The following is a 143,782-nucleotide window of genomic DNA, read 5'->3' as shown; positions in this document are numbered from 1 at the left end:
CCATGCTCTGTTCCTTAATCATTATGTGTTTCCATACGTGATCAACATGTTAAATTTGGTTTGAAGTGCTTGAATATGTTGTTGAATTTCAGCTGTCACAACAGCATAATAGATTTGGATAGTGTAATAGATCCAGAGTCTCTAAGGGTCTGACTAACACACAGCCTAACTAAAAATAGTAACATTTATTATGGCTCTTACACAATCATAATGTACACTGTTCTTTATTGTCAGAAGACCCTGAAGACACCTTGAAATTTTGGATGCTGTTGTTTTGTTGAACTATGGCCACAGCATCAACTAGGTTTATTTTCAAGGGAGAAATGGAAAGTTAGAAACATTGGGTCAAAGCCTTCCCCAGCAACAGTGGTGATTTCCTGAAGATATGTGAGGAATCAAGTTAAAGGCTTCTGTATAATTACTAATCTTTTGAACTTGCATAATCTTTTGACCACTGCATTGAAAAAGGACATACATGAATCAGTGACTTAGGAGCACAAGCCTCTGTTCACAGTTCTCAGAACCACCCAAACCACAGTAAATATAAAAGCTGATCACCGCTGTGAGCCGAAGTCCACATGTTGACTTCTGTGGGGGATAGGTATGTACATCAAAGAGCACAATCAAATCTAAGTAAAGAGCTCAGAAAACCAGAGAGCAGTTAGTGCTGCTTTGTTATTACAGTGGCCCCTGTATGATCTTGATTTTACCTTCTTAAGTAGGCTTCTGCTGTACGAGCATTACTTTTCTGGAAAAAGAAGTCAGCTATTTTCCATTTCTCGTATTTCAAATCCAGTGTTGCACAACCAAGCAGCCAGACTTTCTTGCTCTAATTCATGCTGTAGAGCATCCTACCCACTAAAATGAATGGGAACTCTAATGAAACGAAGATGTAAGGATGGCAAAATCTGCCTCAGAGTAAAAATGGAAATGCCAACTGTGCTATTAAAAAAAAAATGGCTATGATATAAATGAGAGAACAACTGTGAGTCCTACCATTATGGCATGTATGAATCTTAAACCTTACAGCATTAAACTATGGGCAGTTTTTAATTGTTCTATATACAGAATGTCTTTTTCAAAAGATATTGTTAGATGTGTAGAAAACAAATAGCTCGCAGTACATATTCTCCCTTTCATCTTTGTCCAGAACTCCCACTGTTTTCTGTGCAGGAAAAAACAATACAATATGGTTCAATGTCTGTAAATGATAAAGCAAATAGCGTTCTGTTAATTTATTTCTGAATTAATCTGGGTTATATTATTTCATACATGTTTGAGGCTTTCCAAGTTGCTTGGTTTATATGCAGTGCATATAAATATTAACATTTGGATATTGCAGCACTGCTTGAGCCTATTGAACAGTTTTTTAAAAAACTATTCCTACACTAAAAAAACCCTTTCTTATAATAAACTATGATGAGACATAGAATATAGTTCTTATGGAAATGTACTTGTGTTGATAAACAGAAATGGCATTAATGTTTAGACACTAAAATTTAACAGCTGACTTGTCAAATGAAGAAGTGTCCTGTTCTACTGGAGATCACATCAGAAAGACGTGGAAATTGGGAGCCATACTCTGAATTCTGCAGCCGTTATGAACTTTGTTAGCATGATTGCTAAAACAAATTTAACACCAGAAGAGTTATGGTCAGTCTTCCTTTAGTCTTACCTACCTTTAGAGGAAAGGTGTTTACTTAAAGACTGCAACATTTACTGAGTTATGGTAGCTTGAAGGATTTCTCCTAAGCACACCCAAGTGTCAGCATCCAACTGTCATGGAAGTTACTCTTGTTGATAGTTTATACTCTTTTTTTTTTTTTTCTTTTCTTTCTGGGCACAGAACAGAACTGCTAAAATACGGATGTGTCTTTTCTCTCCTGCCACCTTTGCTATGGCCGCAGAAACTTCTGGGAGAGTGGCAGAGTGGTTAGTTGGAAGCTATAACCTCTTCAACTGATGGTATTCATTAGAGGTTATCTGCCTGACAGACTCCAAAAGTAATAATCCAATATTTGAACCGTCTTGTCTCTCCTGCAGGGGCTTACCTCTTCTGTGGGACATGGATCAAATCCAGGTGATGTTGCACCTGAGTAAATGAGAAATGTTTCTGGGATCCCTTTCTCAGGTTCTGCTGGGAGGACAGGAACTTGCAGCAGGATATAGAGTCTCTTAAACTGACATTGAGATTTCTGTCATGAAAGTGCCCCAAGTTACTTTCTCTTTGCTTTTACCAAACGTACATGCTCAATTGGTTGAAAATAAACCAAGCAAAGAAAGAAATGGGGAGAGAGGAGGCTGTTGGATCATCCAATCAACAGACTTACTCCTGGTAGCTTGTGTATTAGTATTTTTCAAATTCTTTTTTAAATAACTTAACTAAAAGAATTCCCACCACTTCCTCTGAAAAATTTGCACAAGCTCTGCTCTTCACTGCCAGCAAGATTTTCTGATATTCAGTCTTTCCCAACCCTCTTTTAATTTACTGCTACTTGTTCCCATATGTATAAGCCCAAGTATTTCCTCCCCATCCTTAAGGTTTGCATTACTTAAGTATTTACTGACTGGAGACATGCCTCCATCTACCTCTGCTTTAACAAAACTAGATATATTAAGCTCTTTTAACCTTTCTCTATAAAACCGCTCTTCCAGATAATTCTTGCTGCTGTTACTTAAATTGCCTCATTTGCCTCAATGTTATGATGGATTGCACAGAAACGATGCACATACCAGCACTGGGTCTGCTAGGGAAAAGTTGTCCTTTCAGAAATGTTTCAATAAGCTTGAGCTGCCAAAATGAGTTTGCATCACTTCAGTGCTTTGCATCACTTGGCTACATTCTTGAGCACCCTAAAAGTCAATTTATCACCCCGTGGATCTGTGCTGTGTTTTCTACTTGCCGATACTTTGCAGCTCTGGTACTAGGATGGACCTGTGTGCTGAAGGCAACCCTGCAGTGAGGACAAGTGGCTCAGGGCTCCTTCCCACTTCATTGTCCATGCCAGCTTCAAGTCACCAGAGGGCTTTGGTTCCAGCATTTTATTTGTGGGATTGCAAAACTTGTCCATGAACAAAACAGAGTAGATATATTGGGGTTTTAATATTGAAGATTGTCCACAAAATTTATTTTCAGTGAACCTTTGTTACTTTTTACTTAATAACTTTGTTTTCTAGACAAACAGTAGTCAATTTGCTTTTTTATTATTTGCTTTACTTTTGTTTTCTGTTCACTTAATCACTCATATGATTGTACACCTAAATTAAAATCCAACATACATCATAAAATTTTAGTTAACCCCTTGAGAAAAAAATATCCTTCATTTCTTAAGAATTTTACATTTTATGAACTAAATGTAATGATCCAGAATTTGCTTTCTCAGAGAAAGGGATAATCACCTTCTCATCAAGCTCATCATTTAGGATACATGCTTGCCCAATTAGAGCCTGCTTTCAGCTTTGCTGTGATAAAAACCTTGACACTCTGTGTGATTTTGGTTTACGGGTTTATTACGTCTAATAAAATAAATGATACGGTATTTTGCTGGCAATAGTGCTAGCTGTAGTACCGCTATTGTGAATGACGATGTGAACTGTTGCTGTGGATACATACCTGGAAAGTCACATGCAATAAGCATTAGCCTCATTCACTTGAGCACCACTTCACATTTCCCTACTGCTACGTCAGTATCATGCAATTGCCGTATCCTAGTCCCTCTCTCCTGCTGTGATCCTGGCACCGGACAGAGTGAGCTGGTCTGATCTGGGATGGCATATAGGTTTGATACATAAAAGGTGAAGGCGTCTGGAAGGAGCTAGCTAGAAATGGCTGTTGTGCAGCTGTAGTATAGTGACACGAGCTCTCTGTGCTGCGTGACAGACCACTCTTACTTGACCTGATGCATTATCAGTGTCCTTGTGCCCTATCCCATGCACTGGGGCATAGCGAACTTGGGCAGTACAGCACAAAGGGCTCAATCCTGCCACAAAGTCCAATGAAGCAGAAGTCTTCAACATCAGGTTAGCTCTGTGCGTGACTACTGTCAGTGAAGGGAACTGCTCCCGTTCGACCGTGTGTTTGTTAGATGCCTTGCTAGCATGCTCCAGACATTCCAGATTCATTCCCCAAGGGTGCAGCAATACAACCCCCTTTTGCTGCCAGCACAGTAGTATTACCTCCTCAGTGTTTGGCGACCCGGCACAATTTCTGGTGTAGTCGATTGGTATTTGATGTGACAGCAAGGTGTGGGATATTTATTTCCCCCATACTCCACACTGATTCAGCAATGCTGGAACTCTGTAACACAGGACTCCTCTCAACGATAGTCTGGTAGAAAACCATGACTGCTGACATGGCATCATAGTGTGGTATCCACAGAATCATGCTAGGTAGCTGCTAATTGTATTGTGGTTCTGTATGTTGATTTTTCTGCTGGAAGAGGAGGCATCTAGTGCAAAAACACCCTTGACTGCAGAAGCAATCCACTGATGCATTAGAAAGACAGAGAAAAGAGGAAGAAATAGAAAATGAATGGGCCTGAACAGAGTGCTGACCAACCAAACACCATGTTCAGCCCAAAGATACACAGGCTACATTCTTAAGTTCCTAAAGCTTTTCTGAGTGTTGAAACTTCATTGTAAATCTGTTCTTTCAGTTAAATGGGATTCTACCAAAATGGTGATAGACTTTGCTCTGTGTATCTTTTCTGATGAGCACATCTAACAACATCGCAATGATGTGCCTGTGCCAAAGGGTGTCCACGTCTGGGTGAAAAAACATTAATACTCAGACTGGTGAAGTGTGAGTGATTTTCATGGCAATTTGAAAATGATCAGCACACTTGATCATTTATCCAGTTGTCTCCATGCAGATTCAGAAGCCCAGCCACAGACACCTCCATCTGAAATTCTTGGCCAGAGTTTATTCTGTCCCGGATTGCCTGCCAATGCGTGTGGAACCCAGATATCCATATGGCATAGGAGGGCGTTTTTGTGAGGTGCTGTTGATTTCAATGGACGAGCTGAACAGAGCAATAGATGAAGCATGCAAAGAGGGCATGCATTAGGCGCTGTGGATCCCGGTTGCTGCCTGGGCCCTTGATCCTCAAAGAGGGAGACTGAAGTCAGAGATATCTGCACATGGAGATCAACTTGCAGGATGAGGCAGGATGAAATTCTGATGGTAGAATTTGATTAAATGCCTTAAAATTTGAAAGCCACTCCATCCGCGTCTTCCTGCTTTATGTGCTTGATGTGTGTCTTCTTCATCTTTTTAAAATCTCTCTTCTGGAGGATCTTAAATAGTTTAATGATTAGTGTCTTCTCTTTGCCCTTCAGACAGCTCTAGATATTTTCTCCATCTTATCTGAGTCATATGCTACATGATATGAAGACTGAGTAGGTGGATGTCTGGATTTTCCTGTCCTTTCAGGTAGCCTATGTTATCATTAGTACTGGCATTCTGGGTACAGGCTCTCGGGTGTGCGCTTCTTCTTTTTTGGTCTTCTGCTGTCTCTTTCATTTCTGTTTCTGGGTTGGAGTGTATAAGTTATGGCTCTTCACTGTTGTCTAACTTCCCCTTTGCTACTGTGGGTAAGCATCTCTTTCAGTTCTGCATGTTAAAATGGAAAAAAAAAATAGATGAGACCAAAAGCTAGGGTAGACTCTCATGGTATAGCTTTGTAGCTTTGGAAAGACCTTCCCTGGTATTGTATTGCTGTGGATTGATTGACATCACTTTAACATGTCTCTAAGTGCTTATTATCTCATCTCTCACATTGGGAAATAAAGGTTCCTGAGAAGATACACAGAGATATTTACAGGTGAGGGTTACCCCCAGGGTCTATAGACTGCTACTATGATCGTTCAAGGGTCTATTCCCTCAGCTTCCACTTTTATTTGTGACCTCCCACGTTGTCTTAAAATATGCTGTGCTGTCCTTGGTGTGCTGTAGGCTCTGGGGGAAAGACTGGGATCTGCAGAGCTGAGGTAGGGACCTCACAAGTGTTGTCTCTTCCCTTTCACGCTTCAGAGGAGATGCCAGGTCTTTCAGGGCAGAAAAAAAGAGAAGTGACACCAGCTGAGCGGGACAGGAGTAACACAGCTCCTGCAAGAGGCTTCAGTAACGGCGTACGGCTGAGCAGTCCAGCAAATGGGATATAGCCAGTGGTTCAGGAGTTGGCTGCAGTTCCCAATGTCAACTAATCCTAACTGGGCTAGCATGTCTTACTGTCCGGCAAAATTGTATCATCTAGTGTCTATCAAATCCCAGTCTACATAAGTGGATGTGTGGCTAAGTGAGATACATGCCAGTCTTCTGTTATACATCAGAATACAAGAAGATTCAAAAGATGAAGCGCTGCCTTGGATGAGGAGTTGCAGTAGGTTGGAGGGCCAAGGAAGCCTGAGCTGAGGCTCCTGAATAAGTAGTCAATTTTCTTGAAGTTTTTTTTTAATAAGAACCAGCTGCTCTTCTTCCAGGTACGACTCTCCCATCAGCAACGCAAGAGCTGTCAGCCTTGCCTGTCTGAAAGGAGGTATAGACATCTGGGCATGCATCAGGATGGAGGAGGGATTTCATCTAACAGAAAGAACAGAGGGGAGAATTGAGAGCCCGGAGAAGACAGAGCATTCTGGTACTGATATGCTCTCTGGAATATTAAAGGACCTTATACATACCTCAGGGATTATGTCTACATGGATGGGTGTGGAGAGTTGCTTGCCTACTCTTACGCTTTGAGCTTACTAGGATGCAGGCCAGCTCTGATTCGAAAATCGAAACCGCAGTGGTGTGACACTGTGCTCACATTTACCATAACCGCTCTCTCTGCAGGACTTGACTTACCAACGCAGCTCTAGGATTTTGGTTAACGCAGCTACCTAGTGTCCAGACCAGTCTGGCTTACATCCAGCTGGCTCAGCCCACAAACAACTGCATGCACCACTCTGCATGGACACTTTTGGTTAGTTCCAGTAGCCGGATCTCACAGTGGCTTCTGCAGCAGATGTACATGGGTCTATGAGCAAATTGGCAATCTTTGCACAGTGGAAGCAAACTGCTCTTGTGACAACAGTACTCAGTATATAATTTCATATTTCATAGTATATAATCCCTTTTGGATTGTTCAAGTAAAATGTAAAAATGACAGTATATTGAAACCAAAGAAAGAAAAAATTAAAACCAGAGCAGCTCTAAACTGACATATTTGAAATGACTTTGAACTGAAATTAAGCTTTTCAAAGGCAAATGGGTTTCTTGTGGCTCCAAAACAAACAGTAAGCAACAAAATCCAGACTTATTTGTGCAGAAATGATTTAGGTGGTGAATGGGGAGGAGATGGTTATAGAGGGCTGAGCTGAATAAGGTACACTTGTAAGTTCTTGCAAAACCCAAGTAAGAGGGAGTTGGGAGTCTCACAGAAAATCTGTAAACCGACTATGACTCAACTTGATCCAGGTAAGGTTTTCATAGGGGGATAAAAGGCAAAACCTCTGATCTGGGTTGCTGTGACAGAAAATTGGGTAGTAAACGGTCCTTTTAATGTCTTAATCATAGCTTATACAGCATTTTCTCTTGCTAACATTCCTCTGCTTCTCATTGTATTTTGACACAGCATGATTGCATGAGTGTCTCAAGTGAACTCAATAGCTCTTGCAGGAGGAGGCCTGACTCCTTGTAGGCCACCAAAGCTGTGGACGTGTCAGAAGAAAGGGACTAGATGAAAAGCAGCCAAGGGGACTTCCTGGCTGGGGATTGTGCAGCCTGCCATCAGCCTGCTTTCATGGAAACACTAATAACAGAAACATCCCCAGAGAACCATTTGGGCAAACAACGACGAGAGATGGATCTGGGGAGTCCAGCTTCTCCCTTAAGCAACATCTGCTGGTGTGGAAGTATCCAGAAAGCCACACCACTTAGAAATTAAACAAACAGATAAATCTGCAATAAGAAAAAGAACAAACTAAGATAACAAATTAGCTGCCAAAGTACCTCCTTGCTGCAATAACCTGTATTTTAACAATAAAGCTGCATGAAAATGTTATATAGCAGCGGTCATGCCAGATAGAGAGCGAAGATCATTCAGTATCATAATCGAGAGTCTGAGCCTGATGGGGGCTGGTCATATACAGAATTTGCAAGTACTAAACTCTTGATCCTGCTCAAAACATGGTTATTTACCATCTCTTCTGGTATACCTGCATGCCTCTTCTAAAATATGGGGAAGGCAAAACATTTGAAAATGTTAGTAAGTGAAGCTTTCTTAGATTCTTGTGTGGTTCATAAGTCTTGTGATCCATTTAAAGTTGGAAAACTGAGATGCAAAATGCTTACATTGACAGAGAGGCAGGAAGAGGGAACACCAAGGCTTTGAACAATGTTTTTTCTATAGAAGACAAATTTTTGAGAAGAGATGAGAAGCCATATTTTTGAAATTACTGTCTTTAAAAAAAAAAGAAATAGTGCTACAGTGACATTCTGTGAAACTCTCAAACTTGCTACTACATTTGATCATTGATAAATAACTTGGTACCCCTAGTGCCTACCTATATAGAAAGCTGTGCAAGTTTCTGGAGCACAAGTGAAAACTGAGTTTTCTATAGTTTAACATTTCTTTCCTTTTCATGCTTCATATCTTTGAAACCAGTGTCATTTTTAGCTCTTCAAAACACAAAGGCACCGGTTTCAGTTTTGCAAAGCTATGTATTTAAAAGGTGGGTGTTTAAACAGTGCTGGCAACTTTGTATTTCTAAATGTTAGTGTTCTGGTTTTCATCTAAATAAAGCAAGCAGGATTTGCAGTTGAAATTTAAGTTTGTAAGCCCAAAACATACGGTTAGAAAAAATATGTGGAAAACCAAAAATGCTGATTAAAAATATCTGTGTTAAAATTGGACCGTAACACTTGCTGCAATATTACTGTTATGGATGCAGTTGCTGTAGAAAGCAGAGTACCGGGACCAGGTACAGTAGCATGGGAATTAACTTTTAGCTACTCGAACAGGGCAGAGCCCTGTGAATCACACTAGGAAGCACAGATCAAATCCTCTTATGTAAACATCATACAGGGCTGGCACTAATCCTCTGTGCACCCTAGGAGGACTGCTGATGTGGCATTCCCCAAGCACACATTTGCTTTGTGTAATTGTGGGCAGTCATTCTCAGGCACAGGAGGCCCAAGTGTAAGCCTTTGTATCGTCTACCCAGGGTTAGCAAAAATAGATGGGGGAAAAGCAAATTCTGAACGTGGCCATGGGCTCCTAGGGCCACCTCATACACCTCTTGTGGTCACTGCCCTTCCCAGAGACAGGATATTCTCCCCACAGCACAGCAATGTCCTGCACCCAAATCCAAGCCCATGGAGACCCAGATGGCCCATCCTGGTCCCAGGTCCCACTGGATCTCCAGAGCCATGTCGCTGGCATCCCCTCGGGCTTCCCAGCAGTTTTCCGCTTCAGTGCAGAGTGCTGAGGACTCATCTCCTGTTTCAGAACGATGTTTAACTTGCTGAATCAGGACTCCATAAACTGATTCAGACCCGGTTTCTGGTGACTAATGCCAGACACTCCCTTCTAGGAAGTGGTAGCTCCTCAGTGCTCCCAAGCCCTGTTCAGCCAGGCAGCTGCAGGACTGGAGGCCAGATGTGTTGCTTTCCCCCACTGAACAAGTGGTGATGGATAAGGCCTTATTGCAGGTGACTGTTTTTTTATACAACCGTGTAAATTTGTAGTCTGAACTTTTTTTAAAAAAATAAAAATCTGTGTAATTATATGATCATAAAGCATAATCCCTGCACACACAGATCCTATAGTTTACAGGACTGATCTCAAAGAGAGTCTGAATGGGGTACCATGAAACTCCTGTTGTTGCTCTTCTCAGTCACTGGGACCAGATATGGAATAAAGCAAATCTCTTGGGAATACTTTTAGTATGGAAAACTGTATAATAGGCATAGTTTTATCTATGTAAAGCTGTCTTCTACCAGGCTTTTTTATCATTCACACGTAGAAGTCTAAGACTTAGAGGAACACTCTAAGTAAAAGCCCTGTCCCAGTGCACATTTACCTCTCCTCATCCATCAAACATAAAAATTGTGATATAATACAAACACAGCTATTTCCCACTAAGACAACCATACAGCATCACCATCAGACATTCTCTGTACTCATGCAACTTTTCCCTATTTTATTTAGGCAGAATTTGAAACTATTAGCAGTTTGATCATTGCTGTAATCTCCGTGGTTGCAGGAAGCCCACCACTCGTCACAGGCTCCAGCATTGGACTGCCTGCTCAAGTGTCGAGGATACCCCGCATTATTCATTCTAGATTACCAGTGAGACAGAAATGCTTGTTCTGCCGACCAGGCCCATCCACTGTGTGCAATTTGTCTCCTGAAGGCTTCAGTGAAGAAGCCAATGACATTCCCAGCAAGTTAAACCTTCTTAAATAATCTTCTAAAAAAGCTTCAGAGCTCTTTTGGCCTGGCCCAGGTCTTCCTCCTGTGGGTTTTCTTGGGTGTCTCAGTTTTCATATCTTGAGTTAGATAATTCATCATACTCTGAAATATCTCTGGCATATGCATGAATATGAAAGGTGCCATGCAGAACATGCGGTGGTTTGTGCTGTGTCTTAATTTGTCAGTGTCAATGTAATTGGATGACACAGGCTCCCAGTCAAAACCAATAGGACATTCTGCTCTTTACTGCAGGAAAGTGTGCTGCTATTTTGAATTGCATTTCTCATAGTTATTGCAAAGCTTTGACTCAGTTGTTGGGGAAGTTGTTGAGTTGTTTTTTTTTTTTTCTTTAATAGTTGCAGTATGGGAAGTTCAAGATGATGTAGATGTCAGGCCATTTTCCACCACCCCGTGTAATCCCTCACAGTTACCCACTGTGACAAGAAAAAAAAAAAGATGCAAGGGCATATTGTGGTATGTCACCTGATACTACACCCAGTTGCATTGCTCAGATCCTTGTAAATGTAAGGAAAATTGGTTGTAGGGATGCCTTCCATTAGACCAGGTTGTTCAAAACCCCATCCAACCTGGCCTTGAACACTTCCAGGGATGGGGCATCCACAGCTTCTCTAGGCAACTTGTTCCAGTGTCTCACCACCCTGACAGTAAAGAATTTCTTCCTAATATCTAATCTAAATCTACCTTCTGCCAGTTTAAAACCGTTACCCCTCGCCCTATCACTGCACTCCCTGATAAAGGGTCCCTCCCCATCTTTCCTGTAGGCCCCCTTTAGGTACTGGAAGGCTACTGTAAGGTCTCCCCGGAGCCTTCTATTCCTCAGGATGAACAACCCCAACTCTCTCAGCCTGTCTTCATAGGAGAGGTGCTCCAGCCCTCCGATCATCTTTGTGGCCCTCCTCTGGACTTGCTCCAACAGGTCCACGTCCTTCTTATGCTGGGGGCTCCAGAGCTGGATGCAGTACTCCCAGTGGGGTCTCACCAGCGCAGAGTAGAGGGGCAGAATCACGTCCCTTGACCTGCTGGCCATGCTGCTTTTGATGCAGCCCAGGATGTGGTTGGCTTTCTGGGCTGCGATCACACATTGCTGGCTCATGTTGAGCTTCTCATCCACCAACACTCCCAAGTCCTCAGGGCTGCTCTCAATCCATTCTCCACCCAGCCTGTATTTGTGCTTGGGATTGCCCTGACTCACATGCAGGACCTTGCACTTGGCCTGGTTGAACATCATGAGGTTTGCACGGGCAGACCTCTCAAGCCTGTGCAGGTCCCTCTGGATGGCATCCCTTCCCTCCAGTGTGTTGACTGCTCCACACAGGTTGGTGTCGTTGGCAAAGTTGCTGAGGGTGCACTCAATCCCACTGCCAACAGAGATGTTGAACAGCACTGGTTCCAGTACTGACCCCTGAGGAATGCCTCTCATCACTGGTCTCCACTTGGATATCAAGCGGTTGACCGCAACTTTTTGAGTGCGGCCATCCAGCCAATTCCTTGTCCACTGAGTGGTTGATCCATCAAATCCATGTCTCTCCAATTTAGAGACAAGAATGTCATGCTGGACAGTGTCAAATGCTTTTCAGAAGTCCAGGTAGATGACATCAGTTGCTCTTCCCTTATCCATCAATGCTGTAACGCCATTGTTGAAGGCCATCAAATGTTTCACACTTCTTTGCCATGACATGCTGTGAAACGTTTGGCTATTGTCCTCAGGGTCTAGTAATGTCAATCACATTTTTTGTTTTTACTTAAAGTTCAACTTTTGATGACACACGAGGCAGCACACTGACAAGGAGAAAACCTGACAGCCCAGCTGTAGTTTCAAATACTCCAACAGGTTCATTTAGGCCTACTATTGCACAAGGACCTAGTTTAGAGCTATCACAGGGAGCAATTAATCTTTGTCACTCCATACTCATTCTAGAAGCACCTGAAACCCGAACAACTCCCTGGAGCCACATCTCTTCCTGACGGCTTTCTGTGGAGAGGTTCAGTTCTGCTCCAGAGCACATTTACTTGCTTCAGCAGCCCAGAACCCATCCAGGGTCCCTAGGTGAAGGCAACTCTCAGTACAATAGCAACAGAAATACTGATCACACAACATAATCCACTGAATTTTCACACACACCAAATCTCATGAGAGATTAATTTCTTTTGGTGTTTGCATCAGCTGGTCATTAGCAGCTCCCAGTGTTATTCTGGCAGTACGTTCTTCCCCTTTAGCTCCTAAGTATTTTTCATGGGTCATATTTTTCACTAAATCACAACCCTTTTCAGCTGTTGATTTCTGCAGAGAGCAGCAGGTGTCTGGACAGCTCTTCACATGTGTTGCTCCAGTCATTGTGTGCCAACATCTCTGCAGCTCCTGCTTTCCCAAATGAGGCTTCCCTCCATTTGGGCAACTCCATCTCCTTTGGCCTTTGTCTCCACATCATCTGCAAATACCATCTGGCCCAGAGCCCCCTTAAGAAGCAGCTTCTTTCATCTGACCCATGGGATGCCTATGAATGCATTGCACTTGGGCCTCCTCCAACACTTTAGTCACTTCACTAGAAATTATTTCTTGAAATGCTGCATCTGGTCTGAATGACTCACCCTGAGGCTGGGAATTCACAGCTGATACCTTTAAAGAAACACCCTAAATTTCTGTCTCAGTGTTTAGAGCCCGGTCAGTAGCCTGTCCATGGCATTATCAGCGATGTTATCTTCCTCAGCTAATGAACTATGAGTTGCCTTTGTGCAAACTCTTTTCAAAGTAAATGCTAATACAAGAGTTTCTGCTGGCCTCCCCCTGGGCACACAGTCTTCCTGTATTACTCATTCAGAATTCAGTACGCGAAGTTCTGCCTCACTTAAACCATCTTCTGACCAGAAGTAGAGGGAAACCCCCAGCAAACCCTTCCTCAATGCAAATAAACGCCTCTGTGAATGTTGCCCTATTGCTGCTTTTTGGTTTGCTGTTTATTCGGCATTTCCAAGGAGCCACATTTCTGCTTTTTTCCTTCCTCCACTTCAAGAAAAGTTTTACATGACTCTGCTTTGCAAGATGCACAGCCTACGTATTAAAAATTGTGGCAAAAGGCTTTGGCCCTGCCATCCCAAAGCACTGTCAAAATGCTGTACTGCTTTCCCTTTACCCTCAGAGAGTATTCGCTCAGTGACTAGAAAGCCCTCCCACTCAAGGCCAACAAATTTCTTCAAAGAAGAAATGCTTTTTCTGTTTTGAGCCCACTGTCACGGGTGTGAAGTATGCAAAGGCTACCAGGGAAAGGCAGTAACGTGCCCAGTGCGGAGAGCAGCATTGCCCACCTTTACTGCCGCTGGCTCATAGGCAGCAATGGCAGTATAAAGCTGCATAGCATGTTATTAATAAAATACAGCACCCTCTTTTGGAGGAGGTGCTCTCTGGCCTAATCATTTTAAACTACTTATTCCCTCACCTACCTAGGAGAGAGCAGGGACTGGGGGCTGCAAGCTAAAGGCAACTGAGCTGCCAGAAGTGTAGTAGTTGAGTTAAAGCCATGCACAGTTTTTGTGCAGAGGAATGTTTAAGTCAAGTCAAGGCAATGATGGGAGACTCACAAGACTCTTCCAAACCTGAATCTGGCCCTTGAACTGGGAGTTAGACCTGCAGAGTCCTGCTTTTGGGTGGCCAGGCTTGCTGATAATATACTTTTCTCGGTAAACAAACAGCAACTGAGGCAGTTTGCCAAACTGCCTTGTCCTCATTGTCAGAGTGAAAGAATATTGACTCATACCTCTGCCAGTTTGGTTTATGGTTCCTGTGTGGTCAAAGATTAGTAGAGTAATCTAAGGCACTGATCCAGGTGGGTTACCAATACTTTTGCAATAAAACATTTGTTGAAGACTTTGTCTCAAGTGAAATAGATGTTCTTATGCAGATTAACATTAGAACTATACATAATATTTTTTTTGTTCTCTTTTTTTACTTATTCACAGAAAATAAAGGCCTAGAATAATTTCTTACTGTGGCAGTACAATCTCATTTAACTTTATAAGCTCTGTGATGTAGAATGACTTTCATATAGCACAATGGATGATGTGTAAAGATAAACAGCGTTATTTTATTATTACTGTGACTCACTTGCCATTAGTCCACATCTATTCATACTTTGAGGACCATATTGATGGCTAGTTTTAGTGACCAAGCAAATGAATATTTTAATTAATTTTATTTATGGTGCATATCTACCATTGTAATAAAACACAGACATTTTGGGCAAAAGTCCCTTCTGAGGCCTGTGGCTTGTGATCTCAGAGTTGTAGGCAGCAGACAGCTTTTTTATTCATTTATGTCTAAGGGGGAAATAGAGTTAGTAATGCTGGTAAAATACCAGCTGCTAAATGTTATTTCAATACGATCTAGCAATTATAGCATGTGCCATCACCTGATAACTTAGTTGTTCTCTTGTACAGTCCTCACTCTGATGGTTTCAGATGTTTGAATGCTTTCTTCTTCTCCCAGGGTATCAGATGGCTCTAAACAATGAGTGTGGTCTAATAGGCTCTATGCAGAAGGCTCTGCCTTTTTTCTTTCCCTGAAGGGGAAATTGCTTAGTAAGCAGGGCCTTCTGGGCTCATGAATAGAAATACTGGATGCATGTCCGAGACCCCTCTATCTGTGCCTGTCTCCTACTTGCTGAAGGAAGGCGAGTTTTCTTAATTTTTTTCCGTCATTCTGAGTGTGAGAGTTATTGATCCCCCGTTGCCAAAGATATCTGAGGTCTGCCCAGCCATCTGCTGTTGCTCTGGGACTGCAATGTTGTGCCTCCTGTCCCTGTGGTGTGACTCCAGTGCTTTCCTTTCACAGAGGAGCAGGATAGTGCTTTGGCAGCCTCCAGCTCTGATCCTGTCATACCTGGTAATCCAAGTACCTTCCTCTTACCTGGCATACTGTAAACTTTTTCTTATCAGTAAAAGTCTCTGATGGAAGAGGAACCCAGGAGGTTATATGATGGATAAAAAAAAAGACTCAACTATAAAAGCAATTATTTTCTAAGCTGATCATGAGATGAATCATAGACTGTTCCTCTTGCTCATTCTTCCAGCTACTAGACACTTCTGCAAGTACTATATAAAACCAATAAGCAGCTAAATGCTTCATGTTGCAGAAGGATTGATACATGTATGTTTCAGTTCTTTAATCTGTTCCATTCCTATGGAATCAGGAATGAAGAACAAAACCACCTATATTTTAAAAATGCTAAAAGAAATCACTTAAATACAACTATTTGAAGTGGAGGAAAGGCTACTAGCTATAACAGGGAGATTGAATTTTTCTGGGTGTTCACAAAGTTGTGCTTTCTGCACATCTTCCTCTGATGATTTTCTGTATCTCCATTGTCCCATCACTTTTTGTGCTTGACTGCTGAACAGCTTTTGGTCACGGGCTTCTTTTAACAGATAAGCAGATACAGCTGAAGTTTTCACGCTGCCTGAATTCTTTAATTGGAAAAGATTCAAGACAAATATAAGAGGCCACCAGATCCCTTTCTGTCATTTGTAAATAATTTTCAAAGACTACAGAGAGTGTTGTAGACATGTCATGCTTTCAGTAATCTCAGAAGGAGGAAGGGAAGATCCTAATGTAAATATCAAGTAGTATAAGTTATCTGTCCCGGGAGGCCATCATGCTGATCAAACTGAAAACATGCTCTTCAGTAGAAAACTGCCTGCAGTTTTAATTAGCTGATTTTTTTTGCAGAGTACCATATTTACCAAAGTGTAGGGCAACCTTGAATGTAAGGTGACCTCTCACTGTCTGTTTTAGCAGGAAAAAAAAAAATCAAATATCATTGTGTGCTGAAAATTCCCTGTATTATCATTGCGACCCATTCCTACCTCTGACAAGCCACTCCTTATGCCTGATGGAGATGAGACAATTAATGTGGAGCAGGAAGTATGCTGGTTGTAAGGGCTGGGCTTTGCTCTTAGACAAGGCAGTTGCTGGTTCCATGTGAAGTCAAGAAAAGGCCAGCAAATAACAGTTGTACCTCTTTAAATCTTGAAGGGTATTTCCAGGAGAATTTCTGGAGAGAAGTGTACAGAAATGACACTAAAGATTTCTTCAGTAAAGAGCATGTGGTTTTGTCCCTATGATACATGGATAATGACATGAATGCTACCTGTAGGCAATTATGTCGTTTATGGGATTCTATAACATAACCCATACATTGGTGGGAATAATTATATCAGTAATTAAAGGTATGCCTTACGTCTAGATCCTAGGATCAACAACTGTGGGAAACCACGGGAGGTTCAGTATTGGGTCTGGTAACCAGACTGTAAAAAAGGGAACCATGAGCTACAGATATTCCTTGCTGGCAGTGGTGCCTTCAGCTGACATTTCAGGATGCTATTATAAGCAGTACTACCCTTAGAGAGCCTTTTGAAACATTTGATAAAGTTGTGAAAGTAATTACATTTTTTGTCCAACTTTATCCAGGAAATAGAGCACCTGGAGACAGCCATGCCTTTCCTCTATGCAGCCAGCCAGATCCCATGCAGAAGGGCTGCCTTCTGTTTCTGAGCGCTGCTTTGCTCTCTGTGCAACTTGTGATTGCAATGGTGAGATTGAATTTGTGGCATAACAGCTCAAATGGAAAAAATGCAAATTAATTCCAGAGGTTGGCTAAAAGTCCTAAACATGGTACATCCATCCCAAACACAGATTGAACATTTCACCACCAAAATCTCTTATGAAAATTAGTTCATTTATTTTAGTTGATTTATGATTTAGGCTACAATTTCTTTGGGAGTCAGATTAATGCTGCTAAAAGTCTAAATGGCGAAGTTTCCAAGGAGAAGTTCTCTCTCTCCCTCCTTTCTCCACCCTTGGTTCCAAAATCTGGAAGAAAAACTCCCAAATCATTAAAGGTTTTTAGATTTATTTAGCTAGAAACAATTTTACTGTATGTAATAACAGGCTTGAACAGAAAGAGTATTCAGTTTTCAAAAATTTTGCAATTCTTGTGGCAGATCCAAACTTCCCGGAAACCGCTGAAGACATCCTTCAGATGTGTGGTCCTGATTATGCTCAGCAGGACGTAAGCTATCCTCTAAAACCAGGGAAGCCGATATAAAATTATTTTGTTTGGACCTGTACCCAACGTTGTGCATAGTTAAAGCCCTCAGAGCCACAGAAAACACGGCTTTGAACCACAGGAGAAAAGTCATGGCTCAAGGATGTATTACACATGTGAGGACTACACGGATGACTTGACAGCTTACAGATGCTGGGGAGGAATACATTTCAGGAAGGCCAGAGCTGTAGATCATTGCCTGGCATCTCTTCAGCTCTGTAAGCTGTTCTCTCTGGGATCAGGTTTCAGAAAGGAATGCCGTCCTGGGAGATTTTACACCATGACTAAAACTGCTGAGTTTCCAGGATGATTAACCTCCCATTCCAGGCTTGGCGCTTGCTTTATTTACTAATGCAGCCCCAAGTTGTTACGTGGCAGAAGAGCAGGGGTAAACACTCTGCCTTGGGAGCATACGTGTGAGTGGAGAAAGTACCAATCATCTCCCCAGCATCGTAGTCTCACCTCTGAAACAGTAGGAAGAGCCCTCATCTCCAGTCAAGGAGCTATTATAAGGAAAGCGCACAAAAAGGCATCGGAGTTCACTGTCAGCTTTGATCCCAGCAGAAGAATTATCTATAGGATAGCGCATCCCAGGCTGCAATATATCTTTTACGTTCTCTCTGCTGGGAGGGAGGATCTGGACGGGGTCCACTGCAAAGGCAACAGCTGCAGGGAGGTTTTATGGCCTCATGGTTCTACTAGAGACGTGGCACTCTGGTATCAGGAGATTGACTTGGGACAACTCCTGCAAAACTTACCTTTTGCTGTATGGCAACAAACAACCAGCCAGGTGTCAAACCTTTACCTGCAATTGCACCAAAATATTGCTTTTGATGAAATAGTTGGTAGTCAGTTATTAGTCTGCAAGATGAATAATCCTTAAATGGTCACAGTGTCTTAATGTCACAGAAATACCAAGTTTCTTATTAGCTGCCCTTTTGTAGTAGCAAAAATATACTTCAAATTATAAAGGTTCAAAATGGGAAACCATGTAAGCATTGCTAACTTGTGCTGTGGGCTTGGTTCAGTTGCTTGCCAATGTTCACAGGTTCTTTATGAATGACAAGGTGTTATCTTAAATCTCAGCTTCCTGAGTTATGGGATTTTATGACATTCTTCCCTCTTGTCCTTCCCCTCCTGTCAAAGGATGATGATGGCAGCCATCATGGAAGTATTTGAAACTGCAGGCTTCCAGAAGCCTGAAAAAGAGAAAGCAAACAAACCCACCTTTAATGTGTATATAGATATACATGCATACACCCATACGCCCAGAGGTACGTGTGTATATGGTATGGATGGGTGCGTCCATGTGTATCTGTCTATCTGGATGGAGGGAGGGAGACAGAGACATAAACATCTCATGATCTTTGTGAAGGCAAAGATTTCAGTTTTTGGAAGGCAGTTTCTGGCAATGCCAGCCCTCTAATAAAAAAACTTAGTGAAAGTTTGGAGGTACATAGCTGGTTGGGAGAAGATTCGGCATGCTGCCGGACTAGGTCCTTTAGGAGACAACACTTATGGCAGGGTCTTGCAAGCGCTTGATCCACTTGAGCAGCTTTTCATGTGGATGGAGGCGGTAGTCAGCGGGGAGTGCGAGCTACCCATGATAGAGCCCTAGAGCTCCATCTCTTCCAGCAAGAGATTCCAGCACCCTGGTACTGCACTTAGTTTTCTCACTCATGGTAGTAAAGTTTTCATCATAGTTTGTGAGGTCAGAAGCTAAGGATCCAAAAATTACATTCTTCCTTGTGAGTAAGCTTTAGCATGATCTGGAATGACTCATCAGGTTAAAGGGTTGTAAGGCCAAGCCATTTATGCAAATATGCTTTTAAATATTGGCTGAGTTTTCTGAGAAAGAAATTTTGTATAAAAAGCATGAAGAATTGCATCCAGTGGGCATTAAATATTTAACTACATTTTTGTCAAGATTTGTAATTCCATATGCTGTAGATTTTCTTATTTGCCTTTATTTTTTTTCATATACACCAAAATATTTTTAAAGCAAAAAACCAATGCATAAATGCTGGCAAATATTCTTACCATCCAGTATATTCAGACTTATTTAATTAACTTGTCAGGCTTGGTTTTTACCAAGCTCTTTCTGTGGCTATGACAAATATATCTTCCAGATCTCATTATTCATTAAATGTCTACTGTGAATTTCAGGCTTGTTCATGCTTAAAATACAGTGCATGTTTAATGTAATTAAGAATTAAGATATGTTTCTTAATTTAATTTATGACTTAATATTACAGAATTTAAATTCTAAGGATGCTACAGAACACATCAATTAACTGTACTGAGCTAATTAACTTTTATAATAATTTTTTTGACTGCAGCACATAAATTGTCAGACCTGAAAAAAATGACTGGACTGTTTATTACTGAGATTAGTTGAGAAGCTTTGTTTTGATTTCAGTGGTGGGCAGATTTTAATCTACTTTTGGAGTAAATAATAAATGACTGAATCTTCCTTGTATTTAGCAGAAAGATTCAATGATTAAATTAAACACTATTTTAGAGTATTGTTTCTCACTGTTTCTTGAATGGCATAACAAGGTCTGGGGAAGCTTGTTGCAGGACTTTGAAGATATGAACATCTCACTGCTGCACTGTAGTGAACTACAGAGATTTTGCTCTCCTGCAGTAGGGGAGCAGGATTAGAGTTGAGGTTCTCTGGAGCTGCTGCTGCTCAGAAATCCCCGAGCCTGGCCCAGTGCACACTGATGGCTACGGGGTGGCTCCCACAGATTCCTATAGATTCTGGATTAGATGGATTAGAGCTCTGTTGCACAAATTGCAGTTGTTACGTTATTTTCATATGCCTGTTTCTCTGGAGAAAGTTATTTTATCCTTTTTGTCATGAAGATGACATATCACTTTTTTTTTTTTTACTTTTTTTAAATGAGCTATTGTCCCTGTATAGACGACACTATTTTCTCCATTCAAGGCTATAAGAGAAGCTTACACACAACCTTGAGTAAAATTTGCATGAGAAATTATTTGTAGCACGCAGCCAACCACCACTTCATTATACTTACAGGAAACCCCCTCCCTTCTCAACAAAGAAAAATTTAAAAATAGGATTCTGTATGCAGAGCCTGATGTTATTGCTTCTGTCTTCAGCTGCAGTCCTGTCATTTATGACAGTTGCGCAGTACGGGTCTTTACAGGCTGAGAACATGCTGAGAGAAATGCAATGTTTATGAAAATGCCATTAGCGTAATATGCACGAAGGAGGACGCAGTCTGAAAAACAAGTTTAAAGGACAACACAAGCATCGCAGACTCATCCCAATACATCTTTGAGACTATCTTAACTCGGAAGGAAAATAACCCCTGAACAATTTGCCTAAGATTGCTTCTCCTTCACAAGTAACTTCAAAATCCAAATAAAAGACTTTTCCAAGAGAGATTTTCTGCTTCACTACAGCTACTGGGCTGGGGAATGCATTAGTTCAAGCAAGTCCAATGGCTTTTGTTAAGACCTCACTGACTCTTAACTGAACTGAAAATCAACAAATATTCATGTTGTACTAGGCAAGCACCTGTCAGGAAGATTAAGATTTAATGTCAATAGGTTGCATTTCTTGCAGCCCTTTTATCTGTGATACCTTATTCTCTCCTTTCCCTCCATAACACGTTCTTCTGTGGCATCCTCTTCTGCATGGAAGAAGCCCCCTGAGGTCACCTCATCTTCCTGTAGTGCTTTTTCAAGTCCCTCTTCTGCTCTGGTGCCTGTAAGAAAACAGCTGCTGTTTAACAGCTTGAGAGAGGCACTTGTAAAACAGGAGCTACAATAAAAGCATAAGAAACTTTGATACAGGATTTTTATATTTGACAGTGTCCCTCTCTCCAAAATGGGTACGGGGCTTGTTCTCTTAGAGCCTGAGGGCAACTCAAGTGTGACATGGAGCATTAAAAACCTGTGGAAGGTTCTTATAAATGTTAATTAAATGTACATGGAGCATTAAGAACCTGTGGAAGGTTCTTATAAATGTTAATTAAATGTTTAAAAATAATAATATGTCCACCCAGCCCCAGTAACCGAGGCTGGTTACATACGCAGCTATTTTGCTGCTGGTGGACTTGCTTTGCTGCTTAGCAAAAATAGCTGGAAAATAGGTTTTTCTGATTTGTAAAATTGGCTGGTGCCACTGCCAGTTTCAGAGAGTCACATGGATTCAGTTTTACAATCCGACATGAAAAGTCTGGTTGACGCCACAGTAGGCAACAAGCCCCAATGGGCAATAAAATAATACTTAAATGCTAGATGTTCCTCAGTGTTGGATTGAAGGGGCTGCATTTAAGGCACTGTCTGGCATTCATGGCATTCGGGGCGAATTTTGCCATTCAGTTTCTGTGGAAAGAAATTGGGTCTGCAGTTAGGGATGGTTTCAATAGACAGCAATTGGAATAAGGCAAAAAATCAGCTATTTCTGTATTCTCTCTCTGGCCCTGCCCTGGTGACTCCACATGTGGCTACACGAGTCATTTGACTTTGGGCAGAAGGAGATAACACCTACCTCCCCATGCAGCCGTGAGACTAGCTTCGTCTTTGTAAAGCACTTTGGCAAGATTAGGAGCTAAGTGTTATTTAGGACTCCTACACTCCTGCCTCTGACACCACCTCAACACCCAGAGCTTCGGCAGGCGGCGGAGGCACCCGGTGCAAGCCGGCGGCAGAGGGATGTGAGCTGCCACCGCCGTAGCCTCTTTCCTGCCCGTGTTAATGTACGAAGCCACCTTTGTGAAGCTGTGCTGTGATTTAATTATGGCTTAATTTGCTACGCTTGTCATTTTTAATATGCAGCTGTATATATTTTGTTGTCTTCGATTGGTTCTGTGGTTATACTTACATTGAGCAGTTTTATCTTTTGAGCAGCAGCGTAGATCAGTGGGAATAAGAAAACACGTCGGAAGTAGAACAGGATTGTTTTACGCTTAGTGTCATTTCTCAGACATTTTACTTGCCTGCCTCTGCTTCTCTGGGAAATGGGAAGTGTCCTTTCTCTCTTTTCCTAAGCATCTATGCATTTTCCTGCACTTGTGGGAAAGCCAACTGGGCAATGACCTAATTCAATGCAAATGAAAGGGATTTCCTAGCAAAGGATGGTAATTTGCACAGCGCTGCAGGTATGTGAAAGCGCTGAATGGTAACCTGGGAGTACTGAGAGGGGAAGACTTCTGCCATAACAGAGCTATAATCACCTTGCACTTTCACTAATTGCCAAGAGCCGGAGCTCTAAGTGCCATGTTATTTTTTATATACAATCTATTAAATTGCTACATCTTGGCCATTTTCTCCAGCCATTTCTTTCAGCCCTCATTAAGACCTGACCTCAGTGGTGAGTCTCAGAAATGAATGCAGTTCCTACAGCCCTCCATTTGTGAAACTGCTGGCGGTAGAGGATGCTCTTTGTAAAGAATAAAAAGGGGTGAACTGCTCGTAACAATATAATGAAATGGGCTGTGCACCCAGCTTCCCCTCTCAAAATGAAACCAGGAATCATCTTCCAAACACAATGCCTTAAATCAGAGCAGACCCTTACAAATCTTATCGCTGTTATTCTGTGTGATGGGGATGCTGGTGGTCACTCCCGTTTACATTTTCACATGGTATTCATCAGACTGATCAACTAGGAAGGTTTACAGGAATAGATAATACACGTCATGTGTTTGCAATAGTTAAGTTCTTCATTCTCAGATGTTAACCTCTTCTACAGCTCTCTTTTATCACTTCTACCGGTCTGATAGCTTGATAGTGCAACATTTAAAAAAAAATCAAAAGGGACAGCAGCAAAGAGCACACAAATGAACTGTAGCTACCTTAAAAATATAGTAACATCTTAATAATAGTATCTGGGACGTTCCTTGGGTATTTGCTAAATGAACCTATTACTGGACTCCTTAAAGTTTTGCCTGAGAAGTGGTTTTATGGGGCCTTAGTTATCAGTATTAATTCCAAGAGCTGTGCATTTTTATGTTAGTTTTACTGAGTATACGGAGATGAGAGGGAGCAATACCATAAGAAAACCATTAATATTAACACCAATGGAAAAGGAAATAATAAAAAAATAATACTTTTTTCACATTTCTACAAAAAATATAACAAAAGAGAATGTGCAGGTCTATATCACTGTAATTAATAAAAAAATAATTATAAATGCATATTTCAATGGAATTTTTTCAAAAAGGCTGCCGCAGATGTGGCAATGAATAAATAAGAATATGCTACAATTCCCTAGTCTAGCATATTCCATTTTACTATGCTTTGCAAATATTAACTGGAGAGTAAATCTGACATCAGCCTGAGATGAATGTGTGTTTCATTCCGCGTTAGTGAGAGGAACAGAGAAACACAGAGGGATTGGGCAATCTGCATAGAAAAGTCCTCATGCTCATTCCTTTCCTTCCTCTGTGATGTCAACAACAACGAGCTGAAAAATAATGTCTGAATTGCACCTGCATGTACATCACGTGTTTCTGCACTGTTTTTTTCTGAACGTTAGCACCAGCCAAGCCATACACCAGGCCATGCATATAATGTTATTTTTATATATGCAGAAGTATGAAGTAATAGCCTGCTTTTCTATTATATTTTAAACTGCAGCATGTTTATATATTTACCAAATAGATCTGTGGGAAAGGAAAGCACGCAGTGAAAAAGATAACGATTACTCAAATTTTATTTATAAATTTATAAATAATATATATATAATTTATATTTATATTATAAATTTATAAATAAATTTATAGATCAAATAAATCAAAATTAAATCAAAATTAAATAAAAATTATTTAAATCATATATATACATAAGGCCTTTCTTCTTACAGAGCAAAATAAACTTTTGCTTCAGGAAAAGTAAAGCAGGCGTTCACATAGAAGAATAGCTGCTGAGCTTTATTTTGCATGTTTTCAAAAATCTGAAAGCTATTTCTCTCAGGGAAGAAAGAGCCTATGACTGAGTTAATCTTCAACTAGAAGAATAACACACTCTTTCAGTAAAAGTTTGGATCCTTTTTTGCATACCTAGAATGAATGCTTGGACTTAGCAGTTGACCTCCAAAAAGCTAAATTAGGAAAAGTGAAAGGCTCAACATTCATCTTTTATTGCCAGCTAGATTACAAAGTTGATTGTTTATCACTTGTATATATTGAAAAGTTAAACATTTACACTTCTCTAGTGTAGACAAGACATTGGGTTTGTCTCTAAAAGGAACAGGGTGTAAAAAATACACACAGAAAGTCTGAGTTCCTTTTGGAGACAGGGAAATCCATATCGGCATTCCAGGTTTTATTTTCAGACTAACTAACCTGTTTAAGAAAGGCCCATCTCTGTTTGGAAAGTTTTTACATATGTGCTGAAGGGATTCGTGTATACACTTAGTGAAGCATATGCTGAGGACCTTTTTTGTTATTACAAGAATTATTTTGCTGAATAACAAGCAAAAACAGGAAGGAAGAAATTAAGTGGGCCCTTCCCTGAATATGGATAGTGAAGTACCCGAAGATGCTAATAGGCTGTGCTGACTTCTGCATTTTGCTGTCTGTCTAAACCATTAGCTCTCCTCCACCAGCTGCCTCCATCTCTTCCTTTCCCCAACAATTCCAGTGATATAGTTGTGTATTCCAAGTACGAATTTCGTCAGAGTGATGGAAATCACAGAACAAGGTAAAGCAAAGCAAACGCAGTATCAAAATAACTGAAAGAGAAGACTCTGTTGGAGCAGTGTAAAATAATTCCATTTTACTTGCCACACGGGCAGATCCATCAAGGTATGTGGGCTGCAGAGGGGGCAAAACGTGCTTCCATCTTGCTCTGGAGAATCATGGGCTGTTCTCATTCAGCCCCTCAGTCATGATCCCTCAGTTCAATGCATTTAACCAAGGCTGCAGATTGAGTCATCCTGGCTTCTGATTTCCAGGATGCTGATAATATTTTTCAAATCCAGATACTTTTTGGCAAGATTCTGGTGCTGCGTGTTTGTATTTTCTGTCCAAAAGTGGAACAGAGGCTGTTACAGCAGTGAGGTTTGTTCTCTTTCTTTGAGTCTGCTCTGGGAAGACCTGAAAAGGGAAGGCCGATGGAGCCTCTGGGAAGACTCTTTACCAAGAAGCCAAAAGAGGGAAAGAGCTTTCTGTAGCAGTTTGCTCGAAGAGCTCCTTGTTTGCTGTTGGAGGCAACAGCATTTTCTGTGTTTACCGTTGTCACGTGATGACAATATCAGAAACACAAAGCTGTTGTGTACCTGTCACCATGTGCTTGTTTAAATACTTGCAAAAGTAAATGATTTAGCAAAAAGAATATGAACTGTAAGTGCCAATGCCCTTCTCCTAGTTGGCTACACCTTAAACTGCTTTTGATTCTCCTTTTTATTGCTAAACTCAAAAAGTTCTTTGGGGTTGAGACCCTTTATTTTGCTGGCATAAACCACAGTGGACGCAATATGTAATCACAGCTTTTTATAAATATTAATTGCAAGACCACTTCAAGGCAGACAATTTAACTGCATCTGAAGCCAATGTATGTAGCTGCAGGAAAGGGAGTCTGATGTCGTTATTGTTTGCAAATGTCCTGGGCATACTGGGGATTACTTGATGGCACGGGTTTTCTTGTTGAGGTGGGTCTTCAGTACAGGATTCACAGCTTTTAGGTGCAAAATGGTGGAAGGGCTTGTTACAGTATTTCCTTACCCACAGCAGAATAAAAAGCAGAATATACTAGCTCCCCATAGAAAAATAAACAACCTGGGCTTCAGCAGTCTTTCAGACAGACTCTGGCCTCTCTCCTGAATAGTGCTTTGCATAGTATTTGAGGAAGGATGAACAAGGGTAATAATAAATTGATTACAAACTTCTATGAATTAAGAAACAGGACATAAAGTTACTAATTTTATGGATGAGTAACAGCTGAATCACAACTGAGACTTGAATTGGCAGCCTCTTTGAATCTCTATTCCAAGTGAAATTCCAAAATAAAAAGTCATTCCAAAACAAAAAAATAAACTTTGAGATTTCCCATGGAAGGAGATTTTCAGATTTTTTTCCTGGACAGCATTCTGAATGACATATTTATTTGACCTTAACAAATTCTTTCTTAAGGTCTTTGAACAGCCAATAGCTCTGGCTCCTGACCATGCTGTGACGTAGGAAGCTCAAGAGCGAGGAAATCCAAAAAGCCTGATTTCCTCAGATTTTTGGACTGCTGAGAAGCCCAACTCTTGGAAGTCCTGGAAGAACCTTCATGTGAGCATCTGTTTTGGAACCTGGAGCTGGGTTATTGTGGGATAATTCATATGTTGACATAGACTAATCACGAGGGCCCTGTAATTTAAACGCTCCAATTACTTTTTTTCTGCAATAGCTTCTGCTCTTCTCCACATCCCACAGTGCATTCCAGGGCTACTATGTTAATTGGAAGTATATTCCTGTGGGTGAAGTGGACTTTAATTAGCACCGAAGGGGTACATTCTGGTGTCCTGACTCATGTGGCACAGAGGCGTTCCTCAGAGTCGCTCCATTGCAGCCAGTGGGACTGCTCATGAAGCAAGGTGCTTCCTGGCCCAGGCGAAGGCTGGCAAGGAAGCTCTGAGCCACCCAGATGGGACAAGAGGCTCCGCTGACTCTCCAGCATGCAATGCTGTGGCCCGGGGCCCTATAAAACAATAGTTACACTAACACTTCCAATTATTTTGCTCGACTAATGAGGAATATGAGTGGCTCCAGATTTTAAGTCTGTGAGCAATGTAGGAACACTGTAAAAATTGGGATTGCAAGCAGTCTTGTAATAAATTAATAACTTTGGCTATTACGTGAGTCATCTGTAAAATGGGCCCTGAGTTATGAAGACACACACCAACTGTAGGGGGTATTATGGAAAATTAAAACAAATGTGACATAATACTACTTCAATTACAATAAAAGTACTGCTGCTGGAAGTGATGGGAAAAGTGGGAGGGGCATAACTCCACTGATTAGCATAATTACATCCATGCATCTGGTTTCCAAAAGCAGGGTGCGAATTGATTTCTGCTTGGTAGCAGCACCTCCTGCCAGCCGTGCAGCAAGACATCCGTGAGCAGACATCATGTCTCCTGCTCCACAGGATGAAGCTGGCAGCCAGGGTGGAAGGAATCAAAAGTCAATGATTAAAACAAAAAGCCTAGTCAGCAGGTTCCGCCATCAGTACATAATAAGTTTTTTTTTTTTTACTTAGTGCTATTAATGGCCTTTCAAAGCCCTTACAAAATGCACTTCCCTGATGATATAAAACATCCCCTCCAGCATCAGTTCTCTGTCTCTTTCCTTGTTCTAAACTGACGTGCACTCAAAATTGTCACCTGGAGGACTGTGGGTGCAGATGTCACTAAATACAGCTTCTTTGGTGGTTACTACAGAATGATGTGTGTCACTGTCCTTTTCATGGACATCATATGACCATCCCAGCAGGAGGAACCAGGGCCAAGTTATAAATCACCTGGGCAGTGTCCCAGTTGCGCTATCTCTAAGAGGCATGTCATGCCCATAGTGACAGCTTGGGATTAAAATGTCAAGTACTTCATGAAGGCTCTTATCTATGAATTATTTCGTAATGCTGTAGAGTATTTATGAAAATATGCTGTAAAGAGTTATTCAGTCTTCAGAAGTATTATCTTAATTGTGTTTGGACTGGAGAAATAATTACAATGCACTGAGGGTACTGATCTCTTCTGAATGAACTCAGTGATAGCAAAATATTTCAAAGCCCTTTAAAGTCCTGCCTAAAAATATCCACAGCAACATGTCCATCACAAATGTCATATGGAAATATATGAAAAATAAAAGGTGAAAAACATGTCTTAATTGCTTAACAGATTTTGTTTCCTGTATCATCCTGTTGTGCAGGATTTTATCAAAACCCAAATCTATACTGTTAAGAGATAGTAAAATGTTTTAAAATATAGCATTAATAGATTTAAAGCCTTTTGTAGGACCTGATGTAACTCATATAATGTAAAAAGACTGCATATCTGCCAATGAAGAAAAAGCCAATCCTTAAATATTCTTCTACATTTTGCAAATTATACACTAGATACTTTTTCTATATGAAATAACTGTCCAGTGTACATCCTACTGGGTAAAGAATTTTCATCTAGGATTTATTTCTTTTGGCCAAATAGCCCTTAGCATGAATGAATGTAGAGTACTTCATTTATTGTTCAAAACACGGGTCTTGGTATAAACACAGTGACTGGGTATTAATGTTGCTTTGGGATGGATATTTATCATCTCGCAGTGACTGTTGTTGGAGTGATGCTACATTTACAACTGGAAGCAAATCTCCCTCCCCCCCACTCCTTAACTGCCAGCTTTGCAATCTTAGCTGAAGATTTAGGAGTCAGCTGTGAGACTTTTCCTTTTGGCACCTAACCCCCAGCAGCTTGGGTTGGGGAAAGCTGCAAGGTTGTCACCCACACGGTCGGTCCTGTCTCCCCTGCTGCCTTACGGAGGGTCGGTGCAGATGTAAATGGTGGGAGTGTGACAAATAGCGACCTCTCTGCTGCTGGAGCACAGACCACTGCGTCTGAAAACAGGCTCCTCTCTCTCTGAGGCGCATGAAGGGTGCGTCTCTCTCCTTCGGGAGCGCGGGTCTGAGCCTGCTGGCAGGACCACACCTGCCCATCGTTCACATAATTTCTGAAGGTGGAGAAACTGCGAACATTTCCTCTTCAGCAGAGGTGCAAAAGGGCTCAGCCTGGGCAGCCAGAGCGTAGGTGGGTATGGGGAGCAGCTACCCATCTCTCTCCTCTGGCTCGTCAAGGAGGGCAGCGTTGATTAATCACCCATTTCATAGATGACTGAAGTCACATGAGGCAAATCCCTTTCTGTGGACCTAAGCGGCCAGCAGCGTGCCACCTGCAATTCTCATCTCCAGTTATCCCTTTTAATAATGTCATGATACTATACTCTACGTGAAAGAAATTGATACTATTTAGCTTAAATAATTTTTCAAGCTGATGCACTGCCCGTTGCTGTATGTTTACTGCTTGAAAAGCACGAGTCCAGGTCAACTCTATCTAAAAAGTAAAAAGCTCCTTTCACAGTTGTCCACAGTAAAATAACCCAACCTGGTCTATGCTGGAGCAGCTTACCAATGTAGGCTTTTCATTTGTACATTACAGTGTTGAATTTGTTGTTACTCAATACTATGTACCTTGTAGAACGATAGTGGGGTATTTTGGGCCAGCTCCCATTCCTCTGGATTCTCCTCCTCTTGTCTCCTGCTGTGATTGCTTTCATCTGTAGCTGCCTCTTGCTCACCCTCACGCCGCCTCCACCTGCACCAGCCATTGACTTGGACTTATTTTCCTCAGTTGCTGCCTCTCTTACCCCACCGCTTGCTATAGTTTTGGCAGTGATACAATAATATTATAATATCTCTTGTCTAGGCTTGATTAGAAATCTTAACATACCCCCTTTGATTTGCTGTTGCAGTGAAGTTCCTATGTTATCTGCTACACAAGATGGGCAACTTCTTAAAAAAATATTTGGTTTTAACAATTAGTGGTCTTTTTTTCTGGCATTCTCAACATTACCATGCCTCATAGGCTTAGTCACTGTAAAAAGGACTTCTAGGGAATGCATATTTCTCTGTAAAAGGCAGACAGCATGACAGAAAGATATGTAACACCCTGGCAAGCACTTATGAAAATAAAATCCAAAACCAGAATTCTTTGTGCATGCATTTGAGTATGAATGGCAGGATCACGGCACAGCTAGATTTCTTTGGATGTAGTGTGGCTCTAGGTATTTATAAATAAAAATACCTGACTTTCATAAAGACTGTTTTAATTATAAATGAATGTCCTTTGAGTTGGATTCAGCCTCTAGATGCTATCAAAAAGTCACGTCCAGCCTGGTTGGAATCCCAGGGACTCTGATGTAGCTTGATGACTCTGCCATACATTACCTCTCTCTACCCTTTCACACCAGATGCTGCCAGAAAGTTTTCGGTGGTTTTGATGACACTCACCTCACTTCATTTGCACAATTGTCATTTATTAGTGCCCAACACTGAATCTGTTGGTTTCCAAAAACCACTGCACGACTTAACAATGTTGCTCTTCAGTGCATATGATAAGCCAAATTTTCCTTTACTGAAGGAAACGGTTCATTCTCCACCTAGCTTTTAAATGTATCTGCAAAATTTTTGTTAGATTTTTTAACTCTTCTGACACCCAAACAATCCAAGTGTCTTCTGTCAGTATGTGGGTGTAAGCTGTGCCCCAAATGTCTCTCTACATTCAGCATTTCTATGCTGGTGTAAATGAGTGTTTCAAACCAAAGGAAATTTTAATAAATGTCTTACTTGCACTTATTCCAACTCCTCCATTGAAAATTTACCCTCCAATGCAAATTAATCTATGCATTCATTCATACCTTCTCTCACTCCTCCTCTCTCTCCATTTAGTCCTCTGTATTCTCTGTTGGTTTATATCTTGCATTTGTAATTTTTGCATGTCTGCTCCCAAGAGCAGATGACTGCAGGGCAGGACCTTCTTGGTCACTTTGATCCTGTGTATATCCACTTCTATCTTAAAAGCAGTTTATGTCCCACCAATACTCCAGCTTTAAGTCTGTTTCAGGTCCTCACTGTTCTCACATTTAAGAACCTTGTGTTTCTAAGATAGAATTATTAACGGCTAGCTTAGTCTCCTTCATTTGCCTGTTGTACCAGCATTAGGAGAACCCCCCACCTGTACTTTCTCACTTTTGCTCTATATGCTTCCCAGCTTCTTTACCTGTTCTGGCTTTCCTCATTTCTCACTAAAATATTTCTAGACTACCAGTGCCTATGATGTTCAACGCGCTTTCTAGGGCTTCCAGGGTGGATGTGCCACATCCTGGGGGTTCACAGCCCGAAGAATATTAGCAGGCAGATATTTCTGGAAGCAGGCAGGGACTTTCTGTTCATGTTAACAAGAAACATTGTGGAACAGTAAGACAGAGATGGGAAAACGATGGAGAGAGATACCATGGCAAATGTGATGAGGCATTCTTTTCCAGTTCCTCACTGGAATTATAATCCATTTCCCCTTCTTTCCACTCCCCTTAAAAAGAACCACTTGGTTCAAGGACAAGGTTCTGGAGTCACAAGGGGAAGTCCACTGATGATGGACTTGGGGAAGAACAAGAACTGTGAGAGCTTCTCTTTTGTTTGCTGAGGAGAACAGGAAGCACTTACATGCAGCTTGTGCCTCATAAGCCTCCTTTCAGGATAGTCTCTCCAGTATGGGCACAGTGCCTGCTAGCATGCTTTTGCGCTTGTGCAAGCAGGCTACCTGGAAAGAAATCCATGTGATATAGGTAAGGCAATATCACCCCAGGGCAGTGAGGAATCAGCAGCGTTTGTATCTTTCACCCTCCATTCCAGAAGACACAAACACTATGTGGGTACCAGGGAGTTGCAAACTTCGATGTGGTACACTTGTCTTAAACGTAAAGGTCACGGAGCACTGCTGTCTTATTTTATTATTATTTATTTGTTTATTTTTAATTTTAAATTCTGGTCTATCTGTTATGCACTGTCCCAAGTAGCAGTGCTTCTTCAGTGACAAGCTCAGCTCCATTAGCACCTGGTCACGCTACGTGCACTAACTGGAAGACAGAAATTTGCAGGGGTGGAGAAGTTTCCGTTTACTCCTGTCAGTTTGGAAACACTTCTAGTTATGTATGGACCTAAAGAAAAGTGAAAAGAAGAGAAGAGAAAAAAAAAAAAAGCCACAGAATGATACATGCCTTGTCAGCAACCATCCTTCTTGCAAGACTGCCCATGGCAGATTTGGGTAGTGGCAGAGGATGACTATATAGAGAAGAGATGGACAACTCAAAAAACAGGGGTGGGCTGTTGAAGACAACCAGTTGTTGGCTTCTGTTGGAAATGTGACTCTCTTTCCTCAAGGCCTGAAACTAGATTTTTAAACATGGGGACTAGACGTTCACAGGAGATGCCCATTTTTTTATTATTATTCTATGGGTAACAGTTTAGTCCTACAGCTATTACAGTTTGGTTAGGCCTATGTGAAGTGGCATTAGCCTCCCACTCCCATACCTTCCTCTTCCAGTCCAGTGCTCCTACAGCATGGGACTCAGTTTATCCAGTGCATCCAATTTGTTATGCAGATTGTGGGGCGAGGGGTAAAAAGCCCCTGTACACATCATTTCCACTATGCCAGTCCATCCCTTCCTTATTTTCCTATTGTTTGTACCAATGTCTTTAATGCAGATCTCACTTCTACAGTTTGAATTCTTGCTTTTCCCTGCCCTCTCACATTGGTCGCGTACCCCTTAGCCCCACTCCTGTCCCTAGCTTTTCCCCCTAAAGTTTTAGTTTATCCCCATTTGCCCTTTCCCACACCTCCCTTCATTCTCCACTCTCCCACTACACAGTGCCTATTTTTTAGTTTCATGCCGCCTTCCTAGAATGTCCTCATCTGAAAGTGTGATTATTTCTTTCTATGTTCACATTAGATAGACTAGGGTGTCCACGGGCTGTAAGTCAGTCACAGGCTGTAGGCTGCACAGTTCTGACATGCAGAACTTAAGGAATACCTTAAAAAACTGAAGGGACAATTTAAGGAATACATAGAAACCTAAAATACTTGTCTATAATAAGTGTACAAGGTACAGTGCAAGGCCATACAGATGCAATTGAGCCTGCCCTAAATCCAGTTCTTCTGCCCAGTGCTGTGTCCTGCCTCATTTGCCTGCCTTCCAGGCAGGAACAGTTGAAATCCCACACTCATGTTGCTATACCACTGCCGATACCAGGATCCGCTCTTTTACAGCTAGCTTATATACCTTTGACTTTTGCAGACATACTAGGAAGAAATATTTTTTAGGAGGCTCTTGAAGGGTGAGAACAACGTACACATGAAAGAAGTATCTAAAATATTTCACTTCTTTGGCTTTCTTTTTATGCTTTTTATGGTCTGCTTGTGCTGATGATCTGTTTTTTAGGTGTATGCAGGGGTTTTTTTAAGACAATCAATCACTGTAAATAGTGCATCTAGTAAGGACAGCATTAACTCAGTCTCAGTTCAACCTGCTTTTGTTTTCTTCCTTACCCCTTGCCACCAATTCCTGTCTCTCTTTGAGAGGGAGTCAACAGGAAGCATGACACCGTGGGGCAGGATGTGTGACAGCGTTAAACTTCCTGGAGAAGCTCCATTCTTTGTACTATCATAGCCATAAGCATCAGTGCAATAAGTATCCTTACTTACTGATCGTAAGTACTATAGAAGACTGTCTCTTTCTTAATACAATAGCAGTTAGATTAGATGCACCATGTACAATGCTTTGAATGGATAAAGAACTTTTGCAAATTTATTTTAAATGTGTTTTTAATTATCCAAAAAAGAAAAGAGAGACTATTATAAAGAGTTGGGTTTTGTTTAAATAGAAGACAGAAAAAGAGTGGATTATCTTTTTATTTGGGTTGAAAAAGAATCATCATGAAAACCAAGCCAACAGTTCCAAGTTGTAAGCACCAATACAGAGGAAACGCTGACAATGCTGATTTTTAGTCATAAGAAAAGTGATCAAATATATTTATTGATAAGTGAAATATTCTAGAGTCAGGGCAAAGTCACGCTTGCTAATGCAATCTCAGGCTTATGTTACAATACATTCTCTAACGAATGACATAATAACGTGCTTTCCACCCATCAATATCACTTCGTCATTCAGCCTAAAGGTCAGATGACAGAATGGCTCAAGATTTATTTTTATCATCCCTGTACAAGGAGTGAATTCCCACTTCCCAGTTACTTGGATCCCCGCCTCCTTTATTATTCAGCCTTGCCTCATTTAGCAGGCAGCATCTGCAGAATACATTCCTCTTTTTCCGCACGAGTTGCAGAGCAGGCAGTGGCCAAGGCAGGGCTTCTACGTGAAAAAGGAACAATGTTTATTTGATGGGCAGAGAGTATTTTATTTTCCTAAGGACTTTACCTAAGAGACCACAGCCAGTTGATCACAAAGCCTGTGGGAGCGAGAAGTGGCTTTGCATTTGCCAGCCTTTGCCCCTGGGCTTGTCAGGCGGTTGTACAAGCGCCTCAATTCAAAGCATTGTGAGGAATGTTTTGTTGCGACACTTTTTGTTCAGCGTGGCCAAGCCTAGAGTGAAGGTTTCTGGCAGACTCTTTGCATAGAAAGTTACAGCACATATAATTTTATTTTTTTTAAATCTTGTAATTACTGTATTTACAGATGTTTAGGCATGAGGATAGATGGGCTCCTTCTGTATAGTGCAGAAAAAGCTACATGAGTAAGGCATTTTAGGTGTTTGATAAAAAACTTCCATTGCTGGAAGCAGCAAAACAAATCAGGAGATCGACTACATTGATTTTGGGGCATCTACTTATAAATCCATTGCACTTGCACTTTCAAGAGAAATTTTAAAAGCCCCCCCCCCCCCATAATATGGGTCCCTAAAGAAGCTTGTGCTATGGCAGTCATGGTGTCTGAAAGGATCCAGAGAACATTCAGTACCTACTATTTTTAATGACGTAATGGGAAACTGTTTCATGCCTGAGAAATAAATGCCTTTTCTATACCTCCGGGGAGCAGTTGTGCAATCCCACATGACCTGCCATGCCTAGGCTAGTCTTTAAACCCTTGGTTCCAACTGTACGAGAGGCTGGAGCTCCAGAAAGCCACGTTCCCATCCCAACCACATGCCTTATAAGGAACTTTTCTTTCCTATCTCTGTTTACTAAGCCATCTTGGAGAGCTGAAGCCAACACTTTGGCATGCCGCAGGACAGCCCTGTCTGTGCCCGCGGCATGTTCTTTCCATCTGAACATCAATATGTAGATAAGACTGATCAGTTGATTCTATAAAGCAGCCGATCTTTTATTACTTTGTGATTGCGTAGTAAATCAAAGCAAAACAGGGAAAGTGCCGAGCTCAGCGCTCTTTGTTTCTTAGTTGGAAACTACAGAATCACAGAATCAGAGAATGGTCAGTGTTGGAAGGGACCTCTGGAGATCATCTAGTCCAACCCCCCTGTCCAGAGCAGGGTCACCTACAGCAGGTTACACAGGATAGCGTCCAGATGGGTTTTGAATGTCTCCAGAGTGGGAGATTCCACAACCTCTCTGGGCAGCCTGTTCCAGTGCTCTGCCACCCTCAAAGTAAAGAAGTTCCTCCTCATGTTAAGATGGAACTTCCTGTTCAAGTTTGTGCTCGTTACCTCTTGTCCTATCACTGGGCATCACTGAAAAAAGACTGTTCCCATCCCCCTGGCACTCTCCCTTTAAGTATTTATAAGCATTGATAAGATCCCCCCTCAGTCTTCTTTTCTCTAGACTAAAAAGCCCCAAGTCTCTCAGCCTTTCCTCACACGAGAGATGCTCCAATCCCCTAATCATCTTTGTAGCCCTTTGCTGGACCGTCTCCAGCAGTTCCCTGTCCTTCTTGAACTGGGAAGCCCAGAACTGGACACAATACTCCAGATGTGGCCTCACCAGGGCAGAGTAGAGGGGGAGGATGACCTCCTTTGACCTGCTGGCCACACTCTTCTTGATGCACCCCAGAATGCCATTTGCCTTCTTGACCACCAGGGCACATTGCTGGCTTATGGTCATCCTGTTGTCCACCAGGACTCCTAAACGCTCACAAACATTCACAGCTCAAATACAGGCCTGGGTCTCTGGCTATCCCACATCAGCAGAAACTTTTTAATATCAAGTTCAGGATTATGCTGCACATCTTTTTGTGTCTTTTACTACACTAGAATAACTTTTAGTCAGGCTTCTGCGGGAGCATGGCAATTCCCCAGCAGTGTGTATTGCCCCTCTGACTCAAACACACGGCTGCTCTTAGTATAAATACTGTCACTGGCTTCGTCTAAATTAAGAATTAACAAGACCAGAAGATGCGCATCCACTATATATAGATCTCTGTGACTCTCCCAAGTCGGCTCGCGTATTTTTGGCTCCGAAAGAAAGGAATGCGCGTCGTTGCCGTCGCGTCTGTCTGCGATGAGTTTATTCCGCCTTTATTTCCACTCAGCAGCGTGGAAGCCCTCACCCATCCCCCACCTCCTGACTATTTTGCCGCCATCGGGCCGCTCTGCCCTCTCCATTTTTCCCCCACTTTTTGGGCCCGGCGGGCGCGTGTGTGCGTGTGAGGCTGTGCTGTAGCAACCGGGCGGTCTCCAGGTCAACAGCGGGGCGGCGGCGACGCGGCGGGCGGGGAGGGCGGCGGCGGCGGCGGCGGGGCGGACGGCGGCAGGTGAGGGCGGGCGGGGGCCGCCGACTGGGGCGGGAGGCAGCGCCGGCAGGGGGCGCCGCGGGGCGGGGGGGAGAGGCCGCAGCGGGGCCCCTCAGGGCGGTGGTCCTTCCGGGTCCCGGCGGTGGGGGCATGTGACTCGGACAAGCTGGTCATTCACCCCAGGGACCTCGGTTTCCCTTCCTCCCCCCCCGCCCCTTTCCATGCAGTGTATGTGGGGACATGTCGGTTACCTCAGGCAGGGGCTGTGAGGGTGGCTGCGACATGGTCGCGCCTCCCCCTGGGTGGCCCGAGCGGGCAGGTCAGGCCTTGCCCCGCGCTCCCCCTCTTCCTTAGGCCTCGCTGTGGTTTTGCAATGACACCCTGTGCCCCGTCTCGGCAGCAGGCGGCTGCCCGCCTCTGCCCTCTGTGCACTGTTCTGCCGGGGCTCGGGGCTTGGGTTGGGCTTGGGGCGGCTTCTTGGGCTGTAAAGCACGTGGGCTTTCCCCAGGCGTTGCCCTGTGATGGGACAGGCCGGTCGTACGGCCTCGACGAACACTGCCGCATCTGTAAAAAACACCAAGCGTGTGGCGGGGTGAAGGTTTTAGCAGATTGTTTGCACTGGCCAGAGCAGAAGGGTAAGAGGTGCCCAGGTGAACTCTCGTGCACCTTTTGAAAATAACCTGTTTTGATCCAGACTTTGCGCTGAAGGTTATCCCGGCTGTCACCGTTTTTGACTTGCTTGCCTTTCCAAGACTTGAGGTAAACTTGCTGTTTCCATTGGAAGTTGCTACATTTCCTTGCAAATGTGCCTTTTCATACGGCACCAGCATTTCATGTCCAGGTGCTGTTCAAGCCCTGGAGGCTAACGCAAGGAAGAACCGGTCACCACACCCCTGGGCATCTGGATTCATTCTTTGATGCGGGCTGCTGCTTGAAATGTGTCTCAGCTATTACCCTGAGAGCGCTGTGGCACTATTTCTGCAGCCTGAGAGAGAAATGGCACAAATCTGGTGGCTCGCTGTGGCTGTTCTCCATGGGCGTTGTCTGCCATGGCTCCCCTGTGACAAGGGCTCCTTTTTACTGTGCTGACACCAAGTCCGGGCTAGTCAGGGGTTGTGCTGCTGGGGGGCATCTTCTGCGCGATGCCTGGGGTGTTAAGTTGCAGAAGAGAGTCCTCCCTGCCTTTCACACTGTTCATGTCTTTCTGCATGAGCAGGACAAAGACTGGAATGGTTTGTATGTTTCCATATGGTATTTAAAACCATATAAGAGGAATAAATAGCATGTTCAGTTCTGCAGTGAAGAAAGAGGGAGGAGGCTAAGTCTTTGTGTTATTGTTTTATCCCATTTTTGCTTTTCCCATAGGAAAAACTGCTTGATGACAATAGCTAGCATCTGGCCTGCTAGTGATTCATAAATATCCCTCACTCATTCATCTTACTTATTAAAAGAAGGACCGAGTAAGCGGCAAAACACCATGTCTCAAAGCAATACACTCAGCCAATATATGCTACCTTCCTTTGTCTGGCGTTTAGTTTTCTATTCATGTGTTGTGTCTTATTCACAGTTGGGCCTTATAGCACCTACACATACATACCTGTATACACACATAATTCTTTTTCTTTGTGAATCATCTTATAGTTCTATAGGCAAAGTTATGAATCTTTTCACAAAATTGTGTCTCAGGTACTCCCAGGTTTAGTCATAAATTGGATTATAGTAAAGGTAAGGTATAATGCAAAACAATAATAGCATATAACACAACTGCTGACAGCAGGCCAAAGCACCACACTCATTTTTCTAGCATATCTGTGTGGAAACTTCTACATTGGCTCTTTTTTACGATAATTTAGAGGGAAGGAAGGGAAAACACATTACCAGTTTCCCACTATCCCATTTCTGCGTATGGGGCTCCCTGTCAAATCTTACTTCAGCCTTTCTTGACATGGGGAATAGCTATCCTTTTTCATTTATAATATTGTTTTCCTTGAAGAAATCTTGATCTTAACCTTCTGCAATTTATTATTACCTGGGTCTATGATCTCCAGTTCATATTGACATGTGCATGGGAATATTTATTTAAAAAAAAAACCAAACAAACAACATCATAATTCCTCAGGCTTTTAAGAAGAAATCAAAGATGAGCTGCCAGTTGAGATCTCTCATGACTGGCAATCCATCTAAGTGACTTGCCTGGATTGACTTGAGTATTTCAGGACTATTTTTGCATAGATTCCATGTTTTCCTGGATAACTCCCAGTGTTGTTTGCAGCATTGAGGTGTGCATGCTGCTACCTGTGTTACAAGCCATTCTGAAGCTGTGCCACTCTCACCTGTGCTGTACATGAGGTGCTGTGCTGGCCTTCCTGCGTTTTTGGAGGAGGAAACTGGGAATGACTGTTCAAGTGTCTATAAACAGTGCCCGACTATATACAAAGCTCAGACAGCTGCAAACCTTCACCTGTCTCTCTCAAGAGTTAACATCTGTCACTGGTGCTTCTGTATTGATCTGAGGAGGAGAGCTGGTAAAATTCTAACCCCTACAGGCATGCAAGCCCAGCGCCCTGCTTGTAGGGCTGATGACTGTGAAAGAGCTGGTGCCAGTCTGCACCATGTAGAAGGCTACTGTCACTGAGAGATGATTTCTGAAGATACAGTCTCATTTCCTTTATGTATTATCAACTGAGGAACAGTCTATCTAATGAACCTTTATAACCAGGTCAGTTGTTGTAACATTTGACCTTGGCAGACAGTTTTGATCATATTCCATACTAGACTGAATGTTATTTTCAGTCGTTAAAGATAGAAGTACCCTTCTTTGTATTTTGGACCAGTTTGATCCATTTACAGCCATGTTACAGTATGTGGGCAGTGGGGCACTGGGATATTCCAGCTAATGTTGATGCTGGAGAAAATGGACAGAAATATCAAAAGTCCACAGAAAATAAACTTAGGTACAACAAGGCTATTTAATCAACTAGAGCCAACTTAGCTCATGCAAAGTATTTGGGGAATAAACAGGAAATACTGAAGTCCTCCTAGAACCTCTGTGCTGAGGAACAGAGGCATTACTGTTGTCATCGCTTCCATTTCTGCCTCAACCGCTCTAGGGTCTGGGCTATTTCTGCAGCCATTTTCAAAAGTGGAGCTAGCCCAGCAAACTATACATTGGTGCTGAGATATGTTCATTGTTCTGTAGAACTTAAAATTAAACTGGATCTTCATATCCATGATTTCCTTTGCATGCACATGATCCATCACAGCCTGGAGCAGATACTTCCAGAACCATCATTTACACTTGAGGTAAATGATGTGAGGAGAGAGAGCTTCACGAGCCTTTCAAAATAGTCAGGATCTGCTGCTAGTGCTGCTATTACTTATGGTAGGAGTTTAACATATAATAGTTAAGAAATCCTTGTTTATTGCATAATGCTTCTAATGTGTATGTCGTGATGGTCTGACAATCTTTGAATGCCTGTTATGAGTTCTGATTCCCAAGATTTAGGAGAGCTATCTTAGGAGATGGAAGAATTGTCATTTGGCAAACTTGGCAAGCTTTCAGGGCTTGGATTTCAACATACAAGAGACATTTTCTTTAATAAATTGAAGGTAAATGTATATGGATTAATAAAAAGACATAACAGCAATTAGATGTATAGGACAGAGCAGCTTTCCAGATTAACAACATTGTTCAGTGTAACAAAAGAAAATAAGAGGCAAGTTGTATGTTTACAGAGTGCCATGGAATACAGGTAAAGAAAGGAGACAATTCAAGTGAATCATTTGGTTAAAGTGTAAGTGTTGTGTCTCCCTCATTTCTCTTTACAACAGGTGCCTTTGATTCAAAGCACACACAAGATCCCAAAGATTCCGACGAGGTGCACAAGAAGAAATCAAAAGAGAAGGAAAGGAGACTGGCAGTCAGTCAGTGGGACATGGATGTACAGCCTCTCGTTTCATCTTCTAAATGGCTTCAACTTCATGGGCTCAAAAGAAACAAATTGTCCCTATCCCAGATTTTGTCACAGATTGGATTCCTGCACAGGAAAGGTATAAGACAAATCAATAACAGAATAATAAAAAAACCCCAAACTTTGAATGGTCTATAGGGTCATGCTCATTTTGCACCCCAGTGTACATAGAGGAGATTTTCACATTGTCTCTTATCTTATGATAATGGCAGAAAGGGAAACTGTATCCATATTTGCTGACATTGCCAGTTCAGACAACTGAGGAACTACAACTCCTTTTGATCTGAGAAGGATTCAGGATCTGAGAAGGGCTTTCCTTACTCAACTGTACTGTTGCTTTACCCTATGCTCCAGTTCAAATCCTCTCCAATTTAGCTGTAGCTGGGAAATAACTTCTGCTGCTAAGGCTGTTAGTCTTTTTCCTGCAAATAAAACACCATAAGATCCCTGTCCATTTTTAGATGGCAAATATAATGTATGCCATGCCACAATCTGTGATCTACTAGTTGATCATCAGGGCCAGCCAACCAGCTTGGGGATAGTTTATTATTTCCAGGGATCCAGCTTTAAGGAAGCAGTTAAATTTGATTAGAATTCAGGCTTCTTTTTTGTGCAAAGTCAGACTACAGAAAAATGTTCCTTTGCTGTTATCTGACAGCTGGAGGGGAAGATCTTGCTAATAATTATTGATCACTGCCATAATAGTGCTTTGCAGAGCATGGTAAAGTGTTCTTTTCTTTGAAGAGCTTGCCACCTGAGAAGTAGGAATTGTAATGTATTGCAATTGTTCTAGGTTGCGTAATTTAAGATTTTGGCTGGCTTGCGTCCATGGGCCACTCAAACATCAACAGAGCAGATCGTGAAATCCTGTATGCTGTAGATGAAGAAGATGTTAAGCAGGGTTAATGTTGTTACAGTGTCATTTTAGGAGCAGAATGTACTAGCTTAGCAGGGCAGCATGCTGTGGAGAATAGCTGCTTTGTGACGTGAAATATTCCCACCCCTAATGTTTTCCTATCAGTGGAGGTCCTGTAGAAGATTTCTAGCTACTGAAAGAGCAGAGTGCAACCTTTTCCTTAGTTGCACCCACTTCTGCACCCATTTAGTTGTGTAAGAGAACAGCATTATCTGTACCAGATTTTGTATTTTGTTTGATGGACAAATATTTGCAAGTCCTGTCGTGAGGTAAATGGATAATACAGAAGTTTAATTGCCTAAACCTTTCATTTATTAGAGTCCTGTATAGCTGTTTGGCCTATAAATAATTAAATGTGGGTTTTTCCCCCACTTCTGACTAAACTGCAGCAAGAGCTGGGCTGCTCCATGGGGGGAAAATGAGCCAGGAGCCAAAGGGGACTGCAGCCCTGGCAGCGCCTTCACTGATCAGGATGCAGTCCTGCAGCATCCAAGCACTGCAAGCAGAGCAGTGTGCTGCTCAAAGTGTCCACAGACAGTCCCAGACAAGATGAGGTGATGAACCAGTTCTAGGGTCCAGCCAGGGGGCACAGCCAGGAGCAGCGGGAGATGGAGACAGAGACAAGTCTGGAGACAAGGCCACAATATAAGTCTAAGAGCCACATCCAGGAAAAAGAATTGGAGACAAGGCTGTAATATAGAGCTGAGAGGTCTATCCAGGAGAGAGGTCCACTAGCAGACCTTGAGACAGGTACAGCTACAACACAGCTAGAGGAAAGACTGGGTGCCCAGGCTTGAGAACCCTGTGGGTGGAAACCCCAGGTGAGGCTGATCAAGGCAATCAAGGCCTGTTAGTGCCCTCAGGGCCCCAATATAAACATAGCCAGAACAAAAATGTAAAACAAAATCATAATTAGATTTAGTGATCATAATTATAATCGTAATTAGAAAGTGAGGCATTTAGTAGAGATGCATGTGCCTCACACATGGATGTTATGCACATCAACCTGAAAAATACCTGTTTGAAGTAATCGTTATGATTAGCAACTTGATCTTTTGTAACCTTTACTGTAGATTATGTGACCACCTTGGGGAAACTTGTGGCTTCTCGATATGCGGATGGTCTGTTTCCTCAATACAAGACAGCACAAGATGGCAGTGTGTATAATGTAAGTGTGACTGACTTGCGGTAACTTCCCTGTGCACTTACAAATTATTATCGCTGTAGTGGAATGATATGACTAAAATGTCTCTCCATGGCATGAAATACTTTTATTCTTTGTATGAGAACTTTATCTTAAATCTTTTCTTTTTCTGTTTTGACAAACTGTTAGTAACAACAATCAGCGGTAGAGAAGCTAGATATCTTTTTCTTTTTTTCCTTGCAAAGTCTTATGCTCTTGCCTTGGTGCAGCATTGCAGTAAATCTTTCCAGACAAGACTGTAGTTTCTAAGCAACATTTACCCTGTCTTGAAAGAGGGAACACTTAAAAAGAGGATGCTCAGCTGAGTTAAAAAAAATAAAATTGTAGTCAATAAACCAAATTGGGATGCTGAAATAAGAAGACATAATGCGCCGTCATTGCCAATGCAAAGCACTGCTTTTCTTAGTGCCAGCAGGTCACAAAAGGCTCAGCCTACTCTATACAGACAGCTAGCTGGATCTCTGCCCAGGCTCATGTTCTAAGGAATGTCTTAGCAACAGCTGCTGGCAGCCCCATTGTTAAGAGGATGGATTCTGATTGAAGAGATACGCATGAGCAAGGAGGGGAGAGAGTTAATTCATAAAGGATTTTACAGAAGCAAACGGCTTGTCATTTTTTTCTGATAACCAGAGTCACTTCTGAAGCACAAGGCTTAAAAATGGGGAGAGAACCATTTCAGGGGCCTTTTCCCCTCATTTTTTTCCCATTAATTCCGTATGAAATATCTACATAATATATTTTAATCTTAGGACACATTGGGAGCAGTAGGAAAGTCATTTCTGGTAACATTAAGGTAGTCATGGTACTATTCAAGATCTGGTGAGATCTTATTTAGGCTGTTGTGTACAATATTATGTACAGTTCCCACAGGTTGAGAAGAAGCAATTCAAACCACAGCAGGTACCGGGAAGAGCTAGTAGGGTGAACTGCAATGGAGCGCTTATCTTATAAGAGGGTTTGGTTGATGTTGACGTATGTGAGTAAGAATGAAGAAGACTAGCAAAGGGTAGCATTATTGGTCTTGTATGCCTACAGAAAGGCAAATTACAGGCATAGGGAAACCCTAAAGTTTTCTATGCTAAAAGACATGCTAGTCCAAGAATAAGTGGGTATGAACTGCCATGAATAAATTTAGGCTGGGCAGTCAGAAGTTTTCCAGCCCTCAGAGAAATGGGAATCTGGACTGGACAGCTACAAGTGAAGGGGTGGTGCAAGAAAACTGCTTTATTTTAAGATGGATTTTCGTTGATGTAGTGCAATAGGCTTCTTTGTATGAGTCTGGCTGTCATAGGAGGAAACTGGATTTTCTAAGTGCTCCTTCGCAGGCCTACATTCCTTTGGCAGACAGCCTGAGACTCTGTATCTGGGAGGCACATTACAGGGCCCCATCTGACATTAAAGAACAGAGAAAAATACAAATGAGAGGAAGAAGTGGGCAGACTGATACACAAAATATCTTCTCCCTGAGAAATGTTCTTGTTTAAAAACATTTTTATCTCCAAGGTTTTGTACTTAGTCCCAAAAAGGTGGTTGGAGGTAGAAGGTAGCCAGTAAACTAGCTTACATGGGTCAGAGATACAGGGGGAATGTCTTTACTGGAACCCGCGGTGAATTTTTAAACCCACAAATCATTTTGCATAGTGAATGTGTATATATATATTCATAGGGAGGGTCTGCTGTTTTTCATTTTAATAGTGAATCTAGGTTTTTCTTATTTTACTGATATGGTATGGGAAGTTTTAGTTGTTGATTGCAGCTGCCTGAACTAAATTTGCCTAAGCGCCTACCCACAAATAGTTAAGCTGTAATGCTGGGCTTTGTTAGTTAAATAATAGTACAAAGATGAAACATTTTACATTTTCCTTTCAAATGCTAAAGACAAGGTGAAGATTGAAGTGCCCTAGAACCAAACCGTATGCTCCCTTGTATCACTGTACAAAATTTGAGTCAGTCGAAATTCTAGTCTAAGAAGGTACAAAGTTTCTGTGTCCTTGTTTGTTCACCCATCTGCTCTGCAGCCCTTTCTACATTCTAGCCTATGTTCAGCTCATTCTAATTGCTCCAGTCTTGAGACAGACAAGTCAGACAACCCACTGGCACTGTCCCATGCTTGTATAAAAAGATTATGAAAAGCAATTAGGACAAAATGCGGTGTCTTTTCTACTATAGCTTAGATGCCTTTGTAAAGTATTTGCTCTTGAAATAGTGGAAGAAAAATGGGTTGTTTTCACTGCTACCTTGGCTGGCATATCTGGCACTTGCAAACCAGCTATTGCAGCTGTGCTAAGCTTGGGGCTGCATTTGTATTATTTGTTTTGATGTTCAGTTTCTTTCTTTCCCTTATTTACATAAAGCTGACAGCCAAAAAAGAACTGATTCTTCATTTTGTGGATTGTCTAATGAGAGCTATTGAGCTATATAAGCAGCGAATGGAATGGTTAACCAGTGAGAGCCGGCAGATATTTGGAGTGATTCAAGAACAGTGCATTGTCATTGTTTTGGATTTTGGCACTGCAGCTCCAACTGAATTTGATCTATGTCGAGATGCACTTGCTATGGTACTTGTGGAACAGGTGACCCAAATTGCCAAATTCAACCTCATTCGGTAAGCAGAAAGAATCATAGAATTGTAGAATTATAGAACAGTTTGCATTGGAAGGAACCTTTCAAGGTCATCTAGTCCAACCCCCCTGCAATAAGCAGGGACATCTTCAACTAGATCAGGTTGCTCCAAGCACCGTCCAACCTGACCTTGCATGTTTCCAGGGATGGGGCTACAGACCCTACTGAAAAGCCTGTCCCCATCTTTCTTACAAGCCCCCTTTAAGTATTGAAGGGTCACAATAATGTCTTCCCAGAGACTTCTCTTCTCCAGGCTAAACAAAGAAGTCCATGCCTGTATGTTGCTGGAGAATAAAAAGGAGTCTCATATAATGTAGACATGTGTTTGGATAATATGCTTTCTGTAGTGGAAATTGTCATGATTCATGTCATGGTAATACCTATAGATTTTCCACCAAGTTGCACCCAGTCGTGCTGAACTTGCTGCTTCCATTTAACAGACCATTGTTACCCTGAAGAACAGATAAAGACTTAAAGAACACAAATACTGATATATGCCTTCTACAAATGTACCACAGAAAAACAGAAAGATAAGAGGGGCTGTGCAATAGCAGTAATGCTCTTCAGGCATCTAAGTATTACAGAGTGAAACAGTGAGGTCCCATCTGACTGCCTGGGCATTCTTCTGTCTTTAGGCATTACAGGTGTCTGCCTTACAGCTAAATGTACACTCCCCCAAGTGCCATAGGCGCAGGCATAGTCATTTGTATTTCTATAGATTTCCATGGTCACAGAAATCAGTAGCAGAGCTAGGAAACAATACTAGATTTCCATAACAAAAGACAAGTGCTTGTTCCCTAACATGAGTAAATGAATTTGGGTTTAGTTACAAACAGAAGAATAGAAGCAGCTATTCAAATTTATGTATCTCTGCATAAATTCTCATATATGCATAAAGGTTTGAACATGTAAGCTTGGGTTTGGATAGATGAATAGAATTTTGTAACTATGAAAAAAAAAGATGCAGATATTAGGTCATATAATTTTAAAATTGATTCCACAATGATAACTTGCAACTACACTGTGATTCTTAAAGTTGTTTTACCCAAGCTTTGTCCTACAGATTTGATTCTGGTGCCCTATCTTAATTTTCTAGCTTGTGATACAAGTGGGATTTGAAAGGTAGAAGATAACTTCCACAGATTTTGAGAAGCACATAAAACATTTTATTTAAAAATGATCTGCAAAGCCAAGTCAAAGTTGCAGCACAATAATTGTGTTCATCAATTTGGTTGTTTGTGCAGGAGGGAGACGAAGGACAATATAGCATATAAATTACTACCTTAAAACATCTTGGAAAACTTACTTGTCTTTTAGATTTGCAGGAAGATCTTCAAAATAGTGCTTGATGGAATGTCACAGATACAGTTATTTTTTTAATTTGCTTTCTGTCTTTTTATGTACAAATGTGCAGGCATACATGCTCATATACTTTGTAATTCTGTACTGCCATCAAGACTAAGGCCTTTGATCAGTTAAAATATCAAAAAGCTTAGCATCATGAATTTTATTTTGATGGGTGGATAAAGATCAGCCCTACCACAAAAAAAGCTTGTCAGTTAAAATGCTTTGACACAAAGGTCATGCAACAAGTTGTGGAAAGAGACCTGTGGAAGCCAAATTTTTTTTGATACGCATATTTAAAAGCCTGATTGTGATTTTATGTTATGATATGAATTAGGAACTGTTTTTAAAGTACTTTGGAAGTACTTCCTACTTTGGAAACAGTTGTCTCAAAAAAAAATCTTATTAAAAAGACAGTATTTTTCTTAGGGTTTTATTTTTCTAATGGTTTTATCTTTCCTCTACTTCTTTTATTGCAAGTCTAGATTTAGCATCTGTGGTTTATTGTAATTACTACTTAAGAATACAAAGAACAGTAACAATAGCAAAGCTCTACTCTTTTACTCTGCCAGCATTATTCTCACTACTTCTGATTTATAGTTAATGTCATTTTCAGGGCTGCTCAGGATCTTATGAAGTGGCAACAGAAATCTAGTCCTGTGTCTGAGCATACTGTAAAGTCTGCTGTTACGTGGCTCTGGAAGCTGGACCATATGACAGCTGCCAGCCATACCAGCTCTGCTGAAGCCCTGCTGGAAGCCATGAGTGATGAGGCGGTAAGCTCATACATCTTTTCAGAAGCCTCAAGGAAATCCAAGAATATTCAGTGCCAGACTGGCTACTGTTATTTGCCCTGATTAATATTGCAAAGATAAATATTAATGACAGCATTTGGAAAGTTTTTTCCCCAAGCGTAGCTGCATACTATGTTTACTGATGGCTTGTTTATGTAAATGTACTGCATTTTGAACACAGAAACTTGTTTATTTTCTTTTTTAGAATCCACAGAATAAATTACATATTCATTCATTATGGGAAAGAGAAAACATCTTCCCTTCCACTTTCTTTGCCATATACGTTTTTCAGGGCTTCCAGTTTATGAGAAAATCGCTAGCATCAACATTATTAAAGACAGGGAAACCATTTTTATTTTTTTATGTATCCAAAGTGCTCATGAAAAATTATATTTAAAATCCAAAATAGTAACTACAGAGATTTATTTAAGCATTAACTCATGGTAGGAGTATGCAAATTCTTTTCCATCAACCATGTTATATGTAGAGTATTTTCCAGGACAAAAAGATAAATCAAGCACAGGTATTGCTGCAATTAAATTCTGTCTGTTTCTGAAAGTACCATTAGTTTATTCATTGTAGCAGAATCACAAGACATAAAACATATATGCCATAATTTCAGCTAGTCACTTAAAACTTGTATTGTTAAAGAGATATTTTATGAAATTTGCTTACAATGCACATTGTTTCAGGTCCCTAGCACCTGAGTTTAATAGAAAATTGGGCCTTCTGTGTGTGCACTAGAATCATGGGGTTTCACTGCCATTAAGATCCATCCCTCTGCGCAGATCCAATACTAACTCCATTGTAAATTTCTGAGACATTGTCTGTAGGAGAATGTAAATTTGGCTTGAGTTTCCTTCTGGTTCCCTGTGCTGGTGGATTCTCATCCAGATGAATCTTGATGTTTGGAAACTGATATTAAAAAAGAACAGGGTGAGGAACAAATTGTGCAACAGCAAGATTTTTTATGACTTTCTTTTTAAATGCATCCTTCATAATTTTTATTAACATTTTCAATTTGCAATATATTACTGATTTCCTGGTGGGAAATGAAAAAGATCACATTTAGATTTCAGTATTGTCTGGATGAAAAAAAGGCTTATTGCACCTGTTGGGTCTGCATATGAATAAACAGAAATTAAAATCCGTCCAACAGTGGGAAATCTATTTTTTTTTTTTTTTTGTACATTGGTGGGCTAATGGGTAATCTGGGGGAGTCAATTGTGGCAGGTGCTCAACATAAAACAAGATTCAATCACTCCTAAATACAGTCTAGTTGAAGGTGTCCCTGCTCATTACAGGAGAGGTTGGACTAGATGACCTTTTAAGGTCCTTTCCAACCCAAACTATTCTGATTCTATGATTCATTATCATTCATAACTGATGGTTCGCTTGAGTACAAGCCTCACTGTACTGCAGGCTGGAGGAGATCCCACTCAGTCCTAAGCAAAAGCTGCATAATCACTGGGCAGTCATAAATGACTCATTCCTCAGAACTGGCTTCGTCAACAGAAGTTGCTTCAAAACAATAGCCCTTTTTTCCCTAGACTTGGCTCTTCCTGTCATTCCTTTAGCTGAGCTTTTCGTCCCATGTGTGGTGACTCCTTAGATTTCCTTTCCTCACAACCTATCAGCCCCAAGCTCAAGATGACTTTGCTGTAAGGTTGCAGTCCTTTGAGTTCTACCTGCCACAGATGTATCCACAGTGTTTAACCTGCGGTTCTGTACAGGTGCCACTCCGCAAAGTGTCAGTCGCCATCCAAAACACAACTCCCCTCCAAGGTAAAGACTGTGAGGAACTGTTCATGTTGTTCCCCTTCCTGTTCTTATGTGAAGTTTGTTTACTTGTTTAGATAGGTACATAAATTATAATTTTCAAAATACTAAGGACTAAACGGAAAGGTTTTAACCTTTGCCTGCTAATCTGTAAGGAACATTTCCGTTGTGGCATGGCATTGCTGGGTTTGTATTTAAGTAGAGTGAATTGTCTGTGGTTAGCAATTTTGTTTTTCTTGTGAGGAGTTGGTTCTGCATCAGCTATGTCCAAGAAATGTCAGCATTTTAGAAGTTGCAGAGGCAGGCAGTAAATCATTTGGAAGAAGTATGAAAATTGATATCCTCATTGAATATCAAGTTTATGAATTATTGGCAGTCTTAGGAGAGAGGGGGAGAAGAAGTGAATCTTAAAGAACACAGGGAAATGTGGTTGTGCAATATGCATGCATTTCCCCAGTTCAGGAAAAGGAATAAGAACAAGGTGTAATACAAGGACTGGCTCTCAGCTGGGAGAGCTATGTGTATGCTCAGGTAGCTTTTTAGCTGGATGAAACAGAGAAGAAACCTTGTAAAACTGAACCAAAGCACAGATAGGTGCAAGAAATCTTTCATTTTGTTTCTGTGCACCTTTTTCTAAAGCTAGTAAATATTTTGTTAATCTTGCACTTTAATGAGACACATTAATTCTTCTCTTTAACCTTATTATTTGTCTAGCATTAACAGTGTTGCCAGGACACCTGGCTGACCACAGACCTGCTTGCTCTCAAATGGGTGTGGTCTGTAACTATGGGCCCTGCCTCCCACATGGAGTGTTTCGACCCCTCTACAATATCCAAGAGAAGCCTGAGGTGGCAAGGTGCTGCTTTGTTAATTTGCCTGGTCTAGCCTGAGATTGGGTTGCTGCCTGGGAGAGATGCTGAGGATTAGCCCAAGTATTTGTGGCAAAAGGTAGAGGAGGGAGAGAGCTTGAAATCCAGAAGTCCGTGTCAGTTTGTATCAACATGCTTATGATGTGGGACAGTACAGGGATCCTACAGCCCGGAACCTTCAAGTACAAAGTGGGCAAAAGACTGTGCTAGTCTTTTGGCTCAGGGAGCTGAAATATAATTCAGTATCAACAGCAGTAGTGGAAATGCATGTACACACTTACAGGTGATACTGAATTTGCTTTACTACTGCCTGAAATTATGTGGGTGCAGAAGCATTTCTTCAGTGCCACCCCAGACTCACAGTATCACAGTATCACAGTATGCTAGGGATTGGAAGGGACCTCAAAAGATCATCTAGTCCAATCCCCCTGTCAGAGCAGGAACACCTAGATGAGGTTGCACAGGAAGGCGTCCAGGCGAGTTTTGAATGTCTCCAGAGAAGGAGAATCCACAACCTACCTGGGCAGCCTGTTCCAGTGCTCTGTCACCCTCACTGAGAAGAAGTTTCTTCTCAAATTTAAGTGGAACCTCTTGTGTTCCAGCTTGAATCCATTACCCCTTGTCCTATCATTGGTTGCTACTGAGAAGAGCCTGGCTCCATCCTCATGACATTTCCCCTTTATATATTTATAAATGCTAATAAGATCACCCCTCAGTCTCCTCTTCTCCAAACTAAAGAGACCCAGCTCCCTCAGTCTTTCCTCATAAGGGAAATGCTCCACTCCCTTAATCATCTTAGTTGCCCTACGCTGGACTCTCTCCAGCAGCTCTCTGTCCTTCTTGAACTGAAGGGCCCAGAACTGGACACAGTATTCCAGATGCAGTCTCACCAGGGCAGAGTAGAGGGGAAGGAGGACCTCTCTTGATCTACTAACCACCCCCCTTCTAATACAGCCCAGGATGCCATTGGCCTTCTTGGCCACAAGGGCACAGTGCTGGCTCATGGTCATCCTGCTGTCCACCAGGACCCCCAGGTCCCTTTCCTCTACACTGCTCTCTAACAGGTAGCTCCCCATACTATACTGGAACCTGGGGTTGTTTCTGCCCAGATGTAGGACCCTACACTTTCCCTTGTTGTATTTCATTAAGTTATTCCCTGCCCAAATCTCCAGCCTGTCCAAGTCTCTCTGGATGGCAGCACAGCCCTCTGGCGTGTCAGCCACTCCTCCTAGCTTAGTGTCATCAGCAAACTTGCTGATAGTACACTCAATTCCCTCATCTAAATGATTGATGAATATATTGAATAATATGGGCCCCAGTACCGACCCTTGAGGCACTCCACTGGTTACCGGCCTCCAACTGGACTCTGCCCCATTGACTACGACTCTCTGGCTTCTCTCCTTCAGCCAGTTCGCAGTCCACCTAATTATCCGATCATCCAGTCCACACTTCCTCAGTTTAGCCATGAGGATGCTGTGGGAGACCGTGTCAAATGCTTTACTGAAGTCAAGGTAGACCACATCTACCGCTCTGCCATCATCCATCCACCTCGTTATTTCCTCATAAAAGGCTATGAGGTTGGTCAAGCATGGCTTCCCCTTGGAAAAGCCATGCTGACTGCCCCTAATAACCCTCTTATCCTTGATATGCCTTGAGAGGGCACCAAGGATAAGCTGTTCCATCAGTTTCCCAGGGATGGAGGTGAGGCTGACCGGTCTATAGTTACCCGGGTCCTCCTTCTTGCCCTTTTTGAAGACTGGAGTGAACTCAAATAGTTGTCTTCTCTTTTGTGGTGCATGTCCTGGGATTCCTAGTCATACCTGAGTGTAGTTTTTCAGTTAAACAACTATTTATCAGATACTTATCAGTTGATATGTACTGTGCCATAGGACTGATGTGCTACACTTAGTGTCTTGAACATCATCATGGGATACCTGTTGTTACATTTGTTTTTAACGATGGTGAAAATTCAAGAAACATACTTACCATGAAGATTGTTAGCATGGATAAGTGCACATAACATCAAATCCTTCATAATGTAATACTCAAGCAGTAACTACAGGACGTTTCTTCAGCTTCTCTCTCTTCTTGCAATAACATTTTCAGTGTGTGTGGTAATAATAAACCTGCCAAGCTCCCTCTGCCTTGGGAAGTATAAAAAATGCAAATTATCTGTAAATACCAGCAGTAGCATTCAAAGAATGATACATCTTTCCTACCCTCAAAATACATACTGCCAGTAAAAGTATGTCTGGTATATAAGTTTCTACTGATTTTCAGCCCTGGCAAGGCACCAACATAGCATCTCTCTTCATAAAAGGGGAATGTGGCACAGAGCCTTGTGCTGTCTAATAATACAGTTGTCCTTCCTTCTACCTCTTTGGTTTCAGTTAACTTCTGTGGAAAGGGGCTCGCATTGGGCAGAATCAGACTGAGTGTCTGTGGGCCAGGTCCTCTTCTTATTTCAGGAAATTTTATGAGAGCTTCATTTGAACTACTAGCGTAAATGGGAGGGAGAACCAAAGATCTGAAAATCTTACAGCCCAAGTAATGCATTGGTTCTACCAAATTTTCCTACCAGTAGTCAGCACAGGACAGTGCTTCAATAAGTACCAGGCATACATGTAAAACAATGTCTTCCAATTCCCTTTTTTTTTTTTTTTCTGTTTAATGACAGGTTGAAGCTGTTTATTACTTTGCTGTGGGTGATGTTCCAGTGGACACAAAGCAGCTACTCCTTGAGAAGGTTGCTCATGGCCCCTGTCCAGTCAACACAGTATCTTTCAATGCTAGGGAAGATGAAACTATTATTTTTCTGAAAGAGTTGAGCCGCTTGGCCTCTGGCAGGTATGATAAAGAAGAAGAACAGTGATGATTTGAGTACTTGTAAAGTGCTTTGCTGCTAGGAATGGTATCTGAAGATATCTGAATATAATCCCTATTTTATTCATCAGAAAAACAAGACAAAGCAGCTCAGTAAGTGATCTGGGGAAAATGGGGAAATGGTCTAAGAGATATGACTAAAATGCAAGACCTACTCAGAGACCGGCTTCTCTCCGCATATGTGCTCACTGGCTTGCAGAAAGGCCATTCCTTTTTCATATCCTAAATTGTCTGTCATCTGCTCCTCTTTTGAACTCTGAAAAATTGTTCAGGGCAAAGGGTCACAACATAAACTGAAGCAAGTTGTTATTGTATTGCTTTGTACTCTGGTAATATCCACAGGTACCAGCAAAGGATCTAGAGTTTTGTTGGATCAAGTGCCATACAGACATGTACTGTAACGCCTGTCCTAAATGGGCAGTTCCTGGAACAACAGAAAATTGATGTGGTGTTACCGATCCAGCTTGGTTGTGTGGAAATGCAGTTCTGTATCATGCTCTCTAGCATCTAGTTAGTATGGTTGGTAGAAACTGATATATTCCACATGGCTTGTTGGCTACTTTATCCTGGGAATCAGCCACATCGTGAGAATCAGCCTTGAGTAGAAAGGGATAATAAAACTAATCTTGATTGTGATATCAAAATAAGGAAAACAAATGAACAAACGCAAAACCCCACAATGCCAAACTCATGCTGAACAGCAGGAGGGCGGTAGGAGTCAGTAGGTGTTTGCCTGCTTAACAGAAGTCACTGTACAGTTAGAGAACTGTGAAATGGCTGCTAGCTCTTTCTGTTTCACTGTTGTTTGTGCAAGAGTGGGAAGACCTCCAACAGCAGAAATCTCCAAATGACAGCAGAGCAATTGGTAAGATGGCAGCTGCTTAGCCCTTTTATAGCCATCTGTGTTTAGAAGTAGCTTTTAAGAGATGGAGTGTCTGCCAAAAAAACAAGACTGTGGGAAAGTGTTATGCTTGCTCTGGGCTGATGCGTGTCTAAAATGATTGTGGTCATTTATAACCATGGTACCTCCATGATACCAGGTACATTGCCAGTCACCATCCTTCATTTTCTTTTGGCAGTGTTTTTACCTCCTTTATAAAAGGAAAGTGAATGTTTCTTGTATGGCAGAGAAAGAGGCAAGAAGGGTTGTGGCAGGGAGCTGAGACAAATTGCTTTATTTAATATGATTCCCACTGTCTTCTTTTTGCATAAGTCTAGCTTTGGTGCAGAGACTTATTGGTCCCATTAATATCTTGCTGGTGGGTATTTGCCTAATGACTGTCTATAAGTTTAAGCCAGCTTTCCCATAGGAATGGCCAAGTTCATGGGCTTTTCATGGCTTGAGCCTGTTTCTAGTGTAGTTCTGCTTTAGAAATGCATCTTTTTTCTGCTCTGGGAGCTTTTCTGTTTTGACAATGTGAGTAAATCAAGTCTGCTTGACTTCCTGATTTGTATGTCAATAATGAAATAAATGTTTCTGTTGGGCTTTCAGCTGGGAGGATAATCTGATAAAAGGGTGTTAGGGTCATCTCAGACATCTCAAATGACGTGCTTGCTCAGCATGTTAAAAGCATTAATTAAAAATAGATTTCCAGGAGAATGAAAAGGAAGGTGTCTGAGAGTAAATGATACCAAAATGAAAGGATGTTCTTCTTGAAAAAGACTATAGAATGTACATAAATGTATATACGAGGTTTGATAATATTCATAGTGTTGTCGTAGTTGAATGTTTGGATATATTGAATAGGTAAGCAAATAATTCCAAAGTTGTACACCACTATGATTTTGCATGTGTGACATACATCTTGTTAAAATTAGGAAAGTATTTATGTAGTTTATGTGCTGGTGAAAACTCATTTTGTATTACAGATTCCATGCTTTTGCTGAGAAGAATGACTATAGAGATGCTACTGGACCTGCACTAAAATTTGAAGAGGATGGAAAAGGTCTAATTGTCCTGAATTCCAGAAAAGTCAAAGGGCGAATGCCACTAGGTAGACAATATGAAAACCAAGATGATACTGATTTTCTCAGTGAGGTTTCAGAATAGAAATTTAATACAGGAACTTGCTAAGTGTAAAATCAAAAACAGCCTCCTGCAGACATGGGTGGGGTGAGAACAGGACTGGTCAGATGGAAATTCTGTGGGTGGGAAGGAAGAGGGAAAGGAAAAGACAGAAGTGAAGAGAATAGAGGATGTGCATGTGAGAATGAAAGAGAAGTGAAAAAAGGGGAATAACATTTATTTAGGGAGATGAAGAATAGTACTGGTGTGCTTATGTCAGTGACCTTGTGGAAATGTATAGAAAAATGGCAGAAAGGGAGAGGAATAGTGTGGATGACCATCTGATACAACAGCCACATCAATAAATCCTACGTAATATAAGGGGATTAAATCCACATGAGGTTGACTTGCTTCTCTCAGGATCTGAATTTGTCATAAAGACAGGCAATGAGCACAGTAAAATAACCATAGAGAAGAAGGTGCAAAGAAGGGGGGAAAAATTGATAAAGAAAACCTCAGGAGGAAACAAATAACAGAAAGAAACAGTTTTACTGGGGGGTGGAGCTGGGTAGAATGCCCTCAGTGTGTTTCTTATTAGTCACAGTGCTACTTCCTCTGGGATAAGTCAGCCTTCGTTCAGTACGACTGGACTGGGGTTCCAGCCAGGTTGGGTGGAAACCAGCTTGTGGTGTGAAGTGAGGCTGTGCATGTCAAGTCTGATATCTTTATCAGCAGGATGTTAAACTAAAAAATTATTTCTTTTAAATACCAGGAGGCATAAGACCTCTTTATTCTAATGGATTACATCCCCATTATGCTGGGGGGCATTAGTGTTGCCCCGAAGTTAGAATGGTGTATCCTCTTCTTACTTGCTAGGGAATGTATGGCATAAGGGGGATTTAGTGACTCACTGAAGGTTGCTTGTCAGTCTTGGGCTAACTGGCCCATATTTCCTGGATTGTACTCTAGTTCTTTGTGTACTAGCCTGTCCTTCACTAGGACCGTGATTATAACAGTACAAGAGAACCATGGGGGGGGGGGGGGGGGGCAGAATTAAGAGAGGGAGGTATTGATGTACTTGGATCACCTGCTTTTTTTGCTTCGTGAAGGGACACTCAAGCCTCACCCACACAGGATTTAGAGACCAACGGCAGAGAATGCTTCAAAACCCCATCTCTGATTTCGTACTAATTCAGAACAGTATAATGGTTGCCTTCAGTCTGCTAGGAGTGCTTCCTTGCTGGACCCCATTTGGAGGTGTGAGTGGGGGGAGCTGGTTTCCTCTTCCCCCAGGCAGTCAGCCTGTGTCAATAGATGGGCCTAGAGCTCCTGTATGACTGAAATTACTTCCTCACCACTTTTTCTAAAGCTGAAAGCTGAATAGCTTTAATCGCTCAAAAGGGCAGTAATCTCCTTGAAGTGCATTGTCTGTTGTGCCTTATTGCTATTATGGAGTCGGATTTACACATTAAAAAGCAACACAATTAGCTTTCTGCATTTACAGGGTATTATAAGCCCAGTCGTGACATCACTGGCAGCCAATCAGAGCATTTCAGTCGTATGCAGAATCTAAAGTCCTTTCAGAAAAGAAAACACATTGGAGACATTATTCTGGTCTGTGTCTGATGTCTCTTGTTTCAGAGACTCCTTCAAGGGTGTAGAAGGCAATAATAATAAAAGTGTCGATTACTCACTAATGGGCTCCGAAACTGCTTCTTGGATGTGTGGCATAAACTATACAAGGAAACAAATAGAAAATGAACCAGAGAATCTTCCAAATGTGGTGTTTCTTGAAAATAAGGGGAGGCACAGGAATATTTTGATTATGTTTCTTCTTGCACCACAAACGCAACAGCTGTAAACTGAAAATCATCATTATGCTTTATGGACTGGAAAGCCATTTTAAGGACATCTGATAGTCTTCTGGGTATCCACTGAATAACAGCATTTTGCAAATACAGAATATCTTCATGTTCAATCTTTTTCATCTGCTTAACCAAAACAAGTCGGAAGTGAACTATATAAAACCTTCGATAAGAGCTCCATTCTCCCCTGTTTTGCATCTTGAGCAGTCATTTAGAAAGCAAGTGTGAGAAACTGCCAAATTTGAATTTTTTTTTACACTCATTTTGAATGGGTGCTTGAGATCAAAACAGGTGTAAGACAGTAAAGAATTAAGGTCCTTATGTTGGCAGACTCAGATTTACTTAAGGCTTTTAGATAAAGCCTAATTTCACTAATGTGGTGATATCTCCTCATCCAGCACCGATTTTCCTATTATCATGTATGCCTACATTCTTTGTATAGCTTCTTCATCTGCAAAAAGCTGCAGAATTAAGCAATCCTGCTTTATAGTTAAAATTATAAGTGGAAAGGAGGTGAAATTTAAGTTGGAACTTGAAGACATGGAGGGCAAGAGATAGTGGAAGCTGTGGAGAAGGTTCTTGCTCAAAAGGGGCACAGTTGTGTCATCTGCTTGACAGGGAGATAAGTGCTAAACGGGGCTTGAAAAGCAATGACGTTTTGAACTAGCTCCTGAAATTAATAATGGGTCCTCGTTGGCTGAAATAGAAACAGTAAATCTCTGCACAGTGTTTTTCTGTGTGGCGGAATAGATGAGCTGGTATGTGTAAAGAAAATGCAAATAGACTGAAATCAGGATTTGACTGATGTGACAAATCCATAGAGGGATGTGTCTGACCTCCTTGTGAACAGTGTAAGGCAGTATTCTTAGGTGTGCTTGATTTTCAACATTTACCTATAGTCACAGGGAAAATTTCAGGTTGCTGTGTGTAAAATGGGAACCATAAAAGCACCAGCCTCCTCTATGACATTAAAGTCAATGAACTCTGCACTGTTTATGTACACAGACATGGGAGAGACTGAACCCTCCTGTTGAAAAGCCAGGATAATTATTTAAGCGTAGCTGCTTTGCCTACAAGCTGTAGCAAAGATCATTGCCTCTACCTTTTCCTTGCATGTGCTTTGTCTAGTCTTAGCAGCCTAACCTTGGCCTGGCAAATCTCTTTGCTAATGTGTAGACAGTGATGCAGATAGCCGCTCTGCAATACCACATGGGATACAAAGTTCATTTGCTTTGTCCATTTGCCCAGTGGGAAAGGGGCAGGATTGGGCTACGGTGAGTTTCAGTGCCACTTGACGTGGCAGGTAACACAGGTAAAGCTACGTACTCCCCTCCTGTGCTCCTTTGTACCTCCATTCATCCCCCTCTGAATGGGGAATTTTAAAAATCAACGCTTGAGGGAATATTGCTATGTTCTGCTGCCACATAGAGGTTGAGGAAGGGACCAGCAGTGAAAAAATGAAATTGCCCATCTTGCCTTGCAGGCAAATGAAGTTTAAAATAGATCGTAATCCATTATATTTGGATTTGCTTGCTTCCATGGTCTAAGTCAGATAATCAGAAAAGTAAGAAATGCTTCAATGCTTCTGTGTTCCATGAGTTGCTTTTGCATTTTTATTTGCTTGATGTTTCAAAGATATTGTAGATTTTGCAGGCTTTTTTTTATTTTTTTGGTATGGGCTTTTTTTCTCAGCAGGTTTTGTATCTTGAGTATGAAATCAAAGGGGTTACAGTGACTTGTCAAACTGGATGAGTTTGTCTGCTGGGAGGTAGGTGTGGAAAAGCTGCTTCTTTTAAGATTGCCTGACAGCGTTAAATAAGTGGGAAATGGAAATAAGGGCGGTTATGAGTTTCCGTGTACGTGTGCAAGTGTGTTTGTGTTTTCGCTTAGACCTACCGTCTTGCTCCTCAATTCGCTGGTGTCAGCAAAATGCTTCTGCCCCTCGCCACAGGCTCTCCCCGCACCCTTCCCCATCCTCTTCCTCTTTTTCAGGGCCTGCCTCCTTCAGAGCAGAAATGCCATTTAACCCAGGGCAGGGCACATCTGAAACAAATCTTTACCCAGCGTGAGGTGCTCTGCTGGGTCACCATGGCTGTGGCGAGAGCCGAAACCCACTGACTGCCCTCGGCACAAGCCAAGGGGAAGCAGCAGGGCGTTAAGGCCGGTTCCCTCGTGCGTGTCTGGTGGCCGCCCTCTTGCCGTTGCTGTGTGGCGGTTTTTGAATCAGAACCAGGGGGTCCCCAGGGTTTCAGCCCGGGCAGCCGTTAAACTGCCAACCAGGGCGGCTGGGGGGAACACTTCATGGCTGATGGGCGGATGGGGAGGGCCCTTTGCCTCTGGGGATAAAGCGATTTTTTTTAAGACGAGGTCTTTCCTGGGACATGGTTGCCTGAAGGTGTGAAAGAGCCAGTGGGCCTGGAGCGGTTGGGGACTGCAATGCCTGGAGGGTGGTGGCTTTCAGCTGCTTTTCAGTTGATGGCCCCCCAAAATGGCACAGCTGAGGTGCCAGAGCAGGGAATTTAAACCAAAGAAAGGTTTGTGCTTTCTTGGTCATTTTTCACTTATGTGCTTTGAGGGATGGGCTGGAGGTAGGGAACCACACCTGAAAGATACTATACATTCTATGTGTATGTATATTTTGAGTTTGGGGCCTCAGTTTCAAAAGGCATAGCTTTGCCTTCCCACTCCTCCTTAGCTGGAGAGGAAAAGAGGCCGAGGTGGAGGTGGAGCTGAGCCATCAGGGTAGAGAGAGAAAGTTGCTTCGGTTGTCACTGCTTGCAACATGCTCTCCCACTTGAATCCAGGAAAAACTGGTGTCAGATAAAAGGTTTTCTAAGCAGCCTGACCTTGCCAATATGCAGTTGTTGGTGCCTGCGTTTGTCATGTATAGTAAGTGTTGTCAAACATACTTGCTTTGAAAGTGCATGCAGTTTTACTTTGCTGTGCTGCAGCATAAATGAGGAAAAAAAACCTTCTTGTGTAATACCAATTCGATACACATATTTTACTGGGGACGATAACAATAATCCTGTAAAACTGATGAGTCCATAGCATCTGTTTAATGGGAAACAAAGCAACACAATGATATCATCAGTATTTTTTTAAAGGTAGTTGAAATATGCATACTTCTTTCAATATTTTCAAATGTAACATTACAAACTTTCATAAAAATAAATCTGGAGCCCAGTATTTGATAGCTCATGGAGGATATCCAGATTTAGCTAGAGACTGCTCCACTGGAATTGCATTCTCAACAGTCTTAAACTTAGAAATATGTGCATGTGTGGTGGAAATGAATGTGTTTTGTGGTTTTAACTGTGAGAAGAGGAGTGTGTGTATATATTCAATGGCTGACTACTCATGAGAAAATCTCTAGCTCCCTACTTGCCAGAATTTTGCCAATGCTCAAATTTTGTATGTTTTACATTTCTGGGGAGGGATTGTTTATAAAAGAAAAATTGAGTTCTTTCTGAAGTATTTGAACAAAATACCTTTCTTAAACCTAAAAAGGAATGATAACAAACTGAGGTTTTTTCTCCCTTTTGTGTTTTATGTTGTGGAATGATCTGCTTTACTAAAGCTTTTTTTGTGATTTATGAAATGTTGGTCTTTGGCCTAATGGCTGAAACAGATGTTTTTGAAATGCAGGAAGGTCCCAGGAGATGGCAGTGTACAATAACACATTTCAAAATATTTCTTGGAAACTAAAGCATTTCACAATTAAAATTGAGTTGTTATTTTGTAAAATGTTTATTATTATTTCAGGGAAGTTTATCAAAGAACAAAATGATCGGGTTGGTTTGTTTACTCATAGCCTACTTTAGTAGACAAGTTTGCATGTCTTATCTTTTATACAGTGAGCCACCACTGTATATTAACTGAACTACTAGATGATAAGATAGTTTGCCTTGTTCAGCATCTTTACGTGCAGTTCAGTAATACGTTGTAATCTGCAATAGGTTGTAATCCACATTTGTGATTAGGATAGCTCACAAATCAGTATCTTTTTTATTTTTGCTGTAACATTACATGCGGGTTTTCTGTATTGTCCTATATTGCAATTTAAACTCTGAAACTAACCTTATTTAACACATTTTTTAGTAATGTTCATACTGTTAAGTATACATGGTGCCTCAATTTTAATAATTGTCCTTTACCAAACACATATATATTTTAATTTTTTTAATCAAGACAAATATATCTATTGAGATTAAGAAAACCTAGTATCACCTCCAGCTTTGAATTTTTCCATTTTTTGAGAATATAGCGTGATAGTAAAACATTTATTTTTTTTTTAGCATTTATTTGTGACTGTTGAGAATTCTTAGCATGAAAATAAACTTATCTTGGCAAAATTTCATCACATACTTTTCAGGAAAAGAAGATTTAATTTTAAGGTATATATGTACTTTAAGGGTATTGAAAGAGTTGGAAATACCTTCCATTAGGGGTTTCAAAGTTGGGTCTAATATTTGGAGCCAGCTTTTGCAATGAAGTCCAGGGGATAACACGTGAATTTCTTTGTGGAGTTTCCTTATTATTATCTGAGAGTGTTAAAAAGGATTTGCTTCCACTGTGGGAACAATCTGTGGCCAACTCTGGAGGTTACTTCCACCAGACTAAGCACCTCTCATATCCTTGTGCCAGCTTTGAGCCCTTTTTTGAAGTCTATCAAAAAAGAGCACTTGTCACTGCAATGGGACTTTAAGAAAACAAGGTTATATGGCAACATCTGGATGAACCCAATGACTTTGTGCTAATTGAGGAATTATAAAAAGCAGAAATTGCCTCAAAATGTCAAGTTCTTTTTATGACTTCTTTTGCAGTAGCTGGTGTCTGTGAGGATGTCTTTTTGATTTGGAAGGAGTTGGAGGAAGCCAGGAGTACAGTGAGACAAGTTAAGAAAATTTTATCAGAATCTGACCAGCCGGCTTCTCAAGATGGTATAATTTATGTTTCTTTCAAAAGAGTTACCATTATATTCATGATCAATATTTTATTTGTGACAGTTTTGATTACATGTCAATTTGGGGATGATTTTCTCAGAAATGTCTATATACAGGTAGGACCTATACTTGGCAGCTAAACTTCGGGTTGCTTAAAACTTTCCATTACAAATCTCTGTTTACTACTGCTTAAACTTGCTGAATTTTAACAGCTCAGGCTGAAACACGTCATTTTTAGTTCACCAGTGACTAGGTTTAGAAATTGCCTAGATTTCAAGATTAATTTTTCAAAATTAATTTTTTTTGTGGTCTCTCCCTCTCTGCCTGAGCCAGTAAATCTTTAACTTTATCTCACACAGTGCGGGGGAAGTAGTACCTCATCTCTCTCCCATCATGGTCTTCTTGGGATAGCCTCCAGCCTGGTAGCTAGTTCATTCCCCTAAAAGGGAAGTGTGGGTTTGAATTCTGTTAGTCAAAGGTAGAGGACTGAAACTGATTATCGGTGAGTGCTCTGACAACTCTTATGTTAAGAAACATGGAGGAACACACACGTTTGTTCATTAAACTAACAGTTACCACTGTTATGTTTGGCCTAGAACATGATCCATTTGTTGTTCTGTGCATATCAATTGGATTGAGCCCTATTGGAGACAGAAGTATAGCTGGTTTCTAAAGCTCTGGAAGGCTTAAACAGGAGACAGTGAGAAGCTACTCAGCCCTGTGAAGATGGAGGTGCTCTGGGCATGCTCTGGAGCAGAATGATAACACTGACAAGACTTAAATACCGGAAGCTTAGGAATCTGCAGAGTCTAGGCAGTCTTCTGAATTAGCAGGACTTCCCATATGAAGTTAAACAAACAGCTGTACCATAATGCATATGAACAAAAAGACCACAGTAAAGCTGCAAGGGCAGCCCTAATTTCAGTATTTATTTATGTTCCTGACTATGCAGCTTTAGTGTTCTTTTAGTGTTTGCCTTCATACGTAATCACTTCATAAACAGATTAAAAGAAATTAAGTTACAGTGTGATTTATTTTGTCAGTTCTTCAGCATCATTTGACTGTTGCCCATTGATCCAAATAACTGCAGTCTTTCTGTTTGCCTGCATTTCTTCCTAGTTTTGCCTTCCTGATCTGTTTAAAATGCTCTGCTGCAAAATATAGTTTGTTCTGAAGATTGCAATGTTCTGCAGGAGAAGAAACAGAGAAAAAGAGACAATTTTTCTGCTGACTCTCCATCCAGATAATGTACTAGTTACCTGAACTGAGACATGACTTTTTACATAAAGCGTGTGGAAAAAAGAAAACAGCAGTTTTCTTTTTAAAAATATGTGAGGGCATTTGTGTCACTTGCCACACTGGCTGTTCTAAGGACCACAAGCAATCAGAAAGCAAATGTTTCTGTGTGAATAGGCTCTGATCTTGCACAGGCCCTGATGCTGGCTGATCTCTGCGTGTGTTAAGGCAGTAGATGTCTCCATAGGTTTGTTTACAGACTCAAGATCTCAGTACTGTTGTTAGTGTAGCTGCATCTAACCAGAGTAGATATTTATACCACCTAGGTCCACCAAAATTAATGTGTTATAAAATAAATTCACCCTGATATGAGACCCAGTGCTGGGTCATTTGGTTTAGGTGTGGTTTATTGAACTAGTGATGAGTGTAAAGCCCTGTATCCTATTACCAGTACCCAGAGATGTGCAGTGTTCAACCTTAAGATGGTCCTTAGAAAATTTCTAAGACAATATGACATAAAAGGGTAATCATGAGAACAGTCATACCAGATCAGACAACAGAAAAAAAAATTCCCTGTTTCTTTCAGTATCAATTAAAAATGCTAGAACGAGGGTGCAGAACTAGAGAAAATGTTAAGATGGTACACAAGTGATTTGTGGCTTGGGATACATGGTGGAATATTCAGCCTATAGAATGGCAATAGTGCAGAGAAACACTCTAAAATCTCCTCCAAAGACATTGTAGTTTGCCTTTTACTTTAAATGGTCTTCTCTGAAAAAGGCCAACGGCAATGTTAACCACTGTTCTCAGCTGTATTTTCAATTATGTCTTCAGTTGTTTCATTTTCTCAAATGATTCTCCTGGAAGTTAGACATCTTATATAGGAATCTTTTCTGGCATTTTGTGATTCAAACAGTATGAAGGTTAAGTCAACCTTCATACTACTAAGAATATTCCTTTTATATGTTGATCCTGTAGCTATTTGTCTTCTTTGCTCTCTGTCTTCTGATGGGTTTGTTGCAGTTAAAAAGGAATTTGTTGTGAAGAATTATCTGATAAGAAAAAAAACACAAACAAAGTAGAGAATATTAAAAATCCATTAGAAATATCCAGCCATTCCAATGCTGACAGTGAAAGCAGAACAAGTTTGAAAATTTTAACTCCACTGTCGTAGTCTGGTTTTGAAAATAGCTTATCCAAAATGAACCATCTTATACAGGAGATTTTGTTTGTTTTATTTTCTTTATTAGCAACAAAAACTGATTATCCATTACAAAAACATACATCTGACAAATATTTGAGTTCTGAGAAGTGGTTGCAGAAGTACGGCTTGAAAGCTCAGAAGCTCACGCTGTATGATGTGCTTGCTGATTGTACTTTTCGCCATGCAGAAGGGATTGTTGACATAAAAACTAAACCAGAAGATGAATCTTCACAAACTGATGCTGTGAGTATTGTTAATTTTCGCTCCTGTCCTGTGAGTTGTTTGGTTTTTCTTTTAAAGCTTGAAAACTTGACTGATGATAGATGGATTCATGATAAAGCGTATGGTCTGTTGTTTTGTGTTTTTTGTTAAAATCAATCTGTTAGTGGACTGTGACAAAGATGGCCATAAATAAAATTGTTTCAAAGGGCTATTTGAAAATGACTGTTTCAAGGACTCCTTCATGGTCCACATGCAATCTGCAAGGAAGAATCAGGACTGGCTTAAGCATTATCTTGGTTTTCTATGTATTTGTGTGGGGTAGGGCAAAGATTGCTTGTCACCTTTATTTTTCCTTAGAAAAAGTGTTGGTCTCAGCTGCTCCAGTGTTTGCAGGTCTTTAAACAAATTTGGATTCATTTGTCTTCAATTTGTTTTTTTCAAACCCTACCATTACTCTGTTCAGTAAAAGCTTCTGTTCTTGCTAGCTACAAGAGTAAAAACAGTTTCTATTGACTTCTGCTAGGAGCAAATTCTGTGACCACCCTATCCCATGTCTATTTCTGCACCTGTTCATGTGCAACAAGCATGTACATTTGAAGTTTGTTGGCCAATTATTAAAGGCACTGCAAAATAATGTTTTGAACATGAAACATGTTTTTTCTTGGCTGTAGGAGACAAAGAGGAAGGTAATTAATGCAAAATACTGTGACAAGTTTGTACATACCTTCTGGAAAGATGGATCTGTAGTTCATGTGTATGTTAGTACAGAAAAGTATAAGCAGTATGAAGAGAAAATGAGGACGGCTCTCAGACAAGTGGAAAGAAGGTTAGTGTTCAGTCAAGCAAAATCAGTTTGTATTATTTTACATTGATGTTGAAATGTTTGACATTTACTGTCGTAATAAGCTGAAGTGGTTGGTAAATGGCTAGTAGCAGTACTGAGCCAGAAATCCATTTTAGATCAGAATCTTGTGTGTAGGATTTCTTAGTAGTCATGTCAAAAAACCGATTAAGAATTTTGTCTTTTGTTCTCCTGGAACACAAATGTGAAAGTCAGTCTGTGCATTATTGAAATACGGCTGAAAGTTTCAGAAAGCATCAGGACATAAAGTAGCAGATAACTTCGAGAATCATCAGTCAAACTTGGTAAAAATTCATCCTGTGTATCTGGGGTCTCTTGTGATACCTCTGAAACCAAGTAGCACAGCTTGGCTTGTGCCCGTGCTGATGCTGTTTATCTGCCCTTTTTGCAATTTTGTATTGAAGACAAGTTTGAACAGTCTAGATCAGTGTCAGGGCATGAACTATTAAGTAATGCATATGATCAGAAGTTCAGTGCTCAAGCTAGATCCATAGTTTACTTTTCTGCAGTTGTATAGATACACTCTTAGCTTTTGTAGGACATCTACAAAAAAACAGGCAATCTGAGGATCTGATTCATCTGTCCTAAAGATGCCCTAAAGTAAATTTGCTTTCATATCTACATTAGCAGAAGAAGGAAACCTTCAAAATGGATATAGTAGAACTGAGAGAAAGAATAAATGTTGCCCTCTGTTTTATATATTAGGACAACGAGATGTCTTACTGAAAAAAGCAGGATGTGAACTTTCATTTTATTGCTGCTTCTTTACCAAAAGTATGACAGCCTGAATACATTTAGCAAGGTCAAACAGAATTTTGTTATTCCTTTTAGTTTATCTTCATCTTGCTGTATTTAGGATAACGTTAACATACTGTGAAAGGAAAATTTGAGGTAAAGGGTTTTGTTGAGTTTATATTTTTGAAATTCAAGCCAAGATTATGGGTTTGCTGTTTTGAATAGTTCATCTCATTGGTAAAAAGTCTTGGTAGAACTCATCAAATGCTTTGGGGGAAATAACTAATGGCAAAATAGCTATCAGTAGCAAATGTAATAGGATCCTTTACATTTCCATTATATCATTTTTATAAACCTCTGTGGAGATGAGTAATATTTTTCCCAGGGCCATTATATTCCGTCTGTTAAATGTCTCTGTTTCAGAGTAGACAAGTAGTTTATGGCTCTCAAGGGAAATCAGATTTGGACCTGCTGCAGCCATTACTGAGGAAATGTTCTTGTACACAGCAGTATGTATGCACGTATTTAACTGGCAGGCATGCTTAAATCCTGTTTAAAATGTAAAACTAAGTCTGTATTTAAGGCTCAAGGTCAGCAAAGCATTGAAGCATCTGTGTTATACTAAGATTCTTCAAAGTGCTCAAGTTCCTTGCAGAATACATTCTGAAGCGGTTCCCTGAAAAGGGAAGCATATTAGCATATGTTTAAATGATTTCGTGAGTTCAGGCTGGAGAACAGTTACAGGGGCAATAGTTATAGTTACTTCCTGATGGGATTTCCCTGCTCAAGCTACCTAATATTTGACTTTATAAAGGTACTGTATTGCTTTGTCTGTTTTGTCCGTCTCCAGATTCCTACTGAAATTAGAAAATAAAAATTTCTTTTGTTGTTATGTAGTGACAAAGGATTGGTTCAGCAAGGCCAATATACTGCTTTTGACAGTGAGTAGTAACAGGTGCTTAGGGAAAGAGAATAAGAAGTACAGAAGTGTTAAAAAGGACCTTCCTGTTAGATTCTGATATGCAAAGCTCCAAAGATCTCTCAGACTGGGTTTTGGTATTTTTTTTCCCCTCCCCCAGGATCAAGTGGCTCCAACAAGGAAGCAGAGGGCTCTTTGGGAATGTGTTTGAAGATGATATCTATATTCTTATTGATACATCCCAGTCTATGAAGGATAAGCTGCCACGGGTGAAGGAGAAAATATTTCAGCTCATACAGGTGTGACAAAGTGATGATTATGACGACTGAGGAGCATTTTAGAGGAGGCTGATCTTTTTGGTGTGGTTATTACTCTAGGTTTGTTTGGTAGTTGTTTTTTTTTAATGATTTTTAAATATAACAGCTTTATAAGAATATTTTGATTTTTCTTGATGTGCTCATTTTTCAGTTAAAATTTTATACTTTTTCCTCATTTCTACAAATATTTCAAAAAAATGGAGAAAATATTAGAAATTAAAAAATCTTAAGTAGTTCTTTCCCTCAAGCCACCTCCCTCTGAAAAAAAAAGAAAGGAAAAAAAAAGAAAAACCAAAAAAATTTATTCAATGAAACACTTTTTGGCGTCTTCATTTTTGTTTTTAAGCAGTGTTATCCTGTTCCACTGGCATGTTGTAATTTGTAATGTGTGTTCTAGACTCACTTTCATACCTTTACAATAGAGGGTATAGAACGTTTTTAACTTGCGTGCATCTTACAGTAACTCAGAACTTTGCAAAGGACTTGCAAAGTGCAGAAGTACCTCAAAAGCAGTGAGTACTGGAAGGCACACCTAAGACAGGATTTATCTCATCTAGTTTTAGAAATCTACAATGATGTCACCTAAGCTTACGTTAGTATTGGAGAGAAACGGGCACTGTTAAAACATGATTAATATTAATGTTTGTAGACCTGAGAGGAGTAACTAACAAAAATTCCATCAGTCTGGCATTGATAGCAATCATTATTAGGGCTAGAAAATGTAAAACTGTAACAGAAGTTTTTGAGCTAAGTGCACAAGTGATAGGACGTAGTATGATGTGTTCCTCTAGGCAGATCAGCACTAGAAAATGAGTAGATACTGTGCCAGGAGGTTTCACAGGCAGCTGCACAGAAATGGTGATGAAAGGGAGGCAAAGATTCCAGGCTCTGAAACTTTGTACTAGCTTGCACAAATCTTTCCCTCCTTATAACTTCTGTCCGAAAGCAACTTCAGCAAATTCTTAACTTAATTCTCTCTTGCTGTCCTAGTTCCCCTTGCCAGTTCTCTAAATTTGATTCTTGTTCTCCTCTAAATGATGTCTTACTTTGATTCTGATTTCAATTTCCTTTGGTCAGCAGTCATAATCTCTTCCTTATACCACTGTTCGTACCCGGTTTCATCTCTCTCTTGCTCTCCGAGACATTTGCTGTTAAGTAGTTTGAGAAATATGAGTAAATGGGGACTTAAATCGGGAAGTTCAAGTAATCTTAATAATTGCAGGCTATAATTGCCTCTGTGTATGTCTCTCTGTATACCATAACTGAATGTTATCATAATTTATTGTAACCATATGATCAACCGTATATTAATTAAAACTACTCCTACTAGTCAGTATTTCAGCATACAAGTATTCTTTCTTTTAACACTGAGTAAAATTCAGATGCTTTCTCTTGCAGGAACAACTGAGATGCAAGAAGAGATTTAACTTTGTGAAATTTAGTGCCCAAGCAGTGGCATGGCAAGAGAAACTTGCTGAAGTTAATGAGGAAAATTTGCAAGATGCTTGGCTTTGGATAAAAGGGCTTGAGGTAACGTGGAAACTAATTATCACAAAGCGTGTTTGTACAAAGTTATATTTGTGTCTTTCTGTATGGCTGGCTTATTTTTGGATTGACTAAGTATTTGACTTGAGTAAGCTGAAAATATAGATGATGTATAGACTTTAGTAGATCTGAGCAAAATGTATTATCTCTGTCAGGTATAGTAATCCTTTAACAGTGGACCTGTTTATAAGATCATATTCATTCAACTTGCAGCCTGCTATGTTTAGTCGCCACACTGCAAACGTTGGCCAATTTGATTTCTGTAGGAACCATGATAGTGCTCAGACCCTGTGTCTAAATTTGTCAGTCTTGCTGCAGGGATGCTGCATGGATGAGGGATGTCACTGGCAGTCTTACCGCTCAGAGGTGATACAGGAAACTGGTGCCAGCAAGCTGGAGGAGCATTTCTAATCCCTTTTGGTGCATAGATAGACAGCTGACTTTAGCCTTCATAGGAACATGAGAGCAACCATACTCAGACCAAATGTCTCTGTCTACCCAGTATTCTTTCTCTGACAGTGGCCAAAATCTGAGGATTTTTCCCTGAAACAGAGTAGAAATGCTTGTAGTCAGCCACCAGACTCTAACTGGCAGCTGATTTATGACCAGTTAATGTGGACAGCAATGTTATGAGCACAGGACTGAAAATCAGTCATACAAGAGGACAGATCTATCCCATTTTATGTTTTCTAACACAAAAAAAACATGTTTATATAATGAAAGTCCTCAGCATTTTGACAGCTGTACCTCAAACATAATCATGAAATTCCTGGGGATGAGGGAACTGTGGAAGCTACATAATACCTCTGAGTCTACAAATCAAGATGAATAACCTGGTGTTCTCAGAAAGTACTAACAGACAAACACATGGAGAAAAGGAAGTATTAGTGTAACCTCACTGAGTAGTTGGTGAATACTTATAACTGAGGTTAATAAACTTAATTTTATTGCCTTTCTTGAGACTTGAAAAAGTGGCTCTGTTTAAGCCATACACAGGGTACAGCATCATGCATGTTCAATAATACTTTGAACTACTATACTTTGATACCATCTTGAACATGCATTTGGGAGTGGCCTTTTTCATCATTTTTCATGAAGTTGCGAATCGTTGATTATAAATTTCCCTCTAAGTTCAGATCTAGACATCTGAAATGGTACAGAGAATGGTACAAGAACAGTCTACTTTTTTTCAGGGATGACATCTGCTGCTGACCTTTTAGTTTGTTTAAAGCTGTGCAGACGTAAGTCTGAGACCAGAAAGCTGCCTTTATAGTGAAGCTGAAATGAACAGAAGATTGCTCTGGAATATTAATCAGAGTAGATCCTTTGATCTCATTTTGTACACTTTGGTCCCAGGAGGCTGAGCTATAAACAGTAACTAACTGTTCCTTAAAAATCCTTTAGAGGTGATAACATTTAAAATTTTAGAGGTGATCGTGCCACGTAGCTGAAGCATGGTAACTTAGTTTAAACAGTGATAAAACCAGCGTCCATCTGAAATAGTAGCAACTGAGAAATCTAAAATTAACAGCTTTTATCATAAGGAATATAGCTATTTCCTTCACATCATCAGCATCCACAGTATTCTGCCATGATATAGTGGAAGAAGTTGTTTTGTCAGATCAAAACCATGTACCACTATTGAAAACAGCCAGGATGGCAAATTTACACGAGTGATGTGTGCCTAAAACTTTATAATGCTTACTAAAGCATTAGGAATATTAGATATACTTAACACAAAGAAAATGGCTCAGGCTAGTTATGTCTTGTGAGTGAGTACTGGTAAGGATTGTTTGTGGATGAGAAGATAGGATTGTAAAGCATCTGAACCATCTTGTTGCCTGGCCCATACATTCTTACACAGCTATACAGAGCCACTCTCAGAGTGTACCTCCTATTCCATTTTGCCTGATTTACTTTGCCCTTTCTAATACAACTGTTTTCTGGAGGGATGGACTGGAGCAAGTTTTACACAATTAACAGGACTGAAGAAATAATGGGATATCTTAACATATTTTGTGTGGGTCAATAATAGTGATTTACATCTACTGTAATGCATTATGTATGTGCATCCTGAGTCTCTTCTCATTTACACCACTGCAATCCTCACTGCCCTCCAGACTAGTATGCAGGGTGTTATACTAGCATAAAACAGACTCATACCTTTTCAGGGATTTTGCTTTGGCCCCATTGAAAGACTAGGACTAAGAGTTGATGAAATACTTTTCCATACTGATAAATCCTTACCTTTCCCTTAAATTTGGAAGGTTTTGTACACTGAAGTTTTGAAAGGTGGAAGTCTGAAGATGTAAAATGTAGTTTTTAGGTTCCCATAAGCCATGAAATGCATTTCGGTGAGTTTAGAGTTGCATTTAGTCTAAAAAGAAAGAAGACAGGTAATGATCACTATTTGTGAATGACACAGGAAAAGTGCTAGTATTACTCAAATATGAATTTTTAAAGGGCATAATATTGCTTTACTGTGTATGTTTTGTGGTTATAGCTAACTTCTGTGCTAAAAAATAAATGATGTTTACATTGATGTGCTGAGGGTGTAGATTGGAGATAGTCTGAAAAAAAATATTGTTCAGAAAACCACAAAGTCCTTTAGCTATTTTTGAGAAATAAACTTGTGCAACTCTTTTGTGGAGCTTTTGAATTATTGGGTTAAGTAAAATATATATTTCAAGGGAGTGTGATGAGTTTGCTATCAGGAGCAGCAGTGGGAAAATATAATCGAATATAACTTTTATCTCACTTCTTGCTATCTGTTTATAGTCTTTTAGTGATTGCTTTTGCTTCTACAGCTCCTATTTCTGTTGCCAGTATTTTTCTTATGTGTTTTTCCATAAGCACTGAATACCAATTTGGTACCAATTTATGCTACTTTGACACTTGATTTGATTTTTCTAGCTATTTGACATAATAAAACATTTTTACCATTTTATTACTCATTATGGTTCTGTAATATCCCTTGCATCAGTAAACTGTCATACGAATTTAAGAACAGCAGCAAAGAACTGTTAGTATTTATAGCTGTTTCTTTGTCTTTTTCTTTTTTGTTTCTTAGGTTGGAAGTTCCACGAATACACTCAAAGCTCTCCAGATTGCTTTTGCCGATACTGACTCTCAGGCTATTTATCTCTTGACTGATGGGAGACCCGACCAGGTATTTCTGAAATGAGAAAACAGAAAATGCAGTAATGTGGTGCTACAGTCATGGTGGCAGAAGGCTGAAGTATGAGATGAATATCATACCTCCAGAGCTGAGTCTCTTTGACTTTGTCATAATCTTGAAAAATTGTATCTGAGAAATGTGCAGTTTGTGAATGGGTTTTGATTAGACCTCTCCACCCACAGTCCAGTCTTTGGTACATGACATTTCTCATGAGTTATTTTAAGGATCTGGAAACTAAACATTAAAGCTGTATGCTAGTATCAAGGTTAGGATTTGTGTTAAATAAAATATCTCCCTAACTTAGTACAAATATCTCATGAATTAAAAATCAGAAAATAATGATGGCCCCATGATATGGTTAGATTTAAATATTAAAACCCTGCAATCTTGTGTGATGGCTTGAAAACCTAAAACGAAAATGATTGATAGCAAAGTAAAAAAAACCCAAGTTTGTGTTCAACAAAGAACACATCAAATATATAGGTATGTATCTTCCTACATTCTGTTGCAGAGCTTACACAAAGATTACCTCATGTCCGAGGAGTAAGGGCCCAATTATTAATTTACATTCTTTTCATATAAAGATGTTACCATTAATATTGTTCCATTAGGTCTCCGTATGATACTGAATTCTGTTTTTATCCTGCTGAGTCAAATTAGATCTCATGTAAGTGGAATTCTGGAGTAGCAGTGATCTGGAGTTACTTTAAGTTTAGCTTTAAGTGGATAATAAAATCAGAAGGGTTGTTACTGTGACTTAAAATGATGCCATTTCATGTTATACCACATTATATAACACCAACTACAAACTGGAAAAAAACCACTTGTTGATAAGATGTAACGATGCAGATTAGGTAGAATTGAGCTTTGAAGCTGTAATGCATGGTGAAAATTAGCTGGTATGCTGAGAATACTTTATTTGCCCTTGAAAATTTAGCTTGGTTGTGACTGCAGATATGCAGCAAAACTCTGACGTAGGTAGATAGCTGGGCTGAAGGGCACATAAAATTAATTACTGAAGCATATACAATAAATATAGGATTCAGAAAGCACCACAAACTTTCAGAAATAATTTCTGTACACCTTGATAAGGAAGAAAAATTCTAAAGGCTCACTTTTTGTTCTGTTTTTCTTGATAAAGGGAAAGTGGCCCACAAGGAAGGGTGGATTTATATGCTTTGAAGTAATTTGAATATCAAAATGTAAACCTGATTTCAGTCAGCAGATGAGAAACTTCAAATTATCTTTTAATGTTGTTTTTAATTTTAATTTTAATCTTAATGTTTTATAAAGACAAGCTGATATTGACTGTCACTCATTAAAACTCAATTTACAGCTGATCACAATCTTTGCATTTTCATATTTACTTTTGCTAGATAGGAGCATGTATTCATATTTTATTAAAGAATAATTTGGCTTAACATACACTTATTCGGATTCTTCATCTTAATATTTTTATTAATTTAGAAATTAATTAACACTTAATTTGTTTTTACCTAGTTAATAATGGTTTTTATGATTTATACTATACTTTTTAGATGAAAAAGAGGAAATGACCAAGATTGCTTTTAACTATTAAAGTGCAACAAACAACTATATTGAAAATATCAGCAGAAAGCTAAATTTATCAAGATTTATGACAGTATTCTGAACAACAAAGTGTTATAAGAAGTTAGAGAATTTCTTTCTTCTGGATCCTTCAAAATTTTTAGACACGGTAGATGTTATTTTCTCAGCCGCTATTTTGTTTTCTGGTATTGAATCAACTTATCATTGAACTAATTCAATACCAGAAAACAGTTATATACATCCAAAAATATTGAATTATATACATCCAGTGATACTAAACATCAATGTAGTAGTTTAATTTCCTAATATCCTTTAAGACTTCAGAAACAGAGAGTGCTGATTATATTATAATTTAGGTTTTATTTATTAGGGTATCCTGTGTCTTAATGCATTATCAGTGTTTCAAATTCAATTTAAAATTAGCTAATTTTATATAATTATGAAATAGCAGTCTACGTAAAATGTATGCTTTTAGTTGATCTATATCTATCGCTAAGCAACAGTATGACTGATTAGATTCTTACAAATTCTTCATATGTTGATAGATACATTTCTAGATGCCACATTTAACATACATTTTTTTTATTTTCAGCCCCCTCAAATAATTCTGGCTCAAGTCCAACATCATCGTAAAATTCCCATCCATACTGTATCCTTCAACTGTGATGATATAGAAGCTAATAAATTTTTACACAAACTGTCTACTGAAACAGGGGGACGGTTTCATTATTACAACATTTATTTGACTGATCCTGATGCTGCAGAGTTTATTGTTGCGAGTATTCAAAAATAAATGTGTCTGTTTCTTCATGCTATTGAAGGAACCACAGGACTCGCATTACCGTGAGTTCATATTACAATAGATTATTAAAAAAAGAGTGTTAATATTATCCAGATTTGAAGTGATGTGAAAGCAATGAGTGTGCCATTTTTTGTTTATTAAATTTTATTAGACCACAACAATAAAAGCCCAAATATCATGCAACATTCCTTTATACTGCTTCTGTTGCAAAACCGCCCACACTCCCCCCCCCAAAAAAACCACCCAACCCAAAAAACATATAGGTCAAATACAGGTCTGGAAGAAACGTGATTTCAGTTGTCTCAGAAGTAAGTTACTGTTTTAAATGAAACTATGGTTTGTATTCTGTTAATAAATGAGAGAATGCAGAGCTGAGTTTGAATGATGAGAGATCAGAGATGGGTTTGATGATTCTATGAATTTTGCTAGAAGTTTGCTTTACAATAGTCACTGGGGAGAGATCTATAATGCATAAAATGACTAGAAGAGCAGTGACCTATCAAGTGTGACTAAGCAGCTCAATCTAACAATCCCCAATAGGAATTTTCTGAATAGACTAACCGAAACACCCATTTAAATCATATTCTTGTTTTTAATTAAAGTTAGAAGTCAGTTAATTAGTTCCACAAATTTTAGAAATTAGGTAGTGGAACCAGGACTGAGGCAGTAGGAGGAAATTTAGAACTTTGCAGACACGGATCAGAAGGAAGATGTGAAAATACACCAGCTCTTGAAAGATATCAGAGAGTGTACTGGGCAATTTTGGTGATTCTGCTGATGTGGACTGTGTGACACTGCATATGTTGGAAAGATGAGGGACAGAGTCTGTGTTGTCCATCTCCAGACTTCTGGCCCTGTGGGAGTTGTAAAGGGATGATCGTTGGAATTTTCTTCCTGTTTCCTCCTGTAGTCCAAATGATTCCCAGTCAGTTCCAATATTTACTTGAAGAGTATGGTTTTTACTTCATGTTTTTCTGGGACACTATGTGATACAGCTGTAATCTGTAGAATGACAGGGCAACAGTTGTCATGTACATATCTTGTATTTTATCTGTTTGCTTATTTATTTGCTTACTTGCTGGGAATGAGGGGAGCTACTAACCTCATTACATTATTCAGAAATATGGCTGTTTGTATCTCAAGCAGTAACTGGCTTTTTAAGGAATGCTTGTCATTTTCCTAAAAAGGAAGAATAATTTGAAAGGCTGTATTGCCAAGCACATTTTAATCTTGTTTTCTATAAACTTGTTCATACATATAGAAAGTGAACAAAATAAACTTTGATTTACGAAACAGAGAGACTAAATGAAAAAGTACATAAAATTATGCAGCTGTCCTAATCGAGTCATTATTCAGAATTATTATCAGAGCTTGCATAGTTTCAGTTCAGAAATGAAACATGTTTAGGAGTAATTGTAAGAAAACATTTTATTTTCTTTTTGTTAGAGTGAAGACATAAATCTTTTGAAAAGAGAGATTGAACAAGGAGAGAGAGACCTAGAGACTGTAAAGACCTTTCATGCTGAATGTCTGATGATGGATTGTTATAATGGAGAAAATGATCCAGAGAATAAGTATGTCCTCATACTGCTATTATGTTAATAAGAGCTAGGAGCTATCAGTTACATTGCTCCTTTTTCATTGTCTTGCATTTTTAACCTCTGGCATTCTCCTCTTTTAAAAAGAAAGATTGTTGGTTTTGTTTTGTTTATGGTTTTGTTTGTTTGTTTGTTTGTTTGTTTTAAACCAGTTAAAGTAATGGAAAAGGAAAATCTGGAAAAAAACACCAATACTGTGATACCTGAAACAAAACGATCTCAAATATATCAATAGTCTCAAATTATTGGGAGTAAAGCAAAGAGGTGAAAATATTTTTCTGTCTCCAGCACGTGATAAAGTTGGTCCCTCTGACCTAGAGAATTCACAAAAAATTATTGTGCTACTGGTAGAGCTGACTTGGTACTTCATGACTAAATTGCTACTCATTGGGATATGCTGATTGAAACATGAATTACAATGAAATACAAATGTATTTGTTTAAAAGATGGCAAACATCATAAATGAAATTCAGCTTACTTCTTTCACTTTTTCATTTTTGATTTTACAATGTGTGTCTGTATGTTCATGCCATATTTATCCTTTCTTTTTATCAAAAGATAAGTAATCTCATCATTAAAAATAGTTTTGTGTTCAGCATCAGTTGAAAAACATGCTGAAAATCTCATGGTGCCAAGAATGACTGTTCAAAAAGAGGTCCATCCATGGCACACTGGAGGCAGACTGGTGAGCCACTGTGGAAAAGTTTTTTGCATGTCTGAATATACTGAGTTTCTGTTTGGGGAACAAACAGAAAAAAACAGTAGCTTCAAACATGACGTTACTTCTAATCTCTACAAGAGCACAGCTTTAGTGAAAAAATAGCATGCTTGGTGCCTTATTTATCTGTGCAGGAATAGTACAAAAGCAAAAAAAAAAAAAATTTAAAAAAAACAATCAGGTTTTTAAGTCAGAAATCTATTAAAAACAGTAAGTTGAAATAAAGGTATTAAAAATAAAGTAAAATAAAACTGGAGAGTGCTGTGGAATGATTGCATGTGTATGGAGGGGCAGGTAGGATGTCCAATATAAAAACGTAGATGAGTGTTTATTTCAGAATTTGCAATTTTTTTCTTTTTATTAATGCTGGGACATAAGCATATATATGTGTGTATATATGTCCATATATATATGCATATATATATGTGTGTATGTTGGCTATTTTCATTGCTGATGGTAGTTTTACTCTTTTCCCCAGGATTCACAGCAGCTATTACAGAACATTCTGACCTTATTAAAAATATACAAGGGTGTTGCCTTAAAAGTAATGAACGTCTTTTAAATAGACAAAGAATCAACTTTTAAATAGTTTAAAAACCTGAGAATAGTTGAACCTCCTTTGAACTTCCCTTTGAAATGCAGACAGGGATAATAGAGACAATATTTTGCACTGTTGGAAGCATTTGAAATGAGCATTTAAATTACCAAAAGACTTCAGCTTAGTGTTTTTCTTTTAAACCAGTGATATATGTTTGAGGTGATTTCTTGCTTGCTTCTTCTTTTTGTCACTTACAAGCCGTAATCACAAGCAGACACATACTGTGTCTTCTGTAGCCGAAGACATTGAAGAGCTGAGTACTACTCTCCGCAGCAGGCCATGCTGTGCTTCAGAAGAGCCAGCACTGACACCACATCAGCAAACCTGGCAAACCACTGCTGACAGTCCAGCCCGACGGAAGAAAGCATTATATGCAGGTAAGACTAAAATGAACTGCAGTTGTTAGCAGAATTTACTCACTAACTTGAAAAGATTCTTTTAAAAATAGCAAGAAGCATCCCTCATTGTAGGAACAAATGAAGCCTTTGGTGATTTAAATAGTTATCTTTCTGAAATTATAACTAACTTCTCTCCATTTTTATTTACAGCCATCTTAATTATTTGACCCAAACAGACAAATGAAAAATTAACCATTTTGACAGAATGTTTTGAAAGCTCTGTAAACAGTTTTTTAACAGTAGATATTAAACCCTAATCTCTTTTTTATTCTAGATAAGTACATCATTGACAAGAATGGAGAGATCTGTCTTTCACTAGTTACAGCATTACTTACACTAATATTTCTCTTTACTACACCTGTAACACTATGTTTCTCTTTGAAGTATCCTTTGCATGCAGTCCAAAACCAAGTTTACCCAGCTGATGTAGAAGTCGTCTTCATCCTTGGGAAAGTAGAAAGTACAAGTCAGTACTGAAGTAATTTCGTATCTGAGGTCTTGTGTAGGCAGTCCCTTAAAAATTGGGACTGGACACCAAAGAGGAACTCATAAATCCCAGGCATTACTTGAGCAGTAAGATAGCTCTTCCTTTCTTTCCCTTTCAACACCTATAGAACAAACAAAGACGAGTCTGCTGCGAATCCTGAGCCATAGCATGAAATCTAGGGAAGAAAGCCCAGAGGAAGGAATATCTCCTGGAAAGAAGAGTTTTTCTGTCAAAAAGAATGTGAAATGTACAACCGTTTTCAAAGGCAAGTTGACTGATCAGGAAGTTCTGGGTGGGGCAGATGATAACATCTGTCTTGCTACATTTGTAACTAATGGAACCTCATTTGAGACAAAACTGCAGACCTGCAGTAAAAAGGACTGGGACGAAGCAGAGAGCTGGACACTTGGGAGGGTATTGTAACGGGGTCCTCACAGCTGCAGCCAGATTCCTGCCAGTGCCCAAACTATTCAGTTTACAATAGCTTAGTTATGTCCACAGTATGTGGCGGCTGTGATACAGCTATACCATAGACTGCTGAAAGGATATCACGGTTGCTTCTTATCAACAGTATAAAAAGATCTTGAGAATCTTGTTATACAGTAATAGATTGTTGTGATACAGTAATTTGTAGTTATGTTCAATGTTGAGGTTAAAGCTGGGAGTAGTGGTTCTAATCTGTGGTATCAATGTAAAGGGAGGTTGCACTTTATTGAAATGCTTAGACTTGGAAAAAACATACTCTCCAGGGCAGACACATATTTCTAAAAAGTATTTCCAATGGGGCTTGTATATATATCCAGATAGTTTTCATTTTCCTTAGTAATTCATGCAACTCTGAACTTTATGATCACAGAATCACAGAATTTTCAGAGTTGGAAGGGACCTCTAGAGATCATCTAGTCCAACTCCCCTGCTAAAGCAGGATTGCCCAGAGCACATTACTCAGGACTGCATCCAGGCGGGTCTTGAAAATCTCCAGAGAAGGGGACTCCACAACCTCCCTGGGCAGCCTGTTCCAGTGCTCTGTCACCCTCACCGTAAAGAAGTTTTTCCGTCTATTTGAACAGAACTTCCTGTGTTCTAACTTGTGCCCGTTACCCCTCATCCTGTTACTTGGAACCATTGAAAAGAGCCTGGCTCCATCCTCCTTCAACCCACCCTTTAGATACTTGTATGCCATAATAAGGTCTCCCCTCAGCCTTCTCTTCTCCAGGCTAAAGAGTCCCAGCTCTCTCAGCCTTTCCTCATAAGGGAGATGCTCCAAGCCCTTAATCATCTTAGTTGCCCTTTGCTGGACTCACTCCAGCAGTTCCCTGTCCCTCTTGAACTGGGGAGCCCAAAACTGGATGCAGTATTCCAGTTGTGGCCTCACCAGTGCCGAGTAGAGGGGGAGAATGACCTCCCTCGACCTACTGGCCACACTCTTCCCTATGCAGCCCAGGATTCCATTGGCCTTTTTGGCAACATTGGCCTTTTAGAACAACATAGGTCCTCTATGTTGTTCTAAAATGTCATCTATGATACTTAAAGATGTTTGACTTTTTTTATATTTCAGTGCCTTATTTTTAGTTCTCTATATATGCTTTATACAAATTTTTGTAGTGCTATACCTTAAATTAGCCACTCCTGGCCATCTCATTGGTGGTAGTACTTGGTGTCACATCTTGAATTGGGGAATAAACTGGTTAATCTTTCTTTTTGGGTAATAAAAAATAAATAGATACAAAGTTCAATTTAAAAAAAAAATTATTCTCCACCTATTTTATAAATTTCCTTATTGATTAACTAGGGCTCATGAAGCATATAGTAACACTGTTACTATTGATCAAGCACCACGAAACGCAGAAAACATAAGTCTTATTGATTAATTTAGCAACTGAAATAGACATTATTGTGTAGTCTTTGTGACACTGCTAGTAGGCTCATAAAAAAAGATGCTGTTATATGTCAGCTTATTAATGTATACTTTTGTGTACACAAAACCTGTGAAATAATGAAATGCAAATATTTTATCTTAGATCTGAAAATGCAGAAAGCTGTGAAAAGGACATCTAAAAGGTATGTGTGTGCATATATCAATATGTCACAAAAATTATAGTTTATATTTTTCTTCAGTAATTTCAAACTTCTCAAATGTATTTCTGCCTTGTGCTACATCTTACAGTCTCTTTTTTCTAGTTCTCTAGATATGTCTTCAGCTCTTTGGTTAAAGACTCATGGCTTGGTTGCTAGGGGGCTCACCATCATGGATGCCTTAGCTCCTACAGCTGTCCCTCGTGGTGCCAAATATATCCCAGTTCTGGACAAGCACGTAGTTTCTAAAGTATTTGATGAGGTAAAACTCTTACGCTATTTCAAAGCAAACATAAAACTTGGTATTGTTTTCAAAAGGATTGTTTTGTTCATTTCTATAAATGTCATAATTGCATTTTCTAGTGTTCGTTGTAGATGGTTGATGTGCACTAAATGTATAATAGATACCTGAATGTTCATTCATGCATCAGTAAGAAGATAAAACTGATAGTTAATAGTATTTCTTGCAGACTTTACCCTTAAGTTTTTGAGCTATATATTTTTCTTTCATGGTTACCAGCTGATGGCAGTGTGCAGCCATCAGGTGTTCAGCAATCTCATGAGCACCACAGCCTCTGGTGATAAGTATTAATTCACTGAAGTATGTACTTTAGGTCCGTAAAGTCACTCGGAAAACTGTGCAGGTGCACAGTTTGTGCATTTGTGCATTCTTAAGGTTTACATGGGTCTGCTAAGATCTTTTGAAAAGTATTGGAATTCAGCAATTAAAATTTAATTCTGATAGGTGTAGACAATTGTGAGATTCTGGAGGTGCAAAATTCGTGATGGATTGTGTATCATGAAGCTCTAATTGCCATTCCATTTAAAAGAAATCCATTTTGTGGCAAGTTGCTCTAATTCTTGTGTGATGCATCCTATGAAAGTCCTATGAATATGTTGCAGCTCATTTTAACTAATAAAAACTATTTTGTTAAACAATACTCAAAGTAAAAGCAAACCAGCATCTGTTTAAATAATAAGGGGTAAGCAAGGATTTTGGAATAAGATGTGATATACACCTAAGTAAAATATTTGTTACAAATGTACACGTTTGTACATTTTAAAGCTTTCATGTTTGTTTTTTAAATTTAGGAATGGGAATTTTTGCTATAGCATGCAGACTGTGGAAGCAAAACCAGATCCTCTGTTTTAGTAGAAGCAAGTCAAACCAAAGATCTTTAAGGACTTTTTTTAAGTGTGATATTTTTGTATGCTATAAAAAGATGGCCTTTAATATCAAAAGTGTTAAAATTTGTACGTTTTAACCTTTCAGATGTAAAACAGTACTTAAAAAAAAAAACCAACCAGATATTCAATGATTACTAAACTGTATGAAACAATCTAAGTGAAATGTCAAAGAAAAGACATTGTGACTTTCACATAACTCTTATGACCGATTTCTAAGCAGTCACTTCTTTTCCCATCTTCGTCTGAATACACCTGCTAAGTAGAGCTCTTTCTGCCATGTTTCTAAATGAAGACTCCTTCAAATCCTTTCCAGAAAATCCTGAGCTGAATTTGAACTGCTATTTGCAAAAACAGTAGTCTGTAAAACATAATGGTCTTTAAAAATAGTCAAAGCTATAATTCAGCAAGTGCTACAGGTAATTTTTAATGATAGTTCATGGGAGCTTAGGGTAGCCTATTTCAGGGCTGAAATAGTTCAGTGTTTTTAGAATGAACAGCTGCTGTACCGAATCTATACAGGGATCCATGGGCTTTCTTTAGATTCAGGGATATAAACACAAAATTATATATAATTTTTACCACTTTTTTTGTACCTGCTAATCCCCATTAGTTGTATGGAGACACTCAGTTTCTCAGGCAGTGGAAAATTAGTGTTCTATGTGTACAGGCATGAATTTTTCTGGATCTGAAGCAGCGCATAGAAAGGAAAAAGAAGGTTGGGGGTTGCACATGAGGTGGAACTAGTAGAATTATGAGCTATGGAACCCGTTCTCCCTCAAGTCTCATGCCAGCATATCACGGAAAAGCAGAAAATAGTTTCTGGGACTAGACACAGAGTTTGAATAGGAAACATTAACAAATTGATTAAGAATCTTGATTATTCCAGTTCTTCAGAAGACTTCATTAAAGATAATAAACATACAGACATTTTTCCATTCTTCCTTCTGAGATTTTAGTTTTCTTATTGCGGAGTGCAGAAAGCCTTGTTTGCTTCTCTGGGGGTAGTATAATTTTTATTTTCGGTCTTTGCTAGCAGTGGTGATGGAGTAACTATAAGCAGTTTTCTCACCTTGGAGATGCAGCAAGCAAAAGGTTTCCATGACAACTGTTCCTTAACAATAGGCTGACCTGTTGATTTCAGTTGTATGTGACCTGTCAGTTTCATCTGAGTTATTTCAAAGAGGTTAATTCATTAAACTACCCATTAGATTCATATCCAGAAAAAAAATAAAAATGGTTTGGGGGCTTGTCTAAATTATGCTGTGGTAGTTCTGGAGCAAACCTTCCCATAGAACCATCTCAGTATCTGTTGCAGATTGTGGCATCTTAAGTACAGCTTTGCAAGTCATGGAGTTTTGACTCAATGCTTTGCTCAGAAGAATCAAGCTCAGATTCAGCCAACCAAAACATCTTGTTAGGTCTAAAATAAGAAAGATTTTTCTAGGGTTATTTTGCTTTGATTTTGTCTTTAAAAATTTGAAATTTTGGTTTTGAAATAAAAGCCATTTTGAAACAAGTGAATTCTTGTGATATGAAAGTATTAAGTATTTAATTTAGAAAAATGACAAAACATTTTGGCACTAAAAAAGCTTCCTTGTGATTTCTGTCAGCTGAATCTGTCAAATTTCTCTTGACTTTGTGAGCAGTTTTTATTGCTCTCAAACTATGCATAATATTTCAAGTTTTCTGTTTGCTAAGAACACATTATGTTCTGGTTTTATTCTTCAATGCTGTAATAATGTATTTATGTTTGTCTGCCCCTCATATTCTATTCAAAGTGTTTTATGAACTGTATTAAATATTAATTTTTCAAATGATGCTGTTTGCACTGGGATTTTGTAATGAAATGTAGGAGAAGGCTTCTACATGGTGAAGCACTGCTGAACTTTTATAAACTTGGTTTGAATAACATAGTTGACAACAATCATGGCAGTATGGAGCTCGAAGACGGGTACTCTCAGTTCCTTGCCTTTCAGCTTTCAAACCCCACCTGGAAATGATAGGTAGCCAGATTTCATGGCTCACAATTCTGGGCAGAGATTTACCTCATCTGTCTCTGGCAAGACACTACGCTGACATGTTCCCATTAACTTTAGCTTCTAAGTGATCTTAACATTAATTTAGTATGCGGAGCTTTGATGTCGTCTGGCATTGATGTAGCACGTATTTATTAATCAGAGAGAAGACATCCTCAGAAAGAGAGGGGAATATAAAGTCATACCACTGCTCCTGAAAAAATGGTCATACAGCAGTAATTTGGAATCCAGCTAGGCTGTTATGTTTCAAACATAAATAAAACATCACTGAAAAATGCTCTCAATTAAGGAAGTCTTTTTATTGTTTTATTTTCTAATTGTTTGCCTTTTACCCTCAACAAGAGGTTTAGTTTTATTTAAATTGAACCTCGTCCATCTTTTCGTCATCTATATCCTGATCTCAGACAGGCACTTGGAGAAGCTTCCCACTCAACCACATGTACTGAAGACAGTTTTGGGGAGAGTAGCATTCTCTGTCTTCTCCATTTCTTTGATTTTTTCTGTTTATAATCATCATCAGGACATTGATATATAAAATAGCTTTTCTTATATGAACTGCTGAGTAATTTAAGAGGCTGAATGATGGTGGGACTTTGGACTGAGAGATGGGAAGGAATCTTTCCTTCCCTCTGTCATTCTTTTCTACCCTTTTCTCTGCCTCTAGAAGATCTACTTGTAAGTGTATGACTTTCTATTTTATAATGAAGTTGACTTATGTAGATGCTGTATTGTGAGATTTGAAAGGCATTGAAGTTCCTGATTCTCACCAACCAGGTTAGGTTCCTAAGCATTATTGTGGTCAATTAAGACTAGTTTCAGTGAGCAATATCACCCTTGTTCACTCTTTGGTGATCAGTGTGATGGTGAAAAATGTCTCTCTTCGCCTTTAGTACTCTACTTCCTTAGAAAATATGGTCCTCCAGAATAAGAGTATTAAATACACTTAAATAAGTAACTATCCCACCTGTATGCTAGAATGAGATGCTAGTAAGTATAGGAGAATGTTGGTTTAAAGCAATACAGTCTGGAATATGGCCGTGATCTAGGCATGCTTGCTTCCCTTCTGACCTACCCTTGCATTATTAGAGTGACTTTTTTGACAGTATTGATTTAGTTAGAATTAACCAGTAGTTAGGAATGTTAATTTGCAACTTCTGCATAACTTCTGTATAATTTCAGAAGATTTTATTAACAGACTGAAAACTATGTCTTAATTCTAACATTTCTTTGGGGTGCTCAGATCTTTCTTTCTGCATCTTTCCAGTGTTCCTTCTGCCTATTCTGATTCTTGGACTTGGACTCATGGGCATTCAGTTATGCTAGTGGAGAAAAAGTTGTATGCTAAGTGAAATCTTTGTCTTTTATTGTATAATAGATGTTACCATTGGCCCACGTTAGCAATGACAAGAAATGGCTCACACTAGTTAATCCTCAGGCAGTGAATCTTGATGCCTATAAGGAGAAGCTGGAACAAGCAATTAGATCCTATGAAAGGTAAGTCTACTTATCAGAAATTTATCATCTTTGCAGTCTAATTTCGGATTTTTTCTTATGTAGTGGGTATTACCTTACACATGCTTTGCTCAATGCTGGTAATTCTGCATACTTTAATTAACACACTTTAATCAACACACTTTAATCCACCATCAACCTATAGGAGAAATGTTTATTTTCCTCAAAAAAACCAGATAATAGGCAAGGAATAATAAATAACATGTTGCTCATATTATGTTTGTTCAATGAAAAAAAATTTTTTTTTTTTATTTTCTGGGAATAAACCTGGGGAGGAATCCTCCCTAAACATACAGTAATAGACAGACTTTTAACTTACAATTAAGCTCCTAAATCCATAGACTGATATTTAAATTAGGGGCTTGCTTTTTGCTGCCAGCTGCTTAGGACCTAACTATGGATGCAGGAGTGTAATTGAGATACTATAAGATACCGACAGCTTTATTTTTTTTTGAGAAAGGTATGCATATGCTTATTAATTAAATGTTGGTAAAAGCACATCAGAAGTAAACAAGACAAGGACATTACATGTCTAAGCTATTTCTTTCCTTGATCTAACTTTGTGCATGTTTTTTGAAGTAATGCAATTATTTGACTAACATCACTCAGTAGCCTTATGAGAGCTTTGACTAGAATTGTTTTAATAAATGAAATATCTTTTTAGGCTATATTCTAAGAACACTTACAGATGTAATTATTTTATGTGATCAAAAAACCCTTGATGACAAGTGTTTAGTCTTTGTTTTTTGATGAATTCTACTGAGGCCCTTTACATTTTTTTTTTCCTCTGTAGCTCTATGGTCATACCATTTCTTTTTAAATCATGTAATAGCTCTCTTTTTCATTCCCATTTCCTATTTCTAAATGCATCCATCTTTTGTGGTAAAAATCAAGAATTATGGTTTGCAAATGCTGCTTGCTATGTCTAATATTAATGGAATTCAGTGAAGAAAAAATCTATCTGGTTTGTGTCCTCTGTCACTGAGACAATATTGTGTTTATCAGGCTGATGAAGAACTCACAGAAATCTGGATTTGTCACTCATTTTGATAGAAGGTTGAAGTGGTATATTCTTGATGACGACTGCTGAAAAAACATTCAAGTTTTTAATTGCTGTGCCATACCATTGATTATTTTACATTTATTGACTTCAATTTTGAAGGAAAGAAAAGTGTTTTCTGGTTAAACTCTGAAGATCTTCTACTGACAGCATTTTCCCAATCTCCCTAAAACTGATGAGTGGGAGTATGGTTTACTTCTGTTTACCCATAGAGATCAAAGAATCAATGTATTTACAATAGTCGGATTGAGTTCCCTACTTCTGAGAAAAAGATGTATAGAAGAGAGATCTGCCTGAAGATCCTTATAATTGACAATGTAACAAAGATTTCTCATTGCTTTTCCTTTATATGTGAAACAGAAACCCAGTCAAATTTATTTTGCTGTACATGCCACAGTACTTTTCCAGTAATTGAATTTGCAAAGGCTGCAGTTCAGCTTTGTGAATAGTGATTGGTGAAAATTTTCTCTGACATCTCTAGATGAGGCAATACATCAGGGCGTGCAGGTTTCAAGAACAGAAGCAAGCATGACAATATCTTCCCCTTACGTAGATTGACTTTAGCATCAGATTAAGAGGGTAAAAAGTGGCAAGGGCAGAAAATTTCTGCTCTGACAAAGAGAATATCCAGTATTGAAGGAGAAAAACTCTGGAAGCCTCAGAATGTATATGATCTTGTATAGCCAGAGGCTTTTACAAATGAGTTAGTTATGAGTGTGAACATTTAGAAGTATGAAGTAGGCAGTGGAGCGTGCTGAGACTGCAGATTGTAAAAGAGTAAGTAATTTACATTCTAAAAATGCTGGGGTTTGGTTTCTAGTAGATAAAATGAATCAACAAGAAATTCATATTCAAAGTCTGGTGTTAATGAGCTTTTTTGTACATGCACCAGTAAATCTAGAAAGACTCTTAAAAATCTAATGGTTACAATCTGAATTTTTCCTAACAATGAATTTTTTCTTCTGTTTCCAAAGGAAGTTTGGAAATTTTTCTATAATTACAGCAATTAGGATTATCGGTAGATGGTTATTTCTATAATATGAAATGAAGTAATTGAGTGATGGCTTAATTGTTTGAGATGTTAGTAAACAGAGAAACCTGCAAGCTAGGTGACCTAATAAGAGTTCATAATTTATGTCTAATAAGGAAAAGCAGAAAGTTTAGTGGTGCTTTTAAAAGATCTCAGAACTGCATTGCTTCTGTTTTCCTGTCAATGTTTTTTCTTCATAGCCAGAGTTTAATGAAGTAGAAACCTGAATAGCACAACTGAGGGGTTATCTTAGGAGAAAAAAATAAAAAATTAGCATTGCTCTTCATGTGTCTTCAGGCTACAGTTTTCTGACACTGTTTAATTGGAAGAACTGTGCTTAGCTTAACTGGCATTTAATCGGTTTTGTTATTTGATTTAGCTTGCTGGTGCTGAAGAGAACCATCCATAGAAAATCCTGACAGGAAGCAGCAGTGATAGCCATTAATCCTTCTACGACCCTGAAATAGTCATGTTGCTACTTGATGGAAGATGCTGTTTTCCCACCTTCTCTTGCAGTTGATAATTTCATAGCTGAATGATAAGGATACCATTTGATGATGCAGTGCTCTTGGAATACAAATTGGTGCAGATATCTTAAGAAACTGTGTTTATTTGCTAGTTTTGAGATGATCATATGCACAAAGAACTGCATTCTCTCAAAAACTGCTTTGCTTTCTTTAATAGGCGCCTAAACCTAGTAATTTGGAGAGCTCTATCTCAGGAGGAAAGAGACAAGTAAGCTATCACCTTTTGGTTTTCTAACTTATCTCTGAAAGACTGGTTGTAAATATTTGATCCTTTTTTATCGCTATTGCTGTAATCAACTGGTTTTATTTTCAAATATTTTATAACTATACCTTACTTTCAAAAACGTATATATGATATGGAGTAATATTAAATTCTGGACCTCCTTCTAGCAGTGCTCATTATTTTTAAAGGAAAGGACTTGCATTCCATTTGAATGGTGCTGGTCTATTCTTAATCAGTGGCAGGTGGCAGGGCCTTGGGAGGGCAGCATGTCATTGCTTTTGGCATCACGGTAAATCTTCTCTCATCTGGTAAAGAGCACTTCAGTGGCTGATTTGTAAAGGTATAAGCAGTGCCTTTACAGCATGTGCTGGAACTATATATCACAGTGGAAGTTTGTACTCCTTTAACCAGTCTGTTTCTGTATATTGATTTAGAAAACTAGCAACTGTATAAAGAGCACTGACATCAGTGAAGTTAGTGTCTGTTTACTTCAGAGAATAAAGTGAAGATCAATTAATGAAGACTGAATTGGCATGAAATATTCTAGGCAGAAAAATTGCAATGGAAAGTAGAATGTTTTTAAGAATACTTAAGCTAACGAGCAAAAAATACACAGTGCTGTCATCAGTGAGGAGAAATAAAACCCTGTTCTGGTGCAGAGAGGAAATGAAGGCTGTTAATGAAAAGAGCAGTATATAAATAAAGAAAGAAAATAGATGGCTGTTGATAGACAATGAGTTATAGAGTATAGAAAGTTGACCAGGTAGTATCCAAAATATTTTATTGCTGATAATGTATGGTAAATTATGTATACAAGGAAAAAAAAAGTCCTAGCAATTGTAAAGTCTGTTGCTAGAGGGGCATATTAAAATTATTAATATTGGTGCATAGAATTGAAACATTTGATCTGTTTCTTTTCTAAATTTCCAATTTGAATGATCACATTTGTGTATTACAAGAGAAAATCTACTGACTTGGTCACAGGAGTCCTGAAAGAATTGGTCGTGGAGCTCTCTGGTTCGCTAGCGTGTAATTAAAAGGCTACCTCAGATACTATGGAAATTCAGATTTACTAGAGAAGTAGCGATATTGTTTTTGTGTTCAAAATGGTTGAGAGATCCAGCTCAGAAAATAAGTTAACTGGACTTTGATTATAGATGAATAATTGACTCAGAGAACAAAATTTAGGTAAATAACTGTACCAGTCAGTATAATTTCAATACAAAGCAGTTCCTACAGGAGAAGAGAGATGAGTAGTGATAAAGAGTCACTACAACATGGTAGGCATCACCATGGTTGTATGTGTTGGCGAGACAGATACTTAAATACTCTCTCCAGGTCTAGGTTTCACATTTTTTAAATGCTGGCAAAGCTGTAGAGAAGAGTCACAGGAATGATTTTAATATCAAAAAGAAGTATGTTACTTCCAAGTGGAGATTTAGAGTTTTACCTGTTCTGGATTTTGGGGGTTTTAGTTTGTTTTTTTCAACAAGATGACTGTATCTGATTCACCTTTCTGTGTAAGTACCTTCAGTATGTAAGTTCAAAATGGCTCTTTAGTCCAGTGGATATTGACATAACCTGAACCATGGATGGAAGCAAACTCCTGATCATTGAGTGTAAAATTGAGCAGTGCAGGAATGACAGAGGAATAAACAGCAGGAGACTGCCTCTTTTTTATGTGATCAGCCAAGACTGATGTCACCAATCAGGACTTAATAGGCATCTAGATGATTGCTGCTTCACCCTAGCTGCTACTCCAGAAGGGCCAGGGATTTCCATAATTTCCCAGACATATCTGCAAGTTCTTTATTGATGCCTCACGTATTGTAGGACATCTAAAATGGCACCAGACATCTATGCTCAGCCAATTGAATTGCTTTGTAGATGTCTTTCTCTGAGATATGGTTAAACCAGATAGGATTGTTTGACTAAACGCAATGGTACCTGGATTAAAAACATGAACTTGTGGCATACAGAAGATAGATTGGATGAATCTGATGTTTTATTCTGCCTTTAAGCTTTGTGATTCTATTTGTAAAGTACTGCCAAAATTAAAATTTTTCCTACTTGGGATTACTGATTTTTTTTTTTTTTTTTTTTTTTTAGATTTAAAGAGCATGGGCAAGTCCAATATATGCAACATAAAGAAGCTTTGCTGGAGGCTTTAGAGAATTTGGGATGGCCAATTTCCTATGAAGATATAATGTTGTTAGAAGATGAGATACTGGCAGCACTAACATATATACAACAAGCTTCTGATCTTCAGAAAGCTGTCAAAAAGGAAACTGAGAAAAGCTCAGAATCACACATAAGTAACAATAAAAAGGTAATAGATATTCCAGATATGCCTCTTCAGTATGTGCTTCTGGAATAATATTGATCTGTGGTAATAGCTGATAAATTGGGTACATGATGTTGTTATACAAATGGATAGAGGAAAGAAGGTAGTTAAAAAGAGAGCAAGCTTTCAATGACTTTTTGGAAGTACCAGGGAAGCAAAAATTCTGGACCTGCGAACCACAGAAACAGCATCTTAGAAACAAGTCTGAGCAAAGTATCTTTACTTCCTCTGCAATAAAAGCAGAGTTATATATGAAAGAAGAGAAAGAAGAGAAATATGAAAGGCAATTACAATATAAGATTTGTGTTTGGGTTAATATCCGATAAACAGATCTAACAGATCATGTAATGTTGGAGTAATTCACTATAATCTTCCATGGGATCTTTCTTCTAAGAGAAAAAATGAAGAGAAGGGGTGGGATTCAGCTTCATAATTGGAAACTGAAATTTAGCTGTCCGTAAAAGGTAGGCATACATGAAGTGGTGGATAATCTCAGTGTTGTGAACAGAGCCCTAGTTGACAGTCAGTGGCATCTGGAAAGCTGTTTAGCTCATCCCAAAGTGTATACCTACTTACTATTGGCGAGACAGAGCACTCTCTCCATTCAATTAATACATTAGCAGAAAGTAGCTACTCTGAAACTGTGGTTGAAATTTGAGATTTTTGATTGAGAGAGAGAGATACATATATGTCCCTGAGATGAACCTCTTTTTTACCTGGAATGCTACTAGAGATTTAATTAAATGCCTATGGAAATACATGAAGCAAGAAGTATAAAAATAAGGCTAGTAAGTTATTTTAGCCTGTCCTATTGGAATAGAGAATGCACTTTTTCATTTTAGCTTTTTCTATGGTATTATATATGTTCAGAAAACATATCTTAGGTTACAATGTTGTATTCCCGTATTATTTTCACACATTCAGAACATTCTTGAAAATGAATTGATTCAACCTTAATGATTTCATCTTCAAGTTAGGAGCATGAATTCTCAGGGAAATGAAAAACAGACTTTTAAGTTTTGAAAAGCAATTTAACCTTCCCCAATGAAAAGATTTCTGTATACACTGTTGATACTTTAAAATTCACAGTACTTACCTCTGAAAAAAACCAAACCATTTCTCTTACTTGGTTTCAAGTTTTTTCATCTAATATATTCATCGAACAGTGCTTCACTGGGAGTGCTGCTGCCTCTGCAGAACTGCTGTATAGGTGCAGTTGTGCTATGATAATATTAAAATATGCTCTATAGGAAATTAATAAGAAAGAAAATCTTCTCTCAGACCTCTAAGTTCTAATAGAGGATAATAAAGAACAAATATTCATATTTTCCTTCTCTTTTTCATTGTTTTATATCACTGAGAGAAACAACTTTTTGACTGAACTTGAAGGTGTCGTTGGCCTAGTTGCAATGAATGATGAGGAAATTCCTATGCTTTGTAGTATGTAGGAAACATAATAAAATTATCATAATAGTTCTTTTTTGCCCTGATGTATGCATGTATACATATACAAATATGTATTATGTATACATATATCAGTTTGGAGGGGTAAGCTAAGTGAAACTCAAATGAGCAGAAGACGAACCTACGCTGTGAGTTTGCAGCAATGAATAGGAATATGCAACTGGAATTTACAATTGTAAATTATGCCAAGTATCCATATACTCTACCTAGTAGGTCATGCCTAGAAATGTGCTGGTGTTCTTTAAAAAGGCAATCTTTTGTTTTATTTGACATTTCTTGACTGAGATATACCTCTCTTTTCATTGCAATAGTTTTCACAATAAGCTATAGCATTTTACATAGTATGCCATAAATTACAAAAAAATATTTTTGTAAAATTGGATAGAATATATTATGATAACACAGGCCATGTATGAAAATAAATTCTTATGGGCGGGATCACGTTCAGTTTGGAGGATTTGCTCCACAAAGAATGTACATTTGAGAACATTTTAATGTCTTCAAAACCAGATGATTTTGATTCATTTTATATCAGTCTGAAAATACTATACTGCTCATACAGCTATTTTGATTATTGATTTACTTCTGCCATAGAATGTCCCAATACAAGACCAGCAGAAACAGGTTCGTGTTTCACTTGTTGACTGTAATTTTACTGTTGCCTTGAAACAACCGATGTGTGCTCTCAGACATGATGTGATTAACATTGTGCAATCACTTATCCTGAGTCAACCTGCTTTAGGAGCCTAATCAGAGCACCATCTTCAGTAATTGCTAATCTGCAACTGAAAGGCTTTAAGAGTGAGAGGCAGAAATGCAGATGTAATTAGAATTCTGTTTATGTGGCGGAAAAAAACAGTAAAAAAAAAAACAACAGAAAAAAACTGAGGAACCTTTTAAAAATGCTCTCGGAGGTTTTCCCAACTGTGATTTCTGTCTACAAAATGGGTTTAAAAAAATAAACTGCCAGCTGAAATACATTACAGCAAGGAAATAGCTGGTATGAATGGCTCTGAATGAAAATTGTCATTGTGAGTTATTAGAAAAATTACAATTATCCTGGAGATCTACTCAACAGAGCACACTTTTAAATTTCTGGCTAATTTTTTTATTAAATTCAAAATAAAACCCCTTAGTTTTTAGCTTTTAAGGGTTCCTAATTACCTTCACAACTTCTTAAAAGAATTAGTAATCCTTTTTGGATGTCCTTGCTAGGGGAGCTTTCTGTTTAAGCCTACAACTGAATTAATGATCTGGTTATCCTCCCTCTGTGCTCTGACCTTCTCTCCGAGTTGTGTTCAGGCTTCTGTGTTTGCACATATGTGTGAAAGGTAGGGTATGCCAGTGCCTTACTGGAGGAGGATGAAGTAGATGATAGACATCCATCTGCACAGGGCAGTGGATGACTGAAGGCCTGTAGTGATGCAAAAGAAATAAATGCTTTGGGAAATGAGGAGACACCTTTAGTTATTATCAGGCAAAATATAAAACACTGAACATTGATGATTACATATTTGGAGGGCTAATTGTAGACCATATTTTGCTCAGTTTACTCAGTTCCTTTTGCTGTACAGATTAAAGCATGGGTTGACAAAAATCTTCCTCTTCAGGCTGGCACTCAGCTTTCAGATAAAGATATTAAAAATGAGGAATGTATCATTTACTTTTTTTTTTCCTAATAAGTAACTGCTTTTACTTAAAATATTGTATCTGTTTTCTATTTTGAACTTGTCAGGCATAACAGTCAACCATAATTTCTTATGTTTTTTTCTCACTGAATTATAAAGCTGTTTGCAACATGATGTCACTTAGTAAAAGGACTTTTTCATGGTCCCCTACCCACTTCTCATTAGATCACCTCAAGTCTACTGGGGTCATAGTGTTACTGTTCTCCAAGCACAATAGCTTCCAGGACAGTTTGGTGCATTCCGTTAATGGCCGTAACATTTTAATGTAAAGTGTTTCTTTCCCTAAGTATCACAATCTGGCCTTTGAGAGTGACAGAGAACATTTCACCTCATACTAAATATTTCTGGTTTTGCATATGAATGGATTTCAGATTTCGCAAAGCCACATTCATTGTAAGGATCCACTCTCATTAAGAATATACTTTAAAAAGTACTGTGTTTCCCTTAGGATGATCTCAAATGTGCAAGGCTTATGCTTGTTTGTGATCCTGTTGAATGGTTACTATTTGATAAAAATAACTTAAAATTATTCATGAGCATAATGTCTTTTGTAAAGCATGTTTATTTGGGTCAAAAGAGACCTGTAGTGACTCGTTAAGTCTGTTCTGCCCAGGGAGGTTGTGGAGTCCCCTTCCCTGGAGATTTTCAAGACCCGCCTGGATGCAGTCCTGAGTAATGTGCTCTAGGCAATCCTGCTTTAGCAGGGGAGTTGGACTAGATGATCTCTAGAGGTCCCTTCCAACTCTGATAATTCTGTGATTCTGTGATTTAATTATTCCTAATGAAATATACGTAGCTGAGACTTGATTCTTTACAAGAATGGAAATTATGGATCTCCCTTGGCATTTCTTCTGTTTCCTGGTGTCCTAATTCTTACACTCCTCATTCTTCCTCACAGTTTAAGGCTCACTAATCACTGTCCATTTATAGCTTTTTTGCATTTGTATGTTTCCTAAACAGCTTTGCATCCCCTGTCTTTATTCTTGTGTTTCTTTAGGGAGACAGGCAAAACCAGTATCCCAAATAGCACAACGACGAAAGAGTTATAGCTACCTAGAAATGTTTGATCAAATTTTCCATTGTCATCAGTGAAGTAACCTGTTGGACAAACAATGCATGGCTGCAAAAAATTAGGTTCTTTCATAAAAGTGGACTGTGGTCTACACAGAATGAGCTTGTTGCCACTGACAGCCTGGAAAACTCAGTGGTTGCATGGCTCTGGAGGTGTCAGGATTGTGAAAAGCCAAAGTTAGAGCCAAGATACATGGAGATGTGCGGATAGTCTTCCAATCTATTCTCACTCACAGAAGGAAAGTGCAAAAACTAATCTCTTTGACAGGGAATTTTAAAATGCAGCAGGTATTGGCAGGGAGAAACAAAGTCTCTGTCACCTCATGTGGTTTAATGCATTGCTTTCAACAGAAGCAGAGCTAAACAGGGTGAAAATCCGTGAGAGTCAGAGAGGACTCTTTTATAATAAAAATACAGGAGAATGATAATCCAGAAACGGGCACTCTGACAGTCTCTGCATCAATCGTGCTGTACACCTAAAGGCTCTGTGAAAGGAAGGAGAGATGGATTTGAATTTAGACAGTATTTCTGAGCCATCTGAATTCTGCAGGACATGGCATCCTCATTGCAGATGCCTGCACAGTTTTTAGTATTTGGATTAATGCGGAGTGCTGGAAGTTGCCCAAGTTATTAGTCAAGCATTACAAATTAGTTGATAATAAATATTCAGCAGCAGCTGTCCCTTTGGAGCCTGAGGAATTAAGGAAATGGTTTACTCAAATACCTTTTTTTGTCCGTGGAGCTGTAAGTCTTTGGACTCAAATCAGCCTTTGTTAGGTTGTACTTCAAGCAGTCAGTTAAGCGTTATGATGAGCCTCTTGTTTGGACTGAGTTTGAAAAACAGAACTGTTGATATAATTTATATTCTATTGGGGTAAAGAATAAACTAGAAAAGCCTCACATATCTCCCACGTAAAATGTCTCTTTGCTTTTTTTGTGTGTGTGTTTTTCTTATTTTTAGGACTTTTTTTAGGGTTGTTTGTGATTTTTGTGTGGGAGATGATTGGAAAAGAGTTTGTGATAGTTATAGTCAAACTGAGAACAAATAATTTAGTCAAAGTTATTCCCATATTTTCTGTCATTATAGACTGTTGGGGAAAATTGAATATCAAAATCAAATACATCTTTTTAGGAAGAAAAATGTCAGACAAGGAAGCAGGTCATACACACCCTAGCGAGCAGGGGTTTTTAGGAGTCTATAGTTGTTTTTCAGAGCAGTCTACAGATCTGTGGAAAAGTTTGAGAATTCAAGCTGTGTGTTTTTATGATTCAAAGGGACTGTATAAGAGATGGATACTTCCAAATTGTTTATTAGGTAGGCTAGTAAGTATGTGTTTTAAAAATTAATGGGGGAACTCATTTATTTAACTTTGCACTTGCTTATAATTTATGTTTAGAAACATTATTATGATCATTATGGAGAAAATAGTAGACTTTTTCAAGAATTAATTTGCTGTTGTAGTAAATATGAATTATAGTGTTATTCTCGAGGATTATTAAAATGTACTTATAAAAATACTGGGATTATGGACTTTTTAATATTAGAAAGAAAATGTTTTTATATCATCAGTTTTCTTAATTTTCTCAGGAAAGCAAAATGTAAAGTGTTCTTTCACAGTCTGACATATACACATAATCACATAACACTCTGATCCTCTCAAAACTTCCTGTATGACACATGCCCTGAATGGGAAAAAATTCTTTCTTCTGAAAAAAAAAAAAAAGGGATTCAGGAACATAATTTACATTAAAGGCAAATAACACTGAGACTGCATAAAATGTTAATGTGAGATTTAAAAGACTTTAACGTAAAAGAATATGGTGACTGTTAAGTCAAGTATGCTGAAGCTTAGAAAGCCCAACAAGTATATTTTTACATAGAGCCACTTGTGATTTGTGAGTCTTCTACTATTTTTCACACACTGTGTTTCCTGCAGCCCCCTGCCTCAGTTGTTGTGTGAGATCCATCGCGCTTTTTGCCGTCTTCATTCAGTTACTACTACTTGCACTCGTTGACTTCAACTAGGAGTTGTGTTGGTCTATGTACAGCCAGCCTCATTGGTATTTCAATTCTCACCATCGGCTGTGTGGTCCCCCAGGCTGATTTATGAGCAATTCAGCAGGAAGCTCTGGTGTTATGTGTGACTGTGATTATGTTACAGGAGCTGTAGTCTGGGCAGTTGCACCCCAAAGAGGAGTATTAGGGTATGAAGAACCCAAAATAGCAGGGCAGAATGATGGACAGTGGCAGCTCTGGAAGATGTGGTTTAATATTTTGCTAAGCTGGAATGTTTTAAAACTGCTGAAATTTTTAATTTATAGTTTGTAAATAAACATTTTTTCTAGACCCTTCAAGATTTTTAAAAAAAATTGTTGGTTCTGTATTTGATTTTTTTAATCAGTTATTCCACACAGTGAGGTACTTTTAATGAAAATAAGATTATTGTGAAGACCTAGCTATCTCAACAAAATGGATGTGTGTAGCACCTTCACTTATTCTGCAAAATTGGTTTACTTTTCCTTACCTCGTACTTGAATATGAATTGTACAACTTTGTAACATTTTTTTAGAAAAATGGCAGCCAGAGGCATAGTTTATCAAGGTAAATTTCTGCCTGAACCCTTGAAAATATAGGTATTGTTATGACCACGTTAAACAAGATTTTGTAGTGAAAAGTCTTAGATTATCTTATCCATGAGTACTTCCTGTAACATAGCTTCCTCTGTTTATAACTATTCTGAATGTTTAAAATAATTCCAGTTTACTGTGAATTATCGGCAGAGGTCATAACATTACATTGCCTAAATTTTTAATTAATTCCAAAGGATAGATTGAGGGTGACTGGCTTAGTTGTTATGGAAAAAATAATTGTATCAAATTACAGAGACTTGAAGAAGAAAATCTGAAGTCAAAGTCTAAAAAAAACCAAAAAGGCCAAGTGTTTGTGACTCACAAAAGCCAAAAAGTGATTGCAAGATCAGACGTCACGGGATTTTATTATCCAGGTATATATTTTTGTCCACATTTCAAGTATACTTTAGTTTCTTAATAGTGATAAAGCATTAGTTTTGGTCATAATTAACTACTTCTGCCTTAATCAGATTTAATAGTACATGTGCATATTAATGAAAAATGAATAGATATCTTTTGTGTGCATATATATATTTATAAAAGATACATGTTTTGTAAAGTGAGAAAGCAATGATACATTTATGTAAGAGTATGGAAGGAAATCCTTTTAAGTCAGTAAGTATCTGAGAGTATCAATCTATCCCTCTTTGTTTCCCTTGAATGTTTCTGTTGAGCGTTTGGCAAAAGCTGAGCTTTTCCATGTGTTCAAAGGATTTACTAAATGCTTCTGCCTTTTTATTGAGATTTGAGCCTGATTGATTAGTAGGTTAAAATTGCGTTCTTTTGTTTAATAAAAAAAAAATCGTGTGTGTGTGTGTTTGTGTTACCTTTACTTGTTTGGGGTTTTTAAAATTACATATTTTAAACTGTGGTAATAGTTTTGTTATACCAACAATCATTCACCCAATCAGCTTACAAATTTTAGACCTGGCCTTGAAAATGTCTCTTCATTTTATTTTTATGGCATTATTAAGAATGGTTACTAAGACTGTGGGTTTTTTAGGTGCAAATTTCTGTATTGCTCTAGGCTTGCCCTAGCTAAATGAAAATGAAGAATGTATATCATAGACACGTTTGACCTCAGTGATGTGTGACAGCCTATAGGATTTAAAAAAAAAATTCCACAAGGGATAAAATAAAAATCTCTTGAGTATTTTATTATGTTGTTTTTTAGGAACTGTGATAAAAAATATCAGTTCTACCTGTGTTCTTGTTGACTTCAGCAATGGGGAGACTTGGATTGTACCTGTGAAGTATGCTATACCTGTGGGAGGTGCTATGCCATGCCCATATCTGCAGGTGAAAAGTTGTATTTTTTTATGACAGCAAATATTCATTTTAAATTTTGTTCATTTAGTCACACATGGAATAAAGAATAGATTTTTTTAATAATTTAAATACATTTATTTATTTTAAAGAAGAGTTTTTAGTGATAGGAATATCATGCTTAATTCAACATGTTATTTTTCATTTGTTTGTAGCTTGTTTTCATTATAATCCTATTCCTTTGTTTATTAGAAGTCTATGTTATTTTCTTTATAAAACATGAATATTTGGTTACCTGTAGAAGAACGGTGAGCTATTTACCAGCAGAATGATTGTTTCCTAGCACAAAGATTCTGAGTCAAGGAGTACCTTTTATACACAATGTGATGTACAGCAGGTTATAGCCATTTGTTTTTCACAGCATATTTTAAATCCAGCATATAACCTTATACTAAGGCAAATAGCAGTAATGAAAAAAAAAATTTCTTATTCCATTTCTGCTTTTATTTAAAATTTATCAGCTGACTATTTGTAGTCACAGTTGTTTTCCCAGCTGATTCTTATTTTGCACACAAGAGTGATGATAGATACAGAAAGGATACAGAAAGGATACAGCTGTTTTGAATAACTGTTTTGTTACATTTAAAACTAGAGACATCCCTTTTTGTCCCTTTGAAATGGTGTCAAATCGTGATCAGATAGTTCCCAATATTCTGAAAGGAAGCATCCGATTCTAGAGATCTGCAGAATTTGATAGAAAATCGTGACTTCTGTGTCAATTTTTAAAATGATAAGTCAGTTACATATGGAATTTTCTAAAATTCCCAAGGTTGGTTAAAAAACTTAATAAAAACATATAAATTTGCACAAAGTCCAAGGAAATGAAGATTCGTAAGAGTTTCCTCATCCAGTTCAAATTGTGAGTTGAGCCAGAATTCAGTAGAAATTGTGAGTTATTGATACATACAAGGACCAGGTTCTTCTTCTTTTCTTTTAAAGATCTATATTAAAGCATGGGAACATGTTAGAATGGTGATTCATGTAAAAATATCTTCATATTTATCTTTTATGTCTTGTAAAACTTACAAGTTACACAGTTCCTGCAAACCGATGCTTTCCTGGTGTGCAGGTTGGAGACTATGTGTTTGCCAGAACTGGGACACAGACAGGAAATGAATATTATGTGCCTGCCATTGTCATAGCAACACCAAAGAGGGTGGAAACGGGTGATAACCTCTACACAGTTCTGATGTTCAACAACAGGAAAGTAAGTAAACCTAGATGATTATACCAATTTGGCAATGGCATTACCATTGTTCGGTTTCTGATGAGGCAGATATAATTTTCCAGGCTAATGAGCTCACTGTCCCAATCGCTGTCTCCAGCTAACCAAAGTAAATCAGATATCAGGGCTCAATGAAAAGCTCACGTAATAGATATGATCAAAGAAATTCTGTAGGATAATTTATTCTTAAATCATACTCTTTTCTTTCCTCTATAATCCATTTGGTGGCTTTCATAAGCTCCATGCTGCTTAAAATGAGAAACATCGGGGGTTTTATCACAGTCAGTGTAGTCTTCAGTTCATTTCATTATGTTTGTTTGTTTGTTTGTAAGTCATTATGATAATTTAACTGCATTTTTCACAGTGCATATTAAGAAAATGTACTTTGTACTTGAAACTTTTATTGTCGTTACTTAGAAGCTGATTACAGTTATATTAAAAAGGTTGACTTTTTATACGTATGTATCTTCATTGTTTCTGAGATTTAGACTTAAATTAGATGAATGTTGATTGTGTTATTGCAGGAACAATGTGTAAGAAGTGGGCTTATTAAAATCACCCAAACGAAGTATGCCTTTTCCTGTAGGTACATAAGAATGGTGCAGCTAGTGGATTATATGATGTGAGTATGCTTGAACCTAAAAATATAATAGTTATTTTATGTGAATCCTAAAGGTTGCACTATGCTGTCAGATTTTGATATGTAGTACCCTAGTTGTGAACCGGCTTGCTCTACACGTGCAACCAGGTAATTTGACCCAAAAGCATGTCAATCAAAAGAGCATTAACAGTCTTCACTACCATTTTATTATCTGGCAATTTATTGCCCTATTTTCATTTTGGAAACATTGGTGGGATGTGATGGTTTGAAGCTTAGCCCCAGGAAGCTGTTAGAGGATTGCTGAAAGGCGGGATGGAGTTTGTACTTGCTGTAGACCTTATTTTTCTTTTAAGATAATTATTGTGATAAAAAGCCATGCATTAAAATGCAAGTTGTTTCTAAGATACTGAATCTTCTACTGGGCTTAAATCTGGGGAATGATGGGGAGAGAGCGTGTAGGATGAATATGAGCCCTTACTTAAGTTCTGCAGAACTTATGTACAGCATGGGTAACATTTTTCTGGTGTGAAGCGCGTGCTGAATGTGCAGTGGTTCCAAGTGATTGTGGATTACTTTTTCATCTTGTATTAAGTTCTAATAGCATTGAATTGTGATAACCTTCAGAGCACCAACAATCTCTGACAGCTTGCACCAACCGATCTTGGGAAGTAGCATAAGATCAGAACAATCATATAGTGATATTTCTCCCGAATACATTCCCAACCTCCAGCAATTTGTGATTTAAGGAGTTTTTGAAGCAGAATTGGAGTCTCTATGTTAAACAGCCGTGATGGATTTTTCTTCCACAAATTTATGTGGTTACTTTTTTGAAACATGTAAACCTTTATCATCCATAGCCTCTTCCCAGAAGGAGCTGTACAGTTTCATGTTTTATGTGAGAAAACATATACTTCTGATTTGAATCTTCTATCTGCCTTGACATCACATAGGGTTTCTAGACTGAAGGGTTTCTTCTTCCATGTATTTCAACATAGTATGGGCATTGCTGCCAAAGAATTATATAATCTCTGTCATGGGAGATTTCTTCTCGAGGTTGCATGAACAGGACTAAGGCAATTTTAGAAGTTCTTTATTTTTATTGAAATGTTCTAATATGATGATCAGTGTTAAAGATTATATCTAAAAATTATGGGTGCAGGCACCAGTTGTGGGCTGATCTATGAGATCCATCATCTGAGAATGATGGAACAAAAAAGCAACACTGATTCAAGCCGTGTTTCCCACAATTTTTCTAGTAGTGATTCCAGCACGGTTTGAAACTTGCTCTTCTGCCAGTTTGCAGCCACAGCACATAAACAAATGGATACCCCCACTTAACTGAGCAGAGTTCCGAGTCTGGAAATACATCAATGCCGTTTCCCAGGCCAGATCACCTACATGAAGGTAGTCTCTTTTCACCAAAAAGTAAACCTGAAGACCATGATTTCCTACTTAATGCATACAACCAGTTGAAAAGAGGCTGGTATATAATTGAGCTGAGTTCCAGCAAAATCAGTGGAAGTCTTTCCCTTCCACTGAGTTGAATTGTATTCTAAATGAAGTGCCTTATTAAGAAAACATGTGGCTTAAGCAGTAAGAGTGGCTTCTATTCTGCATGCTTTGTTTCATGACTGAATGCTTTAATATCAAATTTAATATTCATTCTCCAAACAGACTTTATTGGCAAGCTGACTTGCTGTTGTTATGTACAAATGATGAGAAAATTGAGTTATTCACTGGCAAACAGAGGAATTCTTTGGAGAATGCACTAAATTTTTGCAAACCAGAAATAAATGTACTCATTAGATCTAAATTTTAGATGAAGTGATATAAAATCTGGCAGATCTCTGGGTAAAATAGTATGTGAAACTGCATATTCAAGTCATATTAATTGTGAATTTCTATATAGTGTTTCCATATAGTAAACATGGATTTGGTTATAAATGCACTGGACAGTTTGTATAGCATTAAATTAGTGAAATCTAAATAAAATATTCCAAATAATATTGTTCCCACAGCACAAAATAATGGACTCTCAGTTAAGGCATTCATTTTTTCCCCTTTAAACCAAACTAAAACATTTTCTAGCAGGGCCTGGAATTTTGCAAGTGTAATGATTGAGCACACCAGTGTCTTAGACTTGTTTTTAAAGTCTGGAGTTTTTGCTATGTCATTCCTGGTTTTTGCTTGCAGCAGTTGTAGATTTTAGAAACAAACCACCATGTTTGAAATGACAATATTTTTACTGCAAAATGTCTCTATTTTTGAGGATAGCATTATTCAGCTTGTCCTCAAATTACCCCCATTAAAGGAACATGAGAAGTGCCTCCAAACAATGTTACTTCAAATGTTATTACTTACATCTGATTGCTAGTATTTTAAAGACACTGAGGCCCAGATACACAAAGGGACATCTTGGCACTCGGAGCAGTATCATCTGAGCATTTGGCAACTCTGAGAGTGGAATTTATATGCTTTGGCTCCGTGGATGTATATTGAATGTTCAGATTTATAGAACAGAGTGCGGTGAAATGTGTAAAACAGCTAATAAGGAATGACAGAGAGATAAGCATCTAAAATTGAGACTCTCTTGACTTAGATACCCACTTCCAGCCCTGAACTATTTGAGCCTTTGGGATTCCCAGGGTTCTCTGTTGGCATTGGATTAACTACTTAAATAGTAATTTTTAGAGTATAGGAAACATAAACCTAATCTCGAGGTACCCAGATGAAGTGCACTGGTGTGGCAATAAAAACCTTGGTGATCACTACTGATCCACAATATTCCACAATTCTGCTGCCGGAATCACAGCACCTTCTTTTTCACGTACCCAACTTTATAATCTACTGCAATAGATTTCTCTTCATCTTTTTCCACATTATGTATCATATCTGGTTCTGCTGAATTTTTAGTCTCTTTTCCAAGAATTAACAATAGAAGCCTGGTCCTATAGAGCTTTTATAGTTAAGAATGTTTTAAATTTCCTACTTCTTATAACTCTATACAATAAATGGTTCAAAGCCATTAAACAACTGTGTTTCATTAGTTACACGTTAATCTGTTACTAATATAAGCAATGCTATGGCAGTGCTCCAGCCCAGATTGAGTTGGAATTTCCAGTAGAGCTCCTACATTTCAGGGGAAATGGAAGTGTGCTTCCTGCTGAAACTTTTTATTTATTCTATTCTAAAATAGATACCTACCTTCCATGTCATACTTATCAGAGGGGAACAGTGCAGCATATTGCTCATTGGTGCACGCAGATCTAATGAGAACATGCTGACATTGTTGATAGAAACAAAATAGAAGCATGATTTATTCAGAAAGGAAACAAGAAGTTTGTATGCAATACGATATTAGAAATTCAAAAAGATACAATCTTTGTGTGCTAAGTCCTGTAGAAGGAAGGGACTAAAAAGTAAAAGGGGTAGCCCAGGGTCCCCTGTTGACAGGGAGTCCACAGTGCCCACAGATGTTGTATTACAGTACCTTGGCTAAATCTTCAGCTCTGGGTTCTTCAGGACTGTCCTTTGATGTTTATGTGGTGTGTACTAGGGGTCATACTTAATCCACTAATCTTTAGAGGTACTAATATAGCTCTCATCATTTTAATAATGGATGCTAACATCTGTTTGGGGCATTTTCCTACCATCAGAGTGGAAAGAAAGAATTATGGCAGAACAAGCAGTCTGCAAGTGTAACTAACAAATTCCATATGCAAAGTAAAACACTACATGCTCTGGGTCCACACAATAAAAGACAGTTATTGCCCAAATCCTTTTCTGGAGTCATAAGAGGTAGACAGAATTAGGGGCCAGAGCCAGAAAGGTATTTAGGAGCCTTTATCTTGCTTGATATCAGTAAAGCTGGGTGCCTAAATGTTTGTTTCAACTTTAGTTACCAAAGCACTTCTGGTAATTTAGGGCTTAGTGCAGTCAAAGGAGACATCTGTAACTGTGTTTTGCTTCATAACTACTCCATAAATTCTAGAAATCTTAAGAGTGGGCTAGGAATGAACTGTCTATGAAGGATACTAAGGGTATGAATTCTCGCTGACTCATACTAGAATTGAGATTTGCAGGAATACTGTCCAGAATACTTTTAAAGGGAAAGAATTGTATGCAATAGGCTAGCAAGATATACAGTATCTACAGAAACAAGAGGGTGAAACTGCGTTTTAGGCTATTCTTTACTTATTTTATAAATAAAAGGGAAACTAGATTGTAAGACATTTATAGCCCTGTCAAATGCTCAAGAGTGTGGTAAGTCTTTCTCTTGTTAGTACTGTGAGTTGTAGGAAAAGGTGAAATCTATGTCATGTAAAAAAGGATTTAAATTAGTATACAGTATGAACGCTTTTAGCTTAGTCAATTTCCTTCTCTGATTTTCTAGCCTGGACAGAGAGACCAGAAAGCCCTATCCTCACTCATCTGTGGAAGATGAAGGAGGAGAAGAAGCAAAGAAAATTACTGTGAAAGAAGATAGGGGAAAAAAGAAAAAGAAGGGGAGAGCAGAAGACAAAAGGCATCCCAGGGAGAGGATGTCAGACCCTGATGATGTTTTGTTTGTCTCCAGAAGGGAAGGAAAAGAGAGAGAAAGAAATTCACTGCCTAGCAATGAAGAAGAATTTGAAGGTAAAGAAGTTGCTCTGGAAAATCATAAACATTAGGGATTAAACGGAACTGATGGGCCTTTAATTTATCCTCACACAAGAAACCGGTGTTCTGCATTCTTTTCTGGGTGTTAGACCAGCCTGCTTTCCCATGCCCTATGTGGTTCTTTCACCTCCTTTGGAAACCATTCTTCACACTGATCATTCTCAGCATGTATTTCCACAGAAAAGGGAAGAACTGAAGAAAGCACGTTCCAGCATATGCTACCTTAACTTCCCTAACATTTGTAGTAGCAGTAAAGATGCAGGAACACCAACCTTAGTACCTGCTAGCAAGGAGATTATATGTTCCGGTCCCTCTACTGTTTGTTACTTATTAGATTAAGGATATGTCTTTATTGCAGGCATTAAATTATTGCATATGGAGCTCAATGCTTCAGAGGTTAAAGTGCTTTTAGTGTCTGAGCTAGCTCATTTAAAGCTGAGATCAGTATCTAAACTCCCTGTCACTCTGCCATAGAGACCTGGGCTACTGTAGGTATGCCATTACATGCCACATTCAGCTCTTCATTTTAAATACCCTACAGTCAGTGGAAAGATAACAGGATTTTTATCCATACCTGCTGGTTGTACCTCCTTGTACTATTTTAAATATGTTCTCAACATCTTTATTAATTATTTACTTTCAGAAGTAGTGGCTTATAGATTCACTTAATCATCATGTTGTCAATCAACTTGATTTGGCTCCTCTGAACTTTTCTTCTACGGTCTCACCTTTTAAAGATTGTATGTGAATTCCATTTACATTGTTTGTAATGGGCATTATGGTGTCACTGCATTTTAGGAGTGGTCTTGTCAGAATTATATGGGAGCAGAGGTGCTGGGCTTGTCCTGTAGCTGTATGAGAGTCCATGGCTTCCAGAGGTAGCGCTACTTCACTGGAAATGCTCAGTTATTCCAGACATCTGAGACGCAGATGCTGAGTAAATGTGAAATGATGCTATTGTGACCAGCAAGTCCTATTACTGATTCCATGCAGGTTGAAAGAAATATTAAATGAGAGCAGTGGCTATCCAGCACTTGAATGCTGCCTAGCTTTACCAAGTAATTTCATAATACTCTATCAAGACTCTATCAAGACTTCCAGGTGGTATGCAGGTCAAACATACTAAAGAGGGTACCCCATCCTCTTCTGATGACACCATGGACATTGAATATGGTGCTTTTTTAGCTTAAGTGTATTTTCATTTACATATCCTTCTGTGTTTTATCAGAAAAGGAAAAATCAGAGAGATGATGATGATGTTGAATAAGACTGTATGGTCATTCTCACAGGGTTTCATCAGATAACTCTTATCCAATCTCTGTATGTGATTGTGTATTTATCCTCTCTGAGTGTAGATATTTGTCCCATTTTCAAACTATGCTAATGATTTCATAGCATTTTGTGTATATAATTTTGTAAATCATATCAAATGTGTTACCTGACCCCTGACATACACATCTTTTTTAATGATGTTAATACTGGATATAATTTTAAAGAGTCAAGAGAGAAAAGAAAACAAATTTGCCTGGCATTGTTTTTTCCTTCTGCCCAAGGTTCAGGTCTAGTATGAGCTATTAGTTTACACTTACTGCCTGGCAGTCCAATACGTGCTGGGGACCAGGTTTGTGAGGTTCACCAATACAAATTATCACTTACCCTCAGAAGTAGTCATATTTAATTATATTCATATGAGTAAGTGTTGAATAACATGGGTGAGGTGTTGGGAAGTGCTGCTGTGCTAATGAATTGTTCAGTTAGTCTCTATCAACCGGATATTAAAAATCTTAGGTATCTAGCAATGCACTTTCCCTTCAAGGAGTTTTCATAATGCTCAAAGAAGGCTAGATATTCAAGTCAGGAGTCTAAATTGCAAAAGTACTTATGAGCTGAAACACCCTTTTTTCATCTTCAGACACCTACATAACCCTGAAATCTTGATTGTTGCCCTTCATATGCTGGACACACGAATGTTCATCAGAGTGATCCCTTACCTGATTTTCCTAGTAGTTGTTTTCAATACTTCTTCAGTATTTATAACAAAGGCAGATTTTTTTTTAATAGAGTCAGCATCTCAGATCAATGTTCTGAATACCTGTAAATACCATTAATAGTTAAACCTAAAAACTTTGGTAGCTAAATATCTTTTACTGTAACTAGGTTACACTTATTTTTTCAAGATTTCTAAAAGCAGTCTGTTAAACTGGGAACTAGTTTATCTGAGAGATGCATAAACTTCTCACATATTCTTTTCCTTGTAATAGCTAGTACCTGAATAATTTGGATATCTTTTACCTTTCAAAAAAGCTCAATAGTCCTGATCTATTTGCCTGAGGTAAAGGCTGCTTCTTCATATTTATACACAACAGCTTTCCATGAATGTCAGTATGTGTGTAATGTGTTAAAAACATTCAATGCCACCAGCAATTCCTACATTTGCTTTCCAAAGCTTTGTCTTGTCACTTCTTATGAACTCTCCAGATAAATATATATATATTTTAATAATCTGATTGGGCTGTAACTACTCCATGTGTTAATCAACACTATTTCCTACAGTTCTGCTGACTTCAGATATACAGTCATCTGTTATATGAGCAAGTAAGTTCTCCTGACTTGAATAAGCATTTGCCCAATATAGAGATGTATTTTTGTGCTCGCCAAGGTAATGTGGATTCAGCTACGTGGCTGATGAAGCCTTGTATTTCCATGAAGACTATTTCCACAGAGCTGTGGGTCCTGTATGAATTAATGGAGCATTTTGGAATGTTTGTGGTTTGGTTTGTAGTCATCTAAAATATTCCTGATTGTTAGGAGGAATCAACAACCGATTCCTGTTGTTCCCACTCAGGGAAACAACGTTAACAGAAGTGAATAAAGATTAAGTAATTGTGTTAGTTATTTAGTGTATATTAGCTTCTTATTGTGTTGATGTGTAATTTTGTCTTATTTATTTCAGAACTATTATATTTAACACATTAGTATTTTACTGCATGTGTTTGCAGCTCTTATTGTGTTACTTAGCTTTGTATGTTTATAAGAGAGTGAATGAAGTCCTGGCAGATTCCCACTGACTGTTAGTGGGCTAATGATTCTTTGTCTAGGTAACATGAATAATACTATTTGGTTGAACAAGATCACAAATACTTAACTCCGCCATTGGTTATTGCAATAATTGTTTTTACAGATACTTTCAAAAACGTGTATTTGTTTCTATAGAAAAATTCTTCTCCCTGTCTTTCTCGTCTTCTCTCTGTTCTGTAATGATTAAAATCAATGTTCATTTCATGTAATTTCCTTGCTTATTTTCCCGAAATGGTGATCTAGTGAAAAACTGAAACAATTCAGAGTGAAGTACAGGTGTGATACACAGTGATAGACTGCATTGCCTGATGCATTAGTAAATCATAGGTAATGGAGCCCTCATCTCCTTTTTAATTTTTAATGAGATGTGACTTGAAGCAATTACACTGATAATTACTGTAACTGCCAGTATGGGGTAGGTGGGAGACCTTTGAAAATGATCGTTTTCCATCCTTTTCTGTGGCAAATCTAGTTCCTCTGAATTGGGTTCAAGAGTGTAACAGCTGTGGCACCTGGCAGTCTAGTGGATTGGCTGGATTTCTCACAGTAGGATTTCACATTTTTAGCACCCACTTGTTTTCCAGTCTCATTTTCTAGTTAGTTCATTCAGCATTTGGAGAAGGCTATCATAATAAAGCAGTGTTCCCATCTGTTGGTCATGTCTTGTTTAATAAGCAGTTGATGTCAATTCAGCTCTGCTTGCATCTGTTACTTACTGCAGCTGTGTGTTGTTAAGGGCCACCCAACAGCCTCCAGATTTAGCTTTTGTTTTTCTGTTGATAGCATATTACAACTTGGCCTAAACGACTCTCTCTTCTGTCAGGGTTGTCCGCTCATTGAAAGAGGAAAGTGTATTAAACTTTCTATCTCTTTCCCCATAGAGAATGAAATATGGAGATGTGCAAGGGAAGAAAGTGCAGTTCCATTGGTGAAGAAGGTGTGTGTTGTGGTATCTGAGGGTGGAGAGGAAGGACAGTTCTGTCCAGATTCTGGGAGCAAGACCAGAATGGTTTCAACATCTTGTGAAGGTACATGCACTGGGTAAAGAAAATAAATGGTTTGTGAATTGTGTGTGATAGGGAACACTCATTTAACAGTGCATCTTTCATTTTATTCAAGGTAGCAGTATGGCCACAATACTTCTCAGTATTTTAGTCTGGCAATGTTTTTGTACTGCAGACAGATACTGTCACCTTATAGGATACAGTCAAGAAATTTCCTGACCCTCAGACAGGTGAACTCTCTGTTCCTGTCTCTTAGGTTGCCCAAGAAGAATCAGAATGTTCCTTTTGTGCATCTAAGTGCCGATGTTGTCCATGTGTGAGACAAATTTCAGAGGCACGCTTTTGATTTTTAAACCCTCAGCTTCAGGGTTTTCAGTGGTAGCTATGGATGATCAGCATTCCTAAAACTAATCATCATACTCAAATCTCATACTCTCTATGTACTCAATCTGTGCTGTTGTTTCGCCACCCTGTATATCACATTTTTTTCTTCAGATGGCTCCCACAGTTTTGTTTTCTACTACACAAGTGTTTCTTATATGATCATTTAAAACCCCCAGATCCCCCCTAAAGAAATATATGAAGCAAAATAGAGTATACAATTTTGTTTACTTTGTTTCTTCCTATTTTATTCTCTTTCATTTTTCCTCCAGCTTCTGTTCTTTTGCCATTCATTCATTATGGTTGTCATCCCTTTGTGCCAGAAGGGTACCTAATAGTTGGTGGTCTCATTTGATATGATTGTAAAAAGTGACTTTTCAAGTGACACGATATCATTAAAAGCGAACCGGAGAAGATAAGCATGGTTGTACTGGGTCAGACAGAGGTCCGTGTAGCCTGGATCCTGTACCCAGCAGTGGCCAGATGGTGATTCTTAAGAAGAACAAAGGTTGGCATGGGAATAACAACAGCTACAAGCTTAGAAAATGGTAATACTTAAAAGCAGACTGGTTTGAACTTGTGAGGATGAAAGCAAAAAGGAAAGCAGTGAAAAGCCTCTTTACACAAGACCGTTGCTCTATTACCACAGTTATGGAGTCATTTGTTCCATGATAAATTTCAGGGTATGCGTTGGGGTGGTGTTGAACTGTTACATCCAAGCTCATGGTGGCTCAATTTTTTCTTTCACTAAAGAGTATCTGTTCTCTCCTAGCATCTTCATTCTCCATTTCATCATCCTGGTGTTCACCAAGGCATCAAACTCTGCAGTTGCTGAGTGCTTCAACTCCCAGCTCACCAAAGCATCCCTGTTGCTTGCACAGTCCAGCTGTAGAAAAGTCTCCAGAGCCTGGTAACAGCAACATCACCAGAATTATTAGAGTCAACATGGGGCAGCCAGGATTGGCAAGACAGCCTCAGCACCACTGTGCAGGGCAAAGGAAGCCATGTTAAGGGTGCATGATGAAGGAGCTTGTGAGGAATGGATGAGCCTGCAGATAGAAAAGATTTTTAGCACCTGTAACTGTGAAATTTTATTCCTTGAATAAAAAATAAACTGACTAGTTAATGCTAAATTATTTATGATTTTTCAGACTTACTGTGGAGGTATGAAAGAGAAACAGTGTCAGAGGTTCAGTTGTGCTGCTGAAAAGTATCAATATTAGAAGAGACAATGGAAAATTGTATTTGTCTGAGTATCCTTTGTTTGCAGTGGACCTATTTGATTTATTAGCCATGGGTCTTTCTAACGAAATGCCTTTTTCCAGAACTCCTTTTTCACAGACTCAGTCTGTAAGGCATCTGGGAAGACCTGCTGCAGGGAACCTACCCTGGTTTTCCACTGGTGCTGACTTTTATATGTATCCGTCTGAGGCTTTTCCATTGATGGAGATTGTTGGGTGAGAACACAGATGTAGTGCTTTGCCCTCGAAGACTAACTTCTTGGTAACACAGATTTAGACCACAGGCTGAATTCTTCTCTGTGACATTTGATATAAAGCCAGTGCTACTCTGAAGGCAGAGGAATTGCTTCAGTGTTATGGCATTATAAATGAAAGCAGGAATTGCACCTAGACACATTTAGGAGCATCTCTATCCTTAGCTCCCAAATAATGGATAGGTGACTGTAACCAGTTAAAAAAAAAAAAAAACAACAAAAAAAAACCCAACAAAAAACCAACACAACAAAACAACCAAATAAAGATTCATTTTCTCTAACAAATGTAATGTCTAACAACCATCTAAGACATGACATTTGAAATGACACACAGTGGGGGGACGTAGTGTGTTTAGCACTGAATATCCTCACCTCAAACAAAGTATCACTTGTGGATGTAGTGACACAATTGTATGGTTGTCTAGGGCTTTCTGTTAAGAAGGTGAAGACTGATACTTAATATTTTTGCCATATCAAGGTGAATGGAATTAAAGATTCTTGCAAGCTTGGCTTTAGATACCTATGCAATTTCCAAGCAGATGTATGTATTTATCTTTACATTTGAAGTAAAATGGAGTTGAAAAGATACATTTAACCAAATAGAAGCAGAATGTGGCCAATTAATGTATACACGTGTATATATTGTAACCCAGTGGTATATTTTAATGTAATATAATGGTTTTAAACTGAAAGAAGGTAGATTTAGGCTAGATATTAGGAAGAAATTTTTCACTATGAGGGTGGTGAGGCACTGGAACAGGTTGCCCAGAGAAGTTGTGGAAGCCCCATCCCTGGAAGTGTTCAAGGCCAGGTTGGAGGGGGCTTTGAGGAACCTGGTCTAGTGGGAGGTGTCCCTGCCCATGGCAGGGGGGTTGGAACTAGGTGATCTTTAAGGTCCTTTCCAAGTCTAACAATTCTGTAATTCATTCTGTGATTTGGCCCTCTCTGACCTCCTGGAGAGAGCTCACCTTCATGCTGATGCTCAGCCTGCGCCAGGCAGCCTGCTTCCCTAATCTTGGGACTGCTCCAGTGCCAGCCGGTGATGTGATTATCATCTCAGGAGCTCGATACGGTTCTGTATATATTTCATTATTTATTTTTATTTTATTATTAATATTTCATTAAAGTAGTTTAGTTCCTTCTAAACTCCTAAGTCTCTTTTTCTGTCCTCTGCCTCTCTCTTTGAAGAGGAGTAGAGGAAAGCATCTGTCGGTCCCATCTGGGCTCCCCCAGGCCCCCAGTAGCGGATTTGGCCTCCTCCTCTACACTTTAACTCTTCTCTTTTTAGATCCCTTTCTCATATGAAGACTATTCTTAGTACCACATTATTATTACATTCCACATATCTTTCTGAATGAATTAGCAGATATTAAAGATTGCTGCATGATTAAACTAGGAGTAATAGAGACAATTTCACCTTACAAGGTGGTGTCTGGCCATCCTGGCTTTTCTGGATGCCTAGAGTGTAACTTTGTGGCAGTGACAGGGGTGCTGTGCTAGCTGTACCCGGGGACTCTAGGGCCCTGACAGAGCCCATGATACGGTGAGCCAAGGACATCTCTGCAGCTGAGCATAGATTTCTGCATGTTGTTAGGGAGGTTTTGCATAGATACATAGGGATATAATTTCCATCAGTGACAAAATGAGTGGGACAGAAATACAGAAGATGTTTCCTCTGCTCAAGAAAGGTTATTCTAAGTTGGGGTTGGCTGGAGCCCAGGTGTTTTACCATATGGCTTCTCCTATGGTCTTTCTGTGTGTTTGTGTCTGTTTAGAATAACAGTGAGGAAGTGCCTTCTTTGAGGGAGGGATCTCCATTTCATGCAGCACACTTCTGAGCACTAAATATTTCACTTAGCACAATGTAACCATGGTAGCATGGTGAGAACCTTGACTTTTTGGCCCTAACATCTAAAAGAAACAGAGCAATGAACAGAAGATGTCCCAAACATTGTGAAATGCTCAGCTCCCACCAAAGGTCTTTCTGTGTTGCCAGTACTTTGCTTTTGTGAGGTAAATTACCAGTACAATGGAGTGGGTGAAATATTCTAGTTTGATTTTATAGATGCAGGAAGGTCACATTGGGTTTATGGCAAAGCTGATAGAGTATCCCTTGAGGCCAGCGTGGAGACAACACCTGGAGATGCTTGTGGTGCTTATTACCAAATCCCAAGGAGCCACTCCGAGGGGGAGAAGGTACCACGTTATTTTCAGACGAATGCGTGTCCCCTGCTGTAGGAGAACTGGAAGTACCATACTTAATACCCTGCTTCTCCCGGGCTCAGTCTACTGGCTGTGCTTCTATATACAAGCACACTGAACATCTCAAGCCCCACTCTGTCTATGCTTCACATTTTTAAAAGCCATTAACGTGAAATGAGAATAGCTCGATGCCATCATTTAGAAAGAGTATAAAAAAAATTATGTTTCTGTAGTCAATGGAGGGAAACAGAGTCTTTGAGGCTATATTTTGGACATCTCCTCTAGGACACTTCCTTTAGGCATATTACAAGTGCCGACTCTAGGCAGCTAGTTCACGTGTACGCTTGGCCAGGAAAATCCTATCCACCTATTCAGGGAAGACTCAAACCTGGGAAAAACTGTAATTCTGAAATGGTCTGTCCTGGAAGTTGCAGTTTGGATAGTTTGTGTTACCTTCTATTATGCAGCTCAGGCTCCTTTCTTACTCCATGATGTTCTGGAGTTTTCTGTATGACAGTGGAGCTTGCACACACATGAAGTCCCTGGTTATAGGTAGTCACTGGGTATCTGTTCTACCCAGAGGAAAAATTGGAAGTGATCTCATTATACCACAGCATCCGCAAAAATTTAAGCCTGGATAGCTGAGAAGAAATATTTTTACTGTGGACATGAACACTTTGGTTTTCTGTAAAAGAGAGCTATAAATTTTGAGAGCCCTATAAATTTTGGTAGAAAAGATATGGCAGTGAAAAGTTTGTTGAACAGAAAATCTACTTTTCCCTCAAGTATGGCTTTCAATCACATGGTCTTTGGAATCTACCAGCTCACATTTTTAGCAGAAGAAGATACGCCTCAATCAGACTAATTCAGCATTGACATGACCATCTCACCTATGTCTCTTGTGATTACTGTGTATTTGAAACTGAACATGTGCAATTCCAATGACATGAAAAAAATGGACCGTGGGCCAATTTTGCAAGTACATATTGTTCAAGTACGTGCAGATGGATCATATGCCACCTCGAAGTGATGAAGACTGGTATTCCCTTGAAAAAGTGGCTGAAGTTACCTTGGTATTCCACTGAGTGCAGTACAATTTTGTGATAATACAAATAGGAATGTTAACCAACCACAGGATCAAAACTGGCAACACAGGTAGTCTGAACAGCAAATTCCTCTTCTGCATAAAGAGTGATCATCAATCACTGTTGGTCCTTTAGACAGGCTACATTTAAAGACTGATATATTGTAGCAATATGGATGGTGATGAATGAGTTGCCTTTTTACTTGTTATTAAGAATCCATTTCACTGTTCCTTTCCGGGTGTACGGTCTGACCTCAAGAGGCACCTGTCATGGGATAACATTTATTAATTTTCCCTACTGTGGCCCACAAGACTTTTTTCCTGCCTGAGTCTGGTTAAATGTTTTGTTGCATTGTTTTGTGTTAAGCCTGGGAATTGTCAGGATGATTTATTCTTTTCATTCAAATGTTCCTGTTGGTCCGTTTGTACAGCACGAGCTCTGTCCTGAGTTCCACACCTTGCTGCAGATGTCCAGGAGGTTATGTTTTCATATGCTTGCTTCCTTCCACTGATCTGTTTTAAAGAGGCAACTATTATTATGGTGGTCTGTCAACAAGATGAATTTTCCAATTAGATTTGCCATATGCCTAAGCTTGACCAGGATGGCCTAATTTCGGGCTCTGTCAATAGAGCATAACCAGATCACTGAAAATCCAGGTTGCTGCTTCCTTGCACTGCCTCATACTAACATGGCAGTGGTGAGCTTTGGGACTGGCCAAGGCTATGCACAGACGACTTCCTCTGATTCTTTTCCAACCACTGAGATGGTACTTACCTTATTCACTTCCCCCCAACATTTCTGTTTCTTTTTGATAAAGGAAGATAGCCTACAAAACAAAAAAATAACAAAAAGAAAAAAGTCATATTCACCCCCACCTATATTTGTCATCCTGGATCAAACTCCAGACCCCACGGGTTGGGACTTGGCCCCTGGCATTCAGCATTACATGCATTCATTGGTGCTGCACGAGAAGGTAAAGAAGATGCTGTATACTGGACTGCTCGGTTGAGCAAAAGGTGTAGGAAGAGAACACCTGCCAGTTGGCTGTCATATTGGGTAGTGTGACCATGAAACTCCTGAGGTCCAAGGGAAGCAAGGATAAGAGGGAAAATGAGTGTAAAGGCTTTTATGAGACCAGGTCATAGAACTGGGGGAAGTGGAAAAGCTTTTGAGATTGAATTCCTTTACAAAGTCATCAGTAACCTCCTACTCAGCTGTGTAACCATGAAATCAGATCAGTGTCCTATCTTCTATGTAAAAGGACAGTTTCATAGAAAAATGTTTGTATAGGAAACTTTGAGTCAATCTGCACAGGTATGCAAAGGACCTTTTCCTCCATGGCTATTTCCTTATGGTTTGATCTTAAAGGTCTTTTCCAACCTAAATGATTCAATGATTCCTTTCTTGCTGAGTGAGAACATCACTAGCTTGACTGCTGCATAAATACAACTAAGCTCCAAAGGGCTCAGTCCTTTGTTAAGCGACACTGTGAGAGATCACACAGCTGCGCTTAACCACAAATTCACACTGCTCCAAGTGCATCTGGGGCCACCTGTAATGGTCTACTGTTGATAAACAGAGGTATTAGCATTAAACCTGAGGTTTTATGCCCAGCTGTGAGATCGTTCTCCTGGGAGGAGGGGGTGCTTGGCAGAAAACAGTGCAGGCTTATGCTGGCTACTCTTCAAAATCAAGCAGCTAGCAATGCCAGTCCTCCCCATGCTGGCCCTGGAGTCGGGTTAACGGCACTAAGCAAGTGTTGTCCCTAACCAAGTCATGAGACGAAGTTTGGTGAGGAAGCCTTGCTGCTTCTGGAGAGGCACACCTCAAACCAGCTCAGTGGTACCGAGGTTCCAAGTTAATATAAAACATGCTGAAGGGCAAAACTGTGTGAAGGTTGATTTCAGCATCTTGTAAGCTTGGTCTTCTAATTACAGGGTTGAAAGAAAAAGCTAGAAGCAAACAAATACAAAGATATCTGTGGCCTAAACTGAACACCAGCTCTTTTTGCCCAGTTCTTCTTCCACTCCAACCAGCTCTTAAGGTTGAGCCCTCAGCACCGACAGCTGAAAGTTCCCTTCCACTGAAAAGCGCCCCATGTGTCGGTCCTTAGCAGGTTTAGAAGAAGTAATCATCCATCTTCAGTGGCATTCCCTGCTCCAGACAGTTTCCTCACAGGTAACTCAGAGCTGAGCATCGCGGCATCTGTACAGCTGCCTTCCTGCCTCCCTGTTTTTCACATGATCTTTTGTGATCTGAGCCTTTTGTGGACAGGATGTAAGGAAATTCAGGATACAGGCTGTGACGTGTAGTCAGAGCTGCCTGCATCTACTGGTCTTGAGCCCGGTTTTGTGATTGTAAGCTGACTTTTCTCTGTGTCAGACAGTGATGTGGAAGCTGGAGATCCCTGCACAGCTCGTCTTTGTTTTGTGTTGTGTGACTCCAGCAGAGAGGAAAGAAGGTCAAAGTGGTATGGAGATTTAGGACAGGAGATGCCATAGTTTTCAGGGAAGCTGCTGAGGCAGCAATATTTTAGAACTTTTCCTCAGACTGTTCATGTATTTTTCCTCTGGAAATAGCCTTTCATCTGGAGAGAAATGGTTACTGACAGGTATACAAGGTTTTCCAGGCAACCATTGTATAGGTCACCATAAGAAGAAATGTGGTGATGTGTTACAGGGCCTCATTTGCCAAGCTGGTCTTTTTTTGACTCCTAGAGCTTGCCTTTGATCACATTGATGCATTTATTCCCCAGAATCTGAGTGGTTCTTCTGTGACATTGTGTTGGGACTGTTGTCCTCAGTTTCAGTAGTTTAAAAAAATAATTGCTGTACTTGAATTTCACAGGAGCAGCTGAGGTAGATTTAAATGGAAAGCTTTTGATTTTAGCACTGTGGCTAATTCCAACACCTTCGTTTCCCTGAAGTAAGCTGTGAGTTTCAGGATCAGCAGAGATCTAAAACTCAAGGCTAACTTGAACAGTCTAGCAGATCTTTCCTGGTTTTGCCGTAAAGATACAGATCAGACTTAATCAAACCTGCACCAAGGTTCTCAGGGGCTCACAAGCTCCAGCCAAGCTCTCCCTAATCCTGGCATGTATTTTGAGTTCACAGCATGGCACATCTGACTTCACGTATGTTACAATTGCTTTGCCTCTCCCCCTTATCTTTTCTACTATTTCACACAGAATCACACAGAATGGTCAGGGTTGGAAGGGACGTCTGGAGATCATCTAGTCCACCCCCTCTGCCAGAGCAAGGTCACCTACAGCAGGTTGCAGAGGGTGGCGTCAAGGTGGGTTTTGAATGTCTCCGGGGTTGGAGACTTGACAGCCTCTCTGGGCAGCCTGTTCCAGGCAGATTTCTTCTGCAAACAGCTTTGTCAGTGCCCTAAGTCAACCAGGAGCCAAATGAAGGCAGCTATTGCAGCACTGAGCCTGCATTGATCAGCCCTGGCGATAGGCAGCCTACATTGCTTTAGAATTCACCCTGCGCTACTAGAGCTACGCTGCTGCTCAGAGTTAAAGCAGAGTTTGGCTGCTTGTACTTGAAAACAAAACCCAGGTCAGCAGTAAGTAATAAATACTTGTGGACGCTGACTTTTCAAGCTCAGTGTTGTCCTCAGATTAAATCACTAACATCACGTCCTCCTTGGATTGTGCTGTTAGCATCTACTTGAAGCCGCAGCTGGTGCAATATGTGGTGCAACAATGCCACTACCGCACCTGCACTCCGGGCACGACATTGGCTGGAGCTATCACAGGGTCTAGCTCAGCAGTATGGGGCCCTTTGCCCTGTGGGGCATAAGTCTCCCTGATGGGGGGTAGCCTCCTTATATACCAGCAATTCATAGAATTACCATTTCCCTGCGCTCTTTCTGAGACAAGATACTGTAAATCTACTCACTTTTCATGGCTAAAACAGGAAAAAAAACCCCACCTTTTACCAAGAAATGTGTGTGGGGAGTGAATTCAGGCAATGTGGTGAATACAGATGGGGAATATAGCTGAAAATGTTTGGGGTCTTTTCAACTGTTCTTCACATTTTTCATCTTCTCTGCCTGTCTGCAGAGCCTGGCTTTGTTCTGCAAGTCTTTTCACAAATACTGCATTCATTTACCACCCACAGATGCTGTCTGTTTATTCTTTCCTGTTGTTTTCATTGATCTAACATGAAAGTCACCTTGAACTGACAGAGCTTTGCCCTTGCTAGGCATGCAAAGTATTAAAAAATATAAATATACAAATAAGCATACAAAATACAGGGGCTAGGCAAGTTTTTGTAGGGATTGCTGTTGTAGGGGGTCATGGATACTGAATCTGAGTCGTCTGTAAAAAGGCAAGATGCCGTTGAATTGAGTAGATAAGTCACAGAAGGGTTGTAGACTAGATACCAAGGCAGGGCGCATTGCAGCTTTCAGTATTTATTTCAGTATCCATTTTTTTTCTGAGCAGAAGCATATTTGGGTATTTGCTGGCCAATTTTAACATTCACATCAAGACGGGTGACGTGGGGTCAGTACGTAACTTGCCTGTGGATATAAGAGATTTATCACTGAAGAAAAACTCTTTCACAAGGAAGTTCCTGCCAAGGTTTGCCATCAACCCCTCTTTTATGCAGCTGCTTTACAGCATGAGGGAAACTCAGACCTATCCTTGCCAAGCAAGAGGCAGCACTTCAATTTAACAGCTTGGTACCAAGCACTTAAATAGTTTTTGGCACATGAATTTAAAAATATGTTTTCAGACAATTACATTGTGAGTATGCCTGCAGTGCTGGCAGCTGAGTGTTGGTCTGTTTGTTCTCTTAATTAAATATACGGCTAAATGCATTTAGCCACGTTAGTGTTGGCTAGGACAAGTGGTGCTGTGCTTGCTAGTCCCACGCAGCTCTGCCAGCCCTCGTAGCTAAAGAGCAGCTATACGCTGTCACTGTGTGCTTTCGTCCTGAGCACAAAAGCTACACTTAAACTTCCTTCATGTCTTCCTTGACAAAATTAATTTTCTTTACCTCTTCTCTCTCCTTTTTGTATCATAGATCTTCTGCTTAATTCTGGCTGTAAGAGCAGCAGGAGATGGCGTGTTTTACTGCCACAGAGAAATGGGTTACATTCAAGAGAAAGACTTAAGAGGGTGTGCTTTCTAAATGGCTCAAAAGAGCAAAGCCCCATCACTTTCCCTAGTTGGTGGGCATTTTGGGTGTCCTTCCTCCTATAAATGTGTGACACTGTGCAGGGTGGAATCTGGTCCACCGAGAGGAACTTTCATAGTGACAAGTTGGCAGCTGACTAGTAATTTGTGGTCCATTTTTCTCCCTTTTCCAAGCCTACCTATCCTGTATTGCTTAAAAAGAGAGCATGGAGTTTCAGGCCCCATCAGTGCCATTCGCCCTTGCCGGTCTGCTTTTGTACTCGACACATTTGCTCTTTGTGTTTGTTCAAACAGTACTTCGCTAGCAGAAGAAAGAAGCCCCCATGGCTCTTTTCTCCTATCAGCGTGGCAAAGCAGCTGAGAAAGGGAGCTCCTCTCGCTTACGTTACAGCACTGGGGCTGTTTGCTTGGAGCTCAGCCCTGCCGGGGGCCAACCGCTCTGATAAAGTGGCTCAGAGGCAGTGCAATTGCATGCCCTGGGCTGCATCGAGATGCCTAAAGAGACAGGCACTGATGGAGACGTTAAAAAAATACCTATTTCTTCCTGATTTAAGTGGTCGCTGCTCCTGAAAACCCCACAAAACATGTAAGTAACCCTAAAACTCTGGCCCAGGGCTCCTTCCGTGGGTATGTGACTTGAAGGTGCTGACACCATGTGCGGAGTGCCTGGTGTCTGGCAGGATCCATCCCTGAGCTCCGGTCAGGCCATGCTGGGCAAAGCCCTTCCCAGCGGTGAGGCCACAGGGACGGCACTGGCTGCCCTCGCCCAGCTGAAGTCTGAGCTTGCTCTGCTGAATCATTATGATGTGAGGGGACAAAACACCCCGACCAACCCAGTGGTACTCTCTTTGGGCACAAAGAATTTGTGGAGTAAGATTTGAAGTGGGAAGAGGGCTTTGTTTGCAATTCTTTTATTTCTTTATTTTGGTCTTGAAGAGGACGACAGACAGGTTCCCTGGTGCCATTTACACTGAGCCACAGTCAGGTTTCCCAGCACCTGATTTTTTTGTTGTGAATTATAGCAAACAGGACATATTCCATATAGTGAACTCCAGTTTTCCTTTAAGCTAACACCCTCTACTGTTCAATCCTGTACAGTATGCATAAACAAAATGTAGCCACAATTAAAGTGACTGCTGACTTGTGTGGTACAGCGATTTTTATAGTACTGTCCTAATTTTATTTTTTTTTATTCTTTGAAACCAGCACAGCAGTGATTTAGTCACCTAACCTACTTTGTACATCTTTCAGAAAAAAATAGCATGCAGCAATGTCACTTTTCAATAGTTTTGATGTAGTATACAACTTTGCGATTTTTTTTTTAAATATCTGTGATTCCTGCAGGGCCAAGAATGGCCTGATCACACTTTGATGCTGTTGGATGTCAGGGTCTTAGTTTAGCAATCAAAAGTTTGTGAAGTTGATTTTCCTATTTTTTATGCTATATTTTTATTTGATGTAGTTGTGAGAGTTGAATGGACTTTTGTTGTGAATGGTGATTGCTCAAATTTCAGAAGTTTTGATTTTGGAGAAGACACTTCTTTCCAGTATTAAAAGAATCCATGTGAAATAAGTTATCAGACTCTGAATTACCATGTAAATCAGACATCTCGTCTGGCTTACCTCTGAATTACAGGCACGCACCGTTCACCAGCTGTTTATGCCATAGTGTAGTCAGACTGATCAGTCCATGCTTTAATAGGGTCAAGGCAAATGAAATATCCCTAGAATTAACTATTATTTGTCACTGAAAGAAGGGTACTAAAACCAAAAGCACTTTTGGGTTCCTTTCTTTGAAAGACAGCTATATGGCAATGGAAGAGGCAGGAGAGACCGCTGAGCTCTCCTCTGCAGTGTCTCAGTAGCTCTCAGTTGTGTGACACAACTGTTTGAAGCTCAGTTTCAGTCTCCTTATAAGAATATCTAGCACATCGTGCTTTCTAGAAATACCCATCTCCATTAAGGAGAAAAGGGTTTAAGGATAACCTAAATTTAGGAATATTATTTTCTAGGTGCATGAAACTTGTCCTTCAGTGCTATTCTCCATATGTAAGGCAATGAATGGGGAGATAACCTTTAGGAATACAACCTGCCAAAACGTTCCATTCCCTCTCACCACTGCCAGCATCAAATCTGCCAGTATTTGTTGTTCTGTGCATAGGCAGGTGCAAGCGCGGTTAATTCTCATCAGCTACACAGGATTTTAGTGGGATTAATCTTATGAGTTCTTCTGGCTTACTGCCAGCCTCTGAATATTTCCAAAAACTCTGGGTCTGTCTCTAAACATCAGGTTTGCTGATCACCCAGAATTTTCCCCAAGTTTCCTCTATGCTGAAAAAAGAGGCACCAGCCTGGGAAATCCCTTCTCCCACTGGCAGCTGTGCTGCCATTTCTCATTTGACTTTCCAAGAGGCACCAGAAAATTAGTAGCAATCTCTTTGCTAGCTGCTAATCCAGAGCGCTGTATTACAGCGCCTTGCTGTCCCTCCGAATATGACATTAAGTAGGCAATAAACAGAATAGCATTCTAAGGTGCTACAGTGATATTAGGAAAGATATATTGATACCCTTGCCTTGAGCCCCGCTGACATAGCTGTAACCCACCCCCCCACCCCCCCCAGGCAATTCCATAGGTCTACTCTACTCAGGCCCAGAGGCACAGGCTGATGCACAGCCCTCCTCATCCCTTACACATGGGCAGCATCAACTTTCAAACCTATGTTTTGCTGACAGTTACTGCTATGGAGGCTCTTTGGTCATTGTATAGGATTTTTAAGTATGTTGTTAGTTTGCTGAAATAAAAGTCCTGTTGGTACGGAACTAGGACAAGCTGGCCCCAAACTAGGATGATTTCACTGTCTTGGCAAATATATAAGCTATGATAATTATCATGCCTTAATCTTGCGTGTGTGTGTGTGCACGCGTAAGTTAAAAGGAATTATGGCATAGGTAGCCTAACGCTCACACTAGAGAGGAAGATATCTCCTCCAAAGAGAGACAGAAGAGCCATGTAACAAGAACCTGTGTCTCCCACCAAGAGAGCAGTGAGAGCCAATAACTTGCTCAGTTCAGGTAAATCAGTGAGGGAGGACATTAACCACTGGCCTGAGCTCTCAGACAGCTTGCTTGTGTATGCAAAGCTTGCCTACAGTATGTTCTCATTGGCAAAGATTTCTGGTGTCTTTGCCTTGGTTATCTGTGGTCATTTTGATGTCATAATACAATCCTCACCTGCCCCAACCAGTGATATTTGCTCTTTAAAAGCATTTCTTACTTTCTTCAACATTTCAGCTTTGCCCCATCTAATTTGTGCAAGCTGAGGCTGGCCACATCTGATAAAGTCCATTTGGAGTCTGAGCAGACTGTTGTTAGGTCCAAGTTAAGGTATTTATGACTTCATGAAACAGACATCTTTAATCTGTGATCACTAACATTTGGCTGCAGACTGTCAACTCAGTTTCCTCAGGCTCGTTAGTGAGGCCCAGCAATGACAGCAATTCCCTTCATAAAGCTCAATGAGAAAAGCTTTTAAGCCCTACTTCATGTTTCACATAAGTGTCTCTCTTTCCTTGTGCTTGCTGCTAATGGACCACCATTACGTGACTGAAAATGCCCATTTATTCTGTTTGGAGGAGTTGGGCTGTATCTCTGTCAGTGCCTCAGGCCTGATTAGCATTTTGCTGAAATTCGCCTAGAGAGAGCAGGACAGTTTTATTTTCACTAAGAGCTAGGATTGTCCTGAGAAGCAACATAAAAAATAAGTGTTCTTATGTGTACTTATTATCCCAAGCTAGTCACCTGGGAAACATTAACAAGGCTGCACTTGCAATCACGTTCGTTTAAACAGAGCAGCATGAAAAATCACAGAAAAATCTCCGCATCTCCCTGAGCATCTGCAGCGCTTCTGCACGGATCGCCGAGCCTGTGTCTTCAGGCCGCTTGACTCACACATGATGGTACGGGAATTCACAGGTGGGCTTGCAGTCAGCAGGAATTTCCACACTTCTCTTCAGCCAGGAGCCTGTGTCCCTGCTGATGGGTGCCCATGTGGTCCCCATCCCTCGGGGCTCTCTTCTGACAGACAACCTGGCACGGGCTGGTACTTGCTTTCCTGCGAAATGCTCTGTAAAGTGGCCGTGCTACGTAAATGATAGAGCTGCCTGCTCGCTCGGGGAACAGGCGGGAGGGTTCCTTATCTGTCTATTCATTGATCTACTCCTATGCAAATGCCTCTGCTTGCTGAACACCATACAATATTAAAGGCTTTACTGTTCATTCTTTGGAAATTTTAGCCTGTAATGACTTGTATTGTGATTTTGCTTGTAAAAATGACTGGCTTTAGGTGGATGCTAAGGCTTTCATTTATATATCAAGGATCCAATCCCGTTAAACCAGAATGCATGGGATGCTTTCCATTGATTTCAGTGGGACACAGTGCCACTGCTGCTGTGTATTCGGCATTTATTTTTATGCAAACCAAGGAAAAGCTCATTCACTTTGGATAAAAAGAATTGCACGCGGTCCTATCCTTCCCCCTTACTGTACCTCCCCCCTGGTAGTGCAGAATAAGGTAAAATAAACAGTATTTATTCATTTATAATTAGGACAACATGGAAATTACAGTGGAACGCTGAATTGGTATGTGCACCGTTGTGCTTTTATTTATCAGGCCATCTCTTGCTCTAGTGGGGCTGGTTTCTGAAGATGGCTTGGTCATGTTCAGTTTTCTACAGGAGTCAGTTCCTCACAGGATTAGGCTGTTTCAGAACTGTGAAAATACCTGTGACGGGGATTTCACATGCACCATGTGAACGTTTCTATTCCTTGTTTCTGTTTTTTGTTTTTTGAATCCGTTTGTTTTACATTTGCACGTGTGAACTGCACGGTTTTGTTCAACTGAGCTCTCACTCTGTCGCTCAGCTCCAGATCATAACTCAAGCTCTTTAAATGCGAGTGGCTTTTCAAGGCAGATCTAATCAGTGTTTCTCTTGGGAATGAAACCAAATGAGCTTTCCTCAGGTTTGCAATTCAGTCCAATTATTTCACAGATCTTTGTTCATTTAATTCCTCTGAAGTGGAACAATCAGAAGAAAGGGGTCAGAACCAGAGCGCAAACAGAAAATGACGGTTTCTCAACTTGAAGAAAATTAGATTTTAAAAAGCATTTATTTATTTATTTATTTACTTTAAAAGCCTGATCTCCTTTCATCCTGGTGGTGCCTTATTGCAGAGCATAGCAGTCTTGAGAGAACTACCGGAATAATGTCAATGCCCCTGATGGCAGAACTGCATAGCCAAAGCCAGTAAATAAGCTCATCTCTGTTGATTGCCCTGGAGTTACATCAGTTTAGAGCAGCTGAGAACTGGGAGTTCACTGGAGGGAAGGGAAAGGATGAGGTATCACTTCTTGGATGATATCAATATGTACGTGATTACGTATTAATCACCTAACAGATTCAGAAGGAGTCTTCTAGCAGTGCCACTAAACACTTACTCCTTTTTGACAACAAAAAGTGATTATGTACCAGAATTTCTGCTTTGGCCACTGATCGTCTTCCCCACAGCGCCCGACTCTCTCCGTGGTTTTGGTTGTTCATTACAACAACACACGGTCTGTGAGGTGTACTGCTGACTGAACAACCGGGGTGACTAATGCCAGGAATTGGCCTCAAGGTGTGGCAGGACAGCACTGACATAATTTCCAGCTCAGGGCCTCATTCAGCTCAGTTAAATCAGTGAAACTGAGCTCTGCATCAATGCTCTGAGCCCCAGCTAGCAGAGAGCAAGGTAGGAACTAAGGTCGCAAGTCTCAGCTGGCTTGATCCTCTTCGCAGATGTGCTTTTTGCCTCCCAGGTTAGGAATTCCTCAAAATGCTGTCCTGCCACTGGATGCAGGAGCACACTGCAGAGTTTATTCCAGCGAGTGATGAGTTTTGAATGCTTCCAGTCTATCATGGGCTCAGGATTTCATTCTACGCTGGACTAAGAAAAGGCTCTGAAAACTCCTCTTGCAATTAACTCCTGGTTTTCTGGTATACTTGGGAAATGCTACTGCTGCATCATCCGTCTTTTTTTTCTTTATTTCTCAGAGGCTACTGATGATTAACCTGAAAACTCACAAGCCAGCTTGTCCTGGAGTTAAAGGGAGCTTCAACTTGACAGACTAACTCTGGAGGAATGGAAAGCAGCTGGAGAAAGGTATCTGTGCGAAATTCTTTCTTTCTCAGAAGATTGTCAAAGTACATGTTATAAAAAAATGCAATTTATGGACTCGATTATTGTGATGTTTTCCCAGATTTGTTTCTTTTTTCCTTTTTAAAGAAAATAGATCAAAATTATGTGTAATTTTTATGGTTATTTAGCCATGGTGTTATTGGCAGTATTTCTCTAACTCACAGGCATCTAATCTAAATCAGACCTTTTTAAAGACCACAGCGTGGTATGAAAGCCAGTTTCATTATATGGAAGTAAAGGCAAATAACAAGACAGAAAAAGGGGAAGGCCCTTTCCCCATTTTCTCTCCTGAAAATAGTCTAAGCCATGCACTACAACTAACTTATTGAAGACAAAGATTTCCTAAAATGTATTGTTTGAAAAAAAAAAAAAAGATTGATAGAAAATATTTTGAGACATATCACCTCAGCTCACCAGCCATTTTTCTAGCAGCTGTAGGATTTTTAAAGCACAGATATTCACTCTGAATTGGTGTTGGAGAGATTGTACTTTGTGTGTTATGCTCTGAAGGAAGAAAGGGATACTGCAAAACTGGGATGGGAAAGCTCTTAGAAGCAAATCTTTTCAGGGGAAGCCAAAAGAATGTGGACCCTTCATCACATCCCTGGGGTTGGTGCAGAATGTTCCTGCAGCATCTGCTTTGCTGCTTGGCAAGAGGATAAAACCATTTCATCTTTGACCAGAGGCTGCTAGCGAGGAAAGGCCCTGTTTTCAGGACACATGGACTGGTATTGTAGTTATTTGTAGAAATATATGTGCAGTTGGAGGAAAATTTTCTCAATTCTTCAACTCAACAGCAAACTGGTCTGAAAAGTGAATGGAATAAGAATGAATTAAAAAGTTATTGGACTGCACTGACACTAAAGGATTTGCGATGCCTGCCACTCCTCAGGGAGCTGTCGCTAGCCCCATGTTCCTCATGTCTCTGCTGGATGAGACTAAGAATTGCGTTCCTGGAAGTGTTTGTGTTTGAGGTGGACTCCTGAGAAACCCAGCACACAACAGAAAGCTCTCTGATGCCAGCCAGGTTTTACTAAGGATAGGGTGACTGATGCTATCTTCCTGGTGACAGCTGGATGCCTGACTTTCTGCTTCTCGATCTACTATACCTGTGTTCAGTCATTTGTGGATCCTTGTGGAAGTTAATCTTATTACCAATGATTTACATGAACGCACATGAACTATTTGTCTTCATTTTACTAACCTGGCTGTTTAAGTCTCAAATACTTTCTGTTTTATTTTTCTCTTGCACGGCAAACTTGTTTCTTCCTCTGCTTTTTAACAGCAATACAAGTGCTATAATTTTCCTGCCTCTTAATTTCTTCTGCTACCAGATCTGCTACTGATCTTAACTTCTGATCTTAACTGAACTGATCTTAACTGAATTTCTATACTTCAATTACAGATGTGGGACAGAATTTCTTTTCCATCCTGTATAGTCACTACACCAGTGCGAGCTGGAGGAATGATGCTTTACAACTTTGTTGCCTAATCTGATTATGTTAACTTCTCTTTCTGCCCAGCTAGGTTTCTAAAGTCAATCTTGTTCAAATTTAAGCCCTGCCTCTAGTTGCCTGGAATAGTACAAATTCCAAGTTGAAAAGTATCGAGGATTTTTTCTGCTGGTCCTGTGTGGTATAGGGAGGCAGAGGGCAGGCAGCATGTATGAAATTGCAGAATACTGGCTGAAGGCAATAACTGAGTGGAGACAAGAGGCTTGAAATGTTAATGACAGGGCAAGGAAAGGAAGGAGGGACAACTTAGCAGAGTGGTAGAAATGAGTTGCCTCTACAAAGAAACACCCTTCTTAGCTGATGTCTCCTGTGGGTACTTAAGGGTAAGAGGGTTAGAGCCAAGGAGGTATTTGATTTCCAGGGGACTTCAATGCCCGCATATTTGATTGTGAAGACAGATCTGAGTAATTTGCCACAGGTCACAAGAATTTTCTTACAGAGGGAGAAACTAAAGCCATTTCTCTAGGGAGCAAAATTTGCACCTAACCACCAGGCTGTGTTGCTGCCTATGCTCAGTAGCTGAAGCATTATTTCTGAGAACTAATAGACATTACTAGAGCTATTCTGGTAATATTTCTAAAGTGGCAAATGATTCTCACTTGAAAAACTGTAGCTGAGACACAGAAAGATTTGTGAAAAAGGAGAGAGGCAGAATTCAGATCTTCTGTGGCCCAGCTGATGCCTTACTCAGAAGTCTTTTCTTCCTCCAAGGTATCTAGGAAGCAAATCCTGAATGGCAGCAGACATCAGCAGCAGAGGCCTGGTGTCTAATAAAACAAATTTCTAGATAGAAAGGCACAGATTAAGTATTACTTAAATATTAGTATTCTCCTGGACTTCAAAATAGACTAGGGAAGTCTTAAAGTGGGTATTGACAGCTACGTTCTAATTTTATTAAAGTGAAGATAAAAAAAAAATTACAGTGAAGTCAGACAAAAAATCTAGAAAATAGAATTCTTGGCACAATAACGAAACCAGAAAACATGAAAGAGAGAAGCAGATGGGCACAGCTGAACATGGTCTTGAGGGTAAGTAAGAGAAGTTCATGACATGAAAGATGAAAGAAAACAAGAGGAAGAATTTGGAGAGTGGACTGACAGCTGAGGAATTTCACTTGCTAGCTGTAAATAAGCTGCAAAAGGGTAAAATGAAAAAGCAACTATGAGAGAGAAGACTGTTTAATAACCAGGTAGCTGAGGACGAAGGCATGAAAGAATGTAACATAAAGGGTTGCTTTTTCTTTCTTTTTTTCCCCTCTCTTTTCTGTTTTGAGGTGCTGGAACTCCAGATTTTTCCTTTCTTATTAATTATAATTTCGAGTTGCAAACTATCACTGATGTTTTGTTTAATTGCAGACGGAGTGGAACAAGATGGATATTTAATTTGCATCTAAAACTACAGAACACTTTGTCAAAATTAGACGTAGTAATTCACGGTTGTGTTTTCAAGAGCTGTCTGTCAGAGACCAATGATTTCAGGTCACTGAGTTAAGTCATCAACAGTGCCTTGCTGAACATAACTGTTTGGATGGATAATGCCTTGCAGCTGTCAGTGTGCTGAACCTACTTGATGGCTCTCAGAGGACTGGTTTAATGGTTGTAAAACTAAAGCACGAGTTGAACTTGAAAAGATAATGCATGGAAATCAGGAAAATGTTGGAAAGAAGGAATATTTGTTCCCTGAATAAGCATGTTTTCACTTATATGTAACAATTCGGAAAATGGAAAAGTGAAAAGGTATTTCTTTTTTCCTGTCATCTTCACTACCTAGGCAACTGCCCAAACTCTGCCACTAGTAGGTTGACACCTGTTAGTAAATAGGTTTGAATAAGAACATGATTAGCACATAGGAATAAATATGAGAACTGGAAAATGTTGCCAAATTTAACTACAGGACCCAGATTTGTTCTCTGCCTCTTAGAGCCTACTACTTTGACAACGAGTGATGACAGTAAACAGCAAATAAACCTTTTTGCCTGTTTGCTGTGTGTAGTTCATGCCACATATGATTATAGCTTCAGTGGTTCCATATCAACACTTCGTTTTGTCTGTGTAGCTCTACATTTTAAATGTGTTTGTTCAATCTCTTTAAGGGAGTATTTAGCAGAATATGTGAGCTTTGCAACTAGTTACACTTCATTTCAGACATATTTTCAAATATAATTACTAGCCACATCACTGAAGCTGCCTTTGAAGAGGTATGGTCCCAATACCAATGTTTGGAACAGTCACCAATATTTAGAAAAGCATTAAATTTAGCAAACCAGATTTTCCTTTGAGTAAACTTATGCCAAATAAAAGCCTGTACCAGCATTTTTAGTGAAGTAGCTGAACATCGTGGTGCTTAGGAGCTGTACAAAGCCCTTAGCAGCATCTACGTCTCAGAAGCAAACGGTGCATGAGGATCTGAAGGAGGGGCAGTTGGTTCAGCAGCTCCCTACCATAAGCCCTCCACACCATGCCAGAGCACAGAGCATGCTGGAACCATTTTGGTCCTCTCTCACCTTGTGTATGTCCCCAGTACACACTGTGTATATATGGTGGAAAGGGTCTCTCTTGGTTGACCTGATGTGTAATGGGAGCGTGTATAATGAGCCATCATAAACTTGCAGCAAGTTTCAACGTCCTGCTGCCCCTTTTGGGTGGGCTTCAATGCCTGAATGATGCCTGCATCCTTTATAATGGTGACTCTCTTTCTTGCTGTAGGGAGCTTTGCTATCACTTTGTCCTTCTCTTGATCAGCTCCCAACTAATCCCGCTTTCCCTGATTCTTTTTCCCTCGCCCTTCCTTACTGTCTCCAACAGCTTCATCTCCCCTTTGCTCCATGTTCACCTCTGTTATTGCCATGCTGCTTCAGTGAGGCATGCCTTGCTGTTGGGACACCAAATGGTTTTATGGCATAGTTTTCTGGGGGGTAGTATGTAGCACCCCGTCCCAGCCATCCTGTGCTAGCAACACTAATTGCCCGGAGCAGCTTCTCCTTCCAGATTGTCACTTCAGTGGGAGAATAGTCAGACTCTCTCAGCTCTAGTACTCTCTGAAAACATACCCTATGCCCCAGTCATTCGGGTGCACGTGGTAGCAGAGGATCACTGGCTGATTAAAAGTCAGTGAGCAACTGGGACCTTAATCAAGTCTCTCTCTTCTGTGATTACAATCCATAGGAATAGTTCACATGGGAATGGAGGACCTCTGGATTTGTTTGCAATGAGGAACACATAGCTGGAAGCAGGAACTGGCTAAGCACAGTTACATTCTAAGTGGCAGGAAGGGTGGTGGTGGTGGGGGGGTGATGGGGAACCAGTGGTTGTGATTTGGTACCAGTAACAGCTCTGTCGTTCCAGGTAGTGCCCTGTTTGAAGGGAGAAACATGTGGTGTCTCTCAGTGAATGCAACTTCTTGAAGAGAACAAGACGGCTTCACATGAATTTGAGGAGTGGGTACTGTTTTCCTTGGTACTACTACAAACCCTATTTTTCTAGATTTTTAAAAAAATGCATTTGCTATGCAAAAGCTTTCAGTGCGTAAAGGGCTGTTTGTTTTAATGCAACAGGAAAGCTGAGAACGATGTGGCATGCTTAATGGAGAACAAAATATTGCTTATGTCTTTGGTATAAATTTTAACAACCTATGTAAAATAAAGAATATTGGTGTTGGAATTTAGGGTTTTAATTAAGGGTTCTACCTCTCTACAGAACTGTAAGTGTAGGTTTAGTATTTCTACAGAGAATGATTACTCCAGGAAGGACATAGGAAAGAGAGAGGAAAATAGTCAGCACAAGCTGTATATTTATACTCTGAAAAATCAACTACCTATTCTAAAATTTATATAATTCAGCTTCACCTAAAAATTGAAAAATAATTCTGTATATTTCAAAAATTGTTATATTGTCAATGCATTATTTCCTTCAACAGAAAATAGTATTTTTAAGCAAACATACATATTAAGATAAATGCTTAGATAAATTTAGTTAACTTTTTTTCCTTTATGAAACATTTTTTTTCTCAGAGATTTAATTCTATGATCTAAAAGATTTGAAGAGACTTAACTCTGATTAGGGAGGCAAATTGAGGTATTGTGAAGATGTATTATAATTTAACATAGAATTTTCTCTAAGTTTTCTTACACCAATATCACTGAACACTATGGCACACTTTGGAAAGTGATGCATTCTAGTTGTGGACATTCATTTCTGTTGATTCAGCCTGGTTCCCTTGTTGCCCAGATCTGGGACCTTTTGGAAATCTCCACACATTTTTTGCAGATTCCCTTCCCAGGCTTCCTTCATGTAGCAAACGGAACATGGGGGCAAGGTGTACAACTAGACCTTGTTGTAGTAGGAAGACAGGACCTACAAAGGGCGCATATCTACATGTAGCACCTGGAAAGTGAAACCAGTGCTTGAGCCTTTTGAGGGACAACAGCAACCTGGCACTTGGTGCATGCCTGGTCGGCTAGCTCCTCTACCAGCACTTCCAGGACACTGCCTGGTGCTCTCCAGGGGGGGCAATACAGCAGGAAGGGAGGTGAAAAAGCATGCTCTTCGCTTTCTACCTTACCAGGCTATTCTGTTTTGATCCCCCAAAAAACTGTTACTTGGAAGACCAATGTGATAGCTGTGTGAGACCTTGAGTTTCTGATGGGGTTTTGAGTTTTAAAAATTACCTTTTCCTGTTATTAATGCTGGCTGTGTGATGTGCTTCATCTTTCTTAGCAACATAATTTTTAGAGAGGGGAGAGCAGCGAGTAAGTCTGCCTCTCCATAAACCCAAGCACTTAAAATGCATTTCTAGTGTCACATTGTGTTCAATCTAGCTGAACTGACGTTGTGCAGCAAAGTGCAGTGGCCTCTCAGTTACCAATGACATGGCTTCTGCTGACTCTTTTTCCAGCTGAAGAATCATTTTACGGAGCTTTCATACACGGTCTTTGTTTCCAGCTTTTTTGGACCCTGTGAAATGCAGAATCAGAATCAAACAAGTGAAGTTCAGAAGAGTGTGAAAGCCTTAGGGGAGCTTCAGAGAGCCAAGATGAGGGAAGCAGGCTGCCTGGCGCAGGCTGAGCATCAGCATGAAGGTGAGCTCCCTCCAGGTCAGAGAGAGAGGGCCAAATCATAGAATGAATTATAGAATTGTTAGACTTGGAAAGGACCTTAAAGATCACCTAGTTCCAACCCCCCTGCCATGGGCAGGGACACCTCCCACTAGACCAGGTTACTTAAAGTCCAATCCAACCTGGCCTTGAACACTTCTGGGCATGGGGCATCCACAACTTCTCTGGGCAACCTGTTCCAGTGTCTCACCACCCTGACAGTAAAGAATTTCTTCCTAATATCTAACCTAAATCTACCTTCTTCCAGTTTAAAACCGTTACCCCTCGCCCTATCACTGCACTCCCCGATAAAGGGTCCCTCCCCATCTTTCCTGTAGGCCCCCTTTAGGTACCGAAAGGCTGCTATAAGGTCTCCCCGGAGCCTTCTATTCCTCAGGATGAACAACCACAACTCTCTCAGCCTGTCCTCACAGGAGAGGTGCACTAGCCCTCTGAACATCTTCGTGGCCCTCCTCTGGACTTGCTCCAACAGGTCCATGTCCTTCTTATGCTGGGGGTTCCAGAGCTGGATGCTGTACTCCCAGTGGGATCTCACGAGAGTGGAGTAGAGGGGCAGAATTACCTCCCTTTACCTGCTGGCCATGCTGCTTTTGATGCAACCCAGGATACAGTTGGCCTTCTGGGCTGTGAGCGTGCACTGCCAGCTCATATTGAGCTTCTCATCCACCAACACCCCCAAGTCCCTCTCCTCAGGGCTGCTCTTGATCCATTCTCCACCCAGACCGTATTTGTGCTTGGGATTGCCCTGACTCACATGCAGGACCTTGCACTTGGCCTTGTCAAACTTCATGAGGTTTGCACAGGCCCACCTCTGCAGCCTGTGCAGGTCCCTCTGGATGGCATCCCTTCCCTCCAGTGTGTGGAGCGCTCCACACAGGTTGGTGTCGTCGGCATACTTGCTGAGGATGCACTCGATCCCACTGTAGTGAAGCAGAAACCCATTCGGCGGTATACGGAGGAGAAACGCCTCCTCACCAAGCAGGCGTCGTCCCCACCCGGCTGTGGGGGACCTTCTCCTCACGGCGGGGCAGAGGTGCGGCGCCCTCCTAGGGAAACCCGCTCCCTCACGGCTGCCCGGGGCTGAGGGGGAGGGACACGTTCCCCACTCGCCTTCCTGACGAGGCCCCACTCCCTGCCCGACCCCGCTCCCATTCGGCCCCGGTGGTGGTGGTGGGGGGGTGTTGCGGCGGGCAGCCCGCTGGGCCCGGCCCCTCCGCGCCCGCCGCTGGCGGCAGATGAAGGCGCAGGGGGCGGCGTGTGGGAGGACGAGGAGGTAGGGGAGGGCGGCGGGGAACCGGCTCTCTCTGGCCGCCCGGCCGGGGTTGGCCCCTCCGGGGACGCCGCGGAACCACCCCGCTCCGCCCGGCCTCTCCCCGCGGGGTGGCGGCTGAGGCGGTCGCGGAGGCACCGGCGAGAGTGGGAAGCGCGGGCGGCTGGACCCTGCCCAGCCGAGAGCGACTGAGGCTGAGGCTGAGGCTGGGGCGGGCTGCCGGGCGGCTCCGGCTCCACCACCCCCTTCTCCCAGCGAGGAGGGGATGAGCGCCCGCCCGGGCGCAGCTCCGCCCCTCAGGTAGCCGGGGCCGCGGGGGCCGGGGCGTGTGTTGCCGACGCTGGGGGTGCGCTGCTGGGCCGGGGGGAGCCGCCTCGTAGGGCCGCGTCGCTTTCCTTGAGAGGGGGACGACGGACGGCGTCGCCGCCCGGGCCTCCGGGTTCGCGCCCCGCCAGCGGTCCCGGCCCGGCCCCGGCCCGTCCCTGCCCGCGGCGGGCTCCCAACTTTCCTCGGCGTGGCAAGAAACGTGCCCGGGCGCCGCCGAGCTGCTTTGACGTCTTGATCCTCTCCGAGAACTTAACAGGATCTCAAAACCCTTCGAGCGGCTTTTTCCCAGTGAGCCGGGCTTAGGCGGGCGGGATTCGGCTGTAATCCGCCCCTGTGGAGCGAAGGGGCGCGGAGCGGAGGGGAGAGGGGCGGCTGCGGCGGGCCCTGCCCCGCCGCCCCCGCCGGGCCGGGCCGGGCCGGGCAGGGCCGCCCCGCCGGGGAGGAGAGGGCTGCCGCTGCCCGAGGAGGGCTGCCGCTGCCCCGGCTTCCCGGCACCGCCGGCGGGCAGCGGGAGTCCGGACCGGCACCGCCTCGGGGAAGGGCAGCACTCGGAGGCTGGCAGCGTTGCCTGAGGGTAAGGGCACCGAAGCGCCTGCGTTCAGGCAGGCGGAGGGACGGACAGACGGACGGACAGACAGTTTCTGAGCTCGGATACAACGGAGGAGAGCGCGGAAAGGTGAGTCTGGAAGAGGCGGCAGTAATCCTCCCGTTCTGTTACGCGTGTGAGGGCGGGATCGTGTCCTGCATCCGACTTCAGTTCTAAACCTTAACTCAAAAGCTTTAAACAGAAACGTAACTTACAACTTTTTATTTATTTATTTTTAAAAATGTCTTAATTTGATTAAGTGACACAAAGATCCATTTATCCACAGTTAAATTGGATTCAGGACACAAATCCGTAGAGAAGTGGGGCCGGGGGGAATTACCCCACTCCTGGTGACCGAGGCTTCACTTTACTGTTTTGATCCATGTGTCTCTGCTGTCTGGTGCCTGTGGTACAAGCATGAGATTGCCAAACCCTATATGAAGAAAATGCTAGCAAATACTCCAAGTGCACCGAAAGGAGATTGTTTTCCTGGGATTCCTGGTGCTCCTACTAAACTGAGCTTTTTGTTAGCAATATGACATCTTTTGCAAAACTCACGTAGTGTAAATGAGGCTATAGCATGCCTAAGAATGTGCAAGATACGATAATGACTGTAATCAGTGTCTTTCTCTAATGCATGGTCCACTCACTTGCTAAAAGATAAAAAACAAAAGAAGACAAGGAAAAATGACATGAACGTTACTTTAGATGTCTGAAGAAATGTTGGTACTGGTTAGTAGTGGACACTTTTTGCTATATTTTGTTGTCCAGATTTAGAGTTGTTACATTCAAAGCAAGTGGTAAGAGGATTGTTGTATTTAAAATCTCTAATTTTCATTGTTACAACTGAGTAAATTGTAGTTTCAGATGTTACAGTTTGTGAAATAGTGTAACTTTGTCTTCAGTCGGCATAGTTGTTTTTTCTCTGATATTTTTTATGTTGTTTTATTTGAGTCTGTATGCTAAAGCACCATCTGATTAGAAAAATACACGGTGCAGATGATAATGGGACTGTCAGGATGTCTAATCAGCAAGGGTAATCGTGGTAAACAAGAAGTGAACGACTTGAGGAAAGAGCACATCAGCTTCAAATAATTATACACCATCCTTCCATGTCAGCATCTCTCAGCTCAGCCTTCTGTATACCTCTGCACATCCCAGCCTTTGTCATCCAATTTGCACCCAAGCTCTGACATTTTGGTTCAGCACGTTATCCTGCAGTCTTCTCCAATGTTGCCATCTCTTTTTATTAGCATCTCTTAAATCCTCTTCTGTCGAACGCCTTGTTACTGCATGTGAAATGTGACACAAATTACCCCTCGTGTCTTCCTTCCCTAGCCAAATGGGATGGCTGTGATAGTTTACATAAAGTGGGCAGGGAGTGAATTTGAGTGGGTAACATTCACATGTATGCACATGCACACATGTAAACATATATTTACACACATAGTAGATATTCGTTCAGAAATGTAAACCTGCTGTGTTTTAGCTATATATATGCCCTTGCTATGTTTGCCTTTAAGAGTCAATTTGGCAAATGAATGCACTGATAGGGATGCTGGCAAAACTGGTAAATTTTAGACAGTGGTTACGGAAGCCTTGCACGGAGCTTATTTTCTGTATAGAAACATGGATGCCTGCATCATGTTAACTCATACTAGCAACATGATGTGACTTGGTTGTCCAGTCAACTGTAATTTGTAATGTACTGTGTTTTAATTTACAATGTGTTATGTTCAATATACACAGCTGGTTTCTCCTGAAGTTTCCAGTCTAAAAAAGAATTCCTAGAAAATAGTCTGCAAAAATATTTAGTATATCTTAGAAAATTGAACTGTATTACTAATAATTCATAGATAAAGAAGGGGAGGAAACTCAGTCCGTATAATTCAATTTATTTAAGAGATTATTTTGCTACGACAAGGTGGCAGGGACTCAACCATCAAATGGATCAAGGATAATCATATACATTTCATTCTAAAACTATAAATTATACATATATGAATATGCAGTGTTGTGTGTACTATATGCACAGCCTGGAGTACCTGTGAGAGGTAGTGTATTTGTTTGACAGATCTTTACTACTGAGGTTACTAGGCTATGTGTATAAATTATGTGCATTTTCAGGAGGTATCAGTGCCCACAGACTATAGAAAATGCAATATGATGTAGCAGATAGTAATAAAATTTGAAAAGTGTACTTTTAAAAGAGGTCATAGGATTTAAAATCTGTTGATTTAAAGTGTTACGCATAGTGATTTATGAGGTTAAGGTGGTGCGGCCAGCTTATTATTATTTCAATGCCTTGCGCTTGATCCAGTAGCCTTTAAACAGAGCTGATTTCCATGAGAGTGTGCCAGAGTTAAATCTGCAGGTTAATTTACAGACCTCCAAATCACTGAAGAAAAAAGTTGCAGCTTGTCTTCAAATCACATAGCTGCTTCAAAGTCCAGTGTCCAGTCTTTGAAGTCTGTTTGTTGCCTATACTGGTTGATACATTGGAACTGCAGACACGTAACATACACAACGTACATAATATACAGCTGAAGTACAACTGTTGCAAAGTGATGTAACAAGGATCATGTAGGTGGAGGTCGAATCCCGAAATAAATCCCGAAGTCTTACCAGGGTTGAACCTGAAAGGCTGTGTGAGGATTTGGAACATGACTTAACTAAAATGATGTAAGGGATCCTATGCAGCTTATCACTGCTTCCATTGCAATAAATAAAATGTTTTTGAAATCCTCAAGAACAACATTATATTACCAACTACACAAATACATAAGATTCATTATGAAATCATATGTAAAGTCACCTTTTACTTAGTGACAGTGATACATATTGCACCTTGAAAAGCTGTTGAATTCTGCCTATTTTCTGTCTGTAGTCCTTTTAATCTAAATAAATAAGCTTTAAGAACATTAAGTGATGGTGTAAACAGCTTGATCTGCCATCATTACTTGATAAACAACTATGTTTACTTTATATCAGAAATATTAATATTAGTTTGGTTAACAATTATGAATTAAGTTAGGGTGAGTTAATGTGTTCTGCCCAAAAGGGGAACTGCTAGAGTAGCCCAAACGTGAACTCTCAGTGCTCTTGAGAGGGAAACTATGGTAATTCAAACTTTTCATGGATGTTTAAACTAATATGCATTATTGGACAATGTTGGCAGGCTACACAGTTCATTTTAGTGGCTTAGCTGATAGCCAGCAACTCCCTAAATTTGATATAATTTGTAATATTTAAATGTGTGCCTGTATGTTGGGGTTTTTTGGCTACTGAAACCTAGGCCACGAAGCTGCTCGGAGGCCTTGACTCTGTCGGATTGCAGTGGGTGCTGAAAACGGGCATTCCTGCAGCTGCTCTGCTGTGTGTTCTCAGAGCACTGTGAACCCATGAGAAAGTATGTGTAAGCATATCCCGTAATCTATTGGTAGGAGGCTCCAGAGAAAGGGGGAAGACTGTTTTTGGCTTGCTTAATTTGAAGCAGACTTGAAAAGTTTCTCATTTTTGAGGCGCAGCTCCTGAGCACGATGCAATTTGCTGCAAATCGGTGAATGGACTTGAGGAAGGAGTGCGTTATGGCTGTGAACTGGGTGCCACCTCTTTTTGGCCTGGAGTTAGATGCCCAGTTATTTTCATTCTCCCGTTTTAGCTTCAATCATTTCAGTCATAGGCTAGCATATGTTGCTTCCTTCTCAGAGCCTTATTCCCGGGTACCTGACTTTCTGCATGCCTCCTCTAGGAGATCCACTGGATAGTAGAGCTCCTAAAATTTAGATACTGCAGGCTTCGTACCTCTAGTTCTAAGTCTTTAATGTTACAGTTATCAAGAGATAAGTAGAACCCAGTTTTCAAAATTAGGAAATGCTTATATGAATCTGAAGATTTCGTGTTACTTGAACTTGTATTTGTTGTCAGACAACTGGCTGCTTGATAAAACAGGTCTTTTATCCCAGACAGTGCATATAAAATACTTTGACACAAAGCGTCAGTTGCTATTGAATCCAAAAGGAAGAGGACAAAAAATACATGAATTATTTGCATGCTTTTAGCAGGGTAATAGGTCTTTCTCATTGAGCTCTAGTTTCAGTCTCAATGATTTATGCACCGAAAAGCAATATTCTTGAGTGTGGAATTATTATTCAACTCTTTCAGGTTAGTACAATTCGTAGCAAGGAAAGAAATATGAAGAGAAAAAGCATGTTAAAATTCTGCTTCAGTCATTGGTAAAGATATCAATCTTTCAAGATCTAGGATTGTTTCAGATTAAGTTTTATTTTGCTGTGTGAGGCTGGAAAATTCTTCAACTTAAGGCAGTTTTTGTTTTCCATAGTTTCACTCGGTGTGCTTAAAGATAAGTCACTGAGTTCTGGAAAATTAAAAAATAGAAGGATACTTTAAGGATCCAATTCTCCAATTTGATTGCCTAAAACTGGGTAACTAGATTCAGGCTCAGAGGACTATCTATCTGTCTGTCTGTCTTGTTTTTCTCTCTCTCTGTCTCTTGTTAAATTGCTTGTGAGCTAACTACCTGTTTTAAGTGCCTAACATGGATTGATCAGATTTGTCAGCCTTTAAGCAATCGAGTTTTACCCTCAGTTTAATTACATATTCAGAGCAGAGAGTGTACTTCAAAGATAACAGAGATTTTATAAAAGGCAGTTGCCTACTTGGGTTGGGTGCGGGTGCCCAGACTCTGGCAGGGGGCTGCAGAGGCCAGGGGCCTCACACAGCTGGTTCCAGCTGGCTCCAGTGGATCCATAACAGGCACGGCTGAGCCCTCAGCCAAGATGGTGGCACCTCAGGGAAAATGTATTTAAGAAAGGGTAAAACGCTGCACAGGCAGTGTGTGAGGAGTGAGGGGAAAAGAAGTGTGAGGAACAGCTCTGCAGACACCAAAGTCAAAGAAGGAGGGGAGGCGTTGTTCCAGGCTCTGGAGCAGAAATTCACCTGCAGCCCATAGAGAGGACCATGCTGGAACAGATATCCACTGTGGAGGACCCCACGTTTGAGCAAGTAGGTCACAGAATCACAGAATGGTTTGAGTTGGAAGGGATCTTTAAAGGTGCAACCCAACCCTCCTGCGATGAGCAGGGACATCTTCAACTAGATCAGGTTGCTCAGAGCCCCATCCAACCTGACCTTGAATATTTCCAGGGATGGGGCATCTACCACTCTCTGGGAAACCTGTTCCAGTGTTTCACCACCCTCATTGTAAAAAAATTATTCCTTAAATTTATTAAAGAATTTATTCCTTAAATTTATTTAGTCTAAATCTACCCTCTTTTAGTTTAATATTGCTACCCCTTGTCCTATCACAACAGGCCCTGCTAAAAAGTTTTTCCCCATCTTTCTTATAAGCCCCCTTTAAGTACTGAAAGGCCGCAATAAAGTCTCCCTGGAGACTCCTCTGTTTTCCAGGCTGAACAACCCCAACCTCTCAGCCTGTCCTCATAGGAGAGATGCTCCATTCCTCTGATCATCTTTGTGGTCCTCCCCTGGACTTGCTCCAACAGGTGGGAAGGAAACTGCAGGAGAGGAGCCTGTGCAGAAACAATTTCTCCTGACAGGAACTGTAGCCCATGGAGGACCCACACTGGAGTAGGTTTATCCTGAAGGACTGCAGCTGGTGGAGTAGTCCCACACTGGAGCAGTTCATGAAGGACTGCAGCCTGTGGGAAGGACTGACCCTGGAGCAGGGGAATGGTGTGAGGAGGAAGGAGCAGCAGAGAGGAACCGTTATGGACTGACCCCAACTCCCCACTCCCCACCCCCTACACTGCTGGGTGGGGTGGAGGAGATGGAGGAGTTCGGAGTGTAGGAGTGAAGTTGAATCTGGGGGACAAAAAGAGAGGAGGAGGTGTTTTTGTCTTTGTTTCTCACCATCGGACTCTATTTTAATTGGCAATAAATTCAATTAATTTTCCCCAAGTCAAGTCTGTTGTGCCTGTGATGATAATTGGCAAGTGATCTTCCTGTCTTTATCTTGTCCCATGAGCTTGCTCGTCCTGTTTTCTCCCCCTGAACTGCTGAGGAGGGGGAGTGAGAGAGCGGCTGGGTGGGTGTCTGGCAGCCAGCCAAGGCCAACCCTCCACGCTACTGCAACAACTGTGGTTTTCAATACAAAGCTGAGCCGTGCTCAGTTCTCAAAACTGTCTTGGAAGCACCAGCTTTTAGTGGCAGTTTTAGGATGGTGGCCCCCAGCTGCATGGGGCTGTCTCTCTGCAGCCCTGCAAAAGGTGTTTGCAGAGCCTTACGCCTCCGCTGCCTTCTCCTGCGGGCTGACTCCCGGTAGCTCCGTGCTTGCTGTAAGCTGCTCCCTGGTCAGTTGCTTGCCAGGTTTTGGATGCAGTTTTGAAATGCTGATCTCCTCTCTAGACCATTAAACACATTTATCATTAAGAACCTTGGAAGCCTGTAAGGAACAAATATTTCTCCTGGATCAGATAGCCAGTAATTTGTCAGAATTTTATGTGCTTCCTGCAAGGCCAAACCATGTTGCTTCAGGAGGTCTCACCCCCTGCACTGTACCCAAATTACTGCGTTATTTATTTCTACCAGTCCCGTGATCTGTCTCTCTACCACAGCTGGACATGCGTGGCACAATTTCGTAATGAACCTTCATCCACTCTCCCTACCTCCTTCCAGAAATGTATTAATGTATTTTATTGCTAAATTGTAGAGTTGTATTTCCATGAAATTTTCCCCTCCTCCTTTCCTCCAGTCCAGTGCAGAATAAGAGTTCAAGCTACACTGTATATTGAGTTTGGACTTTACAGCTGAAATCATTGTAAGGGCTGTGAAATGAGTTCCAATTTCGCCTACGTGTTTTTATTTTATGCTTCTTATTCTTTACGTTTTTAGGGTAAGCAAGCCCCGTTTTTCTTTCTCTCCCTTTTCTATGTCCCTGATCATTCTTGCCATGCTTTTATTCTGCAGTATCTTTCTGTTAAGAGAAGGACTAATAGTGTTCCATATAAGTCTGCACTGTTGTTTCATGGAGCGGTTTTAATGTTCTTTGTGTCATTAACACTTGCCATGTATACATCCCTTCACCTTGTGAGCTACTGTGTCAGCAAGCGTGTCCTGCACTGAGCAGGTCATTTCACTGAGCTGTATATATATAGTGCTCGGGTTCCCTTTCTGAGAACATATGGTTAATTTAGAAGCATATAATGTAGTAATTTACATGCTTTTCGCTTGCATTCATTGATTTCCATTTGCCTACATTGCATGTCACTTGCCATCAAATTGAGAAATTGACATAGTTGATGTGGGTCACCCGGAAGTTCCTTGCACCTCTCTGTTGTTTCTCTTGCCCATAGTACCTGCTGTCCTGAGATCTTCTTGTCTCACGCCTCCTTCTTTCTGTCAGCATCATTAATGAGAGGTTTTCCTATGGAACCCCGAGGAATAGTTCTTAAACTTCTGTAGTGGTGAAGGTGACTGTTTAATCCTGTTCTTGATTTTTGTCTTCTAAGCAGCTAGTTTTTAATCCAAAATAATGTTTGTTTTCATATGCTATGACTTGTTTTATTTCTTTTTTGGCATAGCTTGTGGAAGTCTAAATAAGGTATAGAAGTGTTTCCTGGATTCGGTGCTCCACTGGCATACTCAACCCCTTCCAGGAGATTAGGAATATCTAATTCCAGTATCTATTAGTGGTGTCTAATTCCAGACTAGTAATATCTAATTTCAGGAGATTAGTAACATCTGCAGAAGCCATGTCAGTTTGAAGTTGAAAGAAATACTGTACTTAATGGTTTTTAACTAAATTTTCAGGAACTGATGCAGAAATGACAGGTCTGAAAATCCATACGTCACACCTACATTTGTGTAGGTGTATAGAAAGGCATTGTTCACTACTCTCCAGGTTCAGAAGCAATGTGTCTTTTCAGTGAGATATTACATGTTGTTGCTAGCAAATTATCTACATCATCCCTAGACTTCAGAAGGTTTTTAGTATCTCATACTTTTATTATTTTAAGAGTTATTTATTTTGTTGGAGGTTATAAACCAGGTGACCCTTATTTAAGAACTGCTGTAGATAGACTCATGAAAGGATTACCATTGCGTTAGTTGGCAGAACTAGTAGAGATCTTAACTCGGTACTAACTTTGTGTTGGAAATACATACTGAGAAAAAAGTTAATGTTTTGTTACTTATCTTATGAATCATTCTGTTTCTCCCACCGTCAAGCTTGTAAAACCTTGAACTAAGAATAAAGCGGAAGTTTAATGGGGGTACATGGGGGATACGTGACACTGTTCGGTGGAAGAGTGGTAACTCCTCCCTCTCTTCTGCAACGTTATAGAGAGTTCTATTATGATTTAAAAACAAAACAAAACAAAACAATAAAATTATTTGGCTGAGCTTTAAAGGAGATCAGGATCTATACAGAGCAGTAAAATCCAAGCAGGCTGCTTTACTCTTAAACGTTATCTTTCGTGAGACTTAGTATAGCTCAAAGCAGTGGAAATGAAATAGGCAGCAAGAGCAACTATTAGTAGGAGGAAGTAATTTGCTACTCTGCCTTACTGTCTGTATGTGCACGACAATTTGTGAGCAGGAAGCACACTGCTCTGTTTCTAAACAAAGCGGCTGGGACACCCTGGCTACTGTCTTGTAGCCTCCCGTTGTAACTTCAAGTCTTGGAACCTGGGCAGTGAGACAGTGTAAAATGTAGGCTACTTTTGCAGATTTTGGTAAGCTGAACTTCGAAGAAATCAGTAATTACAAAAGGGAAAAGCACATTTTCTTCTTACCTTGAATTCTGTTAAAATTAATATATGGGAAATGGGAGTTACTTTAATACGCGCTGTTCCCACGAAGTGAATGTTCTAATCACCAAAGCACTGTTGCATGTCATCTATCTAATTCTGTGTTACAAAGTATGTAATAGAAACAGTAATTATAACTAAAAAAAATATTTATGAAAAATTTTCATGGAGATGAGATTTTTTTTTGGCATCGTCCCTATTTTGAAACCTATTCATTTGGCTGGTTAATTTATTAAGAACAATGTTTGTCTCTCAAAGCCTGATCTTTTTAAAAGAAATCATAGTCATTGATATTTATAATGGATATACATTAACATCTACATAAATAATATGGCAGATGATTTTTGATCAGACAAAATTGATTCCTGTTTTAAGACTGTTCCAGTTAACATTTTTATATGTAGTTATATTTTTGGCATAAATTATCTGCACTTTAGGAATTAATTCTTTTGAGTGAACACTCAAATCTGAGAG

General features: G+C 40.0%; 1 protein-coding gene across 1 annotated transcript; it reads left to right on the top strand.

The window, feature by feature from the left end:
- Positions 1-38,998: 38,998 nt before the first annotated feature.
- On the top strand, positions 38,999-110,613 carry VWA3B (von Willebrand factor A domain containing 3B; the record flags this gene model as incomplete). The annotated part of the gene is given in 30 exon segments (XM_082497570.1): positions 38,999-39,019; positions 39,023-39,041; positions 40,666-40,884; positions 42,795-42,889; positions 45,280-45,530; positions 47,508-47,667; positions 53,011-53,180; positions 55,086-55,210; positions 61,913-62,029; positions 64,519-64,715; positions 65,366-65,520; positions 67,371-67,509; positions 68,926-69,057; positions 72,143-72,241; positions 74,412-74,591; positions 76,068-76,195; positions 77,734-77,912; positions 78,548-78,685; positions 80,442-80,481; positions 80,602-80,758; positions 85,096-85,214; positions 88,007-88,057; positions 90,182-90,401; positions 97,524-97,644; positions 98,445-98,569; positions 99,666-99,803; positions 100,346-100,443; positions 104,816-105,057; positions 109,041-109,187; positions 110,317-110,613. Coding segments are annotated over 30 exon segments (4,221 nt in total). The 3' UTR covers positions 110,556-110,613.
- Between the last annotated feature and the right edge of the window lie 33,169 nt (positions 110,614-143,782).

Source organism: Vanellus vanellus (genome assembly GCF_965231255.1).
Source record: "Vanellus vanellus genome assembly, chromosome: 1".
NCBI classification, from domain to species: Eukaryota; Metazoa; Chordata; class Aves; order Charadriiformes; family Charadriidae; genus Vanellus; species Vanellus vanellus.
The sequence above is the reverse complement of the archived record's forward strand: the minus strand, read 5'-3'. Positions and strand labels throughout refer to the sequence as shown.